Raw genomic sequence first — 144,179 nt, 5'->3', positions numbered from 1 at the left:
TGTTGTTATGAAATAGAGTGATTAGATATGGCCTGACTGTGCCCTTTACTTTCAGAGAAAATGTGTGGATATTTCATTCAATGTGTCCAGGTCATCTAGTGCAACCTTTGATACCATTAAAAAATGTTAATGTTCTTGTATCCCATTGTTTCAATTATTTCATTTTTTCAAATAGATTAACACCCCGTAGTATTAGTTTCCAAGATACCTTGGGTCAAATGGAGAGTTTAACTTTAGTAAATTCCACCAGAACATGAAAAGTAAGAGATTGATCTAGCAGCAACTGTAAAACAACCCTAACAGGGCAAGGTATCTAACCTGTTCTTCACATTGCAATAATGTCATTCACATGATGTCTTATGTCACATGTTTAGGCTCGAATAAACAGTAACACAAGAAAGAGTGAAAACAACAAGCTTTGAAAAAATATAATAATTTATTTTCCTGGAAAAATTCTGTAAAAATGAAAAAAATAGGAACTTATGGTTTATATAGAATCAAATCCAAAATTAATCCATGAATGATCCACAAATAAAACTTTTTGTAGTCCTAATAACAAAATATTCTAATGATTTCAAGTTTGAGTCCTGAAGAATCCAAGATGGAAGACGATGATGTAGGCTGTAAAATTTTGTGTTAAAGTCTACAGTTCCTTGTAGAAACAAGAATTATCACTCCAGTTTTGGACATTTGAATAATTCTAGTTTATAAAAACTGTCCTTGTTGAACAATTTCACATGAGCACATGTAGTTTCCAGCAAAAAGAATGAATCCTTCTGGAATCCAAGTAATTTGAAATAACTCCAATCCAAGTAGTTTGAAATAACTCCAAACAGCACAACATGCAACTTCTAGTGTAAGAAAATGCCCAGCTTCTACTGAGAATAAGTCTCCAAAACAAAGGTTATATCATCTTTTAAAATGCAAAAGGGGTCATGTGATCATGTTACAGAATGTCGTAGAAATTAGGTACTTGTTAAAGATCATGTACACCCCATGTGGCACTGACAAAAACCAATCATTTTACTCTAAGAAATAAAAAAAATTGTTTACGTGTTTAACACAAAGTCCCATCATGACCTCAACAACAACCAATCATTCTGAAATAAAAATAAAATATGTTTATGTGGTTGCTACTAATTTTGAATCCAGGTCAGGATCTAAATCAACACTTGGTGTTTATAAAATGAACAGTCAAGATCAAACTATTTTCTGAAAAAAAATCATCTCTATTGAATAGATTTACATTACAATAGCATGTAATAAAAATAAACAATTAAAAGAAAAACTGACACACAATTAAATTTAAATGCAGTATATTATATCGGATAAAATTAAATCATAACTGCTGATACTAATTGGCTGAAATATACAGCAACCAGCACACCAGGGTAAGTAGAGGAATAACCAGGAAAAGGAGCAATAGACAAGCTTTCTCACATTATCCACACTGGCCAAGCCAGCCTCAAACCCATGAGGATAGAAGTGAGTTGTCAGTGATTGGTAATGGCAAGCATTGGCAAAGCCAGATTCAAATCCATGAGGACAGAGGTAAGTTGTCAGTGACTAGTAAAGGCAAGCATTGGCCAAGCCAGACTAAAACCCATGGTGACAGAGGTGAGTTGTCAGTGATTGGAATAGGCATACATTGGCCAAGCCAGACTCAAATCCATGAGGACAGAGGTGAGTTGTCAGTGATTGGAATAGGCAAGCATCGGTCAAGCCAGACTCAAACCCATGAAGACAGAAGTGAGTTGTCAGTGATTAGTAAAGGCAAGTATTGGCCAAGCCAGACTCAAACCCATGAGGACAGATGTGAGTGTTCAGTAATTGGTAAAGGCAAGCATTGGCCAAGCCAGACTCGAACCCATGAGGACAGAGGTGAGTTTGTGAGTGATTGGTAAAGGCAAGCATTGGCAAAGCCAGACTCAAATCCATGAGGACAGAGGTGAGTTGTCAGTGACTGGTAAAGGCAAGCATTGGCAAAGCCAGACTCAAACCCATGAGGACAGAGGTGAGTTTGTGAATGATTGGTAAAGACAAGCATTGGCAAAGCCAGACTCAAATCAATGAGGACAGGTGTAAGTTGTCAGTGATTGGTAAAGGCAAACACTATATACCTCTCTGCCATCCAAGGCCTCAGTGAATGAATGAATGAATGAATGAATGAATGAATGAATGAATAAATAAACTATATGTCACATATATGTAACTTTGTAATTGTTAAATAATTGAATAAATTGACCAGGTCTATTGACTTACATGTATCTAATGACAGCACAGCAGTAACATACAAGGGATACCGCCATGTTAATCAATCCGTAAGTCTGACAATCAAACTCATCCTGTGTCTCCCCATGTCTAGAAAGCATATCAAATTAGGTCCAATTCCTTATTCATGTGAGTTATTGTACAGAAAAATGTATGGATGGTGCAGATACAAATCCACTTTAATGCTAAGACTTCTCTACAAAAGTGTGAAATATTTAGTTTACATTCTAAAACAAAACACAAGTTTTGCTTTAATTAACTTTTAAGAAGTATCAGTGTCTTCTTCTCATCCCTCATTCCAGGGTAAAAATAAGATGCAGAAACTAAACTATTATACATTATAAAACTATGAGTTTGACCCCTGATACAATGATTCCAAAGTCAAGATTAACTCTTTCCTGTTCATTAAAGGCTTCCCTATTAGTTTCATATCCATTGCCCCAGCTTTGAGAAATGCCATATTAATTTAAACTGTTGTCTTGGACTGCAATTATGTGACCCCCAAATTGTATATCTTCAATTTCCCTGAGAAAATCTACATATAGGTAAGTGTTCATGTTGTCTGTCTTTATTGTCACAACTCTATGATCTTGGACTAAATAAGAGAAAGAACAAAACCAACAAGTTTAGTCAAATTCATCGATTTATTTCCCAAGAATACAATGTGAAAATGAGTTTGAAAAATCTTAAGTGTGTTAATGTACCAGGAGTATTCAACAGGCTGTTGTACCAAGGGTCTGGATGTATTACAATGACATAATAAAGAAGGTCTTTGAATGAATTTACAATAGTTCCAAAGAAGTGTTTTAGTCCAAAAAGTAAACAAGTGTTTTGAAATTCAAATGATTAATTTCACATTCCTCTGAAATCATATCTGAAAACAATACTAAAATATTACACAGACTGAACTTAAGAAAGGAATCAATAATTGTTTACTAAAACCTGCTTAGATTAAAACTGTCACCTGACTTATGACACAACAATTTGTTTTGGAAAACTAATAATTTTTAATGTAAGATGTTTACTACTTCATAACAAGGTCAGGCCTTTAACTAATACACTCAAGTAAACATCTTTAAAAAAATTTAAAAAATAATAAAAAAAAGAAACTTGGGTAGAGGGTAAACCGGACCCTCAGCCATGCCAATAGTCAGGTAGGCTTTACTACCAGTGCTATGTTGAAGCTGGCTTATGTATTTCTCTTAGTCAATATGCTTTAAGATTAATGAGGAGTAATACCTTGATCTTGAACATTGACCACAAGGGAGACAACCACATTACAATACATATATGATGATGAACACTACATGGATCTTGGACCTTGACTACAAGGTAGACAACCACACTATACTACATGTATGATGAGGAATAATACATTGATTTGGGACCTGGACTACAAGGTAGACAACCACTCTATACTACATGTATGATGAGGAATAATATATTGACCTTGTACCTTGACTACAAAGTAGACAACCACTCTATACTACATATATGATGAGGAATAATACATTGATCTTGTACCTTGGCTATAAGGTAGACAACCACTCTATACTACATGTATAATGAGGAATAATACATTAATTGTGTACCTTGACTACAAGGTAGACAACCACACTATACTACATGTATGATGAGGAATAATACATTGATCTTGAACCTTGACTACAAGGTAGACAAACACACTATGCTACATGACTGATACTATGACCTTGGTCCTTGACTACATGGGAGACAAACACACTATAATATGTGTATGATACATTGATCGTGTACCTTGACTACAAGGTAGACAACCACACTATACTACATGTATGATCTTTGACCCTGCAGAAAATTTAGAGGTAGGTAGGCAACCAAATCTATGCATACCCTTCAATCCTGTGCAACAATTATGCCAAAGAAACCAAAATACTGTGTTACTACTCCATGCTCTTAAACTAAGTACCACAAATAAATAAAAAAAACTAAAAACGTTTTGTAAAGTCAACAAATAATTTAATTCTCCATGTAATACAATGAAACTTAAAGAGCAAATTAGAGTATGATGAATTAAATCCCAAATAATTCTAAATGTTCCATTACAAGTTCAAACATATAGTGTTACAAATGGATTCTAATCTGGAATGTATTGATGTAGTAATGGTCTTGATGTATCACAGTGATATAATCAAGAACATCTTTGAATGAATTCACAATAATCTGGAAATATTGTTAATCCAGTCAATGAGCACTTTATTAATTTCAATAAATGATTTATCACAGTGAAATAATCAAGAATTATTGTTAATCCAGTCAATGAGCACTTTATTAATTTCAATAAATGATTTAAATAATTATTCATCTCAAATTCTATGTGAAGAAAGCTAAAAGTGGTTTCCCATGACTGATATTAAAATAGGAACAATTAATTTTGTTTAAGGACCATGTATAAAAACCAAATACACAAAAATATGACCAGTATGTGTACCATAAGTTTGCTTCCAAAACATTCTAAGGCCAAAAGGCCACACCAACATGTTTGCAAATTTTATTGTAAAGTACAACTTACTTTTTCAGTCCAAAATATTGTCAACCAGTTACACTATTTGGCTTTGATCTGATGAAATGTGTTTTTGCCAGATTTATTGTGAACTTAGGACATACACCAGTACCACTGGGTTACTAAAGATTTATGAATAAACTGTATCTCTTTGTTCTTGTAACATAGACACAATTTGTATGATATTTGTTTTGACATATTATTATTATTATTATTATTATATGGTGCTTCGTTTGAGTAGATGGCAATTTTGATCCAATAAAATCATGGTGTGTGAGATGATATAACATTGTACAGGCCATTATAAGTGTTCATTACCCCATCATTAAAAGCATTAATTACCCTACCATTAAAAGTGTTCATTAACCACCATTATAAATGTTCATTATTGCCCCACCATTAGAAGTATTAACTGCCCTACCATTAGAAGTGTCCATCACTCTGCCATTTGAAGTGTTTGTTACCCCACACTTATAGTGTTAATTATCCCACCATTAAAAGTGATCATTACCCCACAATTAGAAATATTCATTACCACACCTTAGATGTAATAATTACCTGCCATTATAAGTGTTCATTACTGCACCATTAAGAGTGTTCATTACCTACCATTATAAGTGTACATAACCCTACCGTTATAGTTGTTTGTTACCCTACAATGAAAGTGTTAATTACCCTACCAATATAAGTGTTCATTATCCTACCATTAAAGGTAATTACCCCACCATTAGAAGTGTTCTTTACCCCACCATTAAGTGTTCATTACTCCACCATTAGAAGTGCAAAAATAAAACTACAAGCTCTACTTGGTCATTTTCAGTTCCTGGACTAAAGATGTAAATTGTAATTAAAACTGATGATAACTTATCTTTTTTACTCTTTATATATTTTGTAATTCATTCATCACACTCTCAGAAGGTGGTTTTGTCTAATCTGGAAATATTAATTTTCACTATTTTTGATAACTGACAATGGTACTGTACTTTAAACTAATTCAGGTTGATTTTTCAAGCACATGTGGTTATCCATGTGTGCAATATTCATCTACATTTTTAACCAGCACAATTTCCAAAGAAAGTTCACCCACTTTACATAAAGGTAACAGAGGTGTGTCACCCACATTACATAAAGGTAACAGAGATGTGTTAACATTCTGACCACTGTGCATGTAGAGAACTCCACCTTACACCTATCACTGTCTCAGAAGTAGATAACAACTGTAGACTGACCCCAATGGATATCACAAGAGTGATACTATTCACAACAGATTTGTAGAGTTACCTCCTCTAAAAAATATTGTAGTGACTCTTCTGGCTTAACCATGATGTAAATGTATATCACAACATGGAGAATATTCACAGTAAGAAGAAAAAGTTTCTTATACAAAAGAGAATTCATTGAACAATTTCACAGCCTTTTGGGTGGTAATGTAATGTATGGTTCCTTACAACTATTATACAAAAAGTGGAAAACTAATATTTAAATGATATGGTCTGTATCAGACTATACTTGTATATTGGGTAAAGTGCATGCTGGGAACTTGACCTTATATAGACTATACTTGTATATTGGGTAAAGTGCATGCTGGGAACTTGACCTTATATAGACTATACTTGTATATTGGGTAAATTGCATGCTGGGAACTTGACCTTATAAAGACTATACTTGTATATTGGGTAACTTGCATGCTGGGAAATTTATCTTATAAAGACTATACCTGTATATTGGGTAACTTGCATGCTGGGAAATTTATCTTATATAGACTATACTTGTATACTGGGTAACTTGCATGGTGGGAATTTAACCGTATATAGACTATACTTGTATATTGGGTAACTTGCATGCTGGGAACTTGACCTGATATAGACTATACTTGTATATTGGGTAACTTGCATGCTGGGAACTTGACCTTATATAGACTATACCTGTATATTGGGTAACTTGCATGCTGGGAAATTGATCTTATAAAGACTATACTTGTATACTGGGTAACTTGCATGGTGGGAATTCAACCTTATATAGACTATACTTGTATACTGGGTAACTTGCATGGTGGGAATTCAACCTTATATAGACTATACTTGTATATTGGGTAACTTGCATGCTGGGAACTTGACCTTATATAGACTATACTTGTATATTGGGTAACTTGCATGCTGGGAAATTGATCTTATATAGACTATACTTGTATACTGGGTAACTTGCATGGTGGGAATTTAACCTTATATAGACTATACTTGTATATTGGGTAACTTGCATGGTGGGAACTTGATCTTTTGAAATAAGGGTTTTACTTTCCAAAACAGGTTGGGAAATAAACTTGGAGTATTATTTCCTACATCCGAATATCATATGCATTTTATTGACCTGGAAGAGGTTTATATCAAGTCAGTATTGACCTGGAAGAGGTTTATATCAAGTCAGTATTGACCTGGAAGAGGTTTATATCAAGTCAGTATTGACCTGGAAGAGGTTTATATCAAGTCAGTATTGACCTGGAAGAGGTTTATATCAAGTCAGTAGAAAAGCAAATAAAATATTGAGGCCAAATGGTACTGTAATATTTTTTTAACATTACTAATCATGCATCTTTGAATCTAATGTCCATTTTTTTAACATTACTAATCATGCATCTTTGAATTTAATGTCCATTTTTTTAACATTACTAATCATGCATCTTTGAATCTAATGTCCATTTTTTTAACATTACTAATCATGCATCTTTGAATCTAATGTCCATTTTTTTAACATTACTAATCATGCATCTTTGAATCTAATGTCCATTTTTTTAACATTACTAATCATGCATCTTTGAATCTAATGTCCATTTTTTTAACATTACTAATCATGCATCTTTGAATCTAATGTCCATTTTTTTAACATTACTAATCATGCATCTTTGAATCTAATGTCCATTTTTTTAACATTACTAATCATGCATCTTTGAATCTAATGTCCATTTTTTTAATATTACTAATCATGCATCTTTGAATTTAATGTCCATTTTTTTAACATTACTAATCATGCATCTTTGAATCTAATGTCCATTTTTTTAACATTACTAATCATGCATCTTTGAATCTAATGTCAATTGCATAAAGTAAATCTATGGAATGGCAGCAAAGCTTGACTATTCAGAAAAGAGGTATGAAGTACATGAAAGAAAGTACAACATATTAAAAGGGCAAAATATTTTACATGTACACCCTAAGTAATGTCATTAGAGATGAACTTGGACACAAGATAATGAATAAGACTGATGCATGAAATGCAGTCAACGGTAGTAGTCAGGCAGCTTTACTTTCTATTTCATCTAGGGATTCCAAGAATGTTCAATGAGCATTCTAAATCAGTTATATTGCAACAGACATTAGTTTTCCTTTTATTGTGTGTCGGTGTGTGTATTTTGTGTTTTTTATATCGTTAATGTAGCTTTAAAAATTTCAGCTATGATGTCTGCAGTGTGACAGTTTACTGTGATGTTTAGCACTGGGGCATTGTCTCACAGACATGTGACATTATGTCAAACCCAGACATATTATCCTGATGCAAGAGTGACCTGTCCTAACATTAACTTCTTAATAATGAGTGCCAAGCGAGGCAGCTGCTAATACCATTTTTATGTATTTGGTATGACAAAACTGGCTTCAAACATGTGACCTCTGCCAACAAAGGTGAATGCTCTAACTACATTGCAAAATAAGATGTGGAAACCATAATCACAGAGGAATACTTCTCTAGTTAATACCTACAATATATTAGCATTGTGTAATATAAATGCCAATATAGTTGAAGGAAATGTTTATTGCCAAAACAGAGGACAACTCTTGTGAAAAGTTTGTGAATACAATAATTAGTCACATCTTCTGATCACCATTGTACATACATACTGAATACAATAATTAGTCACATCTTCTGATCATCACTGTACATACATAGTGAATAAATAATTTGTTACATCTTCTGATGATAACAATTGTACATACATAGTGAATACAATAATTAGTCATGTCTTTTGATGATCACCATTGTACATATGTAGTGATTACAATAATTAGTCATGTCTTCTAATGATCACCATTGTACATACATAGTGAATACAAGTTCAAGTTCAGTTCATTTTCTTCATGCACTGGCTAATGTACAGCATAATTATGTATGGCAAAATCCCCAATGTACAGCATAATTCTATAAGGAAAAATCCCCCTCCCCCCAATGTTCAGCAGAACTATAATTTGACACTGTCATCATCATCGCCCTGAATGATTTTAGCTGTCATCTACTTTCATTCTTCTGGAACACCAGGAGCTTATTTGACCTTTTTGACACTCAAGGTTCTTTTTAACAGGAGCCTCTTGTATATTGTTGAACATGACAATCAAACTTTGGTTTAATATCTCCTTCAATTTTGTAAATATCTTCTTCACTTTGGATTCCCATGAAAGATGCCCAAGATATGTACTTTCCTCATCTGAACTCGTGCAGCTGTTCACCAGCACCTTCCTTATTTTTGCCATTTTTCCAGAACTCCATTATTCTTTCTTTTCCAATGCAGAGAGTCACCTTTGGATTTCTGCTGCATGATTAAAAAAAGGAAACTATATATATATATATATATATATATATATATATATATATATATATATAAACACCCACCCACCTAAACATACTATAACACTAGTCATGGAAGTTTTCTTTAGGACTCATCGTACTAATTCAACTCCTATAGTAAATAGATGGAAACAACTTGATATTCAAAATTCAATAACTTATCATTTTTGGGAGCTGATGATCAGACCTATATTTCTCCATGCACAACTATCTTTGGTACAATCATCTGTGTGGAGAACACCATATGAACATTTTGTGATTTACATGTGCATGAAACACATGTTATCTATTCTACACCAATTGCATCAAGAGAATTTTGTCTATATTTTTTTAAAATTAGATAGTATAAGCTCTTAAAAAGATATTTTTATTAAAATTTTACTTTTCTTTATTAACCAATTATGGACCACCAAACCCGTATATACTCTACTTTTTGTTCACCCAATACTAGACTGGTTCACAATTTTTCCACATAATTAATACCATGTGTCATCTAACCAGATCTAAATTTTTTAGAATGTATTGTGAAAATATAATATTGTAATGGCATTTTATGTGATACCACTGTATATAGCTAAATTGCATTCACATTATATGATGCTGTATTTTATTGTACATATTAATGGTTTATTCTTGTTATTAAACAATTGTTTTCTGCATTTGTATCTTCATGTTATCTTTCTATGGCATACATGCTACACAAAAGAAACACAAGCATGCTGACATCAGCAAGTCTTACGTCACAGGGTATCAAATTAAAATAACATGACACCTTGTATTTTCATCTTTCACTGGCTATAAGACAAGTTTAACAGTTAAAAATTTCAAAATTACATTTTTTGCTTTCTTTCTGACTCACACAGAAATAAGATACAGTACATCCCTATTCCTATCATTCAAACCAGACAAATATGTGTACCACATGACAGATGAAAATGATAAGAGGTCATTGACCTTCTGTGACTAAGACAAATACATAAACTCATGAAGCATCAAGAGATCCTGACATTCCAAAATTATTTAAAGTATCAACACATGTGATTTGTCACCCCCAAATCATAACAAAAAGGTATAAAAGCTCCAAAAAGTTCTGTAAGTTTTATTCTAATGAAAACTTAAATAAATGGGTGCTACTATTTAGTATAAAAATATGGGAAATTATAAAGAAGTAATGAACAGACAGAGTCATTTCTTTAAGCCTGGTAATGTTCGCCACAACAAGGGGAAAAAATGTACATCAACTCAAAAGACAAAGCCACTTTTGGTTTGTTACATAAGAACAACAAGAAACAAATTTTGAAAAAGCTATCCAAAGTCTCTACTATGCTGACACTGATGATGGAGATGGAAAGCCCATGTGCAAACTGCTGCGGCCCAAGCCAAGAAGTAAGCTGGAGGTGGAGAAATATGTGGAAAACTTTACAATGCCAAGATAAGTCCATGTTTCTATGCAATAATCATACACTGATATCATTTATCACTGCATAAGCTACATGGTAAATTTAAGTAACAGAACTAAATTGCAAGTTGTCTAATACATAAATATATACTTACGTTTAGCCAAAACTCACAAAAAATTAAGAAAAAACCCAAAAATCCTTATTGTGGCAACTTTCCACTTCAAACAGTGTTAAATTACTTACATTTCAAGCTAAATCTGAATAAAACGCATAAATTATTGAAAAACAGAAACAAAGCAAGCATTGTAATCACCCACTTCCAAAGGGAGGTAATATACCTTGATTTTGCATACCAAGTAGCAGGCTCCAATTTACAGCTAAAGGATTCTATACTACCACTTGAAAGTAAGTGCAGAGCAATGTTGACTTCCTAAATAGTTAATATGAAGGGCTTATACATTTGAAGAAAACAGACAATCTAGAGGTACACAACATTACAACTGATCCAGACACTGCTAGTTACCGGGCTAGCCGTAACTCCCTTAATGAGCCTTGATCGCTAGAAAGCTTGCCTATTAATAGTATGTTATAAGCATTTTAGTGACAAAAAGTCCATAAATAATGACAACTAGAGGTAAATGGCAATGACAAGTAGAGGAAATCTGCATATTTTCTAAATAAATTGTGTGACTCATTCACTATACCGCACAGTCATATACATGAGATATGAATTGACATGACTTGAGTACCTAACTTGTACCAAAGATCTTTCTGTACTGATGACAGCAAGATAGTAAAACACAGAAGGATAAAGGAATTCCAACTTTTTAAATTTTCAAAAGTGTTCAATCCAGGTAACCATTAAATTAAAAGAAATCAGGCAAATGTACCTGTCTCCTGTCAATTCAAGGTGAAAATTTTGGGAATAAAGGGACTGGTGATGATTAGGTTGAAACTTTCATTATAGTGGCAAGTTTGTCATGAACATGTATTCCAGATTCTACTTTTCAATTAAAAAATAAAATCACCAAATACTTATCACATATTATGAAAAATAATAATTCTCCTATGTTGTATCTGTTATATTGTAACATAATGTGGTAAATAGTCTTAGATGGGAACTTCAAAAATAGAAACTCCTTTTAAAAAATAAATGACTAATGTTAGTTAAACACAAGTCAACTCATTCCACTGTGTAACTAATACTAGTTACATGTATGACTAATGCTAATTAAATACAAGTCATCTCTTCCTACTGTGTTACTAATATTACTACATACAAGTCATCTCATCACACTCTGACAAATACTATTTATTTGTAAGTTATTTTTTCTCACTTTGTGCCTAATTCCAGTTAAATTCAAGTCATCTCTCACCTCTGTGTGACTTGTTCTAGTTAAATACAAAACATATCTTCCCACAGTGTGACTAATACAATGCAAGTCAAATTTTCACACCGCCTGATTAATCCTAGTTAAATATAGGTCATCTCCTACCACTGTGACTGATGTAAGTTAAATATAAGTCATCTCTTCCCACTATGTCATTAGTAATAGGTACCTGCATGTCATCTCTTTCCATTGTGTGACTACTTTCAGTTGACTGCATGTCATCTTTTCCACTGTGTGACTACTGTCAGCTGAATGCAAGTCAGCTCCTTCCACTGTGTGACTACTATCAGCTGAATGCAAGTCATATATTCTGACTGTGTGACTACTGCCAGTTGAATGCAAGTCATATACTCTGACTGTGTGACTACTGCCATTTGAATGCAAGTCAACTCTTCCCACTGTGTGACTGATGGCAGTTGCCTACAAGTCATCTGTTTCCACTGTGTGACTACTTCCAGTTGAATGCATGCCATCTATTTCCACTGTGTGATTACAATCAGTTCAATGCATGTTATCTCTGCCCACTGTGTTTTGAACTAAAATCTTTAGCATTGCATTTGGTTGTGAAATTATTTGCATTAAAGAAAAACAAGACAAAAAACACATGGATTTTAACCCACTTTCTATATTTATATAGGAATCTTTGGTGGGGAAATTGTAATGGAGTTGATACATTCTGCATCTTGGGTTTATTTTACAAGTGGTTTATCCATTTAATAATGTTTTGTTTTGTGCTAGTCTTTTTCAGATTGTTATAAGATATAATAACATAATTTTATAATAATCAATTTTCATTAAATCCATTTACCTGTACAGCCCACCTACTCATGCACTGCAGAATACTATGATGAAAAAAAATGAATGAGACCATTCAGTTATATGTGAGTGGGACCATCAAGTTATATGTGAGTGGAACAATTCAGTTATCTGTGAGTGGGACCACTCAGTTATGTGTGAGTGGGACCATTCAGTTATTTGTGAGTGCAACCATCAAGCTATATGTGAATGGGACAATTCAGTTATGTGTGAGTGGGACCATTCAGTTATATATGAGTGGGACCATCAAGTTATATGTGAGTGAAACAATTCAGTTATTTGTGAGTGGTACCATTCAGTTATATGTGAGTGGGACCATCAAGTTATATGTGAATGGGATAATTCAGTTATGTGTGAGTGGGACCATGCAGTTAGATGTGAGTGGGACCATCAAGTTATATGTGAATGGGACAATTCAGTTATGTGTGAGTGGGACCATTCAGTTATGTGTGAGTGAGATCATTCAGTTATGTGTGAGAGGGACCATTCAGTTATATGTGACTGGGACCAACAATTTATAGGTGAATGGGACAATTCAATTATGTGTGAGTGGAACCATTCATATATGTGTGAGTGGGACAATTCAGTTATGTTTGAGTAGGACAATTTAGTTATGTGTGAGTGGGACCATTCAGTTATGTGTGAATAGGACCATCAAGTTTTAGGTGAATGGGAGAATTCATTTATGTGTGAGTGGGTCCATTCAGTTATATGTGAGTGGGACAATTCAGTTATGTTTAAGTAGGATAATTCAGTTATGTGTGAGTGGGATCATTGAGTTATATGTGAATCGGACAATTCAGTTATGTGTGAATGCAACCATTCAGTTATGTTTGAGTAGGACCATTCAGTTTTGTGTGAGTGGGACAAGTCAGTTATGTGTGAGTTAGACCATTGAATTATATGTGAGTCAGACAATTCAGTTATGTGTTAGTGTGACCATACAGTTATGTTTGAGTAGGACAGTTCAGTTTTGTGTGAGTGGGACAATTCGGTTATGTATGAGTGGGACCATTCAGTTTTGTCTGAGTTGGGCAATTCAATTATGTGTGATTGGGGTTTAGAATGCAGATGAAATATTACATACATAATTGCAAAAATTGAACCTAATCTGTCATCACATAATGCAATGGAAGATCAGAGTCTATTTTGTTTGCTCTGTGGATTATTTGTAACAAAAGGCATAGACCCAGATATACCAATATATAATGTGATGGCAGATCTAGGTTGGTGCAGTTTGTAGTTATAAGCAAGTACATAGAGCCATTGTCCAGTTAAATCAATATCTCCCTTTAGTTGTATCAAGATTTAAAATCCTAAGCATGTAACTCAGCCAGTTGTTCAATTTGTTTTTCTTGTCTTGAACAAAATAAAATCTTTAAACATACAGATTTTGCATCAGAAATTTTCATGAAGCAAACATTGCTGAATGAGAATCCACTTTGTGCTTTTGCTTATATTCCACACTATTATTGCAATAACACTATCAAGACTAAATTACAAGATAATTACAATAGCCCTATCACACTTAATTGCAATACCCCTATCCCACCAAAATCACACCATAATTCTAATAGCCGTAAATCACCTAATATTAACCATAATTGCAATAGTCCTTTCCCACACCAAAATTTCAACAGCTCTATCACACCTAACCCAAGCCTTAATTATAATAACTCTATCACACCTAAACTATGCCATATCTACAATAAACGTATCACACCTAAACCATAGCATAATTACAATAGATCTATCACACCTAAACCATGCCATAATTACAATAACCCTATCACATCTAAGCCACACATTAATTGCAACAACCTTACCACACCTAAACTATGCCATAACTACAATAACCTTATCACACCTAAACCATGCCATGCTTACAATAACCCTATCACACCTAAGCCACACATTAATTACAATAACCTTATCCCACCTAAACTATGCCATAACTACAATAACCTTATCATACCTAAACTATGCCATAATTACAATAACCCTATCACACCTAAGCCACACATTAATTACAACAACCTTGTCACACCTAAACCATGCCAAAATTACAAGTATCCTGTCACACCTGAAACACACCATGATTGCAATAAACATATCACACCTAATACACACCATAATCACTATAGCCATACTGCACCTAAACCACATCATAATTACAATAGCCCTATCTCATTTAATCTTCACCATAATTACAATAAACCTATCACACTTAATTGTCACCATAATTACTATAACCCTAACACATGAAATCCACACCATAATAACACTAGCCCTATCACACCTAATCCATGCCATAATTACAATAACCATATCACACTTAATCCAAGCTATAATCATAATAACAATAGCCACCTAATCCTCATCATAATTACAATAGCTCTGCAGTATATACAGAAGGCGTTGAAAAATATTATAAATGGCAGCAGTTCACATTTTCTGAGATGACAACATCAGTTTCCTGGTTAAGATATATGTTATAACTTTGTTCATTTTTTACAGATGGGGGTTCACCGTGCATGGCTGTATTTATGGCTTCCCATCATTTGAATAGTTAACTGAGGTGTGGGACAAATACAGGCTGTACAGCCATGTGTTTGTGCATGCACATATAGCCATGTTGTGCCATCCAGGGGGAATTCAGACCACCATGAATGTAAATGAAAAAACGCAGTCCTTTTCTTAGATCTTATTAGAGGAAGGAGCAGTCATATCACATTAAATAAATATTTACAATCAAAGGATTGAGAGGCTGTGAGGTGATATTTACCATCAAAGGACATCATTTTTTTAATGGTAATCGATTAATAGCTCCTTTTGTGCACATGTCAGCCTTAATATGATGGTAATCAATTAACAGCTTGTTGTGTGCACATTCTTGCCTTAATCTGATGGTAATCAATTAATAGCTCCTTGTGTGCACATGTTAGCCTTAATCTGATGGTAATCAATTAAGAGCTCCTTGTGTGCACATGTTAGCCTTAATCTGATGGTAATTAATTAACAGCTTGTTGTGTATAAATGTTAACCTTAATCTGATGGTAATCAATTAACAGCTTGTTGTGTACACATGTTAGCCTTAATCTGATGATAATCAATTAACAACTTGTTGTGTACATAGGTTAGCCTTAATCTGATGGTAATCAATTAACAGCTTCTTGTGTGCACATGTTAGCCTTAATCTGATGGTAATAAATTAACAGCTTGTTGTGTACACATGTTAGCCTTAATCTGATTACTCAGCCACTCATCATTGCATTAGTTGTGGCAACTGCTGAAATGGTTTTTGACATTACTTGACTGGATCAGGCTGATTTCTTTACTGCATTGATAAATATTGTAAAACTGCAGTATTTCTTAATTCTTTACATCATTCAAAATTTTAAACAAAATCTTAATTTTCAAAAGCAGTAGATTTCAACAATAAAAGAGTATGTACAGTAGATGGTCTTAAATATTTATTTTTGTCCTACCACCTGTAGAATCATAGGTATTTAAAAGTCAAGTGACATAGGGGCATATATCTGTTTATGGAGATCAATAATAATGCATCTAGTTTGCTAGTATCTCAACAGCTTGAAAATTAAATTCCACATTTCCTCTCTGTGATCAACATTTTCTCAGGCAATATATATTTTTTGACAAGCTGATGGGCCCTTCACTTAGAATAAAGAATGAACAAGATCAGAAATCAGACAGACCTCAGGCATCAGGCTATCAGATTCATATAGTTTTTGATGTGTGAAATATGCCAAACTAGCACAAAGTTTACTAATGCACCAACAGAGAGCCAATTTGCTCTCCATGTTACTGATGTAAATTGTATACTTTTGCACTGAGATGAAAAGCATTTGTTTGCATTGTTATGCTTTCTATATAATCCTTACTAAATATATCAGTTACCTATGAATACAACATCTGTTAATGTTATCTGAAAGGGTTTAAAGGTAAAATAGCAAGAGACATGTATAGTTTAGCTGTCCTTCACTAGAATATATAGTGGTAATTGCACAGCATGTAAGAAAACATCCACATTACATGATGAACATAGACATATTTCAAGGTGCACAAGATAGAATAAAACATATGCAATATATAAAAAAGATATAATAAGAACCAATGTAATATAACCAATGTATATATATATATATATATATATATATATATATATATATATATATATATATATACGCAGTTGCTGCTGGTGTGGGCTTAGCACCACTTTTCAGCACAATTTATATTCTATACATGGCAGCCAGAATATCAGGACGAGGAAGAAAGATGATGATGAGAACTATCATTGGTCCATCAAAAGGTATTGGCAAGCTTAAATCTCACATACTCACACTGGATGAAACCAAGACTTGAACCCAGACTGACGTAAGTGAGATGTCAGTGATCTGTGAAGATTAGCTTTTCAGACAAGTATGCCACCTGGTGCCCTTTATACCGGGTACAGTGTATATATATATATATATATATATATATATATATATATATATATATATATATATATATATATATATATAATGATATTTTTTACATGTGGGTGGGAAGTTAAATTGCACAATATCCCTTTATCACCCCCTCATGTTTCAGTTACACAAAACAGTAGTCTATCATCTGACATATTGTTTGTTATCTAGAAAGTATCTTGATTTTACTTGAACTTTACATTTGTGCTATATTTGAATGTGTCTCTCTGATTTTCATTTGGTCCAAGCAATTTACTCCATACCACCATATGACTATGTCATGTCTCCAGATATAAATTGGTCCCTCAGTCATAATTGCATGGAATGAACTCGTGAGGAAAAGGATATTGAATCCGTGTGGGAGTAATATTTTTTTGACATAATGAAACTCTGTGCTTAAAAAAGGCAATCTCATAATTAGTTAACGGTAATTCCATGTTTATATAAAAGCAAGAGTGTGGGAAGGTAAGTATATAAGATTGTTGGAATCTTTGTGATTAAGAGTGTAGGAAAGTATGTGTATAAGCATGTGTGAAGGTATGTGTATAAGAGTTTCTGAAAATATGTGCACCAGAGTGAGGGAAACAATGTGTACAGGAGTGTGGGAAATTATGTATACAAGAGTGTGGGAAAGAATGTGTAAAAGAGTGTGGGAAAATATGTGTACAAGAGTGTGGGAAATAATGTGTGCAAGATATGTGAGAAAGAATGTGTACAAGAGTGTGGGACATAATGTGTAAAAGAATGTGGGAAAAAATGTTTACAAAAGTGTGGGAAAGAACATGCATACGAGTGTGGGAAAGAATGTATACAAAAGTGTAGGAAATAATGTGTACAATAGTATGGGAAAGTATGTGCACAAGAGTGTGGAAAAGAATGTGTACAAGATTGTGGGAAAGAATGTGTATAAGATTGTGTACAAGAGTGTAGGAACGAATGTGTACACAAGTTTGGGAAAGTATGTGTACAAGAGTGTGTGAAAGAATGTGTACAAGAGTGTGGGAAATTATGTGTACAAGAGTTTGGGACATAATGTATACAAGAGTGTGGGAAAGAATGTGTACAAGAGTGTGGGAAAGAATGTATTCAAGAGTGTGGGAAAAAGTGTATAATGTATATAAGAGTGTGGGAAAGAATGTGTATTATACTTCATGTAAAGGAAGGAAGTGGCAGCAAACTAATTAAATGATCAGTGCTGAATTGTTATTATTATTATTATTATTAATTTTTAAGTTATTCGGGAGACCTATACAATGTTAGGCTTGTTAACTTGCTGGATTCTCATTATTATTACTGCTGGTGGATTATTATTATTATTATTATTATTATTGTGTTTTGCCAAAGTTATTGACACAACCTTTCAATCTTGGACCTGATATACAGCGTGACGAATGTTGAATTCTACAATAGACATGAAAGATAACATGTACATTATAACTGTTTACATAGAATGATGTTGATGTTGTAGGGTTTAACGCCATTTTTCAGCACACAATTGGCTATGCATGGCGGCCAGTATTAGTGGTGGAGGAAGAACCCGGGAAATCCCCAGAAAGAACCACTGACTCTCATGAAGCTACTGGCAAGTTTTCTCACATACCCACATTGGCCGAATCTGAGACTCAAACCCACTCAGACGGAGGTGAGATAGCAGTGATCCGTAATGGAGAGCGCTTTAGACCACTCAGCCATTTGAGGCCCCCTAGATAGAATGAAGGTATGGATTGTACATACTTGATCTGTACATGTATATGCATTATATATTTTAATACCATGGGTTATTTGTTATTGATTTGGTCAAGTACTAATTAGGAAGTCAAGCACTAATTAAGGCATTATTATACTCTACTGATAAAACATTTTTTACACTGTTACACTATCATTATACTTATATGTTCTTTACAGGTAAATCTATTTTAAGATTGGAAAAGAAAATGTTAAAATATGTTCTTAGGTTTTATTAGTTCAGAATCAACATGTTTTTAGATTTGTTTAGAGTATGATGTTCTTATATCCACAATTGTATTTAATCTGCTTATGTCCACAATTGTATTTAATCTGCTTATGTCCACAATTGTATTTAATCTGCTTATGTCCACAATTGTATTTAATCTGCTTATGTCCACAATTGTATTTAATCTGCTTATGTCCACAATTGTATTTAATCTGCTTGTGTTCACAATTGTATTGAATCTGCTTATATCCACAATTTTATTTAATCCGCTTATGTCCACAATTTTATTTAATCCACTTATGTCCACAATTGTATTTAATCTGCTTATGTCCACAATTGTATTTAATCTGCTTGTGTTCACAATTGTATTGAATCTGCTTATATCCACAATTTTATTTAATCCGCTTATGTCCACAATTTTATTTAATCCACTTATGTCCACAATTGTATTTAATCTGCTTATGTCCACAATTGTATTTAATCTGCTTATGTCCACAATTGTATTTAATCTGCTTGTGTTCACAATTGTATTGAATCTGCTTATATCCACAATTTTATTTAATCCGCTTATGTCCACAATTTTATTTAATCCACTTATGTCCACAATTGTATTTAATCTGCTTATGTCCACAATTGTATTTTGTCTGCTTATATCCACAATTGTATTTAATCTGCTTATATCCACAAATGTATTTAATCCACTTTTGTCCAAAATTGTATTTAATCCACTTATATCCACAATTGTATTTAATCCACTTATATCCACAATTGTACTTAATCTGCTTATATCCACAATGGTATTTAATCAGCTTATACACAACATTATATTTAATCAGCTTCTCCACTTATTTTACAGAGTATTTAAATCCTTCCATTTTATATTTTATCTTGTACTACATGCATTTCTAATACCTCAGTATAGGTGACCTCGCAATTAGCCTGCAGTCTTCTTAGTATGGCTCTCATAAACTGTATTCAGTGTTATGTTTTTACATTAGCAGTTAATGAAATTTGACTACTCTAAATTTGCTAAGTGGATACTTAGCCAGTACATTATTTGACTGTCCTAAATTTGCCTTACAGGTACTTAAATTGTATAATTTGACTGCCCTACTTTTACCTACATGGTACAGTAGGAAAGTGTCCTAAATGTACCTAGATGGTACAGATTAACTACTAAATTAGCCTAACCGAGAGTACCCAATTACGATATCTGTCTGGATATTGTGAATGCAAACATAACATATCCTTGCCTGCCATAAACTGATGCACCAATATATATATATATATATATATATATATATATATATATATATAGAGTGGATTCCTTACAATTGGGACACATCAAAAGTAGAGTGCTTTGTCCCAATTAAGCACCTGCCCCAATTGTGCAAAGGAGTTAATGAAGTAACCATGTATTTTTGTCCTTTACGCTCTGCCCTGCAAAACAGCTGCCCTGATTAAGAGATGGCCCATTTAACCAGACTCTACTATATATATATATATATATATATTGTGGGGGTGTGGTGGTTGTCTAGGGGTGGGGTTCTTCTTATAGACTTTAACGAATTATGAGAAGTTCCCCTGGTCCTTATTCAGAAGGTTAATTCTGGACACTATATTATTTATTGACTAAATATATTTATGGCTACGAGCCCCCAGTCAGCAATGCCGACAGTTAAATTAAAAGAAATACAAAGATGAAATTTAAACAATAACAATTTAATAAATGAAATTTAAAAGAATTTAAAGTAATCAATGTCTCTCTTTCACCCAATGATCCCTTTGATCATCATTTGAGTTCACAGTGTGAGGAGATTGTTCCCTTCTTGAGTGCTACTCATCTAAATCTCTTCGTTCCCTTGTCTTTCTCTCCTTTCGTGATCTCCACTTCCGCTTCCTCTTCTATAATCCTTGTTCCTTGCCGTTATCTTGACTTCCGGTTCCTCTTCTAGTATCCGGAACCCTTGACGATATCCCTTGAGGTCACCCGAAATTCACTCGGTATCTCTCACCGTCACCCGAAATTCTCTGAACTTCTCTCGTCCCCGAAATTCTCTGAAATTCTTTCGTCCCCCGAAAGCTTCCTGTTGAAAGGTATAATGCATTAGCATAGGGTTATAAAAATCTTCCCTCACACTACGTCACTGAACTGAACCATCAGTTTAAGGCGGGACATTTGGGTCGCGCATGCGCACACATCGAAATTCCCATACACTTCCGCCGCTTACAAAAATGGCGCCATAACACAATCACACAAAGGATTCAAATATCTACATACTGAGCCCTATCAGTATATACATACAAAATATTTCAAATACGATTGTACTAAAATATTACTACGATTAGTAATATGACTATCTATATATTTATATATATTTATATATATTTCCTACACAAGCGTACCAAATCCACAGTATTCACATTCAAATGGTGATAAACGGCAATCCGTTACTCAATGGCAAAATCTATCATTACGTAAACAAATTTCTTGTCTACCAAAATATAACTACGCAAAGAATTACAATATTAATTCTTATAGCGGCTAGCGAGCAATACAATTCTTCACAAATACAAATCGTCCTTTCAAAAGGGCGTAAACGTAATAATCCACGAAATAATATGCACACATATTACTAGCGAAAGAAGAGAACATTTTCGCCTCACAAATAAGGTGTACATAGTAACATTATGAATAATGATGCAACGAATCAACATCGTAATCAATCGTAAACAAAAGTACTAGCTAAAGTCATGAAAAAAATGCAAAATATTAAGGTCATAATTAACTAATCATACTTCAATACAAGTAAAATGTATACATACGACAAATTCTCTTCAATTAACAGCAGTCGTATCAAGCAGAATCAACGTAACATCAAACTTACCTGATCGAAGCTATTTCATGAATTTCCTAAATTCCGCCAATTTTTACGAATGGCTAACGGAGTGCGTGTCACTGCGACTCTTAAACACCAACTGACGAATTTCAGGCTTGTACCAGTCTTATGTCAGTTTCTCGAATCAAGTCCCACCTACAACGCATCCCGATTGGATGGCGACGGACTCTGGTCATTTGATCGAACTGTCAATCATAAAAATGTCAGTCTGTGTGTCCCCATGTACTGTCCAGCCTACCATTGTCGGCTTCCGGCTCTTTGAAGTTGTCTACGTCACGTGTTCCCAGGTACAAAGATTCCCGCCAGATTTCCACTCAAGAGCTCAAACAAAGACTGGGTTACGTAAGAGGATTAGCCAACTTAGGCACTTGGAAAAACAAAGCTTACCTGGCTCCACTTACAGACTTATAAATACATGTATAATACAAGGGGTTGGGGTAAAACATCACATCCCCCCACGCTTGAGAATAAAATCAGGATTTTATTCACTCAAACTAAAAAAGCAAAAGTGTTACACGATATAAAGAACAAAATCAGCAAAATGAACTAAATGCTAAACCGAGTATGAACACGAAAATATAACAAATGATCTATATCATTTCGGCGCTTCTACTCATGAAATCTGCGCCTACGTTTTCAGATCCTTTCACGTATCTGATCTGCATCTGGTACTGCTGTAAAAACAGCGACCATCGCATCAATCGACCATTGGACAACTTTGCCTGCGCCAGATAGGCGAGTGGTTGGTGGTCGGTCTCCAATATGAACTTACGTCCATATAGGTATCGCTCGAACCGTGATATGCCGAACACGATTCCAAGACATTCCCTCTCCGATACTGAGTAATTCTTCTCGGCAGCAGACAACTTCCGGCTGCCGTATGCGACAGGAAAAAGCGTCTTGTCATGCTCCTGGAGCAGTACTGCTCCCAGTCCCGTGTCGCATGCATCGGTGCGCAGAACGAATTCTTTATCCAAGTCCGGTAGACGAACAACTGCGTCGGATGTAAGTCTATCCTTTAGCGTTTGGAATGCGTGCTCACACGCATCTGTCCAAACGAACTTACTCGGGGTCCGTTTCTTGGTTAGGTCAGACAACGGGCCCGCAATCGCGCTGAAATTAGCGACATACCTCCGGTAATATCCGGCCAGTCCCAGGAATGACCTCACTTCCGTTTTCGTGGTGGGGCGTGCGGCGTTTCTCAACTGCTCCACCTTCGACTTCTCTGGAGACAGCGTGCCTTGGCTCAGGGTATGTCCTAAATAGTCTAATGTCCTGAAACCAAGGTGACATTTGGAAGGGCGGGCTGTCAAGCCCTCCTGACGTAGCCGCTCCAAAACGTCAGCTAACAGAGCGAGGTGTTCACCCCATGTCTCTGTAGCTAACAAGAGGTCATCCATGAAGTTGTGGACACCCCTATCGCGCAAGGGCTCCAACAACTTCCGCATCATTCTGGTAAAGACGCTGGGCGCGTTTTGTACCCCGAACGGCATCACCAACCATTGGTATGTCCCGTCGGGAGTAGCAAAAGCAAGCTTCGGTCGGTCTTCTTTCCTTACCGGAATTTGCCAATACCCCTTGGACAAATCCAGTTTGGAAAAATATTTAGCTTTCGAGACCGAAGCGAAGATATGTTCGGGGTCAGGTAGCATTTCAACTTGAAATTCTGTCACCTGATTCAGCTTCCGGTAGTCGACGCAGAACCGATGGGTGCCGTCCTTCTTCTGCACTAAGACTACTGGTGAGCTGTACGGAGAGTCGGCAGGTTCGATTACTCCTAGAGCAATCATCTGCTCGATTTCTTCCCTTACAACTTGTCGTTTCGCGTGGGGCAAGGGGTAGGGTTTACGCTGAACTGGTCGGTCGTCCACCATCTTTAACCCGAACTCGACAAGCGTCGTCCTCCCGGGTTTTTCTGTTAGCACGTCGGAATATCCGGCCAGCAAGGTCTCTATCTCGTTCCGCTGCCCTTCAGTTAACATGGGGTCACACTCCACGTCCGACGGAGTCTCGGCCCTCGTTAATGGACAGCTCGGGACAGTGTTAGCACCTTCCGTATCGCCTTCGATATCCTCGGTGACTATCGCTGCGACAACAAAATCGCTGGCGGTCTCCCTTTCCCGGTACCTCTTGAGCAAATTGGCATGGTACAATTTCTCTTTCGTCGGTAGCTGTATCCGGTAGGTTTGACCTCCGACCTTCTTGGTGACGACGTATGGACCCCTCCAGGAAACTTGCAACTTGTTGTGTTCCTGGGGCAACAACAACAACACTTTGTCCCCTACCTCAAACTGACGTGGTTTTGCGCGCTTATTGTAATTTTTCGCCTGTTGCGCCTTAGCTCGTTTGAGATTTTCTTGCGCGAGAGAACAAACCTCTTCCAGTTTGTTGCGCAAGTCCGCGACGTACTGGTAGGTAGTGCGTACTTCCTCTACAGCGTGGTCGTCTGTCCACAGCTGTCTCAGTACGGCGATTGGGCCGCGTACGGTTCTCCCGTACAAGAGTTCAAAGGGAGAGAACCCCAAACTCGCTTGCGGTACTTCCCGGTATGCAAAAAGCATGGCCGGAATATACCGGTCCCAATCCTTGGGGCGGCCTTCGCACAATTTCTTGAGCGTGTTTTTCAAGGTCCCATTAAACCGTTCGACCAATCCGTTACATTGGGGGTGATACGGTGTAGTCGTGAGGTGTTTAATCGACATGAGACGATTCACCTCCGCCATCACACGACTCATAAATTGTGTTCCTTGATCGGTCAAGATCTCGTCGGGCACTCCGACTCTTGACCAGATCGCAAACAGAGCTTCCGCGACGGTTTCCGTGTCAATGTTACGCAACGCAACGGCCTCCGGATAGCGTGTAGCATAATCGACAACCGTTAAAATATATCGATTTCCGTGCGCAGACGCGGGTTTTATCGGTCCGATTAAATCCACGGCAACACGTCTAAATGGTTCATCGATAAGGGGCGTACTCCCCAAAGGGATGGGTCGCTGATCCGTTTTCGGTGCCATTCCCTGGCATTTGTCACAGGAGAGACAGAACCGTTTTACGTCTCCCTGGACCCCTGGCCAGTAAAACTCTTTTACAAGACGGTCACGCGTCTTAGCAATTCCCATGTGTCCACCCATGAGACTCTCGTGTGCAAGTTTCAGTACTTCGCAACGCTTTTCCTTTGGCACGACGACTTGCTTGAAGTGTTCGTTGTGTTTCCTGGCGTGGCGATACAAGATTCCCTTCTTGTAGACAAACTTCACCGCGCCGTTCGGAGTTTCCCTTTCTGTTCCCGCTTCTGCGTGTTTGTGCAACTGCGCCAGAGTTGCGTCCTCCTGTTGCAGCTTCCTTAACTCCGCTGGAATAACATTACTAACCGGTGTCGATGTAACTTGGATTGGCTTTTGTTTCGGCTGTCGACTCATGGCCCTGGTTTCAACAGCACTCACTGGCATAGGTGTGCAGGTTTCGGGGTTCGGCTGGGGTAACACATAACGGCAACCCAATATGACGTCATGTGATAGCCCCTCCAAGCAAGCAGCTTCAATTTTCCCCTTCACGTATGGTGAATCGAGGTCAATGACAGCTACTGGTAATGAGTCACGCGCGCAGTTCGCGTACTGAACTTCCATTACCTCCCCTGTATAGTCCTTCGGCTTGACATATTTCTTGTCGACAAGCACGGGGACGCTGCACCCAGTGTCATACAAGATGGTGGCGCCTTCACCATTGACAGTTGCGGCCGCAAGGTTGGCTGGGTTGCGACTCGCTTCCGGCACACCTTCCTTCTTAGCTACGACATTCACCTGGGTCTGCCTGCCCTTGGGACAGTCCCTGGCAAAATGCCCCAGGCGCTTGCAATTAAAACATGTCGGCGGCCCTCGCCGACTTGCAAGTCCTGGTTTCGTGGGTGAGGCCTGTCCAGGTCGATAGGCGGCAGCCCTACCTGTAGGTGCCCCTCCGACCTTCCCGTCGCCCTGACGGTTACGGACAGCCGGCTCAACCTCCCCCATACGACGCGACTCAGAGGGTCGGGGTCGGTCAGCAACCCCGGAACCTCCACTCTTCGAGTGCGCCTGCTCGTATCGCTCCGCCATGTTAGCGATCTCTTCGAGCGTCCGGTGTTCTCTTTCTGCTAAGAAAACTGTCAACTCGCGACGGTAAGTACCCAGGACATGTTCCTTGAGTATTACCTCGCGTAGCCCTTCGTACGTGCGTTCGACTTCGGCCATTTTCATCCACTTCTCAAATAAACCTCGAACACGGTTGTGGAATTGAGAGTGGGTCTCTGTTACCTTTTTCACCGAGTCCCGGAAAAGTTTCCGGTAAGTCTCGGCGGTCAGCCGATAATGGCAGAGAAGCGCCTTCTTGAGGGCAGTGTAGTCATCAGCCTCTTCTGCAGTTAAGCCGTGGTAGACTTCCCGAGCTGCACCTTGCAAAAAGGCTGAGACATTAATGGCCCAGTGCTGTTCAGGGACCTGATGAGCGCGTGCGAGTTTCTCAAACTGGACGAGAAAATCGTCAATAGCCTCCTCCCTATCATTGAAGCGTGACATGTTGATCTGGACTATCCGGTGGTCGATGAAAGGTCGGCCGGTTGTTCCAGAGCTTGTACTGGCGTCGTCCCGTCCGTTGGTCCTAACTTCAACTCTGACCTTTTCCATCTCCAGAGTGTGAGCGAGTCTGGCTAGCTCCAGCTCTTTCTGGGCGTCTCGGTCCGCTGCTTCTCGGTCCGCGGCTATCTTGGCTAACTCTTGGTCCGCTGCTATCTTGGCTAGTTCTCTCTGGGCTTCTCTTTCCGCTGCTTTTTCGGCCTTCCATTCCTTGATCCTTTCTTCTATAAAGGTTGCCAGGCGATCTCCCTCGTATCCAAGATCTTCCGACCCCATGGCGCGGTATTCCTTTATCATTTGTCGTTCGGTAGCCATTATATTAATGTAAAGTGATACCTTGTCTCAAAATTCAAACAATATACAGATATTTGTAATACCAGTTTAAATACTTACCTGTCGACAACAACTAGTTTCGTTCAGGTAAGATATTTGTTCGATATCTGCTTCACACGTACTGCTATGAATGGAAGATCTACAAAGCCTGCACATATGACAATAAAAATACAAGATGAGAAAATCACAAAATTTCAAATACAAAGAATGGAAAATATCTCACACTGTTCACTAATACTTCTACCAATAACTTTAAGTCCCCAAAATAATATATATGTCTAATTCATATCCCGGACGAAGCGCCCACTGTGGGGGTGTAGTGGTTGTCTAGGGGTGGGGTTCTTCTTATAGACTTTAACGAATTATGAGAAGTTCCCCTGGTCCTTATTCAGAAGGTTAATTCTGGACACTATATTATTTATTGACTAAATATATTTATGGCTACGAGCCCCCAGTCAGCAATGCCGACAGTTAAATTAAAAGAAATACAAAGATGAAATTTAAACAATAACAATTTAATAAATGAAATTTAAAAGAATTTAAAGTAATCAATGTCTCTCTTTCACCCAATGATCCCTTTGATCATCATTTGAGTTCACAGTGTGAGGAGATTGTTCCCTTCTTGAGTGCTACTCATCTAAATCTCTTCGTTCCCTTGTCTTTCTCTCCTTTCGTGATCTCCACTTCCGCTTCCTCTTCTATAATCCTTGTTCCTTGCCGTTATCTTGACTTCCGGTTCCTCTTCTAGTATCCGGAACCCTTGACGATATCCCTTGAGGTCACCCGAAATTCACTCGGTATCTCTCACCGTCACCCGAAATTCTCTGAACTTCTCTCGTCCCCGAAATTCTCTGAAATTCTTTCGTCCCCCGAAAGCTTCCTGTTGAAAGGTATAATGCATTAGCATAGGGTTATAAAAATCTTCCCTCACACTACGTCACTGAACTGAACCATCAGTTTAAGGCGGGACATTTGGGTCGCGCATGCGCACACATCGAAATTCCCATACACTTCCGCCGCTTACAAAAATGGCGCCATAACACAATCACACAAAGGATTCAAATATCTACATACTGAGCCCTATCAGTATATACATACAAAATATTTCAAATACGATTGTACTAAAATATTACTACGATTAGTAATATGACTATCTATATATTTATATATATTTATATATATTTCCTACACAAGCGTACCAAATCCACAGTATTCACATTCAAATGGTGATAAACGGCAATCCGTTACTCAATGGCAAAATCTATCATTACGTAAACAAATTTCTTGTCTACCAAAATATAACTACGCAAAGAATTACAATATTAATTCTTATAGCGGCTAGCGAGCAATACAATTCTTCACAAATACAAATCGTCCTTTCAAAAGGGCGTAAACGTAATAATCCACGAAATAATATGCACACATATTACTAGCGAAAGAAGAGAACATTTTCGCCTCACAAATAAGGTGTACATAGTAACATTATGAATAATGATGCAACGAATCAACATCGTAATCAATCGTAAACAAAAGTACTAGCTAAAGTCATGAAAAAAATGCAAAATATTAAGGTCATAATTAACTAATCATACTTCAATACAAGTAAAATGTATACATACGACAAATTCTCTTCAATTAACAGCAGTCGTATCAAGCAGAATCAACGTAACATCAAACTTACCTGATCGAAGCTATTTCATGAATTTCCTAAATTCCGCCAATTTTTACGAATGGCTAACGGAGTGTGTGTCACTGCGACTCTTAAACACCAACTGACGAATTTCAGGCTTGTACCAGTCTTATGTCAGTTTCTCGAATCAAGTCCCACCTACAACGCATCCCGATTGGATGGCGACGGACTCTGGTCATTTGATCGAACTGTCAATCATAAAAATGTCAGTCTGTGTGTCCCCATGTACTGTCCAGCCTACCATTGTCGGCTTCCGGCTCTTTGAAGTTGTCTACGTCACGTGTTCCCAGGTACAAAGATTCCCGCCAGATTTCCACTCAAGAGCTCAAACAAAGACTGGGTTACGTAAGAGGATTAGCCAACTTAGGCACTTGGAAAAACAAAGCTTACCTGGCTCCACTTACAGACTTATAAATACATGTATAATACAAGGGGTTGGGGTAAAACATCACATATATATATATATATATATATATATATATATATATATATATATATATATATATACCACATACATTAAAAATAACATGGCATTTAAGGTTTTGGTTTTATTGAAGTAACCATGTATTTGTGTCCTTTACGCTCTGCCCTGCAAAACAGCTGCCCTGATTAAGAGATGGCCCATTTAACCAGACTCTACTATATATATATGTATATATATATATATATATATATATATATATATATATATATATATATATATATATATACCACATACATTAAAAATAACATGGCATTTAAGGTTTTGGTTTTATTGGTATATCAAATTGTGAAGGGACAGGTTCAGTGTACAAGAATGTAACCGTATTTGCAGTTCACTACTGTCTTCCTAAAAAACATATTTCATGTTTAAATTATGAGTGTATCTTATATTGATTGAATAAATGTGAATAAAAATAAAAACTGAAAAAGAACACAATCAACTTATCATTTTGCATATATGAAAATGTGAACAAGAAGAAAAATCGTAGAACTACATTTTGTAACAGACACACTCACAGGAATGTGAGGAGTTGATTCACTCAGACAATATAGTTACCAGGAGCATATCGTAACTCCATTCAAAGTGCAAAATATGTGTATTTGTATGTGATATAAATAAAATATATATATATAGTATGTATGCTGTATCAATAATATACCACTCATTTAAAATATACATCTTGTGGTATATCATTGATACAGCATACATACTATATATATATATATATATATATATATATATATATATATATATATATGTCTTGGTATTACTGTGTGGATAAGCGAATACGAAATAATTACACATCAAATCCGATAATATGAGTTTTTCTTAATGATACCTCCCTGATGAAGCAAATGTTTGGTTTTTATAACACAATGGCTACTTGAAGCAGCTAGAAAATATGTATTCATATAGGAAAGACCTGGTCACTGACTACAGAAAGAAGTTGACTCTTTTGCTCATTAATTATATACAGAATATTTGGAACAGGAAGTAAGGAACATGGATTGGATGATCACTGATATCACATATAGATACATTTGATTGTGCATCATGTAGCTGTGCCCTTTAAAGTTTTCATCTTTTTGATGAAGTATTGATGAAGTTATCTCACTTTTTCCATCAATATTACATCTCCACTATTAGATTCTTGTAACCAAAATAGTTCAGGAACCAGTCAAGAATCTACTGACTTTGGTTTCTGCAAGTTAACTTCACAGATGTGTTGAATTTCCACCAAACATGGCATGTGGCTACATTTTGATAAGAAGATTTAAAAGACCTTGAGTGTGTTTGATTTGCAGCATTCCACAACATCATTTAAAAGAGTTATCACCCCTGATTGCCCATTTTCCAGACTTTGGTTTTCACATCATAACTTCACTAGAAAATATTTTATTTTAGTCAGAGTTTGTATACACCTTGATATTGATGAAGCCTTGATGGATTTCCTGCACTTCATGTCATCATTTAGAAGAAATATGACCCCTGTATGCATGTCTTTGTCAAAATTTGTGTTTTCCAACAACCTGATAGCTTAAGGCCATGTTAATCAAATTGAGCAGTGACCTTTGTGATTTTAAGTTAAAAATTAGAACTAAAATGAATATGCTCAATGTAATAACCACAAATCATGGTCTTGTCCCACTTTGGTCTTGATATGAGAAGATTATTCTACTTTTCAGTACAAAATATTAACTGATGCTTATAGCCATATCATTTATTTAACAAAGAAAGAGATGTGGCCCAATGATGCTGCCCTGAGGAACCCCACTGGAGAAACTTCAGTATGTATGCTTAAAACCATTTAATTGATTTAACAAATTTGTAGTCATATCACTACGAAGTCTGCAGTGTGACAATTTATAGTGATGTCTAGCATTTGGGCATCATGCTACAGACAAGTAGCATGATGTTCCACCCTGTCACATTACCCTGCCACTAGGCCAACCAGTCCTAACACTAACCTCTTCATGCTGATCACCTAACAATGCAGCTGTTAGTGCCTTTTATGTAAGTCTTTGGTATGACTTGGCCGGGTTTCGAAACCCAAGACGCCCTACATCTGAGGCAGATGCTCTAACCACTAGGCCACTGGAGAGATCTTTAATTCATTTTACCTTAATAGCAGATAACTTCTAGCAGTTTAAACTGATCCATTGTGTCAAATACTTTAAACTTTTGTAAATCTAAAGGATCATAAGGCGTATAAACTTTTAGTTAGAAGTCTCTGTTTTGAATGGTCCACTCAATTTGTAATTTAGTTCCTGAATATAAAATATTGAAACAAGGCTAAAATTCATAAATTTCATTGTTTTCATCTCAGTGTGTTTCCTATCAAGTGGTGTATGATCAGCAAGCATGATACTGAATTATAATATTAATTTTACTAAAATTGCTCAATTTTAAATTAAATAACTATTGAGGAGCCTTCAGTGTTTTTTAATCTTCCCCCACCATCCTTTATTGTTTCTGCTTTTTCCAAGGATCATATTTGCATTGAAAATATTTTCATGTTTATAACATTTCCTTTGTTCTTAGCAAGCCAGTCAAAAGGGGAATGTAACTTTTAATCATACAAGTGATGATCTTGTTGCTGTTGTTGTTCTAGGGTTTAACGCCATTTTTCTGCACAATATAGGCAATATACATGGCGGCCAGTATAACTGGTGGAAGAAGAACCCTGGAAAACCCAGGGAAGAACCATCGACCCATTCCCACATACCCATGCTAGCCTAGCCTTTGACTCGAACCCTCACATACAGAGGTGAGATGCTGTGAGTGATCTGGAAAGGAGAGCGCTTTAGACCATTAGGCCACTCGGGGCCCCTCAAGTGATAATTTTGTGTGTATGTATGTATGTATATATGTTATAATCGAGACAACATTATACTAATGGACATTACATTAAGGTATCAGATGACCATATCCAAGTTTTTAATAACACTATACTGATGGCCTTTACACTGACATATCACCACACCTAATGAATGGTCTGTTGATTCATTAACTGATACAAATAATACTGAAAAGCCAAGTTTCATTTCATGTTGATGGAATTTAATGTTGTACATGATAATCTTCCAAAAATTGTTGACGGAATCATAGTAGCTCAACTGATGGAGCATCAAGCCCATAATACAATGGGTCTGTGTTTGATACACACCCTGGCAACCAGGAGTAGCCAGTCTATCACTGATGGAGCATCAAGTCCATAATACAATGGGTCTGTGTTTGATACACACCCTGGCAACCAGGGGTAGCCAGTCTATCATCATGTTATTGCAAAGGGCACTTTACTTCTCTTTCCTTGGATTGTTATAGCTTTTATCATCAGGCAAAATAATTTGCCATACAAAATGTTTGTGGTTAATGATGGGTACCCTAAATATGGCTGTACTTTTATTTGCAGGCTTTAATCTTCCTCAAGTACGCATTCATGTTTACTTTACATTTTAGCTGGTATTGTGCTGGCATGTTTTTAAATACCAATACATTTATAGTTTATCTCGGCAATTTGTTAATGTAGGTTCACTATCCATTGGGGGCTGGGTATTTCAGCTTTTGACTATTAATTGTTTTGTATCGGTAGCTTTCCTAAACAAAATTAATGCAGATCTAATGCCACACATCATTAGATGTAGACTGCAGAATTTAGGTTTGTTTCAGCTTCTGATCATATAAATAGCTTGAACTATGCATTTTCATTGCACTTGCTGATAGGCATTTAACTGATTTTTGTTGCTGTGGATTTATGCTGTTTTTCAGCACATGATAGGCTATACATGGTGGTCAGTTTAATTAATGGAAAATAAAACCCTGGGAAAACCAGTTATGAAACAGTGATCTTTGGGAAAGTACTAGCAAGCTTTCTCACAATCCCACAATGGCCAATCCTGAGACTCGAACCCACGTGGACAGAGGTAGGATGGCAGCGATTGATAAAAGCAGGCATTTTAGACCACTCAGCCATTGTCTACATCAAAGTACCTGTGACATCTTGTGTGTTGTTAATGTTGTTGTTTTTGATGGTTTTAGACCATTTTCAGCACAAGATAGGCTATACAAGATGGCCGGTATAATCAGTGGTGGTAAAACCCAGGGTAACCCAGGTAAGAACCACTGACTCTTAGGAAATTACTGGCAATTTTTCTCACGTACCTGCATTAGCCAAACTAAAGACTTGAACCCATGTGGACAGAGGTGAGATGGCAGTGACTAGTAAAGGTGAGTACTTTAGACCACTCGTTCACCTGGGGTCCCAATATAAGTTTTATTGGGGTTATGTCATTCATTAGTTGGATGGGCATGTTTCATTATTAGCTCCAATGAACAATGGAGTTACTGTACAAATGCTGATATTGAAATATATACAACAACATTCACTTGAAGGCATGACACTATGACCTGTTTTCTCATTCTGGTGACTTTCATTATATTTTGTGTTAAAATAATTTCTGATTTAGTCATCATTATAGAGTTACAAAAGTTAATCATGTATGCATCATCACCCTAAATTTAGGTCAGTGTAACAACTGTTTTGTCATTTCAGTTACCTAGCCAATCATTTTGCTGTCTTGAATTCAAGCACAGTTTTTATTGACTTTGTAAAGCTCTTGTTTCTGATTAATTATTAGTATTCATGGCTTGAGAGTTTCATTCCCCATTGGTATCAGTATTCATGGCTTGAGAGTTCCAATTCCCATTGGTATCTGTATTCATGGCTTGAGAGTTCCTTTTCCCATATTGGTACCAGTATTCATGGCTTGAGAGCTCCATTTCCCATTGGTATCAGTATTCTTGGCTTGAGAGTTCCATTTCCCATTGGTATCAGTATTCATGGCTTGAGAGTTCCAATTCCCATTGGTATCAGTATTCTTGGCTTGAGAGTTCCATTTCCCATATTGGTATCAGTATTCGTGGCTTGAGAGTTCCAATTCCCATTGGTATCAGTATTCTTGGCTTGAGAGTTCCATTTCCATTGGTATCAGTATTCTCAGCTTGATAGTTCCATTTCCCATTGGTATCAGTAGTAATCATAGCTTGAGAGCTCCATTTCCCATTGGTATCAGTATTCATAGCTTGATAGCTCCATTTCCATTGGTATCAGTATTCATGGCTAATGAGAGCTCCATTTCCCATTCAAATCAGATAAATGCTGGAGAAAACCATGTACATGTATGTGCAAATTATTGTTCAACTTTTGTTTGGCAAAGCCAGGAGTAATTACACATCAGAGGTATCATGAGTACACACATTAGAGTTCTGCATGATGAAGACCACTATTATATTTGACTTTCTGTACACAATTCGGTTTCCACAGAAGGGTCATGAGTTTGATATCTGGCTATAGGCGTACACAGGTCAGCTGTCTCTGTATTTCCCTGGGATAGGTTCATAGCATGAATTCTGATTATGATATACTCAGTGGTGTGTTGAAAAGACCCTTGACCCAATCAATCAACAATGTTATTTCTCACATCATGCATTCAGACTGATTGTCACACCACCATACACTTAACAAGTTTGCTTATGTCCCAACCAAAACAACAACATTAGTTTCCACAGCATATCTTCAGATTGAATATACACTCCCATTAACTACACTTAACATGTGTCCTTAAAACCCAACCAGACAAAAACGTTGGTTCCTACAGAATATGTTCAGCTTCACTTCACTAACCCATACTACATTTTGCAAGTGCAATATAAACCCAACCAGCCAGCAACATTGGTTCTAACAGTTTGACTTCACATTTTCATAATATACTTAACAAGTGCCCTTAAAACCCAACCAGCCAATAGCATTGGTTCCCACAGTCTGACTCCACATATTCATGCTACACTTAACAAGGTGTCATAAAACCCAACCAGCCAATAACATTGGTTCCCACAGTGTACATTCAGATTGATTTCACACAGCCAATTGTATACAACCCTTCCCATCTGTGTTTTGTATTGATTTCTTCTCCAAAATCACATCCAAACCATGAAAATAAGACTCCATTATGATTGTCATATGTAAAAACCACCAGAATGATACCCTGGATGCATGTGGTAACCATGGAAACAACAAGCTCCTATTATGGTATAGGTCGCATATAGGACTCATGGTACTAATTCAACTCCAACAGTAAACATATGGAAACACTATCATATTCAAAATTCAATAACTTAAAATTTCTGGGTGCTCATGATGAGACCTATAATTCTCCATGCACATCTAACCTTGGTGCAAGCTTATGTGTGGAGAACACCATATGAGCCGTGGCATTTTGTTTACATACATGTGCATGAAACACATGTTATTGATTCTGCACCAAACAAATCAGGTGCTACTTTCATTATTGAGTACTCTTGAGTCAAGCCTGTAAAAATGCTAAAATCACAGCAGTATGAATTTGTCTATATTTATTTAAAATTACATATAGGATAATTAAGCTCTCAAAAGATATTTTTCCTAAAATTTTAATTTTCATTATTAACCAATTATGGACCACCAAACCCATAAATACTATATTATGTCTTCACCCATTTCTAGACTGGTTCACAGTTCTTCCGTATAATTAGTACCATGCGTCCTTTAGAGAGAGTGATGTATATAAGGTGAAGTTGTTTGCATTTAAAACATGCACAATGGAGAGAATGTTATCATACCTATATGGGGGCACTCACCAATCAATATGTACTTTAGAGAGAGTGGTGTATGTAAGGTGGAGTAGTTTGCATTTAAAACATGCACAATGGAGAGAATGTTATCATACCTATATGGGGGCACTCACCAATCAATATGTACTTTAGAGAGAGTGGCGTATGTAAGGTGGAGTAGTTTGCATTTAAAACATGCACAATGGAGAGAATGTTATCATACCTATATGGGGGCACTCACCAATTAATATGTACTTTAGAGAGAGTGGTGTATGTAAGGTGAAGTAGTTTGCATTTAAAACATGCACAATGGAGAGAATGTTGGCATACCTATATGCTACAGTAATGTAATGTGGATGATATTTCTTTGGATATTGTATTTTCGGAAATTTTACATGATTTAAGCACACTGCTAACTAAAATGACTGCTCCCTTGTATTAAAAAATCAGCCTGAAATAGTCTAAAGTACACTATACATAGCAGCTATTAAAATAGGGACAGTTAATTTTGCCAGACTAGACAATACCAGCTTCTGAAAGTGCAATGAATGAATTACCAAATATATAAAATGTAAAAAAAGTTATTGGCTCTTTTTAATACAATTTGTCTCTGAAGTTCAGGAAGTGAAAATGACCATGTAGAGCTAGCACTTTTTTGAAAGGTACACATTTGAAGTAAGGCCAAGCTGCATACTCTATAACCCATAGTACACCCATCAATCATACACCAAAATAAAGGGAATTAAAGGTTCTTTTAATTATACCTAAGATATACAAGGTCTTTTTTAAATAGCCAGTATAACCAGTGAGGAAAGCCAGGGAAATTCTTTTTCTTTAAAATCCTAACCTATGGAAAATACGAAACTGTATAGCACCACCTATGCTACTTTACTGTAATATGGCTGACATTTCTTTGGATATTGTACTTTTGGAAATTGTAAATGATCTAAGCACCATATGAACTAAAATGACTGCTCCCTTGTGCTCCAAAAATCAGCCTGAATTTGTAAAAGTACAGTATCCTTAGGAGCTATTACAATAGGGAAAATGAATTTTGCCAGACTAGACAATATCAGCTCCTGAAAGCGCAATGAATAAATTACCATAAATATAAAATGTAAAAAAAAAGTTATTGGCTCTTTTTTTATACAATTTACCTCTGAAGTTCAGGAAATGAAATGACTAAGTGGAGCTAGCAATTTGTTTTTGAACAATACCTAAGATATACAAGAATTTAAAAAAAAAAACAATCTCCGGCTTTCCTCACTGGTTATACTGGTTTTTTTAAATTCTAATAAGAAACTCACAGTACAGCATCACCATATGTTGTTGTTGCTGTTTATTTTTTTCTTCTTATTTTTGGCCCTAAGGTACTTTAATATTGGAGCACCCTGAATTTGTATTCTAGATAAGTAAAATAAAATGTGATAGGTCTATAACCTGGTTGTGGCCTTATTGTACTGTCTCTAAGGTGGATATTGGTCTACATGTATGCCAACTAGGATACAGTGGCTGAAATAGGGTAATTAATATTAGTATTTTAGGGCTGCTCCAAACATTCCTGTTTTCAGCTCTGTCCTTTTTCTTAATATGATCATTTTGCTCCTTCCAAACATAAGAAGACTTTGAACACCTCTGAGTACACTGAAGAACTCAGCTATTACAAATGCTATAGAATATCACCTATAGATAGCTTCAAATAAAATAAAATAATGATAATAATATGCACATGCAAATTGTGCGATAATATTTTGTGGTTTTCTTTTTCTGTTCACTGCTTGCATGTACCTTAAAACAATGTATATCTTCTAGTCATTACACCTGAACTGAAAATAGTAATTTATATTTTAAAAGCATTAAATACCATTGCAATATCACATTTATAGTGTAGATAGAAAATAATGACTCAGCTCAAGTTTTTGTTGTTTATATTACTGACCCAGAAGTATAATTAGCATTGAAATATAAAATAAAAGTCTTGCAAATATAGTAAAAGTGAATAGCAATTATTTATTTTTATCTATCATGCCTTAAACAATTTGTTTCATGGATTGTGTACCTAGCCATTGCCAATAAAACATTTTGTCTCTAAGTACTGATAGTATTTGAAATGGTTTATCATTAGCTGTCATAAATTACATTTGTACCAGTGTATTGTTTTTAAAAAATGGGTACTGTATCTTTTTTTTCCATCAGTTTGAATATGTCTCCAATAATAGCATAGTGTGCAATCTATCTCATACACCAATGAAAACATCTATACACACAAATTGTGATACTGAATGCATTTGTATTAAATGAACATATAGCTAGTGGTTTTTGTTGATGAATAAAAAGTCTCTTCTGTCCCACCATTGTTGGATGATCATGGATCCACCACACATGGAAATTCCCCTTCTTGTCTGCCAACATAAATTTTCCCTCAGAAACCTTTTTTCGTTGCAGACTTTATGGTCCCACAGCTTTGGTCTCCCAACAAGAGACAACCTCTATCTTCCTCCAAGCCAAATGTCATCAATTTCACAGCATCATACAGCGTATACAACAACCTACCAATAGTGACAACTCTGTGTCTAAGCTATTTAGCTCTACAGCTAATATCACATCTGCGGTATCCAGATTCCTCCATACAGCCCAAACAGCTTTACAGCTGCCAAGCATCCAAACATGGACAGCCAAACAGAATCAATATATATATACATCCAGACAGCTGTACAGAGCTAAAGTTTATTACATATTATGACAAGATGCATTTTGTGATGCGTCTGTTGACTGTATCTGAGGTTTTGACAAATATCCCTAGGACTTTAGTTATATTGTTCTTAGTGTTAAATATATTTCAGGATGAAGAAAGTGACTATAATGGAGCCACACATATTGACTGGACTTGTGCACAAGATGATTTTTCAGAAACCATCAAAAAGTCGACTAAGAAAGTTTGCAGTGGATTATAAACTTGAATTGGCTTTTCTGTAAAATTAAATGCAGTGACTCAAGTATTATATTAACAATCATGTTGTTCACAGCTAAATTTTATAGTTTGAAGAAATCTTGTATCAGCATTATCAGTCAATCAACCCGATGCATAATGTTGTGTTATGTGTGCTATAACCTAATTCAACTTCTTTTTTTTTATATACTAACTTTATGTTCAATGTAGTATTTGTCCCTGTATTCAATTGCTAATTTAATGTTCAATGTAGTATTTTACCCTGTCTTCATGTACTAACTTTGTGTTCAATGTAGTATTTGTCCCTGTATTCAATTGCTAATTTAATGTTCAATGTAGTATTTTACCCTGTATTCATGTACTAACTTTATGTTCACTGTAGTATTTATCCCTGTCTTCATATACTAATTTAATGTTCAGTGTAGTATTTAACCCTGTCTTCGCATATTAACTTTATGTTCAAATTGCATTTATCCCTGTCATCATACACTAACTTTATGTTCAATATAGTATTTATCCCTGACTTCATAAACTAACTTTATGTTCAGTGTAGTATTTATCCCTGACTTCATACACTAACTTTATGTACAATGTAGTATTTAACCCTGTCTTCGTAATTATTAACTTTATGTCAAATTGCATTTATCCCTGTCTTCATATATTAACTTTATGTTCAATGTAGTATTTATCCCTGTCTTCATAAAGTAATGTAATGTTCAATGTAGTATTTATCCCTGACTTCATACACTAACTTTATGTTCAATGTAGTATTTATCCCAGTCTTCATATACTAAATTAATGTTCAATGTAGTATTAGTAATTTGGTATGTCCATTACCACACAGCTTTAGCAGCTGTTTTGCTGAACCAACAAAGGACAAAACAAACAAATGGCACAAAAATAAATTGCACATACTAACATCATTAACCCATTCAAGCTGCAAAACAAGGTTGCAAGACAATTATGTCTCAACTTAAATCTAAAGTGCTTAAATATGCAAAAATGATATCATGTTAGTCATCTCCTGCAACTGAATGTATTTTTCATATCCATTTCTTCATGTTCAATATAGCAAGTGTGTTTGTGTGATTAGGATTTTTAATGTAGCTTTAACAATTTTTCAGTCATATTGCTATGCTGTGTGCAGTGTGGCAGTTGATAGTGATGTCTAGCACTGGGTCATCATGTCTCAGACATGTAGCTTGATGTCCCACCCAGTCACATTATCCTGACACCAGGCCAACCAGTCCTAACACTAACCTCTTAATGCTGAGCACCTAGCGAGGCAGTGGTTAGTGCCATTTTTGTAAGTCTTTGGCATGACTCGGCCAGAGTTCCAACCCACGACTCCCGCTTCCAAGACAGCCACTGGATCAATATAGCAAGTAAGGATGGTTCTCTGGTGTCTGCATTATTACACTATGAAAAAATTAATATGATATTGTCAAGGATGTTGAGAAAACTACGACAAAGATCACACAAAAGCCTTAATTTGCATCTTTCTAGGGCCCCCCAAGTAAATATTTTCCACAGTACTTATCTATATTCCTATGGAAATAAATTGCCCTTAAACTGGTGTTTCAAAATTCAGCAATCTGAATAGCTTAAAGCTCACAAAAGCATCGCATTCAATGAATTGTTGCATATCAGTCATGAGAACTGATCCAACCATTTTCTTGAGACATTGTGCCTTCTCTGGATTAAAATTGTTATCACTATCAACTCTCATTATCTTAAGCATGATGGTTATATGTTAAAAATCTAAGATAACTCTGAGTAAAACGATTACATTGTGTACTTACCAGTATACATTTTCCCCTCCTCATAACACTATTTATGGGATTCTTACAAGTATACATAGTGCTGTGTCTTTACCAGACACCTGTATACAGCACTCTATCCCTAAAACACAATTAATGGGAGTTGTAGAAGAGTACACAATGCTGTTTTTACCAAACATCTGTACCTAGTACTCCCTCCATACAACACTACTCATGGAAGTAATACAAGAGTACACTATATTGTCTTTAACAGGTATATGTATACAGTAATCTCATTATAATACTTATTTATGGGGATCATACATGTGTACACAGTACTGTCTTTACCAGTCAAATGTATACAGTAATCCCTCACCATCACACTATTCATGGGAATCATACATGTGTACTATTTTAATGACATTCATTATAATGGTACTCATCTTGAACAGTGATCCCCTGAAAAATGGTCATTCATTATATATGGCTAGAAATGTTTTGTCTCTTTTTACACATCCAGCAATCAGCATATTAGTGCAGAAAATGTGCAATTTACCCCTTCCAAACATAGATTGCTAAATGTACTGAACTGGTTGCCATACAGTGATCAGTGGGTAAATGTGTTGGACAGGGTACCATATAATGATCAATTGTTAAATGTATTGGACAGGGTACCCTGTAATGATCTATTGTTAAATGTATTGGACATGGTACCATATACAGATCAATTGTTAGATGTATAGGACAGGGTACCAGAAAATGATCAATTGTTAAATGTAATGAAAAGGGTACCATATAATGACCAATTGTTAAATGTATTGGACAGGGTACCATATACTGATAAATTGTTAGATGTATTGGACAGGGTACCAGACAATGGCCAATTGTTAAATGTATTGGACAGGGTACCATATACTGATAAATTGTTAGATGTATTGGACAGGGTACCAGACAATGGCCAATTGTTAAATGTATTGGACAGTGTACCAGACAATGATCAATTGTTAAATGTATTGGACAGGATACCCTGTAATGATCAATTGTTAAATGTATTAGACAGGGTACCATATACTGATCAATTGTAAGATGTATTGGACAGGGTACCATACAATGATCAATTGTTAAATGTATTGGACAGGGTACCATATAATGATTAATTTTTAGATGTATTAGACAGGGTATCCTATAATGGTCAGTTTTTAAATGTATTACACAGGGTACCATATAATGACCAATTGTTAAATGTATTGGACAGGGTATCATATAATGATCAATTGTTAAATTAATTGGACAGGGTACCAGACAATGATCAATTGTTAAATGTATTAGACAGGGTACCATATAATGGTCAATTGCTAAATGTATTAGACAGGGTACCATATATTAGTGATCAGTTGTTAGATGTATTAGAGAGGGTATCATATAGTGACAAATTTTTAGATGTATTTGACATGGTACCCTATAATGATCAGTTGTTAAATGTATTAGACAGGGTACCATATAATGACCAATTGTTAAATGTATTGGACAGGGTATCATATAATGATCACTTGTTAAATATATTGAACAATGTACCAGACAATGATCAGTTGTTAAATGTATTGGACAGGGTACCATATAATGATCAATTGTTAAATGCATTGGACAGGATACCCTGTAATGATCAATTGTTAAATGTATTAGACAGGGTACCATATACTGATCAATTGTAAGATGTATTGCACAGGGTACCATACAATGATTGATTGCTAAATGTATTGGACAGGGTACCATATAATGACCTATTGTTAAATGTATTGGACAGGGTACCATATAGTGATCAATTGTTAAATGTATTATACAGGGTACCCTGTAATGATCAATTGTTAAATGAATTGGAAATGGTACCATATACAGATCAATTGTTAGATGTATTGGACAGGGTATCAGACACTTATCAATTGTTAAATGTATTGGACAGGGTACCATATAATGACCAATTGTTAAATGTATTGGACAAGGTACCATATAATGATCAATTGTTAAATGTTTTAGACAGGGTACCATATAATGATCAATTGTTAAATGTATTAGACAGGGTACCATATACTGATAAGTTGCTAGATGTATTGGACAGGGTACCAGACAATCATCAATTGTTAAATGTATTGGACAGGGTACCAGACAATGACAAATTGTTAAATGTATTGGACAGGGTACCATATAATGATCAATTTTTAGATGTATTAGACAGGGTACCATATAATGATCAATTTTTAGATGTATTAGACAGGGTATCCTATAATGGTCAGTTTTTAAATGTATTACACAGGGTACCATATAATGACCAATTGTTAAATGTATTGGACAGGGTATCATATAATGATCAATTGTTAAATTAATTGGACAGGGTACCAGACAATGATCAATTGTTAAATGTTTTGGACAGGGTACCATATAATGATCAATTGTTAAATGTATTAGATAGGGCACCCTATAATGATCAGTTGTTAAATGTATTAGACAGGGTACCATATAGTAGTGATCAGTTGTTAGATGTTTTAGACAGGGTACCATACAGTAGTGATCATTTGTTAGATGTATTAGACAGGGTATCATATGGTGACAAATTTTTAGATGTATTTGACATGGTAACCTATAATGATCAGTTGTTAAATGTATTAGACAGAGTACCATATAATGACCAATTGTTAGGTGTATTAAACAGGGTGACATATAATGATTAAGAAACAACCTCACTTTCTAGAGACAGATGATTTTGTGTACAAGCTCTAAATGAATTTACAATTTGTCAATCAAGACATACTCATGGGGTTAGAAGTGAAATTACATTTCAAAACCTTGAGTTTTTTTAAGGTTTTTGCAAGGTTTTTCTTGAGACTAAAATCTGACAGAAATAAACTGGATTTTCTTTAATGATGCAATCAACTAGATTTTTCGTATCACAGTAGAAACTCTGTTGTGGTGTCTCTAGCTTTTTATTTGGTTAAAAACTTTATCAAAATGTAAATACCTTTGCAATCATTAATTGTCAAAACTAAAATAAACAAAATAAAATAAATACAAAACTGTACTGTAAAAGAATCACACAATACTATGAATTGGTCACTTGATCAGCCACATCCATTATATAATGATCTGACCCAAGTACAAACTGACACCATTACTTCTTAAGATTTATGTAATCTACATTTCACCAGTGATGATATACTTTTTAATCAAAGAGTTATGCAACACCAACTCTATTTCTAGTTTAAGCCATACAAATGTTGACAACAGTGCTCATATAAACATACCTTTATCTCTCATGCACCCTACCCATACCTCATGATATGAATGTTTATTGCTGAAACAGATGACAACTCTTGTGAGAATACAATTAGTCACATCTTCTGATGACCACCAGTGTACATATATATAGTGAACACAATAACTAGTCACATCTTTTGATCATTACAATTGCATTTATGAATGATGAGTTTATAATATAAACCATGTTTAACCGCAGTCAATAAAATGGCAAGACCACATGCATTCACAACAAAATGTTGTCTGGTACTAGATTCAGCAGTAAGACAAAAGGAACAGGACCTCCAAAAACAATGGGGAGTAAAGTGATTTGTTGACATAGTTGTCTTCCAATCATGATCATAATATTTACCAACTTTCAGGGCAATCCTTGAAAAACTCTAGGAATAGTTGTATTAATGACAAAGTGTTGGATGGATGGACAAGAGTAGTATTATACAGAGACAGAAGTAAAACAGAGAAATTAAATTGTGTTTTATACAACACATATTTAATATTCACACTTACCGCAACTTCAATTAAAAGAAAGTCCCAAAAACTAAACAGTTCAACATAATGGCATGAAAAAATGGTCATTTTATGTACAGAAATGACTAACAAGTTTAATTTTTTCTAAGCAGTTAGTGTTTATATGTATAATCATTTTTACAAAGTTTTCATTAATAAAATTAAGAATTAAAAAGGTTGTTAAAATATATGAAAAATAATGTTACCACTTTGTCTTTCATTACTCATGCTAACAGGCTTCAGATAATCAAGTGAAAGAGAGAGAAATATACAATTATGATGCATCACCTACTGTGAGCAACATGTCCAGGGGACAGTTTCTTATCATAAACTGTCAGTGTACCCTAAAGTGAAAAAAAAAAATACCCGTCATGATTGTTTCCCCAACTCTACTTCTTAAAGTAATGTGAACTCACATCTGCACATGGTTATAAATATTAATAGTTTGCTAGTATTTCAAGAACTTGAAATAAAATTCTGCATTTTACCATTTTCTGTAAAGTTTCCTCACGTATATTATAATTTTTTTATTTGCTGATGGGCGTGTCTCTTAGAATATAGAAGGGGCCATGTGTGAAGCCAGAAGTGTCCCAGATGTCAGGCAATCAGATTTATTTAACACTTCATTTTATATATATGAAACAGGCCAATCCACTATACAGTTTGCTCAGATACCAATATATTGCCTATTTGCTGCCAATTTTACTGAAGTATATTTTATACTTTTGTACTTAGATGAGAACAATTTGAATTTACATTCTTTCAATATAATTGATACTAAATATATAGATTGTTTCTCAATAACAGATCATGGTATCAGAAAGGGTTTAACAGTAATATGTACGGTAGAGCTTAGCTGTCCTTGACTGTGACAACATACAATTGATAAAGCACAACTGATAATAAAACATCCACATCACTTTATGATGATTGCACAAAACATGTGTATGGACAGCATATAATAAAACATTCACACAACATGATATTCGTACAATATGTATGGTAATAAAACATCCACATCACTTTATGATGATTGCACATAACGTGTATGGACAGCATATAATAAAACATTCACACAACATGATATTCGTACAATATGTATGGTAATAAAACATCCACATCACTTTATGATGATTGCACATAACGTGTATGGACAGCATATAATAAAACATTCACACAACATGATATTCGTACAATATGCATGGTAATAAAACATCCACATCACTTTATGATGATTGCACATAACGTGTATGGACAGCATATAATAAAACATTCACACAACATGATATTCGTACAATATGTATGGTAATAAAACATCCACATCACATAAAAATAGTTTGCATATCATGTAATAAATCATCCACATCACTTTGAGGGCTGCACAGTGTAACATAACATCCATCTCTCATGATGTTTTTACAGCATTTAATACATCATTCATATCACATGATGTGTGCACAATATGTAATAAAATATACAATTCATATAATGAAATTCACATAGAGAACAAATCATACACAGTATATAATAAGACACAGCATATAAATAAGTAATGTAATAATAACCAACATAATATCATAACCGATGTGTGTGTTTGTATATATATATATATATATATATATATATATATATATATATATATATATATATATATGTGTGTGTGTGTGTGTGTGTGTGTGTGTTTTCTGTTAGTGCCAGTGTGGGTATAATGCACTTTTTCAGCACATGATATTCTATACATGCATGGTGGCTAGAATAGTAGGTGGAGGAAAAACCCAGTGAGAACCAAGGACCCAACAGGAAGGTACTGGCAAGCTTTCTCTTATACCCACATTGGCTAAACCTGAGACTTGAACCCACAATGACAGATGTGAGATGTCAGTGATCTGTAAAGATGAGCACCTCAGACCACTAATCCATTGGTCACCCTGCTCATATAGTGACATTTTTAGTGTGGGTAGTTAACCTCTTCCCCATGTTTCAATTACCTAAAACATCAATATAGCCAATCATGTGACATATCATTTGTTTTCTATGAAGTACCTTAATTTTACTTGAGCTTTGCATTTGTGTTACATGTTTTGTATCTCTCTCATTTTTTTTTGGTCAAAGTGATAAATTCCTATATTACCCCATCGCATTTCCCCATATAAATTGTTTTCTGTTTTAACTGCAAGCAATGAACTCAAGAAGAATGGGATATTGAATGAATGTGTGAATGATGATGTCTCGGGCATGAAGAAAGTCCATACTTAAGAAAGGCAATCCCATAATCTGATAATTAGCTTGAAAGGCCCATGTATACATTAATTTCAATAGTGTGGGAAGGTACGTACATAAAAGTGTGGGAATTAATTTATGTGCAGTGTAGGAACATATGTATATAAGAGCAGGGGAAAGTATATATATCAGTGAGGAATGGTGTGTGAAAGAGTTTATGGACCATGTGTATAAGAGTGTCAGGATGTATGTGTATCTGAGTGTGGTAAAATAAATGTGTATAAGTGTGGGAAAGTATGTGTATAATAGTTTGGGGAAAGCATGTGCATATGAGTGTGGGGAAAGTGTGTTTATAAGAGTGTGGGGAATGTATATGTATATAAGTGTGGGGAAAGTATGTGTATAAGAGTGTGGGGAATGTATATGTATTTGAGTGTGGGGAAAGTTTGTGTATAACAACGTGGGGAATGTATATGTATATAAGTGTGGGGAATGTATGTGTATAAGAGTGGGGATGTATATGTATATGAGTGTGAGAAAAGTATGTGCATAAGAGGGTGTGATATGTATATGAGTGTGGGGAAAGTATGTGTATATGAGTGTGGAGAAATTATGTGGATAAGAGTGTGGGAAAAGTATGTACAAGAGAGTAGGCACAATGCATAACTAAGAGTGTCAGAAAAAATATGTATCAGACTGTTTGGACAATATGTATATGCGAGTGTGAGAAAAGTGCACATAAGAGTGAAATAATTGCTGTCTTCTTAGAAGAAAGTAAAATTTATATTCTAAATCTGGACATTTGAATTGGGGGATACAAGTCAAAGATATAGTTTTAAATTAATAATAATAACAATACCATAATAATAAACAGTAATAAATTCAGATTAATAATAATTACAAAAACTGAGAAACAAAGAGGTTCATCCTCACTTTTCTGGTAATGGTTATTAGTGTAAATGACAGCTGACTCCCATTTATATAACCACATGCTATTTTCTGATATGAAGTGATTGGGTTATTCTTCTAGATGCCAACACCTATATTATAATCAGTTGCTTAACAAAAAACCACTTTATAATACACAAAGATGTTAAATTAAAGATGCTCCCATAATTTAGATGGTCTATTAATTTGTGTAAAGTCATACAATTGTATTGCTTTCTTTCCTTTGTATTTATTTGTGTGTATTTTGTGTTTACTGCAATTGTAATTTATAAAAAGTTAATTTGTTATTGCTATCATTTTTCAAGTTTATGGATGTTTCCAGCAGTGGAGAACTGATCTTGCGATCTTACTTCATGCACATATTTATTTAATTACCGTATGACAAAACTGCTATCATTTATTCATTTAGATAAGAAGGCAGATCTCTTCCAATTCACCAACAGGCATGACAGCTAGTAATGATGTAATGATTTACTTTTATTCACAATTCAAAGAATTTAAAATACCTATTTTTGTAGATATTTGGCTTCAGCATCTAAATATGTGTGTAGTAATTACATTAGAATTTTTTTGAATTGCACATACTAAATTGTACACAAACATCCCATGGTTAGGTCATATTTTGAAAGTTGGTCAATCCCATATACTTAAATCATAAACAAATTTATGATAGGCAAGGCTTGGAGTTAAAAGTTGGCAAATCTAGTATACTTTAATATTACACAAACTTCCCATTTGGCAAACCTAGGAGTTGAAAGTTGGCAAATTCAATATACATAAACATTACACAAACTTTCCATTTGGCAAACATTGGAGTTGAAAGTTGGCAAATCCAATTTACTTAAATATTACACAAAGCTAGAAGTTGAAAGTTGGCAAATTCAATATACATAAATATTACACAAACATCCCATTTGGCAGGGCTCGGAGTTAAAATTTGGCATAAATACTACACATACCTATATGGCAAGGCTAGGAGTTGAAACTTGGAATAATATCTTAGCACATTGAATTAGCATATATTGTACCAATGCAATGAACATGTTGTAATCACAGAGAAACGAAATGAACATGAGCATAACATGTCCATGCTAGATCATAGGAATATATATATTGAATATTATCAGACAATAAAAAATTGGGACTATGTATTAAGAAAATATCAAAAGACATTTGTTTCTGCATTTTTGCTATGAACCATAACTCAGCTAGAGTGGATTGCACCATCTGATGCTTGTTACTTACAGCAGTAACTAATGTTTTTAGACTGCCAGCAAAATGCATATCTGGAGACAATGATGTGCACGTTCACAAGGAAAATTTAAATTTTAAAAATGACTGAAAATTTAAAAGTTATGCATATGCTAGCCATAAAAATGTTTTCCAGTCCTGATTTTGATGCCATGATATTATTATCTAATAATTTGATAGAAAAGGCAGTTGTACCTTTGGATAAGAATTAAATTATAATGTTCTGTACTGCCTCAGTGAATTTTGTACAGAAAGATTAGTTGGTTTGTATGGTCCTTTGTTCTAGAATCAGTCTTCTGTATATGTGTGACATTCCATTATGCATTGTTTGTCAGTTCCATATTTTATGTCCACACAATAACATATGTTTTTCACAGTGTAATGCTACCATAGTTTCTAAGTAGCTTATATTTAGAGCAATAAAGAAACCCTCTTTTTCTAGCCTAAAAGTTCAAAGGTCAAGGTAGCGGCTGCTAAAAAGGGATTATATTTCCAGTCAATATAAAACTTGTATGTCAACTATCTGAATCAAAGTGTGTGTGTGATTTGGATTTTTAATGTATCTTTGAAAATGTCTCTGTCATATCACTATGATGTCTGCAGTGTGGCAATTTATATTGATGTCTAGCCCTGGCGCATCATGCCACATACATGTAGCATCATGTCCGAACCAGTCACATTTTCCTGACAACAGGCTGGCCAGTCCTAACAGTAACCTAATAATGTTGAGTGTCTAGGAAGGCACTCATTAGTACAATTTGTGTAAGTCATTGGAATGACTTGGCTGGGGTTCAAACCCACAACCTTCTGTATCCAAGGTGGACACTCTAACCACATTGAGTACCAGAGTGGTAGACCAGAAATTTGAAAATAACTTAGATTTATGTTTGAAAGTAACATTTATTGATTTTATGCTGAACCGGTCAAAGGTCTAAGTCACAGGCGTTGAAGGGGAAAAGCTTTCAAACAACCTTGAGTTATTGATTATATGTTTTGATTAAACATATCTGATGACAAGAAATAGAGACAAGGAAAACAGCTATTTTTTGGGTCCAAATGTTAAATATCTAGGGCACATGAATTGAAGGAATAAACAGTGATTTCTACACAACAGCTTGGGGCCCTGAGTGGCTGAGTGATCTAAAGCGCTATCCATCATGGATCACTGCCATCTCATCTATGTCTGGGTGGGCTCGAGTCTCGGGCTCAGCCAATGTGGATATGTGAGAAATCTTGCCGGTAGCTTCTTGTGGCTCGATGGTTCCTTCCAGGGGTTTTCCCTTGTTCCTCCTCCACCATTAATACTGACCGCCATGTATAGCCCATTTTGTGCTAAAATTGGCATTTAACCCCATAACAACAGCAGCAACAACTACACAACCGCTTAACAGCTTCACCACAAGGCTACACTAAACCTTGAAACAATGATCCTTAATGATTTCAGGTTAAAAGAGCAAATGTCAATAGCAGAGAGACACTAAGAAGGAATTCTCTTTCTTTCAAATAGCATGGGTACTATGACCATTGTTTATCTTGAACACATCTGGTAGATGTCACAAGTTTTAGACCAAGCATACATTTACAGATTTGAATTGAAAGAGCCAAGTATGCTGTGAAAGAAAGAAGGCCTTAAATGTACATAGTAATGCCCTTCAACCACCTGGAAGGTGAATTATGTACCGTTTTACTCAACTACCGGAATATGACAGGTGTGTAATGTAAAATTTAGTCTCTTCTTGTTTTACTTGACTATCAGTACATGGCAGGCATGTAATATACCTTTATGACATTGTTTTTGTACTTGACTACATAGCGTGTGTATATTGTACATTTATGGCATTATTATTTTATTTGACTGCATGTCAGGTGATTAAGATTAATATACTTATTATGGTATTATCGCTTTACTTGACTACATGGCAGGTGTATATTGTACCTTTTACAGTAATATTGCTTGACTTGACTACATGCCAGGTGTATATTGTACCTTTTACAATATTCTTCTTTTACTTGACTACATGGCAAAAATTTATAATATACCGTTTACAGTGTTCTTATTTTACTTTACTACATGGCAGGTGTGTTATGTACCTTTTATAGTATTCTTCAGTTACCTTACCACCTGGCAGGTGTGTGCTGTACCTTTTACAGTACCGTATCTTGTTTATCTTTATTGTTTTTCTTATCTACATGACAGGTGTATAATGTACCATTGATGGCATTCTTGGGGGATTGCCACCATTTTGAAATGAAATTCTTGTAGCTACACTGTCTTATTAGATTGTCATGTCGAAATTGGCATTTTCAACAAAAGACTTCCAATAATGTCTTCTTGTTCCCACATGAAAATGATGCTCGAATTTACATTTTCATCAAGTGTAGTCAGAAGAGAAAGTATTGCTAGGTCGACATGGGAGTGCATATTCTTGCTAGTTTATGGCATCGCTTTATGATGAGGTGAGCTTAGTCGTTCAAGTAGAAGCATTGTTTCATGCAGGGAAGGAGATGGGTGTCGCTTACCCTCTGATTTCGGTAGAGCAAGAGTTAAAAACAGTATTTAACCTGTAAGATAGTATTGTATTTATTAAATATTAATTCTTTCTAACATTATAAGGTATTCCCCAGTAGAATTTTGAAACAATGCTGTCCGTTCCGGTTGGTGTATATTTGTAATACAGATAAATATATCGGCTCGTTTGTAGTTTGCACGATAAGAGAGAGAGAGAGAGAGAGAGAGAGAGACAGAGAGACAGAGAGAGAGAGAGAGATTAGCCTAATATATTTTAAACAATTTCTTTTTTGGGGGAGGGGTGGCACCAGACAGATGCCCCCCATTTTTTCCACAAAAAGTGTTTTTCATGTGTATATGTATCCCCCGCAGGTGTGTAAGTTTGTTATTTTTTATAAAAAGAATTTAGTTCAAAATGTATTTATATAAAAATTTTGATTGGGGTATTTTTTTGTTTCCTAGTGTTATCTAAGGGGTTGTTCCTCCGACATAGGTTTTGTTCCTAGTCGGAATCTCCTTTCTCCCCCTCCCTTTTTTCCCTCAGTGACCTTTGCCAGATGTCGCCTATGTCATGTGTATTCTATATGTTTTTTTTTTGCTATATTGTTTGTTTTGCTATAGAGTTTGTTAGGACGGCAGTGTATAAAATTTCCCCTGTAGTTTTTCTCCATTTTTTTACTTTAGATTCTTAATATCTGTATTTTGGAGGCAAACAATTGGTCTGAATTGGAAGATTTGATGAGGGCTGTAGCCTGCATTGGCGGTAACATCCTTTTATTGTCTTACCGAATTCCCCTCTCATCCCCCTCCTCTCATCTCCTTATTTAATTTCAAGTTTTTAAAATGTTGCCGAGAAAACGGTGCATTATAATTTTTTTTAATATAAATAAAAACAAACATAAAGCTAATGTCTCATGTGGGTGATCATGGTGTGTAGTTTTCTCGTTAATCTTTAATACTGGAGTTGGCATAGTCCGAGTAAGGAGTCACATTTTATTTATTTGTATATGCTTCCCTTGTGTGCGGACCTACGCCTTTTCCTCTCTTATTTAGAGGTTCTGAAATTTCGAAAGGATATTTGAAATTGAGGTTAGCCCCTTTTGGTTATCGGCAATCATTTTTGTTCATCACATGTGTGTGATTTTTCGTCGCTCTTCCACAGGCCTTTCCACTTCGCGTGGCCTGTTGTGACTCAGCCCTGCGGAGTCTGTGCGTCATGATTTTCCCACAAGGCGGACCCCTGTACCTAGTTTTCCCTTGAAAGTTTGCTATCATTAGTAGTAAAAAAAGGAGGCTATTACAAAGGTTTATTGTTTTATTTTTATCACTTGGCCGCAGGATAACATTTTCTTAATTATGTAGTTTATTATTTGTAAAATTGTTGTATTGTCACACTTTCATCCAAGTATTACCTATTATTTCTGTGATATTTATATTTTTGCCTATTTCCATAATTAATGTTTGCCTATTAATTTTTATTTTATCACATTCAGTCATCGCATGGAGTTTGGTGAAATTTAGTATTTTGCTTAGTGGACATTTTGGTATAATATTTATCATGCGACGTTTAACAGCTTCTTCGCCCGTAAGCCAGGCGTCGTGTAAGTATTTGAATATTAAACTTTGTGTTTTAGTGACCTTATTTTGGCCCAATTTGACCAAGTTATAGTCCATATAGTTATAGATTTTGAACTTCATGCAACGTTTGCCTTGTACCTTGCTATTTCGGCTTAGATTTAATAATAAATAATATCAGGCTGAAGAAGACAGCATACTACATGTATGACCTGAGCTGAAACTTGATATGTGTTGCGAGTCATTGTGGCATCTAATACTGCTACCACTAAAGTAATATTAAGCAGTCGCTACACGATATATATCTATGATCTATTCGCACACTTTAATCAATGTAAACGCATCCGCTAATGAACCCCATACATATTTTGCTTCTGTATACAGTACAGCTGTATATATTGGGAGACAACATGTAAGTCTTTCATTACATATCGACCGCTCCGGTGGCATTGAGGTTAGAGCGTCCACCTCGGAAGCGGAAGATCGTGGGTTCGAACCCCGGCCGGGTCATACCAAAGACTTACATAAAATGGCACTAACAGCTGTCTCGCTAGGCTCTCATAATCAAGAGGTTAGTGTTAGGGCTGGTGTCAGGATAATATGACTGGTTGGGAAATCATGCTACATATCTTTGGCATGATGCCCCAGTGCAAGACATCACTATAAACTGTCTCATTGCAGACATCATAGCGATATGACCGAAAAATTGTGAAAGCTACGTTAAAAATCCTAATGACGCCCACACCCCCCCCACACACTTTCATTAAATAAAAGGACATATCGTTATTACATATCCACCAAGGGATATAATCATATCAATAACTTACCTTAAACGGTGATTTCCCTTGAAAACTATTTTTATCGCACATTTTATTATCGACTTGGGTATTTAGGTCAGTTATCTCGAACTGTAACATTCAAAGTCACCAATCCTTCGCTTGGAACATGGTATGATCATAATATACTGAAAATCCGAAGGGGGAGGATTCTCGCAGACGCCTTCTATAAAGATTTATCTGTGGATTAGGTAAAATCATAATGCAAACAATTGGGCTAGTATTTATTAGGAGGAATTGATTATATACCTCAATAGAACGGTCATAGCCTTATTCATCCTGGTCGAAACAAAACGAAAGTATTCCATAATGGCGGCAAGACGACATGAATGTACTATTTGTATGGATAGTTTTAAGAATCCGAAGCTAATATCATGCCACCATAGTTTCTGTTGCAAGTGTCTGGATGATTATGTACAGGTTAACCTCCACAACGGTCGATTTAACTGCCCCGTCTGCAGGACAAGTGTAGAATTGCCTGTGGGTGGGGTGTCGGCTCTTCAAAGTAACTTTTACATCGACGCGGACGCCGGTGATACATTTGCCTGTGATATATGTGGTCCGAAAAACGTGGCACGCAGTAGATGCTTGGACTGCGATGAAAATTTGTGCCAGTCATGTTGTTTTGTCCACGAAAAATCTAAAGTTAGTAGGCATCACAAAATACGTGATCTCGGAACACTAGATTCCGAAACGAAAGGCAAAATTCGACAGCGTATATTTTGTGATCAACATCCAGAGGACGAAATCAGGCTCTTTTGCAGAGACTGTCAAGCACTTATTTGTTTCATGTGCAAAGTGGTTAAGCACGAAAATCATGTAACAGAGCCTGTGCCTGATGCTGCAGCTGAAATGAAAAAGACCCTAGAGACCAAACTGAATGAATGTTCAGACAAGCTCAGACGTGTCGATGCTTCGAAGAAAAAGGGAGAGGAGCTTGATAAAAGCATTACTGATGCTGAGCAAGAGGAATTAAAAGCAGTTGACGACCAAAGTTCACAACTGTGCAAAGCCATTGTTCAAGAAGTGGAAAAAGTTAAAGCAAGAATAAAACATGTTTATCACGACCTTAGACAGCATAACGCAGTTTTCACAAGGGACGTGGAGGAGGAATTTAAGGCGTGTTCGAATGCAAAGGACATTGCGCAAACGTTAACTTATCAAGGTACAGACATCGATATAATAAAGAAAGGCCCTGACGTTAAGCAGTTGATTTCTGCAGCCATATCGAAGACTGAACACACACCTAACACGCAGCTGGAGAACAAACTGTTTTCGCCTGCTGAAATGAAGCAGTGTGATCTGATTTCCTTACTTGGAACGATGGAAGATTCAACTGAAGTAAGTATCAATTCTCGTTTGCATAGTTATATATCATTAATGATTGCCTTTGATAAAAGAGGCTGATCTCTAGTCAAGACGAAAATAGAAGCTGTGTTGTTTTTCTTTCTTATATTAATGTTCTGCTAATTATAAAATTTGATGTTCAGTTCTGAATTTAGTTATTGTACTCTGTGTCGATTGTTGATCTAGGCTTTCAGAAAATACCAAAGTAAACAATATCTACTTATTTTGCATTGCACTGACACAACCAATGCACTCTGATCTTTATCCATAGATATTGTCTAAAACCGGTGAAATATAGTTGATTCATTAAACCTACATACTGCACAAGGGTGCAAGATTTAGTACCTACGTACACATCATATATCCGTTTATTGTGTATGTCCATTACATATGATGTAAAATCCGTTTTACAGACCAAACAAGTTATGTGCTCCTGTCTCTTAATAAGTCAATTGTAGACAAGTTTGGGATCCAAATGCAGGCCTGTCCCAACACTACGTTATTGCCTCGGGGAATTATTTTCTTGGTTCAGTTACCACCTTGTGGAGGATTATTTAATTCCTTTCAAGCTTGACATTTCAAACTAAACCCTTTTCCGTCTGCTCAAACTTATTTAATTTGGATACAAAAGTGCAATGTTAAGGAAATGCTATTTTCGGTAGACTGTTATCCTAATACATTTCGTAGGGTGCGTGATTATAACCTGGATGGTCGCGAAAGTAAAAATTGAAAACAATAATTTCTAGAATGTGCAAGATACCAAACACTATAACCGGAATTCCAAAAAATATGAAGGGGATGAAACTACACTAAAACAATTCTCTTAATCATGCAAATTGAATGTAAGTGTAATTTAGACTTTAGTACTTTTTAGTAGTAATATGCCACAGATTCCAAAAAATTGCAGTCTGAGCAAAACTGTCTTTATACAATTCATCATTAAATATCATTTACAAGTTTTTTGCTGACATGTACTGTTAAAGTTAACCATTCATTGACAATTTAAAAAAAAAAATCCAAACAACCAAACACTTTTCAACCAATTAATGATGAACACAAATAAATGTATAAATAACATTGTATAAAGATGGTTGATAGTTTTATCAAAAGGTGCGTTACTGAGCTGTGGATCAATATTGCATACACCGTGAAAGATTCCCACCGATTTAATGACCATGTCTATAATAAAGGGATAAAGTAACACAGCTATCCGATTCATGTATACCTCACACAATTCTATAATAAAGGGATAAAGTAACACAGCTATCCGATTCATGTATACCTCACACAATGTCTATAATAAAGGGATCAAGTAACACAGCTATCCGATTCATGTATACTTCACACAATTCTATAATAAAGGGATAAAGTAACACAGCTATCCGATTCATGTATACCTCACACAATTCTATAATAAAGGGATAAAGTAACACAGCTATCCGATTCATGTATACCTCACACAATTCTATAATAAAGGGATAAAGTAACACAGCTATCCGATTCATGTATACCTCACACAATTCTATAATAAAGGGATAAAGTAACACAGCTATCCGATTCATGTATACCTCACACAATGTCTATAATAAAGGGATCAAGTAACACAGCTATCCGTTTCATGTATACTTCACACAATTCTATAATAAAGGGATAAAGTAACACAGCTATCCGATTCATGTATACCTCACACAATTCTATAATAAAGGGATAAAGTAACACAGCTATCCGATTAATGTATTCCTCACACAATTCTATAATAAAGGGATAAAGTAACACAGCTATCCGATTCATGTATACTTCACACAATTCTATAATAAAGGGATAAAGTAACACAGTTATCCGATTCATGCATACCTCACACAATTCTATAATAAAGGGATAAAGTAACACAGCTATCCGATTCATGTATACCTCACACACTTAGACATTATATTTTTATAATTATCATAAACCCAATCAAGCAATATGGACAGAAGTGTCTTCATATATATAAAGATGGCATTTAACATGTCAGTAGTTTGATTATGATTTAAGATTAATATGAAATGTACACATTATTAACATAATTGCTATTGATGTTGTTATCATTGAAATTATTTATTTTATAATCTGATTGCATTTGACAATTTCAAAATTATGATAAAAAATATCAGCCATTCTTTAATAATATTTTTTCTATTTTTATTTGTATTTATCATTGGTTTGGTAAAACATATTTTCGTCTGAACTTTTTAAATTATTATTTTAGCTACTGCCTTTTCTACATGCACATGCACATGGTTCGTTCTGTCTTCTCTACAACTACTACTACTAATACTAATAATGTTAGAAAATATGTATAAGTTACTAGGTATTTTATATGTAGCCAAACATTGGCGTTTCTAATGACACTTAATTAGGAATCTTCAACAATATTATAATGTCAATGGTTATTCAGACTACATTATTCAGAATGTGTGGCATATAATAAAAAACGCGTTCTACTTATAATACATTGCTCTGGTTCAAGTCTTTATCAGAACTAGATAAAATGGATCGAAAGCCGGAGGTGAGGTACGATTTATAAACGACTGGAGCTAGACTGTAGCTAACCCTCTTCCTCCTCCTCCCACTCACCTCCTTCTTCCCGCCTCTCTCTCTCCGTTGTCATTATATGATAGAATGGGAAAGAAAAGGCGCGTATCTAATTTTAATATAGAGAGGGAAAGTACTAATTATTCACACTGTATTTGCATTAACAACTCTGCACCTCTATAACTAATATCTCTATTGAGACCGAATCAGCGAAGTCTGTTTCATGTTTCTAATAGTATATTTATTATATCCTTTCAGGAAGAAAGAAACAAAATAGAAAGAGTAAGTATTACTATGGCTACTTTGTGTTTAAAGTTAAATATTATGCATTCAACACAATTGATAGTTTGACGCATACATTTACTACAAACTATTCATCGAATTTAATGAATCTTTTTCGGCGACTACAAGGTTGTTCATTTATACTGCACTTTTTTCTAATTTGGATCTTTACCTCTCCTTCACATTAATTAGCTTATCCTACTTTCTTTCTTTACTTCAACGCATAGTAGGAGTCAAAAGACACCTGAGTAATAGTGTAATATGGGTCGAAATCTTTACAACGAACTTAAGCTAGTATTACAAGTGCAAAATAGTGGTAGAAGGTGTAGATTATATTTCGAGTTTCCTTACGATGACTGTAGTATCGAACAGCGTATCCAGAGTATTGCTCGGAAAAGTTTAGCACTACAGAGTTCCAAAAGATGCGAAACCCATTTATGTGATGTCAGTATCCCCATGCAAGTCAATGATGTGAGATAGATTTAGATGAATAACATTAATTTAACAATAAATTTATATATTTACAAATTACCGATCTTCATGCATGGAAACCCAACAGTATGTGTTTTTGTCTGATGTCGGTTCTCTCTGTGTGTGCATATATATATATATATATATATATATATATATATATATATATATATATATATATATATATATATATATATATATATATATATATATATAATACTTTTGGAGTATGCGCGTTTGGTCATAGCACGCCGTTTTAAGGATTAGTACGTACGCATTGAGGGGGGAAGGGGTTAACCCAATTGCGTACACTCGCGTATGGGGGGGGGGTTCTACTGATAATGTACGTCGCATAAGAAACGGGGGGGTGGGTCGTGAAACCTCGATAATAACTTGTGTAATACGTAACCTGTTCGACTGAGTTCAGTCGACGTTTGAATTTTAGCGGACAAACTTATTAAAGTTATGCAGCTTATTTCTTTTGATGCAGCCAGACTTTCAACGTCCTTGGACTATCTGTTTTTTTTAAACACGTTAATATAATTAATCATTGATCGTTTCTGCGTGGACTAAATATAGATCGTTCTATACAATTGTGGGGGTGGTGGTGCGTAAATCGTACGTACGCAGCTGGGGGTGTATTAAAAAGTACGCATGTGAACAGGGGGAAGGGGTCAAGCTTTACCAGATGTGTGCGTACCTACTAAATGGTTGGCTCCTTACTATTTCTCCTTTTCCTTTATGAAAACAGCGAGGAAATCTGTTATACGTTTCTAATAAGATTATGTTTGTTTGTCTTTCTAGAATGCCTACACCAGGACATACACAGAACATACATTATTCAGATTACATTTAGTACGAATTAAATATAAACTGGCCAGTGTACTGTAATAATATCTGCTGTTTTATGACCCAGTGCTTCCTCCATACCTCACCTTCTTATTTTTTTGTTCAAAATCACGTCAACATGTTGAAATGAATTATTTCTGCTCTACTATATGGTTTTGCTTAAAACGAGGGAGAAGTTGCAGGTTTGTATGCCACATAAGTGAAACGTTTTAATGATATGCATAGTATTATTGAATTATTGAAGAAAGCACCATGGAAAAGAAATGATTTGATAATATTATATGTACGGTATCAGGGTGAAGGGCATGTATTAAGAACAAAACACAAACTAGCTAGAACATATTTGATGCTAAGCGGCCTGACATTTTTTGTTCATAGTAGAAATCATCAAAAGACTACTTGTTACCTAAACACGTAGAAGTACTCTATGGAGGAGTACTTTGGTTCTCCTTAATTTGTATATGTTCAAGTATAGACATGCACTGTATTCCTATTTGCGAATATGCGCATGCGTGTATACTCTCGTTTTCGAATGCAGATAACCAAAGTATATTTCACCGTGTCTAATATCAGATTTTTTAAAATATTCTTTCAGGAAGAAAGGGAGAAAAAAGAAAGAGTAAGTGTTCATATAACTGCTCTCATTAAATACGTACAAAACATAATTTGCCTAACGTTATTATATACGGTTATTAACCGTATAGTTATTAGTTCATCTTTCCCGCAGTTGATTTCCTATTTAGACTAAAATGACTTATTTATATTATATGCACCGTTTAGGGTGCAAGGAATAAAACATGACCACAACAGAAACTGTAGAGAGCGTACATTGGTTTGCCTGCCATTTTATTTGTTATTGTGATCAGCATCGCACTGATCGGTTATGGGAGATGATTCAAGTCACTGAAAATCTATATCTTTACTAGTTTGCGTCTACACGTAAAATTATTCACTTTTAACTAAACTACAAGGAGTACTGCATGGCGCAAAACCTCCGCTGTTGTTTAATTGTCTCCTCTTCAAAACAAGCAAAGTAGATAAAGTTGAATTTCAGAGATTTAAATACGATACAACACCTGTATTACATTTCTGCAAACTAATACTATATTGAAATACTCTATTCACCTAATGGTTTATGTTGCATTTGTATTTGCCAATACATGCTAAGTACCTGTCCTTTCTTTTGGGAGGAAATAAGCGAAGTTTATTTTACGGTTTCTAATATAACATTTAATATATTCTTTCAGGAAGAAAAAGAGAAAAAAGAAAGAGTAAGTATTGATACCTCCGCTTTCAGCCAATAGGAACAAATTATGCAGTGCACAAGGTTATTGTATGATTGCTAAGAATCGTGCATTTATTGCAATTACCTATTTGTCAAATTTATCTAACCTTTCAACTACCGTGATATCATCAGTTCATGTCTTCTTCGTCTTTCCTGCACTTCGTGTCTTTAGTATCTAAGCTCAAATGTTAATAAAAAACCATTTCAGGTCTAATTATTTCATTCAGCTTGTACTTAGATATGTTTCTCAATGAGTCAACTAACACTGAAGTACCATTATAATACATATAGAGACCTCCTAGTGTGGAAGAGGTACATGTACATTACAAGTGTGGAAGAATGGGAGAAGTTGTAGAATATAGTTCGAAATATCTAATAATTACTAAAATACGCATTAGTGTACTGGAATAATTGCCTGAGACTATCTAAATCACGAGGCCTCCAAAGTGGGTATCATCGTGTGGGTATGACTGTGTGAAATGATCTCAGTATCGAAGCCTTCATAGTGGGTATCGTCGCGTGGTTATGATCGTGTTTGAATGATCCGATTGTCGAGGCCTCCAGAGTGGGTATCATCGTGTGGGTATGATTGTGTGGAATGATCCCAGTCTCGAGGCCTCCAAAGTGGCTATCATCGTGTGGGTATGATTGTGTGGAATGTTCCCTGTCTCGAGGTCTCCAAAGTGGGTATCATCGTGTAGGTATGATTGTGTGGAACGATCTGAATGATGCAAATCTTTCTTATGTGATCTCATAATCATTATAGATAAGTATATAACTTACCAAGGAACCATTATTTTCATACCCATGTTTCGTTTATCTGCTTTCATGTGTCGTGATTTTGTCGCGCTTGTTCGAATAGGAAGTCAAATCTATTTAGCTGTTAAACTCATTATATACATACATAAACTGAAATTAAAATTAGAGCAGTAAGAATAAATATCAATAAATAATAAATCTGGCCATGTTGTAAACTTTTTCTCACATACACAGAATCATAATCGTAAATCGCCGGAGATGAAATTGAGATTGAAACATTCAACGTTTACCCAGAAGGATACATAATAGTCTCTGGCGTTTGTGCTTAAAATTAAATTTGATTATTAACAAATGAGGTTGCAGAATGTACAAAAAGCTGGCAGAGGATGTTAACGTCAGTACTAATTTAGCTCACTTGTCAATGAATATCTACTTCAAAACGGTGTTACTAGACCCTCGCAAACACTGAAACATAACATTGATCAGGGTCAAGTAGAAATGGACCGCTGAAGTCACCCTAATGTGCCACTACCAACTTCAGGTCAACTTGGAATCATCGTACGTGCAGGTGAAAATGCTATGGCATTCACTGCGACAGCGCATTCATAATCTGGCCTGGATTGCTTATACAACCTTCCATGTTAATTATGTTAAGCAAACATTGTCTGGACTAGCAGTAAAAGACACACCTGGTCTTCAACAAGGACACACTTGTTCGGGTAAGAGTTTTTGGGCAAAAACGATCGTTTGATATAAAGGGTGCCGGCGTAATAGTCGTGTTTACAGATGAAAAAGGTGTTGAATAAGTAGATTCCACTATGGTCCGAAATTTAGATATCCCCGAGGCAGCTGTTGTGGCAGTAAAAAGGGGTATGTTTTGTATAAATTCGCATGCGTAGTGTGTTAACACCTGATCGTGAGACCGGACAAGGTCTGCCTGTAATGCAATTGAAATACGTGATTGCATTATTGATAGAAAGATATGATGGACCCTCAGTCTTACGTACATAAAAGAAATAATCGAAGCGGAACAACATCTGCGAAATGAAATTACTAAGATGACCGTGCTGATTGGAATATACAAACACGCGTTTTTGATAGTGGATGCTATCTGCGGTTTCGCTGTTTCAGCAACTGTTGGTCCTGGTTTGACTGGAATCGCGACAACATCAACCATTGTAAGTGCACCGATAAATATTGTTGTTGGAGCTATATCGATATCAACTGGTGTTTATGGTGGCGCGAGCAAGTTAACTTCGATGCGACCACATTCACGAGCGTGTATCTATTCCGAATTACTTGTGGCCACACAGAGCTGTCTCAACACCATCAGTGCATTGTACTCGGCCACAAAAGATACAATTTTACGCGAAGCTGTGTTTGAGATTGTGCTGGCAGAATACAAAATCACAGACAATTACGATCACAAATACGAGACAGCGCGGATTTACAGAAAGTATAAGTCGAATAAAAACAAAGAAGCAACATTTATTGATCGATTCCATATGATTGCCTGTCTGAAAACACTTTCTGCGGTATTTTTGTTTCCAGAATTTCTGCAGACTATAGTAGTAGGATAATGGGGTTTCAGAACCTTTGTGAATTTATATTTGGTCAACTGACACCAGTAGAAGACTCTAACCCCGTCGGTGGCTCAGTTACATAACGTGTGTGCTTACGACCCCCGCGGGACTAAATTAAAAGAGATCAAACATGTATAAACCGCGTTGTGGCTAACTGTGTCATGCTGGGTAGAGGCAATGACGGGTTTCAGTTGGCCATTAGATTGCAAAATTGAATTTTGATTTCTTAAACATTCTCCTTGCTTGGTTTTGTCCCGAGAATTCTTCAATATGTAGCTAGTAACACATGCGGCAGAAAATAAAGTTATGGACTGTAGTTATTGTCCCTTATATATATATATATATATATATATATATATATATATATATATATATATATATATATATATATATATCTATCACTCTGGTAACTCTTGAGATTATCGGGTCCATTGTACCAATCATCTGTTTTGATTCTGGTTTCATCTACATGGCATCATTATAGGTACCGAAATTCCGACACAAAAAATACACTTTTCGTAGTACTTTTTGTAAGAATTAAATACACACTGTGTGTAAGTTTGATTTTTAACGTAGCTTTAACAATTTTTCACTCATTATGCTATGATGTCTGAAGTGTTACAGTTTATAGTGATGTTTATCAGCGGGACATAATGACGCAGACATGTAGCATCATGTCCCACCCATTCATATTATCCTCACACCAGGCCGACTAGTCCTAACAATAACCTCTTAATACTGAGCGCGAAACAGGGAAGCTGCTGCTACCAATTGTTTGCCTTTGGAATGATTCGGTTTTGGGGTTCGAACCCGCGACTTGCCGCAATCAAGGCGGACGCTCTAACCACTTAGGACACCGGAGCGGTCATAACATAAACTGTCCATTTTTACCAATGTACTGAAATAGCCTTTCGAGTTGTATGCCTCTAGCCTTGACTTGTAGTTATCATCCTCTGTTCTTCAAGACGTAGTTGCCGTAAAGGAAAGGATCATTTCTGCTATATTATATGATGTAGGAAATGGCGAAATTATAAGGTTTTGGTGATAATAAAATAAAATCTTCAAGTCTATAAATTAAATTATTAAAGTATTGATGTGACAATTCATTGATTTGGGAAAGAACATGAAGGATAATGTTTGCGAAGAAATAAAAAGATGAGCATCTTTGTGAACTTGTTACTATTCTGAAAAGAAATATTAAAGTTCTCTGCAGTCATTCCTGAAAACACTTTACGGCGTCCAGGGTACGGTTTTTTATGCTATGGGCCCACGTAACTATTGGGAGATAGGTGATTATATAATATTAGAAGTAGCATTTGAGGGCGAAAGGCGTGAGATAAGAATAAAACCGTAGAAAGTGCAGACTTGATGATGGGTTGTCTGCCTTTTTATCTGTTTGTTTCATTCAGGCACGCATTATATATTTTACCTAAACAATCACAGGTACTGTCTGGTGGAAAACTTTGACTTCGTTAATAAATCTCCTCAATACAGAGCAAAGAAAGAAAATTTGAAATTCAGAGATATAAACGCGAGACAACCCGTATAGTACGGTTATTCTAACTCCCTCCATTTTTTGGCGGAATGTAATGACATACACAGTAATTCCGCTTGCGGATATGGGTATGCGTGTCCGTTCCCTCCTTAGGAGCAAATAACCGGAATTTACTTCACTTTGTCTAATGTCAGATATATTTTATATTATTTCAGGAGGAAAGAGAGAGAAAAGAAAGAGTAAGTATTTATATAACAGCTTTCATAAAAAAGTACAAATCACCCATGGCATACATTGGCAATTATGATTGTAAAGATTCGTATAGAAAGCAAAATATTCGTCAGATTCAAAATCATCTTTTACCACGGACTATTATGTTATCGATTCATATCGGACCTATTTTGTATATTTTTCTACTTTGGCTGAAATGTTAATAAAACCATCTGCAGTAACTTTGGTTATCTTGATGATTTGTTTCATCCCATAACGAGACACTCTTCATTTTGAGTCTAGTATTACTTTATGCATTGTTATAATACATGTATATATATATGTTACATGCAAAGAGGTAAATTAGTATTACAGGTGCGAGATAATATATTTTGATAATCGCACAAATGTCGGAGTTTGCAACTGTTCAACATTTAACAGAAATTAAAATCAATGCAAAATTAATTCCTCCCCAAGGATATGTCGAAGACGATCCCGCGCCAAAAGTGGTGAAGCCGGAGCCAACTCTGTGGATGGATATAACCCCCGACATAGATGAGAATATACAGCTTCGGCTTTTTGCACTTGGATCCGCACTAGATAGTCCCCATGTGAGGAATCAAAACAAAAATTGTTGATTGCAATATTAACGGCTTTTATGAAAGATACAAACTTAATCGCGAAATATAATTTTGGGTGAAATACAGCAAATTTGGTGAAGATCCCAAAGGGAAATTTTAGTTTATCCCGAGATTGGCGATCCGTTGATAACTATGTTGCAAGGCAAGAAATTACGGTCGCTGTCGAGGGAAAACTACATACAAAGATCAGTATGTTGTAGAAGAGTTGTATAAAGTATTTCTTGAAGAATGTCACACGACGCCACCGGGCGAACACACTTTCACAGCAGCAGTATCATAGGAGCTACAAAAAAGATATCAAATATTTTGTCCGAGCTGATCCCTTAAATTTACCACTAATTGTCGGTGACGCTATCACATATCATTTCGATTTTTTCCATCAACAAGTGGGGTATTATATGTCACAGGTATCGCTGAGTAATTGATTTTACGGGATTCGCAAGCAATACATTTTTCATTGATGAAATTTTGAAGTCCCATTGCGAAGATCGAAATCAGTGTTGCCTCCGCCTTTTGAATAGCCGACGCTGAAATGCATGCACAAATCTCGAGGAAATACATGTACAACAAGATTATGTATGTACCTGTAGAGAAGGAACTAAACATATCGAAGACACATTTAAAATCGATTTAGATCCACAGGATAATACAATAACATACATATATACCACTGATGATGCGACATTGTGGAGCCGTATCGCGAGTATATTTCATTCCGGTGCAAATATTGTCTGAGGACACTTCCAGTAGTGTGTGTTATTGTTTTGTCCAGGGCAATAATCGTTCTAGTCACGACAATTAGCTCCCAGAAGATGATATCAACTCGATTCCAAAACCCCACGCCACCTAAAATCCCTGTGATAGAAATTATAATCATAGCTAGAAAATATCTATTTGCGCTCAAATAATGAATGCTAAAATTAGTTGTGGGTGTCATGAATTCTCCTCCGGTTAAAACTGGCACTCTAGTGTCAAAGTTTTTGCAATTGGCAGATATCGCAGTCATTGACGATAATGTGGTCGCGGAGTTAATTATCGCGATCACAGCAGGATTTGTCGCGTGGAAATTATATCGCGATAAACAACAAAAGTCGACGTCTTTAACGCAGGAAAATTACAAAGACGGATACGTAAGCGATGGCGATATAAAATATCATAATGTGCCAAGATCTGGATGATCAGTAAGTTACGACAATAATATTGGAGGTGGCGTTGGCTGTTCCCGTGGTGGCACCATTTCCATGTTACCTTTTCCGGTATATGCATTACGTTGTAGATTCATTCGTCACTTCAGTAACTGTAGATTAAATACCACCTCATGGAAATCATATGCAGATTTTCTTAAACGCATATATCTAATGTCAGATGTAGTTGTTCCATTACTGATAAGAATGTTTGCTCCGCGGTCTACAGTGGTTGGATTCCTGTAATTGATTTGTGCCTCGAGATCAACACATTTTAATCTCGAGCGTCGGATTTTGTGTATGAAAGGCATTATCTCCGCAAATAATGTTCCCAACGGGATTATTAAGAAACACGTTATAGCAAACGTTTTGGTAAATCAGTCCACACTGGCGGCTGTGCAACCGTCAAAGTTGTTGTAATAAAGTAAAAGAACATGTTATTAACATCAAATACGCCCGTAAAACTCAACACCCTGTATTCGCGTAAGCAAATACGAAGTTAAATTGTCACTTTGCAAACAACTTAAATCTCAACAACAAAATAATTGTAGTTGGCGGAATAATTTGACAAGCGTGATAACAATCAGGATAATTCTCAGAGACCAAAGCTAGAATCTATATTGGGGAAATAGGATGCTTTTGAAATATGGGACATTTGATAAATCGCGTAATCTTGCTTTTGACAGCGTATTTCACGCTGGTGATAGCGTTTGTCGTCGCTCATTTAGCTTCAGTGACTCACAACACGGCATTTCTCGCTATTGGCTTGTCAAATAATTCTTGAATCGAGGATCAAAGCGGCACTGCTCCAATCATCGTAGTGATCATTCTTTCGGGTTATTACAACGTAGCTACATTTATCGTGCAGACGCACCTTCTCGTTTTAAGAGAAGAATAGGGTTTATAACGACCATGATGCAATTACGACTGTGATTGTCCCCACGGGTTTACTATCTCGCTGTGGTCGATTAAATGCGTAACTATGTAGATACAAAGTCTTGACGTGGGAACGATGGATTGGCCGGTCGGAATGGACAATGAAACAACCACAGATATAACAATACTATAGTTGGAAGCCAGTGTGGAAGGTAAATCATACACGGATCAAAATATATCAACACCAGTGTTAGTCACGGCGACTGACTCTAATCAGATGCCATGTCCCCATGAACGCTTGTAAACGTCTGGTCAGAATACATTCGTCGTTGTTACAACCCTACTATTTTAAGACTATCGAGCCTAGAAATAGTTGCCACTAACCTTAGCAACTATGACAGAGGCGATTAATGTCGGTAAGACATCTTCAACGAATTTAGCAGATCCAGTTGTGATTGATGACGTTGTGAAACAGTTATACCTGAATCACACAGACTACTGGCCAGTTAGGTGTTCATACGTAGACTACACATCCATAGCGGTGGTCAATTGCCTGTGCGTTAAGAATGCAATAAAGTGGACCGGGACGCATAAACATTATTCAAAGAGGCTCTGTTGATAATTCACTGGGTTATATAACCGCCCTCGCCAAAGCAGCAAGAGAGCTAGCAGTAATTTAAGCTGATATTGGAAGCTTGGAACACTTTGCGAAGTTAGACGAGATAAATACCTCATGATACATATTCGAATAGAAGCTAAGGAAAATATGGCGTCATCTTCATTCAGATACTGGAAACCGTCAGAATACAAAGACGAATCGTCTCGTTGATGATAAATAGCAACAATCATAAAAATAGCAAAGAACATCGATGAAGTCGATACATTGTGTGCGCATGGAGAATTATCAAGATCGATGTCGACATAGATTAATTGGAACGAGATGTTAAATGGGAATTGTTGCCGTGAATAATCCAAGTGTACAACAATGACCCTCGTATCATTGAAGAGATTAAGGCATCACAGTAGAAGTAAACACATTTCAAAAGAAATCGAATACGACCGTGTCTGCAACTAATGATTACGTTCGGCTGGAAAAGGTTTTAAAACACAACACAATGATATCACCTCATTCAGCAATCAGCTGGGAATATACTGTGGCTCTCGAACTGCTCCGAATATAATTCATCTGATTAATATTACATCATACCTGACTTTTAACACTATCCTCACGGCTGTGAGTAATTAGCTATGATATATCGGTAACGGATTTCATGGAAGGACTACAACATGAAATACGCACGCTGACTACCACGGAAGAAAAACAAAGGTGGTTCCCTCGGTGAGCTAAATAAAACATTGTCATTAATTGAAGTTCACAACGCAGGCGTCGAGTCTAAACTTACACAGATTGATACACGACTCAACTAATCAAGGATAACATTATAACATTCCAACTCTATATCATTGAATTAAAAACACAATTTACCACCAGAGATAACAAAGTCAGGGTGACATGATCAGCTGTAATGCGAATTAATAATATTAACAATTAACTTAATTTGGTATCTTCCAGAACCAATACACTCAATACCCTATTGGGGTTAGTCCGTGGCGACGTATCTGTCATGAATACTATCACGCCGGCTCGTACCCAAATCACAACATTGCAAAAAAGTATGTCGGAGGAACCAATTATTTGTTATTTGTCACCACTTATTTGAATCACGTGCCGAAGGTGACCTAATCAATTATACCATAGCGGCGATTATAAATAGTTCAAACCAAATCATGCCACCCCTGCTAAATGTTCTCACGCTGGTAGCCGTGGCGTTTATTCGTGTGCATAATTAAAAATCACATAAATATATAATACAAGCCGAAATCAAACTTTTCACAACTCATCGCATAGGGTTTAATCGAGGCACATTTTTTTACGTAGCTACTGCATAAAGAGACGATTTAACGAGAGCACTAATATTTCCGTCGACTTATGCGACTCACTGTCCGTATAAAAGCATTATGCTAGAAGACCAATACGCATATGTATTGATTGCAACACAAGCAAATGCGTTATATTTACTACTGTACAAAGACGTTAGTATTACAACTGTGATGTGGCAGTATTTGCCATTTTAGAATATAGTGCTGAATATTATTTGTATTGTACAATGTTTAGGAGACGTTGCTAGTTAAATACAAAAACGTTTGTATACATTTAATATAACACAATGGAGATATATAAAAAAAATGCCAAAATCAGACGCAGTTGGAAACGGATATAAAAATATTCCCGTATATGTACTGGGCTAGATATCGTCACGAACTTGTCCACAATGATATCGTTTCGCATCACCAATATGTGATTCTATATCTCTGGCCGTGACGGTACCACATTAGATATTATACTTAATTTTACATATATCCACGTTGAATTGTTTTTCGGTTTCACGACATAATTGATTGTCTCTCGTACCATTATGAATGGATAGTGTATGTGCCAGGTGTGTTTCACAGAATCGTTTGATACTTCTGAGAAACGCCAAAGTATTCGCGATAAGTTGTACATCCGAATACGTCTGTCACTGACATCATATTACATAAGTGATTCGAGCTGTGTCAGTATCATATATCGATGTGATCGCGAGATGACAAGTTGAAGATTATTTTATCACGACGCTGAAGTAGGTGGTACTCTGTGATGCGGGCATGATGTTGAACATCTAAGTTAAATATGCCAACGTAGTTTCTGAGTAATGCTTAATCGCAACACGGCTAAGGCACTTAATATAAGTTAAAACCACGGCGGATATAAATGCAACGAAGCACCACCGCATGAATACTGCCACAGCTGTCAAGGAATATACAGCGGTGACTATAGAGATGCTTCGGCCTGTGATAATCATAACTATGAGGCCGCATATTACACAACCAACCACTGAGAACAAATGTTTGTATTGTCATCACGAAAACGTTTACGATAACACCGCAAAAGATCAGTAGCTATTTCTGGAACGATGAATGTAAATGACACAAGCGGTACAGTATCAGTACCAGTTTTAGTCCATGCGGAGTTGCTGCGAAGAGGCAATGTAGTCGCTGATATGTTGATGTTTAATGAGTTTCATGGGATATTGCTAGATATAATGATATTAAAGAAAGCAGAACATAGTGGATTCCGCTTCAAAGATTTATGACAATAGTCAATCATGTAGTTGTATTAGACGGGAGGGTAGATTTCCGTGGAAGAAATAGCTCAAGTCAGTGCACAAGTTAGATATTATCAGGTCGAATCATCTCTAGAACAAAGAAAACGTGACCTTGCAATTAGAAGACGGTGTTTCGATTGTCAGTACGTGGTTTACACAAATGTTTTTGGGTTTTGGGGGCTTTATTTATTTATTTTTGGCATTCTGGTTATGATCTATGAAGGCTACTGAATGAATCACTCATATATTTAGATGTGTAACTGAAATACATTTTGCTACTGTGCAATATAAGCGCCGGTGGAGGCGACTAGATACACAATCATGTATGTGCCTGGACAAACATAAAATAAACAGAGAACAAAAATGTGTTTACCCACGCACACCGCGCAGAATTATTAGCTCAATACGGCGAGAGATTATCATCTGCGGACCCAGTCCATTGGCGCTGTATCACTATAATCACGTGATAGAAAATCCTTATGTGAACAATAAACTGTATTTTTCGTGGGTGTATCAAACTTTCATTGACGCTTCAGAGCATGATTATGCAGAATATTTACATTCAAATGTGGACGTTTATGATAGATTGAATTTGCAATGGCTAGCGACGAATATGAGAATGGTCGATTATCATTAACTAAAAGCTCACCGCACTTGGACTTCTCAATGTGATCCCGTTCAAGTATATGTTTGGCGAAGTAATGCACATCGCTGGACGAATATTACGTGATAGAGTTCATGCTGAAGCAGCCAAAATCTTCGACGTTGAGTTAATATCGTAATGGCGTAAACTGTTTCCAGATAATCGTGTGAACGACATAGCCGCGGTTAATCAACTCGCGATTTTATCGCGTGTAAAAAACATTTTTATTGAGACTATACTGTTTCGAGTTTCGATCGAAGACAAAGTACATAATTCACGCCAGCAGTATATGATTACACGAGTAGAATGGTCAATCGCAGATGTATTTTATCATCCACATTGTTACCCGGATATTCAAAAGAATTATCATATATAACCTATCAATATAAAACTTGATCAAGTCGAGTCAGAAGTGAAGTAGGGATGCTAATGTCGATTGATTACATTTTTACGGAAGTTTGCTTAATGAATATTTCACACTTGTGATTTATATCAATTATTTGGACGAAAGCGACTCATCTCTGACCACGTTGACGTTGATTGGGTTCAACCAGTTTTAATTTTTATAGGAAATTATCCCAGTCAACGACATGGTGAATATATTGTTTTCTTGGTATCAACTTGTGTCTAGATGCTGGAGCAAAGTGATGTTTATTGGGCTAAAGTATTCAATTTATTTTTTAGGAAATGAGCCCAATTAAGATCCGTCCACATGTAATTTTTGAAAGTTTAGTTCAATAACAGGGCAGGGTGATATTTATTGGGCTGAAGAAGTCTTCGTGTTTATAGGACATTAGCCCAATCAAGATCAATTGACATGAAAAAAAAAGTTATTTTTTCCCGATCATCAATGTAGGCTCAGATAATGTTGCGCGAGGCTTCTACACGATTGATAACAATGATCTTTTTCGGAGAAACATCATTTATGTGCGATTTGATAGAATGCTAGCTTAAACAAATGGCGACTTGTAATCACTTGATCCATGAGCCCCCCCCCCCCCACGACAGATAGAAGGGTTAATATAGCTATGGAAGACTTATAACCAAATGTGAATGTATCAAATAAATTGCACAATGAGGTTATTTACTTGCAGAAATAGAATCAATATGTTTCTTACTGGTATCATGCAGTCTAAGTAGGCCAGTCTATAATATACAGTTATATGTATTATATGGTACCTAATTATGCAGTTCCTTATTTTCACTTCTTCTGCATAAAGAGAAAGAGAAAAGTTTAAAGATATGTCTGACACAACCTTTCCAGGTCAAACTGCAGCGTTGTGCTATAGTCGGGTAAAGTAGCCATATACGCTGTAATTACATCTTTCGCATAAGTTTGCATCGAATGTCTGAGACAAAATAAGCTACATCTGCTTCAACGTTTCTAATATAATATTTGTTATATTCTTCAGGAAGAAAAACAAATAAAAGAATGGGTAAGTATTAATTTATCTCCACTCAGTCAATAAAACATACGTTCTGTCTTTCACAAGGAACTTGTCCGATTATTAAGAAGCGTACACGCCTGAAAAGCAGATACGCACACAATTTAAGGCATTATTTATAAAGTTACCTTTTCATCATTTTCGCTAGTCAAAGTTCAGATGTGTTAACCCTATCTACACCTTGGCGGCTCGTACAGATATTTCTGCGCTTTGTCCTAGTGCCATCTATTTGATTTCATGAGTTGTGTCCCTTAGTATGCAATACCAATAACCAGTAGCTTGTAACAGCGGTGCATTGTACGTCGGCTAAAAATGGCGGAGGCAGATGATTTGAAAAGAATACTTTGTAAGTTTAATATCGAAAGTATGACTATAAGGCAGATATAATTAATTACATGTGCATATAAAGGAATGGATGTATTTGTACAAACACTAACCGGCAGTGGAACATTGCCTATTGATGAGTCCATTCTTCCTGTACGCTCCACTTGTCTCAATCGTATAGGAACAGCATTTAAATTTTAACAACCTGATTCGCTGCATCGAATGAAATGCATAGACCTGAATGACTTAAATATCTCAACGATCTGCCAAGTTGTAGATAGGACTAACACATCGGAACCTTGGCGTTTCATTGACATGCTCATTTTTATTTAGAATGCGATGCTAAGAATAGTTTTCATATAAGTTCATGTTTACGTTATGTTATGAATTCCACTTATCAATTACCTAAACACAAATCTGAATGCAGGTTAACAATACCGGTAACATCACATGACACACGTATTTGTGGTGGGGCATAATGACCATTGCTGAGTTAAGCTTTCTTACCAATTTAATAGAGCATTCAAAATACAGCTGTACCACATGTTATTTTATACAAAGAAATCACAGAGTTTCTATTCTTAAACGCAGATGATACTAGAATCACACATCTTATAAAGCTTTCTTTAACAATCTGATTCGTCGGAGATTTTACCAGTATAGAAATTAAGAATGCCGAATGTGTTTACATCGTACTTCTTTCATCAATAGATGGTAGTTTACCTGACTCTACCATGAGGACATGATTTATAGGCTATCTTCTATATCAACTCTCACATCTTTCCCAGTGTGGAAAGCAAATAATATGCACATATGTGACATTTAAGCAGCATTCTACAAGTGTATTAGTTAGCTCTCTCTCTTTCTCTCTCTCTTTGTATATATATATATATATATATATATATATATATATATATATATATATATATATATATATATATATATATATATATATATTGTAAGATTTGGGAAAGTCAAGTTAAATGTGTTGAATCAACAGATGCTATCTGCTAACATTTAATCATTTAATTCAACGGTTTCTTGTTGGTCTTTTGATTATTTTCATTCAATATTGCAGGTAATGTTAGATTGAAATAACATCAACACTATTAATTTCATACTGTACAAAGACATATTTAAACAGACTTGGTTATTCTCTTCAAAACAAATCAGAACGATGGAATATACGTACTCAGGTATAATATGTACTCCCTGAAGCATTTTAGTTTTACGGCTGCAGGAGGTTTGCCATTAACCTGCACTTATGGTGAATGCAATTTTAATGTCATTACTTTAAGACAATATGAAGTGTATGCATGTACGAGAGAGAGAGAGAGAGAGAGAGAGAGAGAGAGAGAGAGAGAGAGAGAAAGACATGCATATAGACAGACCGACAGTTAACTTTTGCAACCTAGTATTGCAACTGAAAGTAAATTAACTGAATTTTCAGTTGCAATTTATCAGAAAATGATTTTATAAAATAAGCATTACATAACCAATAGGTAGATGTTGTCCAATTTTCATATAATTGATAATGTCTATGATTATTAGAAAATACTTTAGGTCGTTTTGTAAGGAACCTATGAAGAAATAAGTTAAATGTGTCGAAAGAAGCCATTTTCCGATGCTTGATGAATGTATTGACCACATTTTTGAATTGCAATTTAGGACCTTAGTGCACAGGTTTTGCAAATTACCTTTTCAACGAATAAAAGAGACAATATTAACAATATTAGTCTCATAGCAGCAAAAATCATACGAGTGTTTCTTATAACGTTACTGACATTCTTTACGACTTGTACTATAGTTTATACTAATTTATTATGGTAATGATATTAATAGTCACCTCACAATAGACGTTATGCCTTGCATGGCTAGCAAATTATATTTGGCATATTTCCATTTAACCTAAACGTTTAGAATTAGGTTACGTATGTAACAAACACGCATATTTGATATGTTTCAGTTCATTCAGTATGCAACTAATTTTATCAAACTTCTAAGTTGTAATCATACAAAACACTTTTGCTAAGGAAAGCAATTTGGACTGGTGGAGAAACTTACTGAATCAATTGTTTCGAATGGCTTTACTAATCCAAGATATTGCATGTTCCTGTCGTGTTTAGTCTAATGGGATGGAAGCAAGAGTTAAGGCCCTTGAGGAAGAACTTTCCAATACAAGAAAACAATATGAGGAAACTAAAGCTGATGTATGTCGGTATTTGAAACTTTCCTGTTTTCCGCTATTCTCCATTCTCTGAAATTTTGGAACCTTTGTTTCATAAAACATTGTTTTTACTATGAACATAAATGTTCGAATAAAAATGTGATACACAAACACGTAGCATAATTGAGTAACTGTTTATATAAATCATCCTTGATAAATATATGTAATTTTCTGCAGCCTTTATTTCAGATAATTAAATGCAAAATAATATTGATTGGGATAGAATCGATGCTTATATTAAATCTTGTGTATCATTTATGTGTCTACTTAATTTAAGAAAATGTAAAAACGTGGTTACTGACCAACTGAATATTACCATGTACTGTCGGTGCTAAATGCCATACAAAGTTTGAATTAATACTGAAATCCACAAAATAGACAAGACAACGTGTTTGACAAAAATAAAGAAGTGTTTAAAAAATAAATTTGCATTTGCATACGGAAAGAGTCTTTTGTGTGATCATACATAAATTATTTAAATTATCATTTGTCACAAATTGTAGTTTTGTAAACTTAATTCGGATTTATAGTTAAGCAGTGTTGTATTGCTGCATACATCTGTATGAGTTGTATTATCTGACAATAATAATTCTGTACAATCGCTCTCTAAATTTAATACCAAACTGTGGCTGAAACATAACATTACTCATTACCTATACCAACTGTAGGCCAATACAAAAGGCTTGAAGCTGACGCAGGCAGAAAAGGAGATACAGGCCCTCCGTAATCAGATTGCTGATTATGTTGCTCAGGTAACATTACTCGTGGCATGCGGCGGGTTGTATTTGTGATGAAATAATAACGATACACCTTTTTGTGCCAATAATAATTTTGTTCAATGTATCTTTGGGTAACTGTCAGGTCTCACAAGTTGAAACATGTATTGATACTAGCAACGATTTATATGCTGTCATTGTAGCAGGACAGGCCACATTTTGGTTAAAAGTTGTCGATCGGAAACATTCAGGTTGCAAAGTGTTGACACTGGCAATCATTTGTATCATGCTAATATGGCACTAACAATCATTTTGGGTCAAAATGTTCATGAACGAAAATGCTTAGACAGTGTAATTTATTTGCATATATATGTGCATGTGATTGCATCAGAACCAGTGCATTACTACAAATATTTTGAAGACTATACTTTGCATTTGAGAAGTTCACAGAAGTTCGAGATTGTGTATCCACCACTGGTAGTGAGAATCAACATCTGAAAATGGGACTGAAGAGAGGAGTAAATACAAAAGAGCCTAAGGGTGTTATTCTTTGCATACATTTTGTTTCGTTTGATGTAAAATACCAATTTGATAATTATGCCAATGATCACTGCCCCTTCTTCCTTGTGGTTCTTAGCTGCATCTTTTAATGTCATGTGAGTTTTTGTTCACACTTTGATTTGAGATCTTCAATATCTTGTCCTGTTATCTTTGATGTTCTTTTCAGTTTTTAAACCATTTTGAGTAGAGAATGAAAGATGCCAGTCAAGTGGCACTTAAAATCGTTATTATATGATATGCATGATGATGTAGTCTCAAGTATGTGCCTCAGGTTCCGAAATACAATTAATATGTTAACCAGAACCTTTGTGTTTTGCTCAACAAAGGGAGTTTTGTAAGATTTGAAAAAGGAACGATAAATGTGTTTAATCAATTGATGTTCTCTGCTAACATTTAATGTCAATAGTTTCTTGTTGGTCTTTTGATTGTTTTCATTCACTATTGCAGGTAATGTTTGATTAAAATAGTAGCAACACTATTAAGTTCTTACTGTACAAGGGCATCAGGAAACAAACTTGGTTATTCTCTTCAAAACAAATCAAAAGGATGGAAAATCCGTACTAAGGTGTAATAAGAACTCCATGAAGCACTTTAGTTTTACGGCTGCAGAAGGTTTTCCATTGTTTCGTAGAAGTCGCTGTATATTTGATCTGTAACCTGCATATCTGATGACTTCAGTTTTAATGTCCTTAGTTTAAGGCAACATGAAATGTATGCATGCATAAGAGAGATAAAAGGACATACATACAGACAGACAGACAGTGAACTTGTGTAACCAACTGTAATTAAATTAACTGCATTTTCAGTCGCAATTTATCGAAAAATGATTTTGTAAAATTAACATTCCATGACAAATAGGTAACTATTTTCCCTATTTCATATAATTGATAATGTCTATGATTATTATAAAATATTAGTCACGTTCTGTGAAGAGCGTATGACGAAATAAATTAACTGTGTCAAAAGATGACTTTCTTCGATTATTGATCAATGTGTTTACCATATTTTTGTGATGCAGTTCGTGATCTTAGTGCATAAGTCTTACACATTACCTTTTCAACGAACAAAAAACACAGTGTTAACAACATTATTCTCATATCAGCAACAGTCATACTAGTTTATCTGATAGACCAAAGTTTTATTTATATTCTTTACGATTTGTACTATGTTTTGTATTATTGTGTGATGGTAACAACGTTAATAGTCACTTCACAATAGACCTTATGTCTTTCTTGCCTAGCAAAGTATATTTTGCATATCTCAATTTAAGCCAAACGTGCAGAATTAGGTTATGCATCTAAGAAACGTGTATATTTGATACTTTTCAGTTCATTAAGGATGCATTTATGTTTGTCAATCTTCTAAATTGTAATCATACCAAAACACTTTGCTAAGGAAAGAAATTTAGACTGATAGAGAAACGTACTGAATCAGTTGTTTCGAATGGCTTTACTAATCCAACATATTGCATGTTCATGTTGTGTTTAGTCTAGTGGGATGAAATCAACAGTTAAGGACCTTGAGGAAGAACTTACCAAAACAAGAAAACAATATGAGGACACCAAAGCTGATGTATGTTGGTATTTGAAACTTTCCTGTTTTCCCCTATCCTCCTTTCTCTGAAATGTTGGAACCATTGTTTCATAAACAATTGTCTTTACTATGAACATAAATGTTCAAATAAAAGTATGATAAACAAACAAGTAGCATAACTGAGTAACTGTTTATAGAAATTATCCTTGATGAATATATGTAATTTTCTCCAGCCTTTGTTTCAGATAATTGAATACAAAATAATATTGATAGGATATAATCGCTGCTTATATTAAATCTTGTGTATCATTTATGTGTCTACTTATTTCAACAAATATGCAAACACGTGGTTTCTGACCACCTGATTATTACCATGTACTATCAGCGCTAATGCCAAACAAAGTTTGAATTAATACTGGAATCCACAAATATACAAGACAACGTGTTTGACAATAATCAATAAGTGTTTAAAAAATACATTTTCATTCGCATACGGAAATATACCTTTTTGTGATCATACATAAATTATTTATCATTTGTCACAAATTGTAGTTTGGTAAACTTAATTCGGATTTATTTTTAAGCTGTATTGTATAGCCGCATACATCTGTATGAGTTGTATTATCTGACAATAATAATTCTGTACAATCGTTCTCTAATTTGATACAAAACTGTGGCTGAAACATAACATAACTCATTACCTTTACAAACTATAGGCTAATACAAAAGGCTTGAAGCTGACGCAGGCGGCGAAGGAGATACAGGCCCTCCGTAACCAGATTGCTCCTTACGTTGCTCAGGTAACATTACTCGTGGCATGCGGTGGGTTGTACTTGTGCTGTACAAATAACGATACACCGTTTTGTGCCAATATTATTTTTGTTCACTGTATCCTGGGGTAAATGTAAGGTCTTACAAGCTGAAACATGTATTGATACTAGCAACGATTTATATGCTGTCATTGTAGCAGGACAGGCCACTTCTTTTTTAAAAGTTTTCGATCGGACACATTCAGGTTGCAAAGTGTAGACACTGGCAATCATTTGTATCACGCTAATGTAGCACTAACAGCCATTTTGGGTCAGAATGTTCATAAATGAAAATGCTTAGACAGTGTAATTTATTTGTATAGACATGTTCGTTTGATTGCATCAGTGTTTGTATACATGGTGTTACAGAACCAGTGCACTACTACAAATATTTTGAAGACTATCCTTTGCTTTTGAGAAGTTCACAGAAGTCTGAGAATGTGTATCCACCACTGGTAGTGAGATCCAGCTTTTGGAGATGTGACTGAAGATAGGATTAAGTATAAAAGAGCCTAAAAGTGTCATTCTTTGCATACATTTGGTTCGCTTGATGTAAAATACCAATTTGATAATTATGCCAAAGATCATAGCCCCAAACTTTCTTCCTTGTAGTCATTAACTGCATAAGTTAATGCAATGTGAGTTTTTGTTAACACTATGATTAGAGAGCTTCAATATGTTGGCCTGTTCCTTTTTTTCTGTTTTGCTTTTTGCTAAACATGTTTGGGTAGAGAATGAAATATGCAATTGCACTGACAATAAAAACGGTTATTATAAGATATGCATGAAGCTGTATTCTCAAGTATGTGCCACATATTCAGAAATACCATTAATGACTGTCCTGTCATAATGCTTTGTGTTTTCCTCAACAAAGGAATTTTTGGCAAGATTGTAGCAAGAAATGTTAAATACTTTGAATTAATATATGCTTTTTGCTAACTTTTAATGTAAAAGGTACATGTTGGTATTTTGATTCGTCTCATTCAACATTGCATGGAATATTTGATTGAAATAATATCTACACAATTCATATCAGACTCTACAATACTATGATGAAACAAGCTTAGTTATTCTCTTCAAACAAATCTGATGGAAAATCAGTACTCAGCTATACTATGAACTCCATGAATTTGTTCAGTATTACAGCTGCAGGAGGATTGCCGTTGTTTCGTATAAGTCGCTGCATTTATCACACGTAACCTGCATTTCCTGTGAATGCATTTTTAGTGTCCTTAGTTCTCTCTAACTTAAAACAACATGAAGTGTATGAATGTATGAGAGACAGAGAGAGACAGAAAGACAGAAAGACAGACAGTGAACTTGTACAACCTAATATTGCAACTGTAAGCACATTCACTGCATTTGCAGCCACAATTTATCGGAAAATGATTTTATAAAACGAACATTGTATAAAAAATAGGAAACGTTTGTCTCAATTTTCATATAATTGATAATGTCTATGATTATAAGAAAATATTTTGGCACGTGCTGTGAAGAACATAAGAAGAAATAAGTTAACTCTGTCGAAAGATGACATCCTCTATGCTTGATCAATATGTTGACCATATATTTGAGATGCAGTTCAGGATCTTAGTGCATAGGGTAGCACATTACCTTTTCATCTAATAAAGTATACGGTATGGACAATATTGATACAATTTACAGGTATTTTTCATATATGAAGATTGTATTAATTCTTTTAATACATCGTTTTATTTTTTATAATCTGGCTCTGATCTGTGTAATTATTTCCTGGTTTTTTTTTTCCTCATGATTCTGGAAGAGACAAACAGTGGATATTTTAATTGATTTTGTATTAGTTGTTGAAGAAAAGATTACTGCATGCTAACAAAAAATGTAAAAGTTCTCGTGCATCCATATTTGTTTGATTTAATATCCTTCTTAATAAATATAGTGTACACACATTTAGTTAGTACAAACATAAATAAATAATCTGAGGAATGTACACTTGTATAAAAAAACCATAGAAATCACAGTTATTATCAACAGTGGTATATGCCAGTGTGATATTACCTGCAGATAAAGGGCGGAAATTCATTTTGTCATATTGTGCCTGGATAAAGCCATCATGATACATCACTGTGATAAATAAATTTCATTAAAGCTTTGAGTATTGAATTAATTTCGACTTTGAAGACTGATGTAATAGCTTTAAAACTGATGAAAGTTTAACAGTGATAACTAGCTGAAAGGCCGGTCTTTCCATTGAATCCGTAAACTATTTGCATATGAAATGCAATATAGATTTTATTTGATAATTGGTTCTTAAGATTGCCCTAAATCAATAGACTTGTTGATTAGTCAGTTTAATAGAAGCCATATGATATGCATCCAGATTCTCTAGCAGAGCATGTTGTGTGATCTTCACACTGTTTATAATTTAATTGAACATTATTGATCCTGATTCAATTTTCTAGCAGAACTTGGTCTACGCTAACTCTAGTTCGGCATGCATTTAAACTTTTAGTACCTACCATACTTGTTTGATCAGAAGGTGAGACCAATTGCAAAACCAGGTCTGCCAGCACATAATGTGATAGCTGATCTTGATGTGTGCTATTTGTTATGAGTCATCATTGAAGCAAACAGCATAGATCCTAATCACTATGCAGAATCAGAATTTGTATTGTTTGCTGTTGCACTCCACTTGTATGGAGGTAGAATATGGTGCCCAATGGATTAAAACTGATTGATCTGACATGTATCCATGCTCAGTCTATGTTATCACATTGCACACACAGGCAAAAAGAAATAGTAAAATATGTCATCTTTAAGTAAACAAATACAAGTGTATGTATCCCATACATTTGCTTTATGATTCTTTAATGTGTATATTAATCACAAACTGTTCCATGAATCCTTTGCACCTTTTTAACACGAAGCTTTCAGTTCATTTCTAGTAGAGGTTTTCTTATTTAGAATTAAATATCCATAGCACCGCTTCGTATCACAACAGGTCATTCACAATAGCTCATTCACAATAGGTCATTCACAATAGATCATTCAAATACTTTAGTTAAGCGTTTAATGAGATAATGTTAAGTGTCTGCCAAATAACGCCTGACAAGATTGTACTACAGTTCTAAATTTGATAAAAAGAAAAATTGACGATGCAACTTGGTATTAAAGTGCGAGTCAATACTCGAAGGTGCAGATTATATTTCTAGTTTCCTTACCGTTACTGAAGTAACGAATAGTGTATCGACATTATTGATTGAATCAGATACATATCAAAGCTTCCAAAGGCTTCAAAGCCCTTTTATTTGACCAACTACAATCCCACGAAGTCGTCCACAGGCATCATTTATCTCGACGCGAACAAACTCTATAATTGGGCCATGTCACAAACCCTTCCCATAGGCGGATTTCACTTGATCACCCGAGAACAGTCCCTTTAAGAAAATCGAGAAGGATTCGCCAATCAAGTAGGCTATTTCGTCTAGGTCGATCTCGTTTATCTAGGCCATCTCTACGCTGCTCACCACGATTATCCATTCTGCACTGAACGATTTCTTATCGATAACGAAATGCTGTCTCGGGAACAGTGCGATAAAAAATAGTTCAGTCTGGGAGACAACAAGGTGAAAAAAAAAACGTGTGCCCATTCTCGTGGATAAAAACATGTACATTTTGCATCATCGTCTTCTCTAAAAAGCTATCCAGAACCGACTATTGCTCCATAAAATTCATCGCAATCTCAAGTTTCAACAGTCCCCGTAGATGAAAACCTACATCAACCTATACACGAAACAACGGGTAAAACCACCACAGACTTCTGTAAAACGTTTATTCAAACTTATGAACAACAGCGTCTTCAGAAAAACAAAAAAAAAAAAACAAAAAAAAAACATGAGAAACACTCGACGTCGGCAAACGAATTGTTAACAGCCTATGATGCCATTCTCCACATCAAAATCTTTGATGAAGATATCGTCACCATCGAATGCAGAAACAAAACAATCCCGAGCTCGATAATCTTATCTACGTCGGCGCGACCATTCTCGATCTCTCCAAAATACTCATGCACAAGTTTTTTGTGTGATTTTATCAAAAACAAATATGGAGATCGGGCTACTTAGCTCATGACTGATACAGACTTGCACGTGCAAAAAATTCACACCGAAGATTTGTAGCAAGACATGTTCGACCACCAATAACTTGTCGATCTCAGCGACTATCCCACACATAGATCTTTCCTCTGCAACAATAACAAAAAAGTCCGAGGAAAGTTCAAAAAGTGTTGAGGTTATCGAACTTCAATCCAAAATGTACCGCATCGGTCTTGGCGATGGCACCTTAAATAAAAAAGCTAACGGTGTAAAATAAAATGTCGTCGTTAAAATCGCTAGGATCGATCACTACAGACAAGCAATACATAGTAGTTATCTACACTATTGCACCATGAGGACATTCAAATCCCATCGACATCACATCTTTACGCACTCATTACCATAAAAGGATTTTGCCCATTTGATTATAACCGATACACCACCGATGGCATTCGCCGATTCGCCATCGGACACATACATGCACATAACAAACGATAACATATTTAATATGCACACTGACACAGAAAACACACTCTCACGCACAAAATAAACAAACAACTGGGCCAGAAACCCCGACACCCTAGCTGTATTTATCAAGAGGGCATCGCTCAATTTTTGCACGGAGGAAAAAGTGAGCCAGGACCTCCATGAAACTACTGCTGCAGCTTTTTACGTTTACAAGTGTAAATACGTTCTCAGTCTCTAAGTGTACACAGTGAGCTTTACCGGCAACATAATTATCGTACTCGTTTCAAAAAGTGCATGATATGCTATGATACTTATTGATTATTCGGTACTTACCATTCCAAGCTTTATGGAGATGTTGACAGAAAATTTTACCCAGATACATAATGTGACTCGGCGTGTTGATATTGGTCAATACTAAAAGAAGGGAATGTAGTTAAGCAACCTGTTTCAGAGTCTCAACTTTAAGTATTTAAATGCACCCAACATTTGGACGATAGCTTATCGTTAATATAACACGAGATATTTGTGTTGTGTTCAAGACAACGAGGTTGTTAGTTCAACGTTATGGCCTCAACAACAAAAATATATTTGTACCTTATGTACGTGTCCAGATTGCATTGTTTGAAAGTACAAACACAACGTTTAAATTAATGTTATTTACTGTATACACAATGATTAGACGAGGTGTTGCAATTTTCTCAACTATTTCTTAGGCATAACTACAACTTTGTGGATGATTTATTTTGTTTCCAGTATCCTACGTTCTATTGAATATGTTTTTGGATTTTATAGCGAAATGTCAACGCAACTATGCAGCATCATTTATATATTTTGTGTCGTGTTCTGTATGGTCAAGTCAATGGATCAAAGGTGCAGCCCACACAAGATACGGCTTGTGCACTGTTTTCGTTGCTGCTAGACCAATTAAAATATAGGGACATTTCATAAGCAGCAATGAGTTTATCTCTTGCAGTAACAATTTTCCAATGAAAGTGTCGAGTTAGTGTAAAGCGTTAATACTTTAAACTATAAGTGATTACTCTGAAGTATTTTCAATGAGACATTAAAACACACTGGGACATAGACTACTCCAATATTGACCCATTTGTCTAATTCTGTGTTTTAATCTGGCAGGCATGCGTGGGTAAAAATTATCATTTGTCAATAAATAAAGAACTGTATTAAATGATCTCAACACATATCAAGGCGTTCTACACATCGGTGTGCTATATAAGAACGTCAGCGCTAGTTTGAATAAAAAGACACTGCATGGCCAAGTGAAAGGGAGCTAACCTATGAAGCTCAAAATTTGTTTCCGACAGGGTAATTTCCCATATTAACATGCTTAGTCTTCAAACATTGGTCTATAAATAGTTAAGCAGACCTGTTTTCAGATTATTTTGTCTTCTACTGATTTTTTTCAAGCCATTTGATTCGATTAATCTCACTCATACGCGTTATTAATGTTTAGATAAGTAGGATATCGAAGACAGTTCTTCGTGGTATAGAATCAATATATAATAATAATTTTTGTGTACGTGTCTACGTTAGTCAGCATAGCATTATATACAATGTATCTTTCTAATATAAAAAACATAAACGATTGCATTCTAAGTCATTTAACGTTGAATCTATGAATTATACGATTACCATATATATATATATATATATATATATATATATATATATATATATATATATATATATATATATATATAGACAATTTAGTATACTGACTTATGGTGATATTGCTAAGTTTGCAGATACTGTCATAGATCTAGGAATTCAAGTAATGGAGAAACAAGTTTCAAGATTAATATTGATTCAACTTAAAGTAATGCTAGTATAAACGGAGGTATTCTGAAAAATTATCTCTCCTATATATGCCATAGAACAAAATATGTGTGGTTATGAATATTAAAACCATAATGAAAATTTGCACAACAGATTTTGTACCAGTTATTCGAAATGGCCAAACAACAGGTTCTTTATCGGCGTGCTCTATCTTTAAAGGTGGCCGATATCATGTTTATATTCCAGACTACAAATTGTTTTAGAAACCTGATAAATTGGACCAGAATGACCTATTATGCATACTCAGCATAATGTTGCAAACTATGTAATAAAATCAACACGAACATTAAACCAATATTTAGTGCCAATCCTGATCCACTATCCCCATACTATTCACCAAAGGATACTTTATGATCTTCGTTCAACCACTGCAATCTTGTATATCAACACCACATGTGTTTCTGTGGCCAGCGTGCCAAAAGAAACGTCGAGAGTTCGAAATTTGTGACATACGTATTTTTTATTTATATTGTAATTTTACTTCCTTTTCAATTTTTATGTTCAAACATTCTTTTAAAGTCGCAGATCCCATTTTGTTGTTATCGTCTTTTACTTTTCTTTTATTTTTATGTTGAAACTTTCTTTTTAACTCGCGCATTGAAGTTTTTAAAGTTGTCATTTTTTCAAAACTTTGTATTTGTATGCTGGAACTTTGTATTATGATTCGTCTGCCAAGCAAGAGTTCACGAGTTCGAAATTACCGGAATCCCAATCTTGTTATAATTTTATTTTATTTGTTATATTGTTATGTTGAAACTTTCTTTGAAACCCTGTCTTCCCAATTTTTTGGTTTATTTTTACTTTGGTATTTTTACGTTGAAACATTATTTTATAATAAAGTCTGCCAAGCAAGACGTGACGAGTTAAAAAATTGCGGCATTCCATTTTTTATATTGAAACTTTCTTTTATGACTAACTTCTGCCAAGCATAATGTCCCGATTTTGAAACTCGCGGCATCCCAATTTGCTATCTTTTAACTTTTATTGTATTTTATATTGAAACATTCTTTTCAACACGCTCATCTTTTTATTTTTTTTTTACTTTTTTCATTTTTATGTAGAAACTATTTATCGTGACTCTCTCTTGCCAAAGAAGAATTGGTGAGTTCGAAACTCGTGGAACCCATTTGTTTTGGTTTACTTTCTTGTGTTTCAACTTCCTTTTTAAAGTCGCTCATCCCAATGCTGTATTGCGCTTTTTTAAAAGTTATATGTTTATGTTGTAACGTTCGCAAGAAGTCGCGTGTCCGAAACTCGCGGCATCCCATTTTTTATATTGAAACTATCTTTTATGAATAACGTCTGCCAAGCAAGAGGTCGAGAGATCGAAACTTGCGGCATCCCAATTTCTTTTTTTTATGTTATACTTTTTGATTTTCATGTTGAAACGTTCTTTTAATCTGGCGCATCCCAATATTGTATAACCGTTTTTTTTTCTTGTAACCAGCAGTTCACTGTACAATTTATCCAAAGATGATGAAGTACTAAATGGCAGAAAACTTAACAGATTGTTAATCTATATCTCTTCAGAATATTGACAGGACAAGAAAGTTAAAATTCAGAGATTTATATAAGACGCAATCCTTACAGTAAATCAGTTCCAACGAAAACTTTCATGGATTACTTTCTTAAATGTAAGGACCTGCACTGTGTGGCTTACACTGTATTTTCATTTGCGGATATGTGTATGCGGTATATTCCCTCTTTTGAGAGCAATTAAGTGGAATTTATATCAGCTTGAATAATATCAGATTCATTATATTCTTTCTGGAAGAAAGAGAGACAAAAAATAGTAAAAGTATAGCCACTTTCAGTAAAAAAAGTACAAATGCATTATATGAAGTTATTATATGATTTCTAAGACGAATAGAGTTATGAAAACCAATTATTCGCCAAATTTATTGCTTCGAGGGAAAAGGAAGTAGCATCCTTCTTTCTGTAAACACGTAGAAACGGACACATTTATGGACTAATGAATCATAGCGTTTATTTTAAGATGTGCCTATTATTATGTGACATTATCCCCCCAGCTGTCCGTCCTGTTTCATTAGTGACCGTCTGGCCCATTACTGTACAAGATTTGAGATGATAACTAGTTGCCCTTTTTCTAAATGTATAATGTGAGTAACATTATATGTTTTGTTTCACAATTCAAGGTCACATGAAGGAAAATACAATTTCAAAACTTATTCCCAAATGTGGAATAAAATTTTAGAAATACGGACAACACTTTCTTATCCTATTCAACAAAACATACTCAATGCGTAGCTTGAGTATAACATAGTCGTTACAATATTGATGTCACAACAAAGAAAAGCTGACTTTGTGAAATTAGTTGTTGTCCAGGCTATAATTGCTAAAACATTGAAATTAATACTACTTAAAGGTTTGTTATAAATGTCCATAATGTATAGCCATCCTGGTTTCAATTATGTTTCAAAACACAGCAGGCGAAGATCAAATTGGTATTGTATTGGGTTTCATACATATTAAATAGTGTCTAAAACATTCTACAGAACATCGTCAAATATGCACATTATCTCCCTTACCTTTCATGGCAACGTGTGTTATATATAAATTAGTGCTTAATTTCCCACTGAAAATATGTCGGATGTAGTCCGAATGTATCCGTTAGCTCTGCTAGTCCGCCAGTCAGCAAAAGGTGTTTGTTTTTACTAATCTTTCTAACATACGAAACATCGGCCATAGACAAAATTATTATTATAACCACTCCTCCTGAATGGATGGTCGTATGAACATAAGTTAGTCATAACGGTGCCATTTAGACATCGAATATGCATGTCACTGTGGCCAACCTGAAAATCTTGCTATCAATATTTATCCTGAATCAATGGTTATATCAGCAGGTAGAATGCACTGAAACACTTCTTTTGATGTTTAGCTGGTCGTAAATAAAAATAATGCCCATGCTGATAATAATATGTTTGCCACAGTGGCCATCTTGGCAAGTTTAATATAACTACTTATTCTGCATTTCTTTAAGTCCACATTCTGCTTTCACTAAAAGCTTTCGTACGATGTATTGTATATACGTACTAACTAGACATGTTGTCAATTGGATATGAAGTATGGTACAATTGCATCCATCTTGAAAATAGATGATTTACAATAACATTGAATGTGCTAATGTGCCAATAGTTTTGAATGTGTTTTTGTACCATAATGACACAATTACGTAAATCTTTGAATAAGTCGATTGTATTACTTATTGTACAAATCGGGTGGTCATCGTTGGAGTCATTTTCGCCACTCTCTTGAAGATATCATTGCCATCCATTTGATCCGAACCGACGTCTGTTCGGACTAACGTTCATCTCAAAATTACCAAAATGACGTAGATTATATTTGCTCTTCCGGTAATAACACCCTTCAAAAGTTGTCCTTAGAGTGTTGCCTTATCTTCAGTTGTTATCACCTACCATTACCGCGCGAGTGGTTTATAAAACCAGCGGAGTAATATCGCACAGTGGATAAATATTTCAATATATAATCCCTCACTACCACCAATGATCTCAGTATCATATTGTTTAGGATCTATCGTGACATTAAATATCTTTTTGCCCACGAATACGGTCAGCAGAGCCTGCACCATTTTCGACAGTGGGAGAAAATATAACAATCATTTTAGTACATAAGCTAAAGTCTCTTCACTTCGATTTCTGTGTTTTTGCTTGCTTCATTTTATTTTAGTTTACTCGACCCGTTATTGCATATTGGGATAGTACTTATTTGGTTTTCGCGGCATTGGACAGTTATCGCTGAAAATTGACGTTGACGTAGCTCCCGCGCTGTAATCGTTAAAATTAATTTTAGTACAACAACAACTAACGCAATTTTAAACGTGGGCCCAACTTTAATAGCAAGATCACGTGACAGGTATCTCAACGTGGGTCGTATTACTTTATTACAACAAAGCCACATGATTTTCATGTATTGCATTATCAAACGAATTTTAATCTTTACAGTTAAACGTAACCACGAATGATGTTTGTTCTTGCAAATATTTATATAATTACCCAAACATTGATTTTAGCGTGTCTTGACGTAAATGCCAGCAAGGAGAATACATTACGATGGACACAAATATATTTATTATTATGAATATTAGTATTTCTGTGGGATCCTATCTAGCCGACTTTAAACTTTGTTATAACAGTGGCAAAATTGAATTGATTAGTATCTATATCACGCATCAGAGGATCTCCAGCGTGTCTTTAGCGATTAGTTTGCCAGTGGTGCACATAATACATATTTATATATTCGTCCTTGAAAATATTACACGCAATTTCACTTTCACCGAAACACCGGCAACCAATCACCATGGAGCAAGTTGCTGTAGCGACTGAACATTATACTTTTGGCTTGTTTATTTTTTTTTTTATGATGCGATTCATTAGAGCAGTGGGGAACCGTATGCACACCAAGCCCGGTCTCCGCTAGTAGATGAGTGATCCTAACGTCTGGATATTCTACACGGATTCAAACGTATTGTGACATTTTTTACATCTCGTATACGCTTACGTGAAAGTCTTGTGTTAAGCGCACACATGCCGAATATAGCATCAGCTCCACGTTTAGTAGAAGACGCCACACCTAAGTGGTAATATTCAGAGAGTACCCCGGAGTGGACATTGTTATGGACACTGATTCAGATATGCAGCGTCTACTCGATCCAACAAGAGCCGTAGTAGATTTTCAAGGGAATGAATGGAAACAAAAGTTGTTCAGTACATTTCGATTAAATAGTTTACTTTCTTTTGCATCTGCATGCTTATAATATATGTATTACAAATACTGCATGGTTATAGAAATAAAGGCTCTTATATAGAATTAAATCAATTAATGATAATCTAATTTAATCGCGACACTGAACCTCAAAATCTGAGAAATTCTGTAAATTCGGTACATATACCAACGGGAATGTATCTTTTATACTCAGATTGTGGAACAGTTGTAGATAGCTATCATGCAAAACAGAAAACCACAGTTGCTGTCTGGCAAAACGGTAAGGAAGATCGGCCGTCGTAGAAGAGTTTTCTAACTCATTTCCTGAGTAATATGACACGACGACAAAGCACAAACACCCATTCACATCATTAATCTTAAATAATGTCCTATCTGATTCCGTGAATATACCAGGGTTTGTTGGCGACACTATTACAGATTATGCTGAGTTTCCGTCGATGAGTTTGGCTGTTTATCTGTTAGAGGTATCGCGGATACGTTTATGTTAAGGGAACTACAACTAATATATATTTTATCGGCGAACCTGCGAAGTGAAATACCGTGGAGTCAATTCACAAGGATTGGTGCCTATATTACCACATATGAAATGGTCGATCTTAAAAAGAGTGGATTGAGTGTTGAGGAAATGCAAGTGGAACGAGATTGTATTGGTACCAGTATAGAAGAACTTACAAACATCAATGCCATTTTTCGAGTAGAAATAATTCCATTATATGATATATTAGCAGAAAGATATGCCATGGATTACAAGCCTCCGTGTGACCGTATCGCGATTATATTTCGTTCCCGAGACCAAATATCTCAGAGGGAATAACGGTAGTCAGTTTTATCTTGACTGTAATAGGTATTCTGCCCGTGATACTATTGCCTAAAATGGCATCAGCCACAAAACGAACCAAAACGTGACCAGCAGTACCTGCCTCGGCCTAGGCACCAACGATTTAATCCCAGGCTCCTTTACCACCTGCACCTGCAGCATCAGGAACTGCAAGGTAACTGTCTGCGTAGGAAAACGTTAAATCATTGTGCACAATCTCTTATTATGGTTGCCCTGAGAGTTCGTCCAGGTATAATGGAAGCTATGGTGTCAACTTTGTTACAATGGCCGGTGCAGTTTTTGGAATAGTCGCGGGTAATGTAGTGGTGGCGTTAATCATATCGACCGAGCCAGGAAAAACTACATTGAAATTATACCGAGATAAACCACAATGACGACCTACAATCGGCGAAATTATAAATGTGGTTACTGCAACAATGACGATGGTAATATATATTAGCCCGGCCATATCTGTATCATAACTAAACCGTGACGCCCTTGACGGCGACGACTGTGGCATTGGTGAGCACGACTGTCTTCGTAGCTCGACCGGTGCCGATAATGCTTGATGAGCAATCGTTTTCGACGCCGGTTTAGGGGACGCAGATGCATTCTTCACAATGGTATTTGTGTAGATTAAATAGCACCACGTGAGAATCAAGGGTAGTTTTTTTCCTATGTAAAAATATAGTTACATGTGAAGCTGTTACACAACACATTTGAAGTTTTGCTGTCGAATTTCAAGGAATGATGCGAATTTGTTGATGAAATTGATGTTTGCCGGTAGTTCAATATATTGTAGTCTCGATCGGGAGATTATGTCTGTGAAAGTCACACCCGCGATTAATATTCCTGACGAGATCATAAGGTCTATGGTGGTGTACGCATTAACATGTAGAATTAATTGTACACAATTTTCATAACTGTGTCCACTCGTGCGACCGCGAAAACATCACTTCATTTCCGGATCATTTGGCTATTGCGAGATGAAATCAAAGAATAGGTACTCGTTGACCAACATGGACGCTCATGACTACTTCCCTGATTACGTCCGCGTCGCATTTTCATGTCTGTCTCAGGTTTTGCTCTCTCTCTCTCTCTCTCTCTTTCTACATATATATATATATATATATATATATATATATATATATATATATATATATATATATATATATATATATATATATATATATATTACATTCTATTGATAAACAGATCATTGATAATTTTTGCTTAATTCACTTCTGTGTGATCCCGTGCACTTATCTGGCAATTTACTTTCATTTCGTTGTGAATTCTCATCAGTGTATAACAAACATTAGATGGTAGCATTGTGGTTGCCATCTGCGATCGTGTTGATGTTGAATGCGCCTGTGAACCTACACGCCTTATAGTCGTGCATCAAAACACAGCATGAAATTAATAACGACATAAGCCTCGACAACAGATTAGGATAATACCCAGTTTCGGCCATGTCGTTGCCCGCAATCACCCTCTCGCTTGTATTAAATGATTTATATAATTTTCTTCAGCTACACATTGGCCACATCGTCTGTCGTGACATTTGTCCCTGTCCACTGTCATCATATTTCTATTTATGATGAATCTCACACAGGTATGACAACATGTTTCATTTGGCTTTTGAACGGTGTGACATCGAGGGATTCTAGTGAATTATATTTAACAATCGAAATTGTGTTGGCCACTTTAAAAATTTTTTTGAGGGGATCCGCTTATGTAGTTATTTTGTTGAATATACCCCTGGGTCTCTTTCTAGTATCAAACGGGCACTGTTCCGATCGTGGGTGTGATTTTTACGGCGGGTTGTTTGAACAAAGAGTAAACGACATAATCCTCAACAATAAGTTAGGATAATACCCAGTTTCGGCGATGTCATTTCCCGTAATCATCCTCGCGCTGGTATTTGTTGAATTATATCTTTTATCTGATCTACGAGAGTTCGTCTATCGACGTGTACTTTTCAACTGATATGTTCTTGCTATTTGACTGAAAATAAAACAGCCTCCTAGAGGTAAATGATTTTAGTGGCGTAATAAATTATCAAGCGCGATAACGATTCTCAATCGATATTGGGAAAGTAGGAAGCGATTTCTCCTAGGGCCATTTCATACATTCGTGCGATGAATGCACATTCCTAACTGGCGATAAGGTTTGTCATCGCACCGTTGGCTTCAGCAGTTAGATGTCGAGTAATATTATGTCGAGTCATGATTGTATGGACACGTTTCTGAAGTAGGATCCGATTTGGATTTTTGCAGTGGCAGTTTCCCATTGTCTGCCAACGTTGGTATATTTTTTCTGCAGCCACGCATTGATCGCATCATGTATTGTGACATTCTCCCTGTCGACAGTCATCATATGTCTGTTTATGATAAATCGTATACGGGTGTGATAACATGTTTCACCTGTGTTGAACGGCGTGACCTCGGGGGATCCCAGTGAATTATATTTACCAATCCAAACTGTTTTTGGCCACTATAAAAAAATTATTTGAGGGGATTCGCTTATGTAGTAATTTTGTTGAATAGACACTTGGGCCTCATTCGAGTAACAAACGGGCACTACTCCGATCGTTGGAGTGACTATTTCCGCCGGTTGTTGGAACATATATACACATAAAAGGCAGGTACAACTACGCGTGTTACATTTCAAAGTGGTTACTAAAGACCATACTTAGACTATAACAGCGACTGCCCCGCGTAGATACAACTATGTGGTTTATAAAGACCATAATGCGAATATGACATTGACTGTCCCTCGTAGATACACCTATGTATGGCACATTTCAACGTGGTTTATAAGACCATCATACGAATATGATATTGACAGCCTCCTCGGGTTTACTACTGCGTTCGGATTGCTGGTGAATTTGCATGGGTTGAACGAAACTATATTTATCTCTTAGGAATATATATATATATATATATATATATATATATATATATATATATATATATATATATATATATATATATATATATATATATATATATACACACACACACATATATATATATATATTTTAGAAGTATGGACCATTCATTTCGATAAGTTTTATATCATTTATTGCTGATTCTGCGAAGCTTATCCCTATTAAAATATTAAGGTACGCATTACCTGCTTTGATCTTTTGCAATGAGGCACCTTATTTTTAGCTGAGAAATCATCTAGCAAAAGTGTTCTTACTCTGAGGGTAGAGTGCTGCTTTATTGTACGGCTGAATTCTACTAATCTAGCAGTCTGTTGCTTGCATATAACGTGTTAACTAAATTAATGATTGAGTTTTACGGTCAAACAATGTTACATGTTTTCCAACTCACTATCCACCTTCATTACTTCTACGCAATGCAACATTTGCTGTTTCTTATATCCCTGAACCTACATGCTGTCAAACTAATTATTATCATATATACATCTAAATTAGATTCAAATTATATAATGTCCTCCTCTATGATATTTCAGATTAATTTCAGTTATATATATACTGCGACTTCTACAATCTGTATGATATGGAATGGATACACGCATTTATTGTATGCTCATTTCTTTCTCCGTTAACTTTACATCGTCAGAATCGTTCAGTATTGTACGATATTGCACACCTTCATATTCCACTCACTTTCAGGACACAAGTGCCCAATAGTGCATTAGTCCTGTAGCCATCACTGAGTTTTCTTGATAGACCTATGAATGGTAATATAATGCACCCGTAAACAGTGCGTATAGTTTATATGTGTCAAAATGTTACATTAGCGAATATAACGTTATGTAGGAAGGTGATGTATACAAAAAATATCAATGTTTCTTTTCAATATTTGAGCCTCAGTCTCAAAATGAAGGGTGTAAATATGAAATTTGTGACCATAAGTACTCTATATATGGCAAACTGTGTGAACTATATGTATTTGCAGCACGTATGTTAACCAATTTGCAACATTATTCAGCCTAGCAGCATAATAACATCAGCGCACCCACTTCAACCCCCATCCACGATCCCAAAACAGGTCATGTGAATACCTTTCATATCTGCAAATCTGTTTAACATTCCTGAAAGAAATGTAACATTGCCATAATACTTTCACCAGAAGACTTCTTATGATACGTAATTGGTAACCAGAAAATTGCGAAACTATGATGTCCAATATGGCCACAACAACGGCCAACGTGAAATCATTGTTATCACAAATCCCCCTGAATTGATTGGCGTATGTAACGTATAGTGGGTTCTAACAATGCCATTCAGACATTGAATATACCTGCCACGGTGTCGAACTTGAAAAATGGTGTTATCACTATCTCTTCTAAATGCATACTCAAATCAAGAGTTGGACACTCACTGAAATAATTGCTGTGATGTTTCTTTGGTCGAAAATACAAGTGACACCCACGCTTCTTCTAATATGCTGATCATGATGGCCATCTTGAAAAGCTTAACATAGCTGCCTTTACATGGCTGGTCATGTCGGCATTTTGCTTTCGCCAATATACTTTGTATGGTATCTGTACGTACGGTATGAATCAGATATCAAACATGGCTACAGTGACATCCATCTTGTAAATCTTATCAATGCTCCTGTTGCAAATCTAGATCTTAAAATAAGTAACAAGACATGAAGTCAACAATTTAAGGAAGATACAACAAAAGTCTTGAATGTGTCAATTTACCAATCGTCTTTAATGTGATTTACTACCAATATTATTGATTGTGCAGATGTGCCAGTATTTGTAATCTGTTTTTGTACTAGGATGACACACTCTAGTATGTCTTTGAATGTGTTCTCAATAATTCCAAAGTAGTGTTTAGTCCAAAATGTAAATGAATACTTTTTAGTTCCAATGAATAAATCAAATTAATTCACTTTTCATACATTATATGAGAACAACTGAAAATGACTCCACAGCTTGGTCTGTAGAGTCATTTGTAGTTTTCACTTTTGTAAAGAGTCTTCATTTCACAGATGATGAATTATTTCTATGATTATTTGGTCATAAATGAAAGTGATACTCACGCTGCTTCTAATAGAATTACCACAATGGCCATTTTGAAAAGCTTGACATGACTTCTTCTTCTACATGGCTGGTCATGACGAAATTGTGCTTTCACCAAAAGACTTCTTATGATGTCTGTACGTACTAACTAACAATGGTATCAGTCAAAGCGTGGCCAGAATGGCACACATCTTGAAATTTTGTCATTTCTGCTGTTACAAATCTAGGTATTACAATGTATAACATAGACAAGTGAAACCAACAATTTCAGGAAAATACAACAAAGGACTCATTTCACGAGTATATACAAAATAAAATTCAAACGATACTGTATTGTGACTAAAATTCAAAATAATCCTAATGTCCATTCACATGTCCAAATGTACAGAACATTCACCAATTCGCAGACAATGCCTAACATGTCTTAAAAGCACCAGTCAGCATCTCTTACTTACAACCACTGATTAGAATGTCTTACAAACACTGGTTGGCATGTCTTACTTACAAACACTGGTATCATGTCTTACAAGAACTGGTTACCATGTCTTACTACTTACAAACGCGTGTTAGCATCTCTAACATACAATCATTGAGTATCATGTCCTACTTACAAGCACTGGTTAGCATGTCTTACTTACAAACACTGGTTACCATGTCTTACTTGCAAGCACTGGTAGAATGTCTTACTTACAAGAACTGGCAAGCATGTCTTACTACTTACAAAACGCGTGTTAGCATCTCTAACGTACAATCATTGATTAGCATGTCATACTTACAAACACTGGCTAGCATCTCTTACTTACAAGATATGATTAGCATGTCTTACTTAACAAACACTGGTTAGCATCTCTAACATATAAACACTGATTAGCATGTCTTACTTACAAACACTGATTAGCACGTCTTACTTACAAACAATGTTTAGCATATTTTATTTACAAACACTGAATATTATGTTTTACTTACAAATACTGGTTGGCATGTCTTACCTATAAGCATTGATTAGTATGTTTTTCTTACAAGCACTGGTTAGCATGTATTACTTACCAGCAGCGGTTAGGATGTCTTACCATACTTACAATCAGTTGTTACCATGTCTTACTTAAATGAACTGGTTAGGATGTCTTACTTTAACAAACACTAGTTAGCATGTCTTACTTACAAGCAATGGTTAGCATATATTTCTTAAAAGCATGGTCAGTTAGAATGAATTAAATCAGTATGCCGCTTTGGTTAATATATCTGATTTACAACCAGTAAGATTCGGTGGTTAGCAGGTCTGACTTACAACCATTACATGGCAGTGTTTAACATGTCCGATTTACAATGAGTGGGTTGTAGTAGTTATCATATCTGACTTACAATGAGTGGGTTGCAGTGGTTACCGTGTCAGACATTGGATTTGGATTTTTCAAACTTAGCTTTACAATTGTTTCAGTCATATCGGTACTCTATCAGCAGTGTGGCAGTTTACAGGGATGTCTAGCACTCGGGCATCATGCCACACACATGTAGCATGATGTCCCACCCTGTCACATTATCTTGACACCAGGCCAACCAGTCCTAACACTAACCTCTTAATGTTGAGCGATAAGCGAGGCACCTGGCACCTGTTAATACCATTTTTATAACTCTTTGGTATGACTCGGCCGGGGATCAAACCCTCCCGCATCCGAGGTGGACGCTCTAACCGTTTGAAGGCGAAAAGAATGAAATAACAATGGACAAACTGTAACAAAAATATACTTGATACTGAGATGTCTGATATATTTTTTCTAGTAATAATCAGCAGCAGACGGTACTTTTTCATAAACAGTTTGGAGTATTCTATTGCGGAAAACTTTGCATCTCCTTAATTTGTATCTCTTCAGTCTAACGAAAAGACGGAAAATCTGAAATTCAGAGATTTAAATACAAAAAACCCTATTATAGATTAGTTAAAGTCACCATTATTCTTGAATACTCTTTCAGTTCATGACGTACAGCGTATTTCCATTTGCGAATATGAACCTGCGTGTCTACTTTTGTTTTGAGCGCCAATAAGCTAAGGTTATTTCACCGTGTCAAATATCAGTGATCATATCCTTTCAGGAATAGAGAGCGAAAAATAAAAAATAAGTATTAATATATATGTTTTAGTAAATACGTACACATCATGAATGTTTGCATAAAGTTATTATGTCATTACTAAAAATATATTCGTAAAATATAACATATTCTACTACGAACCATTACGTTGTGAGTATATGTATCCTGCAAAACACATGCGTTCTTATTTAGGATCACATGTCATTATTGTAATGTATGTACCGTTTGAAGGCCATAGGAGATAAAGTAAAACAAAACACAAACTCATGTATTTGATGTCAGGCTTGTTTTCCTTTCTTGTGACCATGCATCAAATATTGCAGATGATGTTAGTCACCGAAAATCTGTATATAGTTGGAACTAAGTTGCAAAATATGCACTCTTAGCTAAACATTTAAAAGCATTTTATGGCGGAAGACTGTATGTTTGGTTCATTGCTATTTCTTCAAAATAAAGAAATGACAGAAAGTTGGAATTTGGGTGTTCAAGCAATGACTTGCATTTTATTTACATTTACGAATATGTGCATGCATGCATGTTCTCTGTTTTGGGAGGATATAAGTGACATTTATAGTACGGTTGCTAATGTCGCATTCATAATATTCTTTCAGGTCGAATAGGGAGAAGAAAGAAAGAGTAATTATTGATAACAAATTTCTTCATATTTCTCCAGAACACATACAAGAAAGCAATCATAAACCAATTAAAGAGTGAAAGACAAAGTTCAAAAACATTAACTGAATGATATGGTTGGACTCAAAATCATGAGACGTCCTTAACAATAAGCATGGTCGTAGATACATTCATGTTCAGATCTGAAGCATACTGCTTTAATACACATCAAGCAAAATTAATATGGTGACAATTGACCTAGCTATAAATGTCAACTTCCAAAATGTATATATTTGATAGCAGATATGGTACAACTTATGTAGTGCACTCCGCCAAACATCGTCCAGTGTTCATTCATACTCTATCCCTTATCCTATTTTTTATGGCAGAACTTGCCATAGCTGAAAGTGTACTTATTGACACATTGAGGAAAATCTGTTTGAGCTTCTTAAAATGTGTTAAATATATATGCTGATCTATCCGTTTGCTCATGGTTTTTGGATACTTTCCTAAATAACTGACGTGAATGTCCTGAAATTTTGCAAACACACATGTCCTTTGAGATAATTGATCCCTGATGAACATGGTACCTCAATGTCATCCATTATTGCCGTTGCAGTGGCAAACTTTTGTGATAGCTACTCCTGCTGATCATAAGGTCGTACGAAGTTGGATATTTTTCTTATTGATGTTGTTGATTATATTTTATTTATATTGCGTTCCTGACCTTTGTCTTGATGGTGATTACAAATTGTGAATGTATTTATGTCATGATTGCAACTAGTAAACAAGATGTTTATTCCAATTTGAGTTCAATAGCTAGTGGAATTTTACATCATTCAGTTTGGTTGTCGAGAGCAATCTATTGCTACATAGTGTGGTTACACACATTTTAAATGGAAGTTAAATTAAAACGATTTTAAATATTGATTCATGTCAGTCTTCGGGTATCAGAGGGTACTATTGTGTTAAGAATGTTTTAAAAAAACTATTATCTATTTAAATTATTAAATGGAAATACAAGGTACCCATTATCATTGTCGACTAAAACACTACCTTGATATTATTAAAATTATTCGATACCACTGTTCAACCAGAAAGTGCAGATTTGAAGATTCGTCATTGTATTTGCCATAGTAACCAGAAAGTTTCATGAGATGATTATAATTATTGAAAATGTTTGCTTGTTTGTGTCTGGACCTATACTTATTCACATTGTGCCAACGGAATTTGAAGTTACGTATTAACCTTGTAGCTCATTATTCCGTATCCCTTTCGGCTAAGGAAAAGACGGAAACGTTTAAATTTATGACAAACTGATTTTGTGGATACGTGTTTCAAATTAATCGCGGAAGTTTATGGTATTATATTTTGTTTCTAATACATGAATGGAATTTAAGTGCCATAGCTAACTTGTAGTTATATGTGTGTACATGTATATTCGATTTATTAATGTACATATGCTGTAACACTATACAATACAATATATTATACAATATATAGTTTAAAGATTGTACCACATGCTCTTAGCGAGACTATCATGCGTTTATACTTTGTGGTTATATTTTAATAACCACATTTTACCTAAACAACTAGATGCAATGCATGGCAGCAATCTGTGCAGCGCGTTGTTCGTTTATCAAATCATGATACAATAAGGAAAGAAAAGTTAAAATTCAGATTCTAAAATACGAGAAAATCCCGACAGTGTTTTTTCTTTTTTATTGCTTATTTATCTGTTCAGGTAATGCATTTGCAAATATGTGCACCCTCACCATGTCTAATATCACATTTATTTTATACTTTCAGGAAGAAAGAGCGAGAAAAGAACGAGTGAGTATTAATATCCGTGATTTAATCCAATAGGTACACACTTTTTACTTTTTCACTCTTTACACGTAACATATAATGACACTTTATCAGGTCACATTGGGCTATCTACTTTTAAAGGTTCATTACATTCATGGTTAAACTTCTACTCAACTATGCATCGCAAATAATACATGCTGAACTATGTATCGTACATAATAAATGCTGTGTCGTGTACACTGTTGTAACGTCTCTAGGTCCATGCTAATAACAAAATGCAATGTCTCCACTTATTTTTTATTTTGCATGGTCAATTTCAGACATAGCGAAGAAAACCTATCAGAGGGAGTACAAATGTATTCTTTGCCTCTGGTGGTCTATCCCATATTTCAAGTTTGTCATGGATACCTTTCCTAAAGAACTTAGACGAAACTTTGTAAACATATTTATAATTTGAGCTAATTGATCCCTGGTGAACATGGTGCTGTTTGGACATCCAACATGGCTGATGCAGTGGTAAACTATGTTGATCGCTTCTCCTGCTAAACATATGGTCATTTTAAACTACGGATTTTATTATCATGCTCTTATGTATATTTAACTCATATAGGTTCCTGATTTTGGCCCTGATTGTGATTAAGGTTTGCCATGATTATAACTAGTAAACAAGAAGCTTATTCCAAATTGAGTTCAAGACTTAGTGGAATTTTCTATCAGAAGTTTTGTTGTCCAGAACAATCTATCGCTGCAAAGCATCGGCATAAATATATAAACGGAGGTTACGTTAAAGCAATTTTAAATGCCTATTCATATATATGTTTGTGAATCAGAATTTACTACTGTGTTCATATAACATTCTAAACTAATTATTTATTTAAATTATTCAGTGCAAATAGAAGGTACTCATTGAAGGTTTCGACTAAAGAAACTAGCTAGGGACTACTGAGAAATAATTCAAAAAGCGCTTGGATTGTAATATTGTGGTGCATCAGGCCATTCATTACTTTTGGTACGTTAGGAATGTCAAGACTCTCGGAATATCATAACATTCAAGACTATTGAAGTTGGTTACGGAACATTCTGTATTTTATATTTGTCATAGAGCATTTAGTATTATTTGGGATTTAATTCATACTGATGTAAGTATCTCTTAAATGTTCACTACCTATTATAAAGTGTTTGTTGAACTTTTAATAATTGTTGCTTTTGCTTCCCTTCCAGTGTTCAATGGAAAAATAAGCTTCTTATAAGACTGATGAGAAATCCTTATCTTTTCCTAAATACACTTAGTTTTAAAGAAATGGCACGTCATTTAGGACTGCTGTAGGTTTGAAAACAAAAAATATAATAAAGTCAGTAGCTATTCCAAATGGTTTGAATTCAAAGATATCATAGTCACGGTTTTTCACTGAAAGCAGAGCACTATTTGGGTACCAAACCTCTATCTGATTTTATTTTGGATACGTATGGATCATTCATTTCGATAAGTTCTATATCATTTATTGCTGATTCTGCCAAGCGTATCCCCATTAAGATATTAAGGGACGCAAAAAATGTTCTGATCTTTTGCAATCAGGTACCTTATCTTTAGCTTATAAATCATCTTGCAAAAGTGTTCTTACTCCGAGTGTAGAGTGCTGCTTTATCCTGCTGCTGAATTTTACTAACCTATCAGTCTGTTGCTTGCATATAAAGTGTTAATTTAATTACTGATCGAGTTTTCTAATATGGTCAAACAATGTTACTTGTTTTCCAATTCACTATTCACCTTCATCACATCTACGCAATGCAACATTCGCTGATTCATATATCACTAAACCTACATATTGTCCTTGATATTATGACACACTCTAATTCTTCTCATAAATACATCTAAATAAGTTTCAGATTATATAATGTCCTCCTCTAAGTTTTCTCAAACATAATTTCAGTTCTATATACTGCGATTTCTACAGTCTATGTGATATGGAAGTGATACACACATTTATTATATGCTCGTTTTTTTAGGTTCACATTACATCGTCAGAATCGTTCAGTATTTTACGATATTGCACACCTTCATATTGCACTCACGTGCAGGACACGTGTGCCCAATAGTGTATTAGGAACTACTTTGTAAACAAATAATGTACACTTGTGTAGCAGACGCTTTACGTTTTGGTTGATTAAATTTGTTTCTGAATGAAATAAAGCAGATGTTTCGTGGATGGCCACTTACCAGCTACTTTGATACATTCCGCGTTACCTTTTTCATACAATGTTTTGGATTTTGGCGGTAGACGCCAGATTTCATAAATTGGTGGTTACCTTCAAAAAAACACGCAAATTACAAGGCATAATATGTCTCCTTTAGCTGTTAATAAGAATGGCAAAAACACTATAGTTTTACAGTTGTACATCCTTAATTTCCTCAAAATATACTTTCTTAGTTCTGCAAATCCGAATTCCATGAGCCATCTCATGGGTTCCCAAGCTTGATTACGCATTTCGAAGTGGTACTGTTATTTCGACTATATTCCAAGTGCAATTACATGCTCCTTACGGCACTCAAAATGAAATAAACATTATATTCCATAGCGTCTTTTTGATCATTGAGATTGAATGATTTCATATTTTCCCCACATTATGAATTCAAACATTCAATGGCAGAAAAGAAACACATTTGCAGATGACAACACGCTGCTCCGTCGAAGCTGAAATCTAATGTACTTCATGTAGAACTGGCACATAAATCCAGTCCATAATCACGAAATTTCGTAGAAGTGACAAATAGGACAAAATATATCTATTCCAGATCAAATGGAAACGTTGCAATCCACATTCATTCGCAATATGACTCCAAATTTCAATTTTAAGTAGACCAAAACGCCATTTTCTTTCGAAAGTTATGTCTAGCGCGCGATTATGTATTTAGTTTGGAATACGTCACACATTCAGTTAATTTGTTTCGTGTAGCGTATTTTTGTTCAGATAATTAAGCCTTAGGAAGAATAAACAAATGAGCATATAAGAAATATGTTATGGCATTTGTATGCGAAAATATAAACTCGTTTTTTCGGATGGATATACTGCACCACCAATGTCGTGCATTATTTCCATCCAAACAACTCGTTTCTATTTCCCCATTCATTAACCTATATATATATATATATATATATATATATATATATATATATATATATATATATATATATATATATATATATATATATATATACATATATATATATATATATATATATATATATATATATATATATATATATATATATATATAGAGAGAGAGAGAGAGAGAGAGAGAGAGAGAGAGAGAGACTCGTATAGGCACTTACATTTGTGGAGATACAGAGCGCCCAATATTGCGACACCACTATGCATATATGTATACATTCGTGTTTGGTTGATTTATGTGTTTAGAAAGTATATATATGGACTGTAATGCATACTCATTAAGAGACGTTCAGGTGCATACACGTTCATGATTTTATTAAAACAGTAGACTTAAGAAACACATTTATACAATGAAGTTGTTTTCCTTCGTTTAGCGTCTAAACGTTCAGGACAAATTACAAATTCCTGTGTTGTCTCGATCGAAAATAATGAGACCGTTTCTTCATACGTCTGATTAAATTTTCAAATGGCAATTACCATGCTGTTATGGACATGATAAGATATAGAAAGCAAAAAAAAAAAAAACAAAAAAAAAAACGGTTTAAGAAAAATATTCTTTGTTTTAATAGCAATATGTCGTACAGAAATACTAAGCATAATTTAAGATGGGTATTGAGTTTTTCATCCATGTTTTCTATTTTGTTATTCATGTTGACATATTTCATACGTTTGTACATCGGACTAAACTTGTATTTCATCATAATAGTGGTAAAATCAAACATGTGTAATAAGTTATAAAGAAGGGTGCACACTTTTTTTTATTATTCTGGTTAAATTGGCAGTGAAAAGTTCTGGTTTGCTTTTTATTTCCATTTGATTCTAATCGGAGTTCCTCTTTATAACACTGTTGAAATTTAGATGTAGAAAAAATTGCAATGGGATCCGTAGTGAAAAGAGCGGAGAAAGTGGGCTGACTGCCTACAGTGAACATAGAATCTACACTTCTCGCAAATTTTTACAATGTTGTCTGTTCATTATGCTCTCCTTCTACCATTCACCACTATTTTGTTTATAGAATCTATCATATTAGATAATTATCCAAATGAGATATCACGTGGTTACAATCACAGCAAATCTCAAAGGAAATTGAGAGCCGAAAAATCTATTGATAGCATGACTGTGTGATTTAGTCTAGAGCGCTTGTTTTTACCGATCACTACCATCTGACCTCTGTCCGAAATGTTCGAGTCTTGGCATTGGCCGATGTGGTTATATGAGAGAGCTGCCAGTAGGTTATCGTTGATTGCTGGCCCTCGTCTGTTGTTTTTTTTTCCGGATTCGTTCTCCACCAATGATAGTAGGTGCAATGTATTGCCTATCTTGTGCCAGGAAATTGCGTTAAACCCAAAACAACAACAATACATTATCAGTCACGCATTAGGCATCTTTGTGTGACAAACGTATAACATATGAGAACTTGGCAAGAAAAAAAAATGCATTTGTTACCATTATGATGCAGTCCGACACGCACGGAGATACGGGCAACAAGACAAAACTCTTTATTTCACTGTCCAGTGGAACATATAAACGTGATATCTAAGTGCATGCATTATATATGTTGATTATAGCAAAATTACTTCGCTCACAGGGCAAAAGATATTGCATGAATACTCCTACAAATCTTTATCATTGTAATAAATATCACCCTCCAAAATGGGAACTTCATAACGGTTACGTAACGGATGTTGAATGCTCTAATGTACTTTCTTGAATTTGAATTTAATTATCCTCATTTGCCATCAGTTATTTAAATGGTACTATGTACTATAATTGTCCACTCAGATATGAAGTCTCACGTAAAAGAGAATGAAATGAAGTTGTCACATATTTCGAATCTGATTCTGCTATTTTGTCTTTCAAGAATGTCCACACACACACATACAGAAACGGCATTTTATCTTTTCTCAGTGCAAGAATTAAATAATATTTACACATGTTGGTGTTTATGGAATGATTATTGAACAAGTAATAAATTATCATGAATTTGCAAAAAGAGGAAAGCAGAAACTAATGACATATACAGTTTTTGCAGAAATAAGAAGATGAACTATCGTTAAAAGGTTTATTCTATTCTGAACACTTCGTTCTCCCTGCCACTTTTCAGAGCACTCGCTACGAGGTTCTTAAATCTGTTCAGATTTAAATTCAGCGAAGTGCAAATTTAATATTATATATGCCGTTCGAGGGCTCAGTGAGTGAGAAAGAACAACAATAAATAAATAAGGAAACAAAACGCAAACAGTAGAAAGTGCAGATTTGGATGCCATTGCATTTGTTGTATTATGAAGCAGCCCACTCTGCCAATTATGAAGATGATACTCGTCACTGACAAATCAGTCTATTTCTTTGTTATGTTGTGTCTAAGTAACAAAATATGCAGGTTTAGTTAAACATTTAGAGCTATTGTATGTACTTTGTGGTTCGTTAATTTGTTTTATCTCATTAAAATAAGGACTGGACGGAATTGAAACATTCGTACTTTTAAATACGGGACAGTCCGCGTAGTGATTTATTTTAAATGAACGCTATTGTGGACTAATTTTTGAAGTAATGACCCGTATTTCATTTGCATTTTAATATCAAAATTATTATATTATTTCAGGAAGAAAGAGAGAAAAAAGAAAGAGTAAGTATTGAGACACCTGGTTTCACAAAATAAGACGAAATAATGCAATGCATACGACTATTATTTCTTTGCTAAGACTAGTGAATTTATTAAAACAAAAACAAACTATTTCTCGAATTTACCTCGTATTTAATCGAACATTGCTAATATTAATTATATGTTTTATGATCTGGAAAGATATAAAAGATGCATAAACGTTTCCTGTCATGTCATTATCAATATAGCTATACCATTTACAAACCATCCATTTTTCCTAGTGCATTTCACCTTTTTCAGTGTATAGTGCAATTATTTTGTTTGTTCAAAAAAAGTAAATTTTTACTTATTTGCAAAACTACAATGCTTTGCTAAATAAATACGTTAAGACGGACGCTGTTTTCGACCAAATGATCGAAAATGAAAATTGGTGATATTCTGATGTCCAATATCGCCGATACAGCGTATATCTTGAAAATCTCTCTATAGCTCAACAAAAAGACATATTGAAATGGTGGTTTCAAAAGAAGACGTTTTATTATGTCTAGTTGATTCTAAATGAAAGTTTTGACAATATGATGTCCATATTATGGCCATCACAACCTCCATGTTGAAAATCTTAGTATCGATACTCCTGAACGAAAAGTTATATTGACACGTGGTTTTCAATATAAAACGTCTTATGGTGTCTAGTTGACCATAAATGAAAATTATGTCACTCTTATTTCTAATATGGCCACCACAATGGACATAATGAACATATTAGTATCGTTGTTCTTCCGGAATGGCTAGTAGTACCAGCATAGTGTTTCCAATACACTAGCTCCTATAATGTCTTGTTGGTCGTTTGTGTTTGCTCTGCGCTAAATTCGGCAATATGTTTTTCCCGTAAAAACTGTTCCGCCTCGATGAGGGTAGCAAGTAATTTCAAGAACATTCTAAGCTGTAAACAAGGTTATTTTTTAAAGTTCCAATTTAGTACGATGCCTGCAAGAGTCAGATTAAAACATTTTCCTATGAAATATCAATGTCCTGAACTCAAATCCATGTAAATATGTTTACCTGCATTTAATAATTATCCTAAAACATAATCTAAAAAACAGACAAAATAGTTATGCAATATCTTGTTTACCAAAAAATAGGCATTAGTCAGGTAGGCCCCATTTCCTACTCTCAATTATGGACAATGTGCAACCACAAAAAAATATACATTATCGTACGCACTAAATGTACATAACTTCAGTGGATTGTATTTAGTAAAATGTTTTGGGGATAGACTATCAAATGTTATCTACAAGACGTCTGTCGTTGTCGATCATCTGTGCCCTCTCTACCTGGACTGATGTCGCCTTGAGAAAATTTTTGGATGATAAGAGTATTGATCCCAGAACAATAACGTCGTATGCACCCAGGTTAGGAAATGTTAGCGTGATTAGTAAAGTTTGATCAATCGTGCTAGGTTTATTAGAAATTATAACGCGTGTGTTGTATTTTCCTTTCAATACATGTGGACGGCTGGGTATTCTACATGGATGAATTGATGCTCCGAGCTGTGAGATTCTTATTGCTTATCCTTTACACCTGATAAAGAAATATTAGAATAAGCTCTAAAATGGCGGAGATAAACACCATTTAATAATTTAGCAAACATAAAAATGAATCAATTTCGTTCACAGAAAGACGTAGTTGAAAAATATGTAAGTGGTGATACCCCGAGCGGGCCCCAGGGCTGGACATAATTACTGAAACCCGACACAGAGGCATCTGCATTACGGAACTTGCAATTAACATATTCTTCATTGGTTATATGGCAACTTTGAATAGTCAGGATCGAAACCGATATTGCTGTCACGTTCTAAGAAAATAATCGACCATATGTAAGGTCTCATCGGTCTCGAAGAAATACACGTCAATAGAGATTATTTAAATGCCCGTAGAGAATAAATTCCGTATAACGAAGACACATATCGAAAATGTATAAGTCCACATCATAATAAATCAACAAAAGGTTATATCACAGATAAAAGCCGTTGCGGAGTGGTATTCCGATTATATTTCATTCCTGTGCCAACATTATCTCATGGGCAATATAGGTAGTCAATTTTATTAATCTGGCGCCGGTAATATAAATTCTAGCTTCATTAAAGAGAGCAGCAACACCAATACCATCCCCGACATCACCACCGGCACCTTCCCAATTACCTATCACCACATATCTCCAACCAACGCACGGGTAGCACATGCACCTGCTCCGCCATCAGCTGTACATGAACCATCCTTGTGGGACATATTTTAACAGTAACTAGAAATGCTCGTACAGTGCTCACAGATTGGATGTTCTACATTAATGTCACTGCTGAGGGATCTATTCGTTGACAATTTTCAAAGATGACAATGCTTAATGTCAGAATAGACGTTGGTAATCTAATAGCAAGTTAATCATCGATATAGGAGTTGCATGTACTGCATGAAAATGATACAATGAGGTCGTTAACGAAGCTCAGTTACGAACGGAGCTACATAACCGATGATGATGATAATGTATAACAAAATGGCAACATCTGCATGATCACTAATCCGTGACAACGGCCTTGGCGGAGATATCAGCGGATAACGCCGTGGAGGTACAATTTCAATTGTCATTAAAACTGAAAAGTGATTAAAATTAGATTCGTTGAGAATGCTCGTTAAAGTGTAATAAACATACATATTAGCACTGACGTTGCCATCAGGGACCATGCTGAAGTCTGTCAAACTTGACACTCACAAGGCAAACTTAATTTGACACTGCTGAAAGAACATACGCGTTGACAACGACTTAGAATATAACCAGGCTTCTGAGGTGTGATTGACGGACGTCAGCCTGCTCTTAGTATTTAATGGTTTATAGTTGCATTCGCCTTCCAACGAGAAATGGTCCATGCACATGTATTTTTCGATTGAGCGGTTGGAGTGTGTGTGATGTGGATTTTTAACATAGCTTCAAACATTTTTCAGTCATCTCGCTCCGATGTCTGCAGTGTGGCAGTTTATAGTGATGTCTAGCACTGGGGTATCTTGCCGCAGACATGTAGCATGAGGTCAGACCCAGTCACATTATCCTGACACCAAGGCCGCCAGTCTTAACACTAATCTTTTAATGCTCAACGCCAAGTGAGTGGGCTGATAGTATAATTTTTGTAAGTTTTTGGTATGACTCGGTCGGGAATCGAACCCTTGACCGTCCGCATTCGAGGCAGACGCTCTAACCACTAGGCCACCGGAGCGGTCTCTCATGAATTTTAGAATTTGGAGAGTGTACTTCTAAAGATCGGTTGGAGTAATTTCATTGAGGATCAAACAGCTTCATATTGTTAAATGATTGTAGGGGGCTTAATATTTATTCAGCTTGATGACGATTCGGATATTGCTCGTCGACAAGGGTCGGACTCTATATTGGGAAAATACGAAGCGATTGCCCCAGGAACCATTTCATTATTTCGCGTGGCGATATCCGTCTGTGCATATTCTGCATTGTCAATAAAGGTTGGCATCGCTTGTTTATTGTCCAGTGATTCTCAACACGGCATCGCTCACTATTAAATTGTCAAAACATAATCGAATTAGTCAAGATCACGCTACGACGTATCAACGCATTTCAGAAGTTTATTTACATCCGCATTAACATCCGAAAGGGTTTTCGCTGGGGGAATATCACTTGTGTCTGTCAACGTTGATCACATCTGTCCAGCTACCCACTGGCTGCATTTTCCTTTGGACATTTATGAATATATTTACTCCGTCGAGTATCACGTTGAGTCTTATTCTTGCATGATAACATGTTTAACTTGACACTGACAGAAGTTACCTTGAGAGATCCTATGGAATTATAAATACCAATCGACACGTTTGGGGAAATCACGTTGAGGGAATTCGCGTATGTCGTCAATTCATTTAATATTCTCGTTAGAACCACATTTGAGTGTAAAACCTCATTTGATCCAATTATTGTACTGACTATTTTCGCCGGTGATTGCAGCGTAGATGCACTATCCGCTTTCATTCACGAACACGAGTTAAATTTCAACTTAGATTATAACGCCCAGGAAGCGATACCGTCCCTGAATGTCCCTGAGAAATGATTATCGCGTTGGAAATTATACGGGATGTAGTAGACTTCATGTACTTCTTGGGAATATATATATATATATATATATATATATATATATATATATATATATATATATATATATATATATATATATATATCAACAGCGCCTATTGGGTTTATAAAATTATGATCGAATACTCGTCAATGTAAATCAAAAAAATATCTACCAACAGCCCCCATCGGGGTCCCATTACTTGCTTGCAAACTGCATTTAGTTGCGGAGCAGTTATTCGAGGAGCGAGATTATGACGTTACTAATCTTCGTTTGAGAGCGGGCTCAAATTGGGTTTATTATCGAGCTGACGATACAATTTCGTGAGGATGCCTTAAACCATACTGAAGTTTCGGAAACTTTCCGTTGAGTTAAATGCGTAACTATATCGTTACTAAGTCCTGACGGGGGAACCATAGATTGACCGATTGATGTAAACAAGAACGTAATCACAACGATTATAATTTCAGTTTCAAAAACCAGTTTGATAAACAAATTATACACAGCTCAGTATAAATACGCACAGCTGTTTGTCCCGGCAGTTTAGACCAATTTCGGTTGTTTCCAGATGTGCGTGTGTTGAAGTTTCTCCGCTGAAAGTCATTTATAACATCCACCCTAAATGTGTTGCCACTAGCCGGCAGAACTATAATGTGGTCGATTAACGCCATTCAAAATGTTCCTGCTCCCACAGATGACACAGATGTAATAACAAGAAATGTACTGAAGCAATATGCAAACATTGTTATTTGAACAACCCCTGTGATAGATACGGACTTTTTCCCACGAATGATCAAAGTGTAGAAGACTTTGTTGCATCCTTGACAAGATAAACCGGTATAAATAAAATCAAATGCAACCCAAAATAAATTAAACACTGCTATGTCTTCGACTCGTGCTTACAGTGGGATGGAAACTATTTCAAAAATAAGTACAATGAAATCACTGCGATCAACAACCATATGTGGGAGACCGTAGCGCTGAAACTATCACGTACGGTCAGAACACTAGTCCTCAAAGGTAAATATTTCAAATAATTATGATCCAAATTCAAAGAATAATTTATGTCACGTGCAATATAGTCCTGAATACATAAAAAATTAACAAAATACTGAATAGATGAAACGAAAAGTAGAACACATTTCCAGTATATTTTGGGAGTCGAAGTAAACAATTTTATCAGTTCACTACTGAAACGTTTAAACTGGCGCCGCCTGTAGTCGCCAAGGCGATTAATATACAAGAGTTATTGCCTTTACCTATATAACACAAACAGAAGGGACGAGTTCTCGGTTATTGGGACTCGTGGATTCTGGAGGAGCTAGGGACTATTGCCCTAAGGTGAATGTGATCGAGGAGCGTATTCGAAAGCAAAATATGTTTAGCGAAGTAATACACATCATGGAACGATCATTACTCCACCGAGTTTAAACCAAAGCTGCTAACATAGTCTGGGTTAAATCAATATTGCAAAGACATAACTTGCTTCCAGAAACTTATGTGAACAACTCAGCCGTGGCAAATAAATATGCGATGTTATTTGGACACAATTTGAGAAGATGAGGATACGAGAGTTTCAATGAAAAGCAACTTTCATCCCTCACGCAGGGATCATACCATTACACGGCCATAATGCCGAATTCCAGGTGTATACAATAATCAATATTATTACGCGAAATGCATGCAGATATCAAACTGGGGATCACACGAGACCATTACCATCTATACCTCGTTAATATTAAATAACTTAGACTTGATCAAGTCGTCAAGCCTTATGTAAAATCGGGTATGTTACTGTTGATTGAGAACTATTTTAATAGGAATTTTCCTTAGTCAGCACTGTAAAATTGTGACTAACATCAGCATGGTTGCGACAAGACGACTCGTCACGTACCTAGTCGATATTGCGTATGATAATGAATATTTCCACATTATTGATAGGAAATTAGGCCACACCAGCCCGAGTTGATATTGTAACCATGTTGTTGTGTTTTTTGTATTTTGATGCAATCTTTGTCCTTGATGGCGGGGTAAAGTGTTCTATATTTATAGAAAATGTTGAATTCCAATCATTTAAAAATTGACATCGAGAAGCTGATTTTCTTTAATAAGCAACGTCTATCTCTATGCCGAGGGTAATGTTGATTGGGATCAAGGAGTTTTCATTGTTATAGGAAATGAAGTCAAACAACATCCGTCGACATGCAATTCATCTTTTATGAGTTATACAATTTTATCACACGTAGACTCATATACTAGTACGTTCGCCTTCTACATGATTGATAACTCAAAACAATTTTCGTCATTTTATTCTTCTTCGGATAAACTGTATTGATAACACCTGTCGATGCGAAAACAAATTGCAAACAAATAGCCATCTGATTGACATCTATATGTGATTGATAGAAGGGTTAATTGTTCTAATGCGACTTAACCATGCGCCAGTATATCAGACACATCAGGAAGTTATATTTTTGAATAGGAAAATAAGAACATATAAATATGTTTGTTTGTTGCTATCTGTATGATCGGTTGTACCTATACAGTTACGCCTATTTTATGTAGCGCAAATTATTGCGGCTCCTTTTTTAACTTTTCTGAATAAAGACAGAGAAAAACGTTCAAATACGGATATTTGCACATGACACATCCTGTCTAGTAGATTACGTTAAACGGCAACTATTGTGGAATACTCAGCTAAAGTAGTGACAGTTGTACTTGTACGTCCCATTTTTGAGACCAAATAGCAACGTTTGTTTCTAATATCACCTTTGTTATATTTTTTTTCAGGAAGAAAAGCAGATTCAGGCATTTGTAAGTATAAAAAATGTATGTCCACTCAGTCTACTATGAACAAGTTATGCATTTTATATGGTTCGCAAGACGCGTACATGCATTAAAATAGGTATTCGTTAAAGTTATGCTTTACTATAAAGTATAGTTACCGTTTTATTATCATGCACCTTTTTCATATTTTGGATGAAATTTCAATAACATTATTTCAGATCACACCAGGTTACATAAATGCTTTAGATTTCCGCATAATGAGATTATCCTCTTTTTGACTCCTACTGTACATTAAGACATTCTTAATACAGGTTTATTTTCTCTACCGACAAAGGGAGACGTAATTGTTTAATACAAATATGAGAAACCCAATTGAAGGCGCGTCCTTTATTTAGAGTTTTGTTCATGCTACACCACCGAAAGTATATTTCACAGTTTCTAATATCAGGTTTATTGTGTTATTTCAGCGCTCGTCGGAATCTGTAAGTACTAAAATGTGCACGCACACGCATTACATGATACATATTACTCGAATTTAAATGTTATTTGACCACTGATAGCAAAGTCATCAATTCATTTATCATACAATTTAACAATCATTTTGAGAATCAGATGCTCATAGCAATAGTTTAGGTTACATTAGAGTCTATTAAAGGTTTTTCTAGAGCGAGTATCGAAGTTTTCTTTTATATTATTCAATATCACAGGATTCGTGTTATTATATGGGTATAAATATTCTGCAGAGTAATAAAGGCGTACACTATTATAACAAATAAGAAATACATAGTGGACAGTGAAGATTATAACGAACGTATGCTCACTGGCAAGGTAACGACCAGACGTTCGTCATTATTGCTAAGTAATTATGAACTAATCATTGCATAATGATGCATTCCCCATACATTTGCCTGGTAAAGACTTCGTTGTTTTACTTGATTTCATCTTTCTCAAGGGTATATTGACTACCTATCATTGATTATGTTTACATCATGTTTGTGTTGTAGAGACGGACATATGATGTTATTTTTTAATAAATTGGAATAATACTTATGTATCACATAACAACTGTGTTTGTAGACATATAGGCTCTGTTTACATTTAGCTTCTCTGAGAATTATATAGACATTTACCTGAAATTAGTAATTGTACCATACATAATGTACGTACATGTGAAACCTGGTGGTAAGCGAGGAATATGTACTTTGTAAGCTTGGAACATGTTTGATAGTAGTAATCTTCTTTACTTTACACTTAATCATCTCAAGCACATTTGGGATAAACAGAAAGGAAAATGTATACTGATGTAGCAGTTTGTGTATTTCTTGCTTCATGACAAAATGTGTACGGGTTGTAGCAGTATGTGTCGTTCTTGTTTAGAGATAAATGTGGCTACTTATCAGTGAGATTTAGTTTCTGATACGATCACTGTTCTTAAATAATAGATACTTTCCAAGAAGCGGATTAGTCTTGGGACAAATAAACATGTACTATTAAAGAAACGATAGAGAAATGGAACAGTGACAAAATTAATAAAGCCACAAAATTGTAACTAAAGTAAGTGTAACCAGGATCAAGCACCGGGTAAATAAAAAAGTGTTTGTATGTGGCAGTAATTACTATATATAAAATAAAGGGCATTACATATCAATAGGTTGTTATTCAAAAAGATTTGCCAAGTTTTATAATTGGTCTTTACAGATTTGGTTTCATAAAACGATAATATACTGATTATGTCATTGCTATGGTACGAGATGTTAGACCTAATTAAGGGATGCATTTTATTGCATAAGGAAGCTATACCACCTACCTTCACCAACATTAATCTATTGCATACATCGTCATTGATATAAAACAAACAGTCAACACTGCTTATAGGAAGTATCTCTATCACTTTCTTGATTGAAACAACAATAAATTGCATCTTACACCTTTAAAGTGTCAATCAGTCTCTCAAATAAATCATTGCCTTCTACAAGTAGCTTCTCGTAGCCTAAAAAAATGTGGTTCACTCTGTCGTCACTCTCTTTTCCATATATTAACACAATATATAATTAGATACGCGATGCACAAATAGTTTTCACTACTTCAGACAGAGGCCATTCACTCAGTGTCAATAGTTCAATGAAAACCACATGTTACATATCGTTAAATCCGAATGAATATATCTGAAGTTAGTTCCATTAACCATTAATTCAACATTTTCTCTCCAGATTGTTCATTCTTGACATTCAACAGCATAACTAAGGAATAGCATAACTAATGTGTCGATTCCAAACGATTTTTTATACTCTTGCTACATGTCTGAAATGATATCGTCCGTGCCGTAATTCTTAGCAATTTTGTAAATGACTTATTCTATCCTTACTGATTTAAAGAGTCTTTTAAATACTGATATAGACAGGTAAACGTAGTAAGCATACTTTTTCAAATATATGTCACTCCTTACCCGTTCACATTCTGTTGAAAAGGGATACTTTCGCCTTATCCGTATATGTTTGGCTGCATTTCTGTTACATAACACGGTTTTTCTGTCATTGAGTGTGTGCTACCATGTTACACATTTGAATAGAACAGATGGTAGAATACTTATTTTTCCAAATTGTAGGACTTGTTAAGGGATTTATTTCGCCGTTTGTGATATAGATACAATAAAAATGACTTTAACAGTAGTTTTCTCCCGTCACGTGCTCCTTCTCCAGCGTTATATGGTTTTAAGTTGTGTGTTAGAGGAACGCCAGGATACTACTTAGTTTAAAATGGATGGTTTTGAGATTTGTCAAACAGAAAAGCGGAAGAAAGTATACATTCTTTTGTTAATTAATTCAAAACAGAGTCTTTGCGGCGTTATATATGTCTTCACCTTTTTGCGTACTTAGATCTTTTCCCAAGCAACTGTTATATCGAATGATGCGAAGGAACCATTTTAGTGATTTCGTCATGTAAAAGAAGCAATACACGTGGACACCAGCAATGTTATAGACCACACAAGGAATGGTTCAATTCAGTGATCACATTATCTGTTATTGCGATCAAGATCTGTTAAAGTTTGGTAAGATATGTTTATTATGATCAGCTGTTTTCTACAAAATAAAAACAAATGTCGCGCTCTCGAACGAGTCTTTCATGATGCGAAATGTTATTTATCGTATTCCAAGCCTTAACATCTTGTACATTAAATAACAGCGCCAACTGCATAGCATGTGGTAAAATTAACAAGACATGTAACGTATACATCGATATCTCTATCCATATAATATCATATCGTTTTCTTGATACAGGTAGCTGTAGTTCTACTAACGGAGTGGTTTCTAAAACAGTTATAATGGATGTTGGAAAGAGATCTGTTCTGAAAAAAAAAACGATAGAAATACTATTGTTTATATTGTCAAACGACTGTTTGAAACACTGGAGCTATAGTTATATCCTGGTTATAATTAATATCTAATTTCTTCTTCCTCCGAACTTGTAAGGTATAACTTTGCATTGTTTGAAGCGGCTCGGGCATTGCCCTGTCTAGTACACTTTTGTGAATATAATGTCAAGTCTTCTCTTTATTGAGGGATCTAACGTCAGAGCGGAGTTCTTCTTTAGCATGACTTTGCTTAATAATTTATCAAATTAGGTATCTTTCTTTGCTTCAAACCGATGCTAGGATTATTGTCATACGGATAAGTATCGTCATGTAATGACAACTAGATAAATCGTCTTGCCCATAACTCTCCAAGAGAGTTGAGAGTTGAGGTCGCATAGAACTATTATTCCGTTTGCTAAAATTTCAGAAATGCAATCCTGTTTAAATATTTCCTTCCATGAAAACAATCTCACTGAGTTTAGAAAACTCTGCAGTTTTCTCAAGCTTACTACACTGTACTATGTCGTACATTTTTTATTTTCACTACTTCGTCTGCAACAATTGTTTAACATTCTTATAATTCGTGAGTGACCGATATTCCCAGCCTTGTGAGCACCAGACGAGTTCCATTTTCTACGTATCTACTGCGTTTCGTCATGAACACATTTTTTTACGGTTAGTTGTTCAGAAAACGGATTACCATACGAACAAACTCATGTTACGGACAGAAACGTAGATGTCTCGTCCTCCAGTCTGTTCATCATGCTATCAAAAACAACTCCAATAACGACATTCGTCGCTCGTTCGACCATGTGCAGTAACTTTAAAAGTTTGGAGCCTATTGTTTTTTTTTTCTAATTACTCACTCATCTGTCTTGTCGATGTTCTCTTCCATTTTACATATGTTGTTATATACCCCATGCCTTGTCGTGATTTGCACAAACGACAACAACATGATAACTTGAACTATTCATAGAGATATTGGCCTTAACCACTAAAACAAACTTATTTTTGCAATGCAATATGGTCTGTCAGAGATTTAGATGGTTTCGAGGCAAAACTTATACAATATTGTTTCAATTCTTTCATTGTTTTGAAGTGGCTTGCTAAACTAGTAAGTAGATACTGGCAACATGGTTCCTGATGCATACTATTTACATTTATATTTAGATTTTACAACTACATCTAACGTTCGATTTTTACGAGCTCTCAACACAATAAAAACGCACATGGACTTTCAGTATAAGATTGCTATTCCCAGAGCACCATGTCCCTCAGTCTTCTTCAAATTTCACTGTTAGCCTACTACTCGAATGTGAAAGGATTTAAACACGAGATTTATGCTGTGCGGGAAATTAAGCTCTCCTTGCATAATATATTACCAATTGAGTTACTGTAATGTCTACACCGTTTAATAATCAGTTGATGTACGGTGAATCGTAGGTTGCCCCTTTTACGTTCCATGTCATTTGCCGATACGTATGGTCAGATATTTGACGGCCAAAATAAATAATTTTGATAAAGTGCAGCAAAGATCATTGATTGCTGAACCATAATTTACGTATGTTATAAAATGTTCATTTCTCTAAATTCGATAATAGCGGCTATTGTCACCATCGACATATTTCTCATATTATAAACATGCACAGATAACTGGTGTCTAATAACCTTTCTATGAAACCTTTTCAAAATCTGACCCTTCATACTAGCCAAAGTTTTAAAAGGTTTGCGTGTCTCGCCTGAATCTGCTTTGTTCCATCATCCTTCCTGATACACTTGTTTATCTCTACGCAACAAATATTTACTTGTATCCTTCAGATTATAACTCGACATTAATATGAATTGATAACAGTTCTGAGCCCTTATTTTATGTTAGTTGTGGTAACTTTGTTTTTATGACTTTTATCCCTTTTTTTGTCGGGGGAGCTCTTGTTGTTGAGATCTTAGCGTTTTGTTCTTGCAGTTGCTTCTCCAATCTTTCTCATTTTGACGAGTCATGATAATATTGGTAACCTTCCTCTCCGCTATTAGTGATTACCATAACTTCTTCATTCAAGAACTATGTTTACCAATGCGACAGCTCAGTCGGTCCCTTGTCAATTGATATGTTTGACTGAAATTAAGTCACGAAGATGTGTATATATATTTGAAAACTATATTAGTCAGTATAATAAGTCATGTTACATATTAAAAGGCTTGTCGTCAATTGAAACCAGTGGCATAGCAACATGTCAAATGTATGAGTTTCCTAACTCAGCATCCTATAACGAGAAACGTATGGAACTCCCAGAAAGCAAATTGGTACGAAAGTTACCCAAATTAACCGTTTTGCATTGCTAAAGGTTATCTTCCTAATATCTTAGAAGATATTTTTGGCAGAATCAGATAAATACTTTAAGGAGAGAAAGTCGTAAAAACAATTGTGCTATTACTTGTTGCCATCGAAATGTGTCTGGACCTTTGAAGCTGAATACCTTTGTCGGTAAACTTGCAGCAGAACAAATACACTTATTTTTCACATTTTTAACCATTATAGAGCTGGTAATAATCCAATCAATAGATAAAGAGAGATAAAGATATATAAGTGGTTCCGTACAACTAATTAGTGAATATGATATTGTACGCTGTAAATTTACGTTGATAAATCCTACTTACAGATTGACAGTTGATATTATAATCAAGCAACATTATTCCAAAGTTATTTTTAATTAGTTTAGCTGGATGATTTGAAAAGGAATAATACAACGTTTGAACTTGTACATAGCTCCTATTTACATATAATGAAATGAATTGCAAAATGTACCAAACATAAAGACAAGTATAATGTGATGTTCTAACAAAAGAAGAATAAAACGTAGTGCTATGTGAAGATGGTAGAGTGAGAACAGAAAAGACAGGCAGAATGAAGGAATTAAAAATACATAATTTGACTTGAACAAGATAATTACCCCACACTCCCGACTTTGCTTCTGGGTGGGAAATATAATATAACCCAAACTAACTCAATTATAGTATATCCCATTAAGATATAATTAAATTAACATATACACCAACACACAGATATGCATAACTTAGAGTGGAATTTGTTCCACTTGAACTGGGTCATGACAGAGTTACGATGGTCCGATTATGGTAAAGATAAACCATTAAAGAGATAACTCTTTGAGTTGTAGTGTGTGATAGTTAACATTAAAAAGGATAACGTGTAATAACTTCTTTAGGATATCAAATATATTACTGTCTGTAGTATATCCATTTTTCCTAGTAAATCGAAAATAAGGAAGGCTTGCGTTATAGAATTGTAATACATTATACAACTTTAAATATGAAGACTGCCATTTACTAGTTAGCTGCTTACAAAGTCAATACATCTGCGAAGATGATTCCCATGTTTATTAGCCAGGTGAATTTACTCTATCTTTCTCTCTCTATCTCTCTCTATCAAAAAGATATACACAACATTGACAGTTGCCATCAATTACAAATGACCTGCTTGCATGTGAAAATAATAAACTTTGTCAAAATACTTGAACTAGGTGTTCTTAAAAACACTAAACGCACCCTGTGCCCTCATTCAGAGTTTACACTGTAACATTGCCCTTTTAGTTATTGATATGAGCTAGTGGTATAAAAGGAAACTTAAAGATGTTATTCTTGTTGTGATGCTTAATGCCATTTCTCGGTACACGATAGGAAATATATGGCTGCCAGTATATGTGGTGGAGGTAGAAACTCCAGCAAGAACCTCCTACCCACATGAAACTACTGGTAGCTTTCTCACATATCTAGATTGGCCTAGTGCGAAACTCGAACCCAAGAGGGCAGAAGTGAAATGTCAGTGATCGAGAAGGCGAGCGCTTTGGACGAGTCGGTCACCCGGTTCCCGAAAGTTACAGAATGAGAGCTTTTACTTCATTAATTTAAATGTTTTATAATATAGCAAATCTACGTTTAAGAAATTCAAACCCCAAATCGTTTGCTGATTTGGTTATTCTTTCTTTTTTCTCTTTCTTCGAAGTTTAGTTTGTAGGTAAGTCCGTTTGGTTCCATTTTGTTCTCCATCATACAAGAGGTAGTCAATTCTGAGGGCAACATCAGTCATTGACATTCTTCTTAAAATCATTAGGAGATGAGGGACAACGCTTATTATATGAACAACTTTGACAGTATTACAATATGGGGTAGGCTATATATTGTCCTTCCTATGTCATAGCAATGTCTGCAAAGGCTATTACTTATTCTGTCTTGTTTCAAATAGTTTCCCTCAAAATCGTTAGAAGTGCACATACGTTTTAATATATTCACATCGATTATTTAGAACAATCAGTTTTATTTTACCTGATTATAAAGGACGTTTCTGTTCATCATTTTGAGTAGTATTACCTTCATGCAGTATCAGTTTGGGGCTGTTCAGTCTATCAATATTGAATAACAGTTTATAGGGAAATGATCTCTAAGCTATATAAACCAAGCTATGTTATGTTTGCGTTTAACAATGACCATGCTTTTTTGTTTGTAAAACAGATTATTCAAAAGAATGTATTATGAACTTGCAAGTGATTAAATCATTTAAATTCAATTTTGTTGAGGTCAAAGATGATATTTTTTTGCTTATTTACAGGCCAGCATAGATCTCGTAGAGTGAAAAAATGTTTATCACTTTCATCCAGATTATACATTTCTCCAATATGTTTCAAAACAAACAAATTCCGTAATAGGGCATTTTCGAAGTATTGATCCTACTCTCGATGCTTCTAGCTATAGTTGCCAACCAGTTTTAAAACGATTATATTGCATAATGGTACATTTTAAGGACAACATATTAAGAGAAACTCATTGAGTTTCAATTTGATTATTGGATGAAATGTTTAGGTTCATCATGATACACACTTGTAGGTGAAATCCCTTTCTATCTTGCCTAGAGATAGTGATAGTCTAGTTTGTTCGTCTTACAAAACCGCAGCCTTATTCGTGCCGACATGATGCTGTTTACCTTTCCAAACACAGGATATAGCACCATATTCGAAACTGTATATGATATTTAAAAAATTAATGAAGTTGTTGATAAAATTTAGCACCTAAAAGTTCACATCAAATCCAATGTACGCACCAGAAAGCATAATATTTTTCATGAACTAAGACACTAAATACAAAGTCGCGTCCTAGTCTTATACATCCAAACGAAACACCAAACATCACATAGTGTGACTAAGAGAAATAACCTTAACTATGGTCACTTTGGCGGAATATTTACATCCAAGTCCGTACATTTAACAGATGGATTGGCTAGGTCGCATGCAAATTCCATCAAAGAGGATATAAATGTTTTTCTCCCCTAAAATATGATACATTTTTAAATGCAAAATACATTTTATCAAGCCCACACACGCATTTCCTTGGTACATTTCAGAGTAATCAACCTTATATATATATATATATGTCACATATTTCTTCAGATAAACCAGTCTTGATGAAAGTCGGCATTCCCTAGACCAATTATCACCATCATCAAACAAATAATCATCATTATTATTCATGATACAATATTCCTTAAAAAGTGCTGGCATGTGATTCCTATACTCAGTGTATGGACGCTTACTTACATCGGTGTGGTTTTCTTTAAACACAACGCTTTTAGGAAGGCATGTTCTTCCGTGCAAAACCACTCAGGTGGCCTATTGGTTAGAGCGTCCGCCTCGGATGCGGAAGGTCATGGGTTCGATCCCCGGCCGAATTGTACCAAGGACTTGCCAAAAAATGGTACATACAGCTGCTTCTCTTGGCGTTCAGCAATAGGAGGTCAGTGTTAACACTGGTGGGCCTGCTTTCAGGATAATGTGATTGGGTGGGACATTACGCTACATGTCTGCGGTATAATGCCCCAGTGATAGGCATCACAATAAACTGTCACACTGCAGACATCGTAGCGATATGACTAAACAATTGTCAAAGCTACGTTAAAACTCCAAAATCATACACACATACACACACACACACACAGATTTTCGTGCAACCATCAGTGACAGTAGGTCTAACGCGATGCTTAAGATACATTCTTTGCGATGAGTTACACTGGGCATTTTTACGTGAGATCCATTGTTATTATAATAATTGTAAATATCTGACACAAAGCATTAAACACAAAAAGCATTGGAAATTATTAGCATATATATATATATATATATATATATATATATATATATATATATATATATATATATATATATATATATATATAATTGAACACGCTATACTTTTTATTTGGTGCTACACATTATGCAACAGTTTTTATTCAACATCCAAAATATACATTTTGAGGTGTTGACGTAAAACTTCACGCTATTGTTAAGCCTATGTAGATATACCCTATTATGGTATATATTACTATGGCAGTAGTATTTTGTTTTGGGTGTAACCCATTTTCAGCACGTGTTAGCCATACATGGCGGCCATTATATATGGTGGTGGAAGAACCCGGTAAAATTCCGTGAAGAACCACCGACCCACCCGAAGATACCTTCAAGCTTTCTGACATATAAACACATTAACAACACGAGGCCCAAATCCAACCGGAGAGAAATAAGATGTCAGTGATCGGTAAAGGCGAGCCCCTTAGAACACTCGGACACTAGGTACCCCAATAGTATGTTAACGTAGCGTCAATCACATTCTTATATAAAAGTACCAAGTTAAAGAACTTACGTTTGAAATATTAAATAATTCCCGTTAAATTTCGTACAATGGTAGTTATAAATAAAAATTATTCAACTCCAACCATGTGTCTTCATTTCAAGCCATTCATCTTGGAAATGGTGAGTATTTCCATTGGACGTCGTGAAAATGAATGGAAACTTTCAGACTGGACCATTATTATGTAACATTTACAAACTGTTTAAATTAAGTGTTGTCAATAAAATATGTGTATCTTACTTAAGGAAACTAGGTGATTGAGGTAACTGGGATACAAACTTTCTCCATGCAGAATATATATCGGATAAGAAAAAAAAGACTAACTGTAGATGACATTAATATTGAATCCATAAATAGGTTTATGTTAAAACATATTTGTAGAAAGGAATATTTACAAAGTGTGACTTCATGTGGAAGATTTCTGTACACGAATATGTAACGCATTGATGAAGATTTATATAGCAGGCGTTCTATCAAAATTATACAGAGAAATATAAACAGGACAGTAAGAAACAGACAAACATAAAAGAAAACCTTGATCATATATTGCATTTTTATTCTCTCGGAAACCTCACTGATGTTATTGCCCACAATACACGAACTCGGCTTTCACATTTTTAAACAATAAGAAGGTCACATTTTACTATGAGATAGACATAGAGAGAGACAGATAAATGAAGCATGGAATCACAGCGATTATGCAATTGTATATGGGAAAAAGCTTGCACATATTAAAATAATAAGCATCAAATATAACTGCAAGACAGAGAGAGAAAGACAGAGAGACGGGGGAGTTTAATAATGTGTGTAGTCTTAGTGATTATGCCACATTATACGGGATGTATATTGTTGAATCAAATCTACAGAATGCTTGTTTTTTATAATCAGGAAACATTCCAAAAATAATTATTGAGCCAAACGTACATGTTTACAAAAACAAAACAATATATAAATTGTTGTTATGCAAATATAATAAATATATAATACACTACATAGATTATAAAAATAGAAGTGGCGTATGTCGGGTTTATTAAGACAATTAAAAAGTAAATGCTAAATAAGCGAGAACGATACAGATCAAGAGACAGAAGCAATATACAGGGCTTGTTTAGAACCATATTATGACTATATACTGTAGTTTGCTTTGACAAGATAGTGAAAGACTCGTTATTTTCATTTTTAAGTTTCAATTCGAAGAATAGATAGCAGTAATATAAATTATATAATATAACGACAAAGGGATTAATTTAGAAATGGAACATAAAGCTATTTTCTAGTTTAAATGGGTCTTTATGGTTTGCTTTTATCAGATAAGACATATAAATGATGTAGCATGTATTGTGTTGCTAAAGGGTGCTACTGATGTCAGAAAGATTATAACGATAAATCAACTCGGCGAAAGTGAGATTCAAGATCATTATCGACGCTAAAGAAAAGTGTAAGTTGTATGTATCAGATGGCACATGAATGTTCTATTACGAACATCTGTCTAAATGAATCCTTGATATAAGAATTATGCATTAATAGGAATTGTTAACCTTTCCAAGGCTCTTTTTTATATGTTAGTTGTGTTAACTTCATTTTATATTACGCTTAGTCTCTGTCTTCGTTGTGCGAGCTGATGTTATTACATATGGTAAATTTGTTCTTGCCGTTGCTTATCATATGTTTGCATGTTGATAATTGATGATCACTGTGGTAACCACTTTATCCGTTATCATTGATTATCAAGACTGTTTCATTCGATGAACCGTCTTTACACTAGCGAAACACATCAGTCGGCTCTTTTCAAGTACAAGGCTCTTATGTAGCTGCAATTAACTCAAGGATATGGGTAGATTTATTTCAAAACTGGATTGGTGGATATAATAAGTAATGAAACAGATCAATAGATATGTCGCTAGTTTAAACCAGTAACACATTAACATGTCAAAAGTATGAGTTGACATTCTTGGCTGTCTGCAAAGAGATACATATGAAACGACCAAAAAGCTAATCGGTGTGACAGTTACTCGAAATACAAGTTTATCTTTAATAAAGAGTATTTTTCTAATTTCTTGGAGGAGATCTTTTGCATAATCATATATGTACTTTAATAACGAAAGTGGTGCATACATTTGTAGACATAAGGGGATTTAATTGTTATGCGTATATCAAGAGGAGGAGCTATTTTCATACGAAAAGCTATATAATGTAGCTAAGACTGTGACAATATGAACAAAAATGTAAATATCAATGGTAGCAATTTAGCGTTGGTAAGAAGAATTGCTTGGTATTTGCGAGTGCGAAGAATATTACTAGTCAATAGAGAGTATATTAATTAATTGTCCTAAGCGATAATACAAAGAGCATTGTAATAGTCATATGTATTTATGTGTTTTTTACAAACCGTCCAACAATACGGAGTATGTATTATTTCTTTCAGTGTAGGGTATGATTTTACATTAACGATGAACGTGCTTCATGACATTACATAAGTAGACATAGTTGAAAATGTCATGGGGTGTATTTACATTACAAAAATATACTTAGTTTATTGTGGAGCATCAGGTGATGTTTGTCTGGAAAATATCATTGCTGTAGGTGTGAATTATAAGCTATCCATATGGTTTTACCTATTCGTTTGCACTGCGGATTCGACAAAATGTTCAAAAATATTAATCTGGTAGTGGGAAAATGCCTGAGGACATTAGTATCACACTCGTTCCATCCTAATATTTCAAATGGGTAAGAAAATAGACGGCAGTTGGTGGTATGCAGCACTGCATTTAAATCATGATAAGAATGTCATAGATATAATAAAGTATAGCATGCATTTCTGTGCTGATTAATACAAAAGCGTTGATTGTTTGAAGCTTTGAATTTTATTACATAAATAATAATGAATGCCCGAAAGAAACTGATTGTGCTGCTACAATAACAATTCTAAAGTAATTATTATTTTATATAAGTGGCAAAAATAATTCACGTATGTGAATCCATGCAAGCAAAAAATTTAAAGATGATTCGAATAACGTTTTACAGTGTACTGGGCGAGATAAAATTAAATTTAAGAGGTAATAAAAGTTATACTAGCTATATTAGTATCTAATCTATGATAAGTAATAAAAACACAATTCGTACAAAAAATAAAATTGTGGTGAGATAAGCTCAATAATGTAGATTAAGCGAGCATATAAACATTCATAGACTGTGTGAGAATAGATATAGGGACGCCTTTGTAATGCATCCTAATAACTGTAACACTGTAATGATAGAATAACCATGCAGACATTTAACCAGACAAATGAAGAGAACCAACAAATTAATTTATTTTAGTCAAAGCTTTATTATCTTACCACATTCATTCACAAATATATCTACAACTTTTTGGAATTTTTTTGAAATTTTTACGACATATATTTCTTGTTAGAATAATTAACGTGGGTGTGTGGCAGAATATAACCCGAATTCTGTTATCGGGATTTACAGGCAAACAAAAACCAAATTATATTCCTGTTGAATTTCGCCTAATGAAAACCATACATATTTGTTGGTGTGATCTTGATAAGCAATCTCGCGTCTTGATTCAACTGATAATTTATGCAAGACACGTGCTTTATTGACACGCATTAAGCCATTCAAACGTGAATCAAATTTATATGCACTATCGTCAATAATACATTTGTCATAGTTTAGCATAGCTATCTGACTAATATTTCTCGCATCAGTAAGAAACTGGAACGGTGAAGCGGGGTTTACTCTATTCCGGGCAAAAGAAACACGTGAAGTAAGGTTTTCGGTAACAACTTCTCTAGAAAAACTTGTTAGAATTGTTCGCACTATTAGTTATATAGTATACCGGTTTTTAAATTGTATACAATTATCGGTCTATTTTTCTTCGTCACAGCTTACATCGTGCATCTTTGCTCACTGTGCATTTGATCAGCCTCTGGTACCTCAAGGTTATTTTATAAATTTTTAAACAATTGCTTCTTCATTTATGCCCCAAATTCACCAGAAGACTTCTGAAATCAAAGTTAAGGAAGTTTTGTTTTTCACCATGACTTGGATTATATATTGTCAGTATGCTCCGCAAATTAATATAACCACGTCGGTACATTGTAGTAGTTCTTAATATACTTTTTACTAATTTATTTACTCTATATTTTCCCCAGTGTGGCAACATTCCTGTTAATATCTACTAATTCAATGCAACAAATAATCAACATTACTATATGAGAAAATATTCCTACCACTAGGTGAAGATTTATAGATATGGACACAGTGTATTGATTGACGCATGATGGCACGAATTAGATCTTGATGAAAGCAGAAGAACAACAATAATGGAAGTGAATGCATAGTCCAAACTCTGCATGTCCCGTGTGTAAAGTGGCTTTAATGACTTAAGCGACAAAACGTGTCAAACGTCGGGTCAAATTGCATATTGATCGATAATATAATTTTATTCGTCTAATTCCAGTACTAAAATAGTTCTTTATTTTTTTACTAACTTTATTTTGCCTCTCTGTCTGCCTGTCTGTATTTGATCGATGTTTTACTCCTGTATATGAAAACCTCTTGTATCAGCTACTCGTTAGGGATTTACACTGAAACAGCCTACTATGAAAATCTCACCATTCGTACAAATATCATGTTGTGGGAATGACTTTCTCTGTCTCTCTCTCTTTATATATATATATGGTTTATTGACCTTAGCAGAGAGGCACCTGCCTGATAGTAAATATACTGACATCAATGCATCAGAGTAACATTAGCAGAGAGGCAGCTGCCTGATAATAAATATACTGACATCAATACATCAAAGTAACATTAGCAGAGAGGCACCTGCCTGATACTTAACATACTGACATCAGTGCATCAAAGTAATATTAGCAGACTAAGATTAAAGTCTCAATGTAGAAAACTAACCAAGCACAGTTACAAAAATCTCGGAATATATTCATATTTAGTAGTATTGTTTCTTCTCTTGTAATGCTGATTCAAACATGTACTTGAACTCCAAATCAGTGGAAAACGTTTTTCTCTACGTAGCTTGCAATAACGCAGAAAATCTTGCCTTGTTAGTCCTGCAATGATATAAAATACGTGTCTTCCCTTATTATCTTCGTCTTCTCTCTAAACCTGCGCTATAATTCATGATCCTTGATTTCCAATAACTAGCTGGTATAAGACAGGAAAACCATGTTAGAAAGTGTACTTGGGATAGCAGAAATGTCTTCAAGTATGTTGCTGAAAATGCAGCTTTGGAAAGATTTGATCACGTTCCGATAGCATATACATGGGTGATCGTGGTTTTAATTTACCAATATGGTACTCAACGTCGGAACCTAATCGAAACAGCTGAGGTTCCAACAAATAATTTGCAGTGAGACTGAGGGCTAGATTATCTGATAATATGACCCAGTTTTTGTAAGTGAAACGCTTTAATGAATGCGCGTATTTACATATCTATGATATGTCTAAAGTTTAAAGAATGAAACGCACACTGTATTCACACTGGTGAACAATATATGATGAAACTACATCACTTCGAGCTCCTTAGTTACTGAAGCTTTCACCTAATATTGTATATATGCATATGTACTAATAGGTTTAAAAGTTATATCTTTATCGACTAATGTTCAGTGGATTAATATTAACTTTGAAAATATGGCGAATAACAGAGCTTTCAAATCATAAATTCCCAGTGAAGTTTATAGTATACTGTCATGGAGTTGGCATCATGGTGTAAGTTTCTCGTACACTAATTAAGAGGCGTCAGAACGTAACAAATATATGTTATATCACGAAGAGTATGAGAAGCCTTTCGTGATCAAATTAATTCCAGATTTAACTGTTATACAGTGGGGATATACAATGACTATAGATCTGATATAGTGTGAAAAGTGTATACTGAATCACTTAAATACAGGCTGGATAAATATGGAGTTGAAAGACTGTATTGTAATTACGTGTGACATAAATGAAAAAGACAATACATTGCATATCCCTGATCCAACCACTCTTCTAACGTTCCGTGGTTTTAATGTTAGAGACCGCATGCTGGAGCCAGACATTTAAGTCAGAGTTATGACCAGAGAAATTCCAACATTTTAATACCCAGTCTCAAAAGCCTCATCCTTGTAATGTTCTTAAATTAGGATAATCTTTGTTATTGTACTCGGTGTCAAACGTATCACAACTATAATGTGCCTAAATTCGCATATAATGTGTAATAGTAATCAGTGTCAAAAGCATGTTACAATAAAAAAGCAATTGTATGGTGCTCAACAAACCGTCTTTTTGACTATCTCTTACTATTTTTCTCTCATACGTATTCCTCTGATAATTACCTTTTACTTTTTATAATAAATGCGACACATCATGTTTTGTGTTTTTGTGTGGTACAGTTTGTGTTATATATTTATTATATTGACATATCAGTGCATATTTTATGGAAATCTTATCCGAAATTAAGTTGATATTGATAGTATAACGTTCTAAGCATTTATTAGTCATATCCAGTGCGTTAGCTCATTGGAGTAAAATAAATGTAGCAAATTATTCCACACCATAAAAGTTTGACGTTTTCCAATTAAATGTATCTTCATTTGCAACGTATACCGCGAAATTATATAATGCACATTGAACAGTGCTTTTCCTATCACCACCAGCATTTGCTTATTAAGATTTTATGTAGATAATCTGTAGCAAAGATCAGTGTATTTGCAGATTTTCTCACACCGGATATATGCTAGGCAAAATTTGTTCGTTGGAATAACGTAAGCTATACGTTCGACCTGATGGTAGTATCGAATAACTAACCACTTTTACTATCAAACTAGCATATTCATTAAAGATTATCGTGCCAGTAATGACAGTGAAATACGACCTGGCAAATATTTATGAGATACATATTAACACTTAAGCCAAATTTAATTTTTAAAACTGTACAGCCTTATATGCTGTATTGTGAAAAATATATTTGAAGTGGATTTTGTTGCTGTCTTTGCCAACTCAACAATTTAGTTTTACTGATACTTACTTTGATTCCAAATGCTCTGATATATCAACTCTTTTTTCGACAACGAGGAAACATCAGCGTCATTTAGCTATAAAACAATAACCAAATCGATATAATTTACTGTACAAATGTGGTGAATACTACATGTTATCTGTGTGAAAATATATGATATACATATTATACACAAAACACAGAATAAATGAAAATCATGTATGAAATCAATATGAACACAAACATAATCTGATTACATATTTTCATGTCTTGTGCACGTTTTAGTTATTTTCTCACACACATAACGTATTCATGTCTCAAGACCATATTAAACTATACAAAGCGAACTTTAAAGACATTTTAGGATCTATGGATGCTCATCTGAACTGAATTTCCGAATGTACAACTTCTGTTTTATCAGCATTCAAAATGGTTATCATATATGTGGCTGAGTTTTCCTTTGGAAAAAGCTAACTCAATTTGAAACAAGTTTCCATTGTGTCGATCATTTATCACCATCATCAACAAGCAACCAACGTTCTATCCACTTGAACACTGCACATATCTAACAGAAGGAACGATGACATACTTAGGTTGTTCCCATCAAATCGAGCTCTTTTTATTAAATACGTAAACATTGTAAATTTGTCGTTTCTAAGCTTCCCTCTTTTGGCCAGTTTGCTCAAGAAACTTTAGAGATTACATGAAATGACCTTGTCCATATCATACGGTGTGAACTATGCACAATATAATTCAATCTCAACAGGGCTGCATCATTTTAAACAACTCGTCAAAGAGATTGCTTGTATTTCCAATGAACATTGTGAACATCATTAAAAACTTTCTGACTGGACCATTATTATGCAACAAATAAAAACCTATTATATTAAGTGTTATGAATGCATTGTTGTTATAAAAGAAATCTTATCCAAGGTTACAAGGTTATTAAAGTAGCTGTGATGCAAAATATGTCTAGGTATAATATATATGTGATAAGAAAAGTAGATACAAACTTGATATGACATTAGTTTTGAACCAGTAACTATGTCTAAGTTAAAACAAATTTATATAATGTGATATTTAGAAAGTGTGGCTTCACGTAACAGACTTCTGTATATATTTACGTTATACTACTGGTGTATATTTTATCTATCAGCCGTTACAACTATTTAAAATATGCACACACTGAGGGAGATATAAGCAGGACAGAAATAAATAAAGTGAACAAGGAACAATGACCACATATTTTAATATTACTTTTAAAATCGTCGTTGGACTTTAAAATGTCCTTATTGTTATTACATACAGTATACAAAATGTGCTTAGCGTGCACATATTCGAAAATTTAAGAAGATGAGAGATAGAGGTACATGAAGCAAGTAATTAGAGTGAATGTGTCATGGTATAAGGAAAAAAGCCTGCACAAATTTGAACAATAAAGCTTCACATGTAGGTCTAGGAGAAAGAAAGAAAGAGAGAAAAGTTAAATAAAGGGTGTAATCATATGATTATGCAACGGTATACGGGACATATAAAGTTTTGAATCAAGTCGAAAAAGTGTTAGTTGTGATTATAACCAAAAAACGTTCCAACGATAACTTGTGTGCAAAAATACCACTTCAAACAAAATAGAACAATGCATAAATTATTATGATGCAGATATAATAAGTAAATAATAAAATATGTAGAGTACGAAAATACAAACGGAGTATATCGGGAATATTAAGACAATTTAAAAATAAATAATGGCTAATTGGAACATATAAAGTGTAAGAGACGGAGAAAAAATATACAGAGCATTTTTAGAAACATAATGATTTTATAGTGTAGCATGTTTTGATGATATATTGAAAGGCTCGACTTTATTTCCCTTCGAAAGTGTCACTTCACGTATGATCCAGTAACAGGATAAATTATATAATATAACGGCAAATAATTATTTAACAAATAAAACTTTGTATCTTGTTATTCGTGCCGTGTTTTTTAATATTTATTTTACAAACCGTGAACTGTGCACTCCTTTCAAGGTTGTTATTTATGCGAATGTCGGCCACGACGTATATATGGAATTGGTCTAAATTGTATTTATTGTATCTATCTCATCTCTCACACGCCTACACTCTAGCATATGAAATATATCAGCAACACACAAATGAACAAAATAATGATCACTCTGTACGTGGAAATAACAAGAAATTTGAAATGATCAGCACTGATTACCATTGAATTCATAACAAATACAGAATGAAGATATGCAGATTTATCAAAGTAGCAATGTTAGTCCACTCGATATAATATTGGTATGATATATACCAGGATAAGGGAGCTCACACATTTATTTTAATTTTCATCTTCTGATTCGAAATGTTTTGGTTATATCAAATTTTCGTGGATCATAACCACGGAAATCGGTTGTAAAATTGGTTTGTTTTTGATGTCCCGTTCTTTTATATAAGGCATATAGTTCAATATATTTACGTCTTCGATAATGCCGTTAAAGCAACGCATCGAATACGATTCGGAAGGTATAGATACTGCTTTGTAACGGCAAAAGTCACAATAATCCCTTGGTTTCCTTGATATACGTTTACATTATAGACTGTGAAGGTGCAATTTGAATTATTACATTGCGTGAGTCGTGCCAGTATCCAAGAATACAAAGGTTTGCCTACCACCACGTCACAGTCCACTCCAAGTTTTACACATTTATAAAATTTGCGCCTTTCCTTGATAACTGTACTGATTATGTATTGACTGGAGGTAGCATAATACATATCATGATGCACACGTTTGTCTTGAAATGCCAGCTAGATGAGTATATAAGTGATGTTCAGAATCGCTACCATTTTGAGTTGCTTGTTCTATGCTTTGGTTAAGCTGGAACATTGGCAGAGGTCCTTCCATTATGCGTTTTTTATATTGTGTTTTTTCGGAAAGCCACTTCTCTGGCCGACAAATTATTAACCATATTGAAACAACTATCTACGGTCAACTAGTTTTAGCGGGCATCAAGCAGTCGTCTTCACACAAAGTCTGTCTGATTAAAAACAAGTGTGAGGTTGCAATGTATGAAATATATGCGTCGTGGTGTGATATAGTGGGACCTGCAGAGTTATTGATTAATCGAATTTTTGGTACAAAGACATAGACAAATAGACAACAAATAGTTGAAATATGCAAATTAGAGGTATATAGAATGGCAAGTTTTCTGAAGCTGACAGTTTTAGAAGAGTACAAAATGACACTAGAACTATGCCATATCTTCCACTCCTGAGGGTACCATGGAATAATGTTGTTTATGAAGTATGCAAATAATGATATCACTTTGCTATGCACAATGCCTCGTTTTGGTTATTTTTAAAGTAATTATTTTTTTGTTTCTAAGAATTAAGTTATACTTAGTTATATAACCTGAATATCTTCATTTATTTGTTTGACATTTTTATCACACTGGAAAATATAACCATCTACACAACGGAGATTGTACTTTGACTATTTCTCTCCCATCAGATATTTCAGATATTTCATATTTGGGAGTTGCTCAATCATGAATTTTTTCAACCAAAATCAAGTAATAATTTATTATATGTAATGATATATAATTATAATTGTTAGTATATTACCATTATTGACTACCTTTTGATTCACGTCTTTAAAGACATTCTTCTTTTGTAGCTGCGCAAGATAGTTGTTATCGTTTGTCAGTCCAGTTTCCAACTTTTTCTCACCATTGCTATAGTCATTATCAGTGATTTTATATATGCAACATTGTGCATATTATCCTCGTTTATTGTAAAATATTGTGATTGTTTAGAGATGTCTTTATTTCATTCATGTCACAATACAAATCTGATATTGCATTAATTTTCCTATCATTAGCGTCTTTTTCTTATATATAAATATTTTGCGACGCTTGATATATAATCCGGAGCTGACACAACATGACTGGAACCATCTTGAAAAATGTATACATTTTATTAGCATGACATATATCACTGAGATATGTTTGGGTACAATATCGTCTGAAATATTACACTTATTGCTACATAGTAGCTATAACTAATATACTAATTGATTTTAACTATTGTTTACCGCAAACATCGCGGTGAAGAAATCATATTGTTGTAGTTGAAGCTATTTCGCTTACTTAGTTTAAGACAACAGAGAGTTAAAACGCTTTTAAATATTCCCTGATTGTTTGCACAATACAAAGTGTACTATCTAGCACGTCTAAAATAATAACTACTTTTAGTTAAGTGTCTACCCTGCTCTATGGTATCGATAAAATACCTATATTAATATTAACGTTTTGGCAAATAATAATTTGTATTCTTCAAATATTTATAAATCGTTTTTTTTTTTTTGCGTATTGAGGTTTGAAGTGTTAATTTCAGTAATGCATTTTTCAAAATTCAAGTCTAGGAAGAGGTAGAGAATTAACGACTACTATATTGTCTATATTGTTGTCTGTACGGAATCAAGTAAACCCCCACAATATTCTTGTCACTAAATTTTACATTCATTAGGAACCAGTCTTTACCAGCAAGACCCGTTTGTGTTCCATATTATGTTCTTTCACATTTGAATAGCTGTTAATTTTCCATATCGGTAATACCGTGAGACCTTAAGGCACTATATTCCACTCCATTTAGGTTTAATTCTGCTAGAACTTGTAAAACAATATTTGCCGGTATTTTAAGCGTACTACATTGACTTTAGCCAATGAAAGACATTCATATTTGAAAACAATGGCAGAGAGTGTACTTTTATAGAGTCTCACCATGAGGAGAGGATACAATGTCGCTTAATATGCTTTGCCAGTGTTTCGAGTCGAGAAATGACAACTGATATTATAATCAATAAACATTATTTCGAAATAACTTATCATCAGTTGAGTTGCATGCTTTGCAAAAGAATAATATAAGTTCAAAGAGAAGTAAATATATGTATTTTCCTATGTGCGCATAATGCAATATGTTACAAAATCTACCATGAATGAAGACATGCATACTGTGATTTTCTAACAAAAGAAAAATAAAAAGAATACAAAGTGAAAAAGGAATGGGGCAAAATGAATAGACTGAGAGAATAAAGTAATTAAAAATCCATAATTAGACTTGAATAATGTAATTACTTCACATATAAGAATTTGTTTCTGAGTAGGAAAACATAGTATAACCCAAAATAATTCAAGTATAGCAAACGGCATTATGAATGCAGTGAATTAACAGATAAACCATCACACATGCATACAGAGATAGTTTGGATTGGAATATGTTCCATTTGAAATGGGCCATGACAGAATTACAATGTGGCGATTGCGGTAAAGTGAAAACTTTTAGGAGTTACCTGCTTGAGTTGCAGTGTGTGATAGTTAACTTTTAAAACGATAACTTGGAATAACGTCTTAAGGATAACAAATATGTTACTCACTGTTATATCCACTATACAATATACATTATTCGTACATATTAATTGATAATATCGGTAATATATCATTTTGTCTAGTAAATTATGCTGAATTCGATCGAAAATAAGGAAGGCTATTTACTAGCTAGCTGCTTTCAAATCCAACACGTCTGCGAAGATGATTCATATGTTTATTTTTCCGGTATCTTCTCTCTCTCAGACAAGAAAACATATACACAGCACACACAGTTGCGTTCACCTACAAATGATTTTTTTGTCTGTGGAAAAAAACAAAAAACAAACATCTTCAGCATACTTTTAATCCACTCAGTATATTATTGATAGGATCTAGTTTCTAAAAGGAAACTTAAACGTTGTTATTGGTTTGAGGTCTAACGCCAATTCTCAGCCATATATGGCAGCCAGTTAAAATGGTGGATTAAGAAGCCACATTAAGAACATCAGACCCACTGGAAGCTACTGGCAGCTTTCTCACATAGATACATCGGCCTAGCCCGACAACCCACGCTGGCGGAAGTGAGATGTCAGTGATCGGTAAGGCTACTGCATTGGACCACTCGGTCACCCTGTTCTCGAAAGTTACAGACTGAAAGGTTTTACTTCTGGATTTTAGAATATTGTAAATCTCCATGTAATAAATGCAAACCTCGATCGTTTGTTCTTTGCGTTATTCTTATCAGGATATTGCGAGTGATTACATTACTTAAATGCAGTTATTCAGAGGTCAAATATTATATTGCGTTCGTTCCCAATAGCCGCTTGGAAATTTAGTGCCCTTTGTGAGTCCTAGGCAGTATGTCGCCAAACATAACCTACAGCAGTAACACTACACACACTTTTTTCTACAGCTGAAAGATGACTTTAAGTTTGAGATTCGCATTCGTTGAAATATGTTGTGTAAATATAAATCATCGATCTTGACGTTAGTAACATTCTTCCTTGTTGCAAAAAATATAAACGATAGGGTACGTTTCGTGAGATCTCCATCCTAATTTATATCCAAAGTCAAAACATAATGCTAAATAAATGCAATAAAGACAGAAGGCTTAATGGGCGGTGGTTTGTTTTCATGTTCTGCACGAAGACCACCATCTTCAATTTCCCGCCTTTAATTCAGTGGCCATGGGATAGTGCTCTGTTTTAACAGTTTACCAATGCACTTTATGATTTTCAGAATGATCAATGATTTGAGAAACAGCCTTTGGTAACTTTCCAAGTTTATACAACTCGTTTTAAACGCGATATCGACGCTTTATTATTTTACATTTTTTCGAAGAAAAATCACGTTCTACTTTCTGAGAATGCGTTTTCTTTCTGGATTTTGAACGAATTTGTCAAATACTGACATTAACATATAGTGAATGTCTGTTCCATATATATTATCATTCCCCGAGCACAATCCATTAAACGATGAATATTTCGCCTTCTCTACCCTTGATTCATTAGCCAAAGTCCTAAAGTATCTCATGCGGCTTCACTGTACAGTGACGCGTAAGCAAGCTTTAGATAATAGAGCTTGCACACGCGTCACTGTATAGTTCTGATACAACTCGAGTTGTTCTGTCATTGAATGCAAAATGCCGTAGTTCACATACGTATAGAACAGAAGGTACTTTAATTATTCCTCTATTTTAAAACTTGCTAAGGGCTTGTTTTCGCCGTTACCGATACAGATAAAATAAAAGGGCATATACATATGTTTGTCTTCATCACATTGTGCTTCTCTTCTTTCTTTTGGTTTTGAATAGCATGTTAGATGAACAGCGGCATAAGTCGTATTTGTGACTAAGAGGTTTTGAGCTTTGTCAAAGAGAAAATCGGGAAAAAACAGAAGTTCTTTGCTAGCGAATAAAACAGCAGAGCTTTTCTTTTGTGTTATATAAGATTCCATAATTTCGTATAGCTTGACATTTCTTTAAGCAAATGTTGCATGTGATGATGCGAATGAACCATTCAAGTGGTTTCGTCTCCTAAATAAACGTAATTAATGCTGAGATAATCACGTATCCACGTAAAGATTATTTAGTTTAGTGATCAACTCATGTATCATTAGGAAAAGAACCACGCAAAGTATGGCCCTGACCTAAGCACTGCTTATAAAGTATTTCTACAGACTGTTTCCCTTAAAAACTAATTCATAACTTGACATTACCGAATTTATTTTTTAAACCCCTGTATTAATGGGTTTGGAATAGAGAGTTTTGTTTAGTAAACAATAACATGTTCTCTTTATAGAATTTTTTGTAGGAGTTTGTGACCGGAGCTATAGTTATATTCCTATAAGTATTCATGTCTAATTAACCATTCGTCCTATCTGTAAAGAGCGTTATTGTATTAATGGGTTTGGAATAGAGAGTTTTGTTTAGGAAACAATAACATGTTCTCTTTATAGAATCTTTTGTAGGAGTTTGTGACTGGAGCTATAGTTATATTCCTATAAGTATTCATGTATAATTAACCATTCGTCCTATCTGTAAAGAGCGTTATTGCCATGGATTATTTAATGAGGTTTGGGTATTTATTGGTCTCATATTAGTGTTTGAATACAATTCCAAATTACGGCATGGTATGTCCGGAAAATCATCACAAATATCGTCATGACCACTGGTTTATTATTATTGGAAGACCTAGTTTCACAGCTGATGCCTTCTATACTATACATTGGAGGAAATAATTTATACAAGTTTGAATGCTTTACTTTTTGCAGTGTTGATTAAGCCATGTTAGGTCAATCCGGCAATATTTATAATCATACGGATAAGTGTCCTCATGGAGTAACAATCTAAGAAAATGATTTGTCCATAAACTGAGTCGAGTTGGCATAGAATTAATCCGTCCTCTTCGGTCCTGTTTACATATTTCATTCCACAGAAATAGCCTTTTCAAGTTCTCTGAATTGCTCTGTTTCGTATATTTCTTGATAGGCATAGAACATATCCAAGCAGTTTGTTTACTTTCGTATTATTCACGAATGGCAGGAATTCCCAGTCTCATGGCCTGCCAGTAGAGATCTATCTTCTACATTTATGTCGCATTTCCATATGCAATATGTTTTGTTACGAATAAGTGTATACAAAACCGCTTAGTATATGGGCAAAACCTCTGCAAGTTCAGAATTTTTTAGGTCGAGTCATGTAATGTTAATGATGTTTTGAATAGTAACTCCAATGTCGACATTCGTCTTTTTTACTACCCAATGTACATTTATAACTGCATTGCTTATCATGCCTACATATTACTTCATTTGATGATGATATATGATATCGGCCATAACAATTAAATGAAACCTAATTTTCTTAGTAGGTGAAAACATACCTAAAGGAGATATGGCATGTTCGTTAAGTCTCGTTGTCTTCATAACTATTAATCGGTTGATGTCAAATTAAACTGACTGTCACAATAGGTAAAGCGATTTGAGCGTAAAGATTGCTTGATAAAATATTGTATTTACACATTACAAAAGTAGTTTTAAAAAATCCCTATATTTTCTTACGTTAGTCACGTAGGTGACTAGTTCAAGTCATGCACAGTTGATATGCAACCATATCAAAAGCATAATAATCGCCCTGAATTTATTCTACCAGTGATCTTTGTCACTGCAAAAGATGCCTAGACTAAGAAAGTAAAACAAAGTTAGGGAAAGTGTGTACACGACGCGTTTACATACATCGTTAGTAAGTTAAAATCAGCCGAAATACAGTTTTGTCATTGGAATAAGTTATACGACTTCACATTATGGGGTCATTAGATGAAGAAATGTTCAATAGATACATATCCACTTACTCAGACGAGAAGATTGTACCAGTGAATGAATTTAGTTGGAGTCTCCTACGATTAATTGGGAAGGTATTGTACGTATAATGAATCCAGAAAATGGGTAGATATGTCCTTGGACCTATTGAAGGATTTAATAATTCCTATCACATTTCAATAAACATGTCGCCCATTTAAACCAGTAACCTAGCAACATTTTAAGTGTATGAGTTGACGCATTTGGCTCTCGGTCAATAGATACATCAGAACCAATATCAATATATGAAATAGGTAGAGAGACAGAATATTAAAATGAGTCTAATTTTGCTTGTCATCAGACTTGTAATTTTAAGGAGATTAACTGGTACATAAATTTGAAGACTGAAAAATGGTTAATTAATATTTTATGAGGAAGAGCTATTTTCAGACAACAGAATATATGTTGTATTAACAATTGAGACGATTTGAAAAACTACGAATGTTAATTGTGAGCAGTTGTGTACATATATAACGGAAAAACTTTGAGATTAATCATGATAATTGCAATCCCGGAGAAAATCTTGTTTTAGTACAGTGGCTGCTGATATTTATTCCAAAGTTATAACACTAGAAGCAGAGTACTAGTCATATATAACAATTGTTTATTATGCAGGTTGAACCAATTAGACGGTGAATGTGCTATCATATGATGTTTTTGAAACGATGGATGAAGGAAATAATGTAAATATTGTTCAAATATAACGAAATGATTAGTAATGGAGAGGTAGAAACAATAGAATCAGTGAATACAATCAAACAATAAATTACAAGTGAACGCGAGAAAGTTACTAAACCTGCTCGATTATTTATTATAAAAATGTGAATTGACGCTTTTTTTCATGAATGTTATTGAGCACTCCAAGATTTTGTACTGACAGTTTCACCGACAGTTTCACAGTAATAACATGAAAATGTAATAACTTTCCAAGGTGTAAAAATTAAATTATACAGGTGAAGGTAGCAGTGGCTTCATTGATTCTTTGTTCGTTAACATTTAATAAAGCCATGAAACCAAATAACAGCTATGTGCTTATACATGGCAAAAATAACAAAAATGCGGAAATTATAATACCTGATATCATTAGCAGTTTGTTAACTAAAAGCGTATATTATGCGCATGTCGACAGAATCTAAGAAAATAATTATTACAAACTATCAAAAATACGCGTTTAATAAATTATGACATGAATTTTGATTTTTACCTAAAGTGTAGAAATACAATAACAACACATTACTAATTTGATTGGCGTTGTATACAGTTAGATAGCAAACCTAGGGTATTAGGGCAATTCAAAGTATAGATTGATTCATATATTTAATTGGGACTACAATATGGTTTTACACTATGTATCATACAGGGAATAAAAATATCAACATGTTTAATATAATTCAAGAAATAGTTTATTTTCCTAGGATAAAAGATAAAAAAGAAGGTAACACACATTTTTAACTACATTACAGTATTGTGATTTAAATCACAAATAATAATTAAGATGCTATCCCAAGTCCAATAAATCCAGTATATAATGTGCTGTTCTGCTAATAGTCTTGGAAGAGCTGATGTGCTAATAGTATTGATGTATCATAATGGTATAATCCAGAGTGCCCTTGAATAAATTGTCAATAATTCGAAATAAATGATTTAGTCTACAATGTCAATGATCATGCTGCTACTCGCAAGTGAGCAAATATTAAATAAACAACTCCTCCTAAATTGCATCTAAACCCAATTGAACCCAATATAAAAATGAATACAACCAATACACAAAAGGACAAAACGATGTGGATCAAACGCTTACCTCCAGAAACAAACCAAGCTGAATCTCAGCAATCAGCATACATTGATACAATTCAAAGATTTAATTAAACTGAAGTACAATAACTCGAACATGTTTATAGAAAACTCAGCGTAAAAGGATATAAGAATGCATATTTCTACCTGATAATAGGTACAAAGCATCAAATATAACTTATATGATTATCCTTTTGCACCTAGATCTTACTGCTGATGATTTATCTCTACTCAATACTATATTAATTTCCTTGATCTGTAAGCGATGCATATGTATAGTAAGCGCCTAATCCAATTTTCCTGAGACGGCGAATGTCTATTTATTAAAAAAATGGTGGGTTTATGACACACGTCATCAACAAATTTCTTTCTGAAACAGAGTGAACGATATTTTCCTACTCCTCACAGACTGCTGATTATTTTCGATCTGGAATTAGTTTTGCTCCAGAGTGAGTTATTTAATACTTACATCAGTGACGGTAACGTTTTCCCCTTTTCCTCCAACAGCAAAACTGCCACTCATGTTGCTTCTGTATTTTAAAATAATGGTTTATTTAGCTCTGTCAAATTATGGTTAATTTACTTCTCTACTTTAACACAAGATAGTTAAATCTTTTTTCGGGCACAAAGCCCAAGACACGTTATTGGTTTGTCCTATAGTAGTCAAGTCAGTCAGCGGGTTAGCTTTAAAGGAATGTTTTTTATACACGTTTCCTGTAAATGTGTATGTAAGAAAGGATCAGCTGAACTTCTTTCTACGTTTCTGGTCCAGACGCGAATCTGATTGCTTGAATTTTTCAGGTTTCGGTGCCATCTACCAAGATCTACTTATTAGATGGTCAAAGCATTCCATACAGTATTACACTTGGTGGTCCTCTCTGTGAGATTGGCATTATAGGATTTGTTGAACAAGTTGATTAAAGTTGTAATATGTTTCTCGCTGGAATTCGTCTGCAGAAGAATATCGTCATTATGATTACATTTCCCATTCCTTTTAACAATTTGCGCATAAGATGAATGCTGATGCGACTGAGGTGATCAACCCGAAAGACACGAACTTCAAGTTATATAAATATTTTGGGGTTAGGTATGCCTTTAACGTGCGGCATAGTCGGCTTTGAACATATGATATATGCCATGGTCATGAGACCCAATTTCTAAATGTTGGATCCCTGCCACGTTTTAAAACCCCCCAGATATTTTGCACCGGCTCCGCATCAAACACGATAGTTGTGCGAAAGTCAGTAAAAAACAGTTTTTGCCATCTTTCATTCTGGCCAACACCACCGGGGATTGGAAGGTGTAGTTTGATGGTTCAATTACCCTCAGTTTTGGCATTTTACCTAATTCCATGTCGATTGTTATAGGGTATTGTATGTCCTTTAAGTCTGACTGTGAGATGCTAAAGTCTATTTTTTGCTTGTTATCCTGTCCGTATACACATTATAATATATATTTGAAATCTCCCTTACTTGTGAATGATGATCTACAGAAACACATATTGATATTAGCTACTACGTCTTATCCACCCACATAGGGAAGTCAAGAGCAATTTCATTACTGGGGTCAACTTTTAGTTTGCTACCCGACTCGTATTCGATGACTGTACTACATACCATATTCAGTATATCTTATCCTATAAGTTGCTGAGGAATGATTACTTCCTGCTTTAACTTATTTACATGAAATATTCCAAACTATGTCCATGCCTAATATGTTGTACATTTAGCCTTTCACCTGCTTGACAGAAAATGACCCTTTACATTTGACCAACACTGTGCCACTACTAGAAGGGAGAAGTATAAACATTTGATCACGTCTGAATAATTTTACAACATATTAAACTTGCTGTCGTTATAGTACATTTTAATAATGATACAACATTAGTTGCATTTTTTAATTTCTTTTCCGCTGATAAGTGTTTGCATTAACGATAAACATACATCATTATGTTACGTAAGTACATGTAACTGACCATTACATGGGTTCTACGTACTTTAACACAAAATGGTGAAGTGTGTTTGTGAAGCAAAGGGCGACGATTGTCTGGAAGAGTTCAATGTGAACCAGTTTTATAGTTGTACCTAACTATATGACATTACAATTTCGACAAAACGTTCCGCACGTGTTAATCTAGTAATTTGGATAATGGGTGACTACATTAGTACCATAATTGTTGTATCCGAGTATTTAAAATGAGGCGAAAATTACCAACCCGTCTTATGTAACAATATATTTTATTATGCGTAAGTATGTCGTCACTTGTATAAAGTCAAGCCTACCTTTCAGTGCTGATTATTGCAAAGGGTAATAATTGTTTGAAACAAACTTTGAATACACAAATAATAATGAATACAACTAAAATCGATTATTGTATATATCATTGTCACTGTATGATGAGATCGGCTTACCAGCACGTAAAGATCAAATATATATTTCAAACTTTACAAATAAAGTTATGTTCAATTCAGAATATCATCAGGGGAAGCCGTTGAACAAAGCCAAGCTAATTTATATGTGTTCCTTTTCCTGTTTCTCTCTGAGGTATAAAGCGTCAATTTCCGCGTGATATTACATTCTTTCACGATTCTGGCTATGCATTAGATTATTAGGGATTATTTCATTTAATTATAGTATATAACTCGACTTATTTTTTCGCATATATATATATATATATATATATATATATATATATATATATATATATATATATATATATATATATATATACATACATATAAGGAATAGATGGACTCAGTTCAAGCAATAGACATGAGTGATAAGTAACGAGTTTTCTGCAATTCAACAAATATTGTATGCCCTTAGAATACAAATGTAAAGAATTAACTTTCGTTATTGTGAATTAAATCCGAAATAATTGTACAATGAGGGATACAATTCTTA

General features: G+C 35.0%; 2 protein-coding genes across 5 annotated transcripts; one reads left to right on the top strand and one right to left on the bottom strand.

Moving 5' to 3' along the window:
• Nucleotides 1–21,181: 21,181 nt before the first annotated feature.
• LOC149774133 (uncharacterized) lies at nucleotides 21,182–29,457 on the bottom strand. Of its 3 annotated transcripts, none has more exons than XR_016416965.1 (2): nucleotides 22,302–29,457; nucleotides 21,182–21,562 (listed from the first exon to the last, which is right to left on the bottom strand). XR_016416965.1 is itself a non-coding variant. In XM_089945715.1 (2 exons), the coding sequence occupies exon 2, from the start codon at nucleotides 27,295–27,297 to the stop codon at nucleotides 22,966–22,968; it is 4,332 nt and encodes a 1,443-aa protein (XP_089801841.1). In that variant the 5' UTR covers nucleotides 27,298–28,195; nucleotides 28,997–29,457; the 3' UTR covers nucleotides 21,182–22,965. The 3 variants fall into 3 exon arrangements, 1 of the variants encoding a protein (XP_089801841.1); XR_016416964.1 differs by having other exon boundaries at nucleotides 22,364–29,457; XM_089945715.1 differs by having other exon boundaries at nucleotides 21,182–28,195; nucleotides 28,997–29,457.
• Nucleotides 29,458–53,946: 24,489 nt separating this feature from the next.
• On the top strand, nucleotides 53,947–114,111 carry LOC149774132 (E3 ubiquitin-protein ligase TRIM45-like). Of its 2 annotated transcripts, none has more exons than XR_016416961.1 (14): nucleotides 53,947–55,343; nucleotides 58,182–58,205; nucleotides 60,121–60,144; nucleotides 60,773–60,796; nucleotides 64,863–64,886; nucleotides 72,820–72,843; nucleotides 75,303–75,386; nucleotides 76,072–76,155; nucleotides 78,169–78,252; nucleotides 78,930–79,013; nucleotides 98,708–98,732; nucleotides 100,518–100,541; nucleotides 106,291–106,314; nucleotides 113,223–113,246. XR_016416961.1 is itself a non-coding variant. In XM_089945713.1 (14 exons), the coding sequence occupies exons 1-14, from the start codon at nucleotides 54,312–54,314 to the stop codon at nucleotides 113,756–113,758; spliced, it is 1,632 nt and encodes a 543-aa protein (XP_089801839.1). In that variant the 5' UTR covers nucleotides 53,947–54,311; the 3' UTR covers nucleotides 113,759–114,111. The 2 variants fall into 2 exon arrangements, 1 of the variants encoding a protein (XP_089801839.1); XM_089945713.1 differs by lacking the exon at nucleotides 98,708–98,732 and adding an exon at nucleotides 113,687–114,111.
• The last annotated feature ends 30,068 nt before the right edge of the window (nucleotides 114,112–144,179 follow it).

The sequence above is a fragment of the Sinohyriopsis cumingii genome, unplaced genomic scaffold (genome assembly GCF_028554795.1).
Source record: "Sinohyriopsis cumingii isolate HCF-2022 unplaced genomic scaffold, ASM2855479v2 utg000426l, whole genome shotgun sequence".
NCBI classification, from domain to species: domain Eukaryota; kingdom Metazoa; phylum Mollusca; class Bivalvia; order Unionida; family Unionidae; genus Sinohyriopsis; species Sinohyriopsis cumingii.
This window is presented reverse-complemented; position numbering and strand designations above follow the sequence as displayed.

Bases quoted from the DNA above. Each gene is read 5' to 3' on its own strand.
- LOC149774133 (XM_089945715.1), bottom strand. From the start codon at position 27,297: ATGGCTACCGAACGACAAATGATAAAGGAATACCGCGCCATGGGGTCG.
- LOC149774132 (XM_089945713.1), top strand. From the start codon at position 54,312: ATGGCGGCAAGACGACATGAATGTACTATTTGTATGGATAGTTTTAAG. The intron at 55,344-58,181 runs GTAAGTATCAAT...ATATCCTTTCAG, and splicing joins CGATGGAAGATTCAACTGAA to GAAGAAAGAAACAAAATAGA. The intron at 78,253-78,929 runs GTATGTTGGTAT...TACAAACTATAG, and splicing joins ATGAGGACACCAAAGCTGAT to GCTAATACAAAAGGCTTGAA.